The sequence below is a fragment of the Chiloscyllium punctatum genome, chromosome 4 (assembly GCF_047496795.1).
Source record: "Chiloscyllium punctatum isolate Juve2018m chromosome 4, sChiPun1.3, whole genome shotgun sequence".
In the NCBI taxonomy this organism is placed as follows: domain Eukaryota; kingdom Metazoa; phylum Chordata; class Chondrichthyes; order Orectolobiformes; family Hemiscylliidae; genus Chiloscyllium; species Chiloscyllium punctatum.
In genome coordinates this window covers 63712859-63841100 of record NC_092742.1, presented here as the reverse complement: position 1 = coordinate 63841100, position 128242 = coordinate 63712859, and the positions used below count along the sequence as shown (strand labels likewise).

Here is a 128242-nt window from a genome sequence, read left to right as displayed (position 1 = left end):
CACAAACCTACAAACACACTAAAACAGTGGCTAATCAACTTAGAAGACCCTATACAAACAACAAGCAAAACAAATTTCATTTGCAAAATACCTTGCAAGGACTGTAACAAACACTACATTGGACATATAGGCAGAAAATTATCCACCAGGATACATGAACATCAACTAGCCACAAAAAGACATGACCCACTATCACTAGTATCCTTACATATAGACTAAGAAGGTCTCTACTTTGACCGGGACAACACATCCATCCTAGGACAAGTCAAATAGAGACATGCATGAGACTTCCTTGAAACATGGCATTCCAATTGGAATTCTATCAAAAAACGCATTGATTTGGACCCCATCCAGCATCCTCTGAGCAAAAGAACAGGAAATGACATCACCCACCCAAAGAAACCTAAACACATAAATGGAAAGTGGCCCATACCACCAGTGCTTCACCGAAGGCTCACTGATGATGTTACCCAGTATGGTGATGAAACATCTGAAAACAAACCTTCCAGCTCAGCGAGCAAACCTACATCCAGAACCTCAACCTGAGCTACAAATCGTTTCAAAAATTGCTAATACAATGAGACTTTTTAAAGAAATATCCACTTGTGGTGAGGTCTTCCAGTGGATTTTCAACTCAAACTCTGAACAGGATCAAGCATAGGCCATTTGGTTCCTTGAACATGTTCCAGTATTTAATTTGTTCGTGGCTGATTGAATGTAACCCCAAATTTACATTCCCTCCTATCTCTGATAATCTATCCACTTCTGCCTTAAAGCTATTGAAAGCATGTTAAGAAGAAAAGTGCAAATTACTCAAGACCCTCTGTGAGAAAACAAAAATGGCATCATCTCTGATTTGAATGGGTGGCCCTGCGTTCTAGATTCTATGGGAAACATCCTCTCCACATCTATGTTGTCAAGACCCCTCAGGTCTTATATGTTTAATTCAAGTTGCCTCTTGTTGTGCTCCTAGTGAAGCTGTTTCAACCTTACTGCAACACAGGCATCTCCTTCACAATATATAAAATCACCCTGGCATATCATGAAAATAAAAAGCAGAATAAATCCATCCCATCAGTTTACTCTTGATCATCAGTGAAATGTTGAAAGGAGTCATCAACAGTGCTTTCAAACAGCACTTGCTTAGCAATTACATGTTTACTGATGTCCAGTCTGTCTCTCCCAGGGCAACTCATCTATTGACTTCATTACAGTTTTAGTTCAAACAAGGAAAAAAGAGCTAAATCCCAAAGGTCAGGCGAGAATGACTGCCTTTGACATCAAGGCTGAGTGTAGCATTGGGGGGTCTTAGTTAGAGTCATACTGAGCACAAAAGATGATGGTGTGGTTCCTCAGCATAATGATCCAAACATGCTTCATAATGATGTTTCTTTCATCACGAGGATGTTTGCTGATCATTGCACAATATTCAGCACCATTCATGACTTCTCAGTTACTGTAGCAGGTCATGTCCAAAGGCAGCAAAATCTGAACAATATTCACGTTTGGACCATCTTTAACAGGAGAGAATCTAACTGACTGTGTGGAGTTTGCACGTTCTCCCCGTGTCTGCGTGGGTTTCCTCCGGGTGCTCCGGTTTCCTCCCACAGTCCAAAGATGTGCTGACCAGGTGAATTGGCCATGCTAAATTGCCCCTAGTGTTAGGTAAGGGGTAGATGTAGATGTAGGGGTATGGGTGGGTTACGCTTCGGCGGGGCGGTGTGGACTTGTTGGGCCGAAGGGCCTGTTTCCACACTGTAAGTAATCTAATCTAATCTAATCTAATCTAATCTAATCTAATCATTGTCCCTTGACATTAAGCAAGATTGGGATCACTAAATCCTTCACTATCAACTTACTGTATATTACTATTGATCAGAAATTGAACTGACTAGCTATACAAATACCGTGGCTACAAGAGCACGTCATAGGCTAGCAATGCAGTCGTGAAGCACTTGGTTCCTATCTCCCCAAAGTGTCTACACCACTTTCTTGGATGGATGCAGTTCCAACAACACTCAATATGCTTGGCATCATCTAAGACAAAGCAGTATGTGTGATCAACACCACATCCAATAATATTCACTCCAGCCACTACTGGTGCACAATAGCAGCAATGTGCACTATTTACAAGATGCACTGATGACTTTCAACAAGGCTCCTTCTACAACACTTTTCATACCTAAGACCATCAAGAAGGAGAAGGGCAACAGATATATGGAAAGGCGACACACCCTCTCCAAGTCTCTCACCAACCTGACTTGGAAACAAATCACCATTCCTGGGTTGTCACTGGGTCAAAATCCTGGAACTCCATTGCAAATGGCATTGTGAGTGAGCCTAGATCTGCAGGGTTCAAGAAGGCAGCTCACCACCAATTTCTCAAGGGTCTAGTAATTTAATAAATGTTGGTCTAGCCAGCAAAGTGCACATCTCCTGAATGATTTTTTGTTTTAAATCCAGAGATACAAGGCCTAGCCTGTTCAACCTTTCCTCATAAGACAATTCACCAATTCTTGTAATTCTTTTCTGAACTGCCTTCAAAACACTTATATTCTTTCTTAAATAAGGTGAACCATACTGCACTTTTGAGTCTAGATGTAGTCTCAACATACCCTGTTTAACGGTGGCTCAGTGGTCAGCACTACAGCCTCACAGTGCCAGGGACCTGAGTTCAATTCCAGCCTCAAGTGACTGTCTGTGTGGAGTTTACACATTCTCCCCATGTCTGTGTGAGTTTCTTCCAGGTGCTCTGGTTTCCTCCCACAATCCAAAGCTGTGCAGGTCAAATGAATTGGTCATGCTAAATTGCCCATAGTTTTTAGGGATAATCTTTGGAGGGTTGGTGTGGACCTGTAGTGCCGAAGGGCCTGTTTCCACGCTGTTGGGATTCTGTGAAAGCATAACCTCCATTTTTCAGCTGCAGCTTCAATGCCATTTCTCTGGTGATTATAATTCTCCTGTGTTCCTCTCTCCCTTCCATTTCCTGATTTAGATATTTCCTAATCAACCTGGTTCAGAGATAGGAACACAACTACTATGCAATGAGACCTTATTCCTTAATTTATGGATGCTTCTGGGGGATGTTTGTATCCTCAGTGAAGCCTGATGTGGGACCATCCCTTGAAATTTTTCTTATTTGTTGAAGTGTGTCTATTCTGGACATTCTGAAATATCCCCTTGTACGTATCCGAATGCATGTCTTCTCTCCCTCAATCTGAATGTAAAATTCCATCCTTTTATGGTTGCTGTTCCTATTGGCATATTCACAATGAAAATGTTAATCAGTCCTATCTCATTCTACAATACCAAGTCTCATATGGTGTGCCTTCTGTTTAAAGCAAAATATAACAGCACTTCAGAATTAATTGTTTTTATTAGCATATTCTCTGGCTGGCTCCCGACATGCTGTTCTGAGAAACATTCAAAAAACATTCCAGGAATACCTCATCTAGGTTATTTTTACCCGTTTGATTTTTCTAGTATGCATATACATTAAAATCTCCCACGATTATCACTGTAGCTTTCTGACAATCTCCCACTATTTCTTCCATCATTCTTTCAACTGTGTGGTTACTATCAGAGAATCTGTATACCGCTTCTACAAGTCATAGGGTCATAGAGCATAGAGCATACAGCATGAAAACAGATCCTTCGATCCAATCAGTCCATGTTGAACATAATCCTAAACTAAGTGAATCCCACCTGCCTGATCCTAGCCCATATCGCCTCCCAAATTGTTCCTTTTCATGTACTTATCTAAGCAACTTTTAAATGTTGTAACTGTACCCCGTCTATTACTTCCTCAGGAATTTCAATCCACACGCGAACCACCCTCCATGTAAAAATTTGTCCCTCATGCCTTTTTAAATCTCTCCTCTTACCTCAAAACTATGCCACCTTCTCTTAAAACATTACTCTTTGTTCTTATCATTATTCATCTCTAACCAATCTGTTTCCATTCCATTTTTTTTCCTAAAAGTGGGTGATCCATCTCCATTCTATTAATATTATAATTAACTAACAGAACCATCAAACCACCTTTTCCTAGCTTCCTATCCTCCCTAAATATCCAAGGAGGAAATGAGCACTGCAGATGTGGGAGATTACAGGTGAAATGTGTGGCACTGAAAAAAAAGCACTGCGGGTCGGGCACCATCCAAGGAGCAGGAGAATCAATGTTTTGGGCATAAGCCCTTCATCAGGAATGAAGAGGGGGCTGAGAGATAAATAGGAAAGGTGTGCTGGGGGGAAGGTAGCTGGGAAGGCAATAGGTGGATGAAGGTGGGGGGGTGTTGGTGATAGATCAGAGCGGAGAGTGCAGCAGACAGGTGGGACAGCTCAAGAGGGAGGTGCCGAGTTGGAAGGTTGGATCCGGGATGTGGTGGGGGAGGGGAGATGAGAAAACTAGTGAAATTGATGTTGATGCCGTGTGGTTGGAGGGTCTCAAGGTGGAAGATGAGGTGTTCTTCCTCCAGGCATCGGGTGGCTAGGATTTTATGGTGGACGAGGTGCAGGACTTGCATGTCCTTGGTGGGGGGGAGGGGTGGAATTGAAGTGGTCTGCCACAAGGCAGTGGAGTTGTTTGGTTTGTGCCCTACAGACAAGTTGGCGTCCCGTCTCTCCAACGTAGGGGAGACCACATCGAGAGCAGCAGACAGAGCAGGCGTTTGGATATGCCTTCCTAAATATCTTGTTCCTTTCAATATTCAGGTATCAATCCATGCCATCCTGCCACCATGTCTCTGACTCAGTTGTTTCACTAAAAGAGAGTACGGGCAAAGTTGAGAGTGGATAGTTAAATAATTAATTGAGGGAAGTCACTCCACAAACATCTCCATCCTCAATGATGGTCAAAGTTAAAAATCACATGACACCAGGTTATAGTCCAACAGGTTTATTTGGAAGCACTAGCTTTCGAAGCGCTGTTTCTTCATCATGAAGAAACAGCACTTCGAAAGCTAGTGCTTCTAAATAAACTTGTTGGATTATAACCTGGTGTTGAGTGATTTTTAACTTTGAGATAGTGAGGGCAGCACAGTGGTTAGCACTGCTGCCTCACAGCACCAGGGTCCTAGGTTCAATTCCAGCCTTGGGTAACTGTCTGTGTGGAGCTTGCACATTCTCCCTGCGTCTGCACGGGTTTCTTCCAGGTGCTCCGGTTTCCTCCCACAATCCAAAGATGTACAGGTCAGGTGAATTGGCCATGCTAAATTGCCTGTAGTGTTAGGGGAAATGGGTCTGGGCGGGTTACTCTTCGGAGGGTTGGTGTGGACTAGTTGGGCCAAAGGGCCTGTTTCCACACTGTAGGGAATCTAATCAGAGTTGAGAGTGTGTTGCTGGAAAAGCATAGGAGGTCAGGCAGCATCCGAGGAGCAGGAAAGTCGATGGTTCGGGCCGGAGCCCTTTGTCCACCCCAGTTCAATACCAGTTCCTCTAACTCAATGATGATGGCTTCCATCACTTCAGTGCAAAATACAAGGCAGAAGCATCTTCAACCAGAAATACATAGTAGTTATTCCAGCTCATCCACTTTGTGAAGATCCCAGCATCACAGATTCCAGTCTCTCGCCAATTCAGTTTACTTCATACACCATTTGATATCAAGAAAAGACTCAAAGCACAGGATACAGCAAATCTATGGGCCCTGATAACATTTTGCATCCATAATACTGATGACTTGTGCTCTAGAACTGGCTGTATCCATTTTTAACTGGGGCCCTCCATTTTTGTTTAGCAGCAGGAAGAATGGGAACAATGACTGTGGGCTGCCGGGAAGGTAAATCACTGCTTTAAGAACTTACCTTGTGAATAGGCGGAGTGCACACTGAGCAGGAGCGGACATGGGACTGCTGATTAAGTGCAGTAATATATTTGCGTGGTTGCATTACTTGAAACACTACTTAAATAGTGTCTCCCACCCACCCTCCTCCTCTAACCAAAAAAAAGAGTTCTGTGCTTGGAATTGGTACGGTAACAAACTTTTTATTTTCGTTATTTATTTTTCATCAGTCTCTTTGGGAATTTAGAATAGTGAGAATGGAGTTTAGGGTAGTTGAATGTTCCTCCTGCAAAATGTGGGAGGTAAGGGTCACCACTAGTGTCCCTGCTGACTTCATCTGCGGGCAGTGGTTAGCACTGCTGTCTCATAGCACCAGGGTCCTGGCTTCGATTCCCACCTCGGGTGACTGTGTGTGGAGTTTGCTTGTTCTCCCCAAATCTGTGAGGGTTTCCTCCCACAATCCAAAGATGTTCAGGTTGAGTGAATTAGTCATGCTAAATTGCCCATAGTGTTAGGTGCATTAGTCAGGGGTAAATATAGGGTAGGGGAATAGGTCTGGGTGGGTTACTCTTCGGAGGGTCGGTGTGGACTTGTTGGGCCAATGGCCTTTTTCCATCCTGTAGGGAATCTAATCTAAGTGCATCTAATCTAACTGTAGCTCCTCGAAAACCACGTTAGGGAACTGGAGCTGGGTGAATTTCAGATTATTTGGAAGGTGGAGAGGGTTATTGATAGGAGTTACAGGGAGCTGGTCAGGTAGAAGAAAAAGGCAGATGGGTTACAGTCAGGGGACGGAAAGGGAACCGACAGAGGACGTGCATGGATCCCCCTGTGGCCATTCCCCTCAATAACAAAGTATACTGTTTTGGATACTGTTGGGGGATGATGACTTACCAGGAGTAAGCCATGGGGATCAGGTCTCTTGCCAGAGCCTGTTCCAGTTGCTCAGAAGGAAGATGGGGGGGGGGGGGGGGTGAGTAGTCATTGGGAACTCCATAATTAGGGGGACAGATAGGAGGTTCTGTGGGAACAAGAGACTCACGGTCGGTGTGCTGCCTCCTAGATGCCAGGGTTCGTGATGTCTCAGATTGAGTTTTTGGGATCCTTGAGGGGGGAGGGGGAGCAGTCCAAAGTCATTGTCCACATAGGCACCATTGACATAAGTAGGAAAAGGGATGAGTATTTAAGGCAGAAATTCAGGGAGTGAGGGTGGAAACTTAGAGCTAGAACAAACAGAGTTGTTATCTCTGGTTTGTTACTGTGCCACATTCTAGCAGTGTGAGGAATAGATAGAGAGAGGTGTTGAACACATAGCTATAGGGATGATGCAGGAGGGATGGTTTCAGAAATCTGGATAATTGGGGCTCATTTTAGGGTAGATGGGACCTCTACAAACAGAATAGTCTACACCTGAACCAGGGGGGATATTTGCTAATGCTGTATGGGAGGGTTTAAACTAATTCAGCAGGGGGGGTGGGAACCTAAATTGTAGTTCCAGTGTCCAGGAGGTTGAGAGTAGCGAATTAGAATTTATTGTCATATATATTTTAACAATAAAAATACAATGAAAATTGTTCTAAGTTGCCCTGTCATGAGGTTGGAAATGAGGTTTCAAGGTTGCAGGAATGCATTGGCAAGCAGGAAGGTGGTTTGAAGTGTATCTGCTTCAATGCCAGGAGCAACCAGAATAAGGTGGGTGAACTTGCAGCATGGGTTGGTACCTGCGATTTGGATGTTGTGGCCATTTTGGAGACATGGATAGAGCAGGGGCAGGAATGGTTGTTTCAGGTTCTGGGATTTAAATGTTTCAGTAGGAACATAGAAGATGGTAAAAGAGGGGGAGGTGTGGCATTGTTAATCAAGAACAGTATTATGGTAGCAGAAAGAACGTTTGAGGACTCATCTACTGAAGTAGTATGGACTGAGGTTAGAGACAGGCAAGGAGAAGTCACCCTGTTGAGAGTTTTCTAAAGGCCTCCAAATAGTTCTAGAGATGTAGAGGAAAGGGTAGCAAAGATGATCCTGGTTAAGAACGAAAGTAGCAGAATAGTTGTTATGGGGGACTATAACTTTCCAAATATTGACCAGAAATATTGTAGTTGAGAACTTTAGATGGGTCAGTTTTTGTCCAACGTGTGCAGGAGAATGTCTTGACACAGTATGTAGACAAGCCAACATTGAGACACATAATTAACAGTTCCAGTCTAACCTAAAGCCTACTTCTCACCGCAACCTCTCCCAAGCCTGATTTATAGGAAGAATCTTGTATACTATTTAAAAAGTGAACTAACTCCCAGTCTATAAAAACTATACTACGATGCTTTTGACTGAATTAATCTGTATCCAAGTTTCTATGAAACGGGATTCTGCTGGATCAGTAAATTCTGTTGAAATTAGATTAGCGGGTGTTCTGGTTTCCTCCCACAGTCCAAAAATGTGCAGGTTAGGTGAATTGGCATGGGGGAGGAAATCAGAGCACCCAGAGGAAACCCACACAGACAGTTGCCCAAGGCAGGAATCGAACCCGGGTCCCTGGGTGCTGTAAGGCAGCAGTGCTAACCACTGAGCCACCATGCTCACTGATTTCTGATTCATGTGAATTAATGCTCATACGCTTTAGTCATTTACAATCGTCACTTCTTTTACTTCTTTAATGTTTGTGTGTGCTTATTCCCTGGATGACTATTTGAATAAATCATCCTTTTGGTTTTTATCCTAAAGAGAGTTTATTGCTCATCATTTAAATTCAACTAATTTTGAAGTGGAACTGAAATAAAAAAAATTCAACTCTTATGATCAGAAGACAAAAAAAAACACCTCCCTGTTTTATCCATGACAATGTAAAACATTCATTAAAAATTAAACTGAGAATTCTACAATTGTAGTTACAATTTTATGGTGAAAAATGGTTCAGTATGAACACAGAATAAGAGCCACCTGGAAAATGAACCCACTATAAGATAGAATTTTGTGATAATTTGCTGTTAGATTTAGAATCAACTGAGTAGCTGTAGATAGAAAGTACTTATCAACATATTTGGATAAACTTAGTGATATCTAATAGAAATTGATGATCATCAATAAAGTACAAAAAAAGTAACAAGATATATGTGTTGACATGTGATCTACAAATGTGTGATTGATATAAAGTGTGCATAAAAATTATAACTACAGGATGCTAATCTATTACAAACAGACCTCGATGTGTTGGGAGATTGCCTCACCTTTTGGTAGAACTGCATGCAATATTCCAAATGTGGCCTGCCTAAGTTTTAAATAGCTATAACATAGCTTGCCAATGTTTATATTTATTTCCCTGGCCAATAAAGGCAAGTGTGCTGTGTATTTTCTTGACCATCTTATCCAGCTATGTTGCCTCTTTCAAGGATCTGTGCACTTGTATGTCCAGATCTCTCTATATGTCAATGGGTTCTGCCATTTATTGTATAATTTGCACTGGAATTTGATCTTCCAAAATACATCACCTCACATTTGTTTGGATTAAACTCCACCTGCCATTTCTGCCCAAAGCTGCAATCTATCCTTATTCCACTATATCCCTTGACAATCCTCCTCACTATCCGTAACTCTGCCAATTTTAGTGTCATCCACAAAAGTACTAACCAGACTTCCTACACTTTCCTCCAGATCACTCATATAGTATTCAGCCACTTTAGAACACATTGCACAATCATTTTGATTGATTGTAAGCTATCCAAAATTGCATGATTGTCAAGGAAAAAAACTTATTCAAGCTGACTCTCAAAGAGCAGCTCCCAGAAATTTGTAAGACCAGATTATTTGTGTGTACTAAAGAAGCAATTCTGCAGCTCCTGGCATATAAACAGTCACATTTATCATGGTTACAATGTACCCTTCACTGCACTGGTCAATTGCTAGGCATGATAATGCAGCTTCTTATGACTTCTCAGGGATGGCTTCCATTCTGGATGCTCCATGGTCTATGGACCAGTCACTGGCAGCAATGGCCCCACTACAGCTTCAATACCATCGCCACAGGGTTTGCTTCTCTGATCACTTGGGCCTACCTACCTATATTAAGACTTTCTTCTAAACTCTTCCAAGGGCATCTCAAATTTGAGACAACTCCTTACAGTTTGTCTTAACAGTGTACACCTCATTCATTGCCCACTGCTGACACTACCATATTACCACTCCTTTAATTGTGTTGGCAGCTGAGTGGCAGCTCACCATCATTAACAGAGTGGTGGTCCTGGCTGTAGCTTATTAATTAACTGCTGCTGGTACAATTTCATCCACAGTCCCACATTCACCTGTGCAATCTGGGACTCATATTTAATCCTTCTGTTAGTATCCTTGGCATACTGGTCATATTCTGGTATTGATTGTTGCAGTTAGAATTACGACTTTTAGCATTCCTTATTCATAGATGTAAAAATAGGCCAGGCTTTTGCCCAACTGGTCTTTCAGCTGTAACGCTAGAAAGTTCACATGAGTTCTAGATTAAGACACAGTTGGATTCAATGTGATAGCATCTATGATGAAATAGGAAATGGATGTTCTGTGAAATAAATATTAATTTGCCAGAATTAATGTTACCATATGTGGTAATGGTATCAGAATGAAGTCAGAGCTGAAAATGTGTTGCTGGAAAAGCACAGCAGGTCAGGCAGCATCCAAGGACGCTTCGGGCATCAGCCCTTCTTCAGGAAACTTCAGAATGAAGTCAGTCAACTTACCACACTGATGACCAGATTATCAACATTACTGAAAGCATTGACATCTTTGGGTGGACACAGCATCATTTATTTCACAGATAAGCCTCTTTTAAGATACATAGTGGAATTGAGGATGTATTCTTATACTAGAACTAACTATTTAAGCAATTCCACTGCTGATAGAACAGAAAGGCCTTCAAGTTGTAAATTTGGCCCAATGCCAAACTAGGTTTCTCCCCTTCCTGGTCCCCAAATTAAGTGTATGCTTCAAACCCAAAGGTTTCCAGGACACCAGATATGAGACAATCTGTGCCATTTGTTGCCCACAACTTGCTGGTTCTACTTGAATGAGCTCAGGTACTAAAAGTAGGTCCCACCCCCACACCCCCAACCAGATGATATGCTCTAACAGTTGGTCTCCCGAAAGTAAAAATTAAGATAGAAACCAAAACTGTTGAAACACAGTCCTTTTGATATAAAATGAAATAACTGCAAGAACAGGAATAATTAAGTATCTGGGTACAGGTCTTTCTGTTATAAAGCGGGTTTCGTAAGTGAGAATTAGCTACATCGCAATTACGAATTGTGGATGTTGTTTGGATAAAGGGAATTTTCTACTCAAAGGGTAAAGCGATTTTGTATTGGCAATCTTCTAAACATGGTTTAGAAGTGGTTTTCCATAGCATAATTTTCTATAGCGGGAGGATGCAGAGGAACACAACTGTCGTGTTATAGCAGAATGACCTGTATGGGGAAATAAACAAGGGAAGATAAGTAGAGAAGACTTCAATGCAGCAAAATATATGGTATATGCCTTATAAGCCCAATGTTCTGTGTTATGTTGTAGAATTCAATACTTCCAAGATTGCTAGACATGCAATTACCATATAAATGCTTCAGATTTTATTGCTAGATCATTCACATGACAATTTCTGTCAAAGATTTTAAGTTAGGCACTAGCAACATTGAGAAAATTAAGTAAGCGTAGCAGCTGATTTTGATGAAGCTTGAAAAATCATTTTGTTAGAGGCTAGAAATTTTTTTAGATTAGATTACTTACAGTGTGGAAACAGGCCCTTCGGCCCAACAAGTCTACACCGCCCCGCTGAAGCGTAACCCACCCATACCCCTACAAATCAAACCTATTTGAAGAAACTATATGACAGCTGGCAGTTCTGAAGAAGAGACATTGGACTCAAAACATTTACTCATTTTTTTCCACAGATGCTGCCTGACTTGCTGAATCTCTCCAGCAATTTCTGTTTGTTATATATTGGTACACGATGTGGCTATTAGGTTATATAAAGCTAAATTTTCCATGCTAATCTGAAAAATATTAACACGATTCTTCAATTAAAAAACATTCTTTTTAAAGAATGGAACTTTTTTTTTGAAATGGAACATTCCTGTTTTCTCACCAAGAGATAACAAGAAGTACTACTTTAATTTGAATATGAACTGACTGAGCAGACATAATGCAATTTTACATACCCAAGCCAATCATCTACATCACAGAAGCCCTTTGGTAATCGAAGATGCAAATAATACTGAAAGCTTAATTTAAAAATGCAACCAGATGACAAAATAATGTCTAGATTTTACCAGTGACATACTGGTACATAATGACAAAACAAGGAACGCTGTAAATTTGAAACAAACGAAAACAAATTGCTGGAGGGAAACTGCTGGCAGTTCTGAAGAACAGTCACCAGACTCAAAACGTTCACTTTGTTTTCTCTTCACAGATGCTGCCAGATTTGCTGAGTCTCTCCAGCATTCTCTGTTTTTGTTTGTTAAATATTGGTACATGATGTGGTGATTAGGTCGTATAAAGATCAATAAGTCTGAATTCTTTATCTGAACTGAGTTAGTGGAACTTGATCAGGATAACTTGCCAGGGAATCTAATAAGCCATTACATTGACTTAACTTAGTTGATCAGCATTTTAATTGAATTTTTAAAAGTCATTGATTAAATTGCTTGATTGACTGACAGAAATTGATGTGGGTGTGGGAATCAAGGGAAGGAGAAAACAACTTTTGTTGTTTTGCTATATATCATGATAACTACCCATTTATGCTATGTAGGATATATTTTAAAAACTATGCTACGTGGGGGTCATATTAGTTTTGGTGACAATATCACCAGGTTCAAAAACGCAGCTGATACCATCTAGACAGCAACAGGAAGAATAGTCATTTGGATGAGGTATTAGAAGACTATTGACACCTGGAAATTTGTACTAAACCACAAGTGCTATAAAAGAAAAAGTGGAAAATTTGGGAAATAAAACAAAATATTGACTAAATAAATATCAAACATAAAAACAGAATACAACAACTCCTTAAAACAAAGAACAGGCAGCATCAAAATTTTTATTCACTGCTTCTCTTCAGTTATATTTTCGAAGACACAACCATTTACGTGGAACTTCATAGGAACATCTCTCAACACCTTCTTCATCATATGGTATGTGCCAAGTATCTTGTGTAGTCTGTACTATGGTGTCATATTTTGATATGATCTGCAGGGAAATATATGCATTTTTAAAACTATCAATGTCAAAGGAAACTGATTATTACAACTAAAAATAGATAATGTTCCTCATACCAAAAATTGTTATTTGAAAGTCCATGTAAGCAATTAAGTTTAACCAATGTTTAGAAAATGTAAGCAATATGCAGAGAATAACATTCCATAAATTGTTTTTAGAATTCTATGTACTGTTGAGAGATCGTGTATCTGTTACTGTCAGAAGAATTTAAAAGTTTTCCACAGCTTAAATTTTTTTGGATAATTAAGGACACCAAAATGATACAGATTTCAGTCAAAGCCATACATTACCTATGAAAAGATAATCTTTTGATCTAGTGAAGAAAGGTGTGAAATGACTCATTTGGCAGGTGAGATATTCAAAAAGTCTATGGTTGAATAAATGGATATAATCAAAGAAAAAGCAGATGAACACTTTTCAGCCCAGGGCCCCTAGATTTAGCTTGATCTGGATTCCATCTGTCTTGAAACTTTCCACTGTGGAGCTCTGAGAAGTTTTGAACTTCTACTAGGAGTTTGCCTAGACCACCCAGTTGACTGTTGGTAGACTTATTTCTGGGGTTGGGAGACAGAAATCATGTTTTCCCCCCTTTAATTTTCCATCCAACATTTCAACTCATCTTCTCTTTCTACAGCTGCCAGATCTGAGAGCCTCTCCAAATTTTTCTTTTCTCATTTCAAATATTTTAACAGACATGGTAATTTCCTTTAGCGTTTTATGAATAATATGGTCATACTAGTAGATGGGAAAGAATTTGCTCTGACTGATAAAAATAACAATAGAAGCAACGTGGGTACATAGTGAAAACCTTTCACAAAAGTCCAGGAATCACAAAATAGGTCTATTGTTTGTTTCAGACATACATTTCTAGACTACTTTTCAGGAAATAGAAGTTCTTATCTATGTGAGTTAATCTAACTTGGTGTTAGATGTGAAAAAAAGCATATGGTCAGAGCTTAGATCAGGATAATTCTCACTTCACATCAACTTTGAGAACACAAGAGTTCCTTCTCAGGATAGGCATTACAACTCAAAACATGAAATTTACACCTCTGAACCAGAATAATTTATTAAGCTTTGCTCCTTAAAAGAAACACACAAAACAAGTTCTGTCAGGTGGATTAGAGGAATTTTTTTATTCTCTCAAATGCTGTTCAGTATGCGTCTCTCACCTCAAATTTCAATCTGTTCCCTGGATTGTACCTTGACAACACAAGCTGGTGTCCACGTTGCCACTTGAAAAACAGTCTTCGGGTATTCTGGTCAGACAAACAAGCTTTGTGATCCCGCATGAGGTCTCTACTAAGGAATTTACAATGATTGCCTGAATGCATAGTTGCGTATAACAAAAAGGGATCATCTTCAGAACTAGATAAAGTAAAAGGAGAAGAAATCTTGATTAGATTAATCAACTAATGTAAATATATAAGCAAATCTTTCTGCAGTAGCACTTCCTGAATAACTAAATAACAATGAGGACAGAAATTTAGTTAGTTCTTCAAATTCTTGTCAATTTTCAGTCCCGGTCGTGTGTTCTTGTACTAATTCTTTACTGTACCTGATTAGCCTAAAGGCCACTAAATCTACTAATCTGAACACAGTTTAATCTGTTTGGTGACATTTAACATCTTGGTATTCCAAATTTATTTACAAAATCATAGAGTCATACAGCATGGAAACAGATCCTTTGGTCCACCTCAACAATGCCAACCATAATTCCAAACTAAACTAGTCCCACTTGACCATGCCTGGACCATATCCTTCCATATATTTCATATTCATGTACTTACCTAAATTTCTTTTGAATGTAGCTGTACCCACATCCACCAGTTCCTCTGAAAGTTCTTTCCACTCATGAACTATTTTCAGTTTTGAAAAATATTTACCCTCATGTTTTTTGTAAAATTTTCCCCTTACCTTAAAAATATGCCCCTTTGTCTTGAAATGCCCTGTGCCAGTGAGAAGACACTTTCTACTGACCTTATCTATACCCCTCATGGTTTTATAAATCTCTATAAGGTCACCTCCTCAACCTCTTACGCTGTACTGAAGAAGGTCCCAGCATATCTAGCCTCTCCTTATAATTCAAACTCTCCTGGCAACATCCTGGTAAATCTCTTCTGAACCCCCTCCAGCTCATTAATATTCTTCCTATAACAGGGTGACCAGAATTTGATTAGCTGCAATTGATTTATAATTCTTTGAAGAGAGATATTTTTTCAGAATCAATGCAAACACCCAAGGTAAACAATGATAGCACAGGGATTTAATTAAGACAGCAGAAAATGTGTAAGAGAGTAAAGCAGCGAAAAAAATATAAAGAGAAATAACTTTCAGGAAAGATTTCAGAGTAAATCTACATTCATCCAGTAAAACAGTTCCCCGGCCCCATTTTATATGGACTAGCGTAAGTGTGTATAATGCTACATAAACAAAAGTTGAACCATTTGTATCAAATGATACCTTTTAGATATTTCCTAATCAGCCTGTTAAGAGAAAGAAATGAAGGCTAGAGAATTCAAGAAAATAAATCTTAATATTTTGAAACAGTTCACATTACAGAAAAGGAAGTACTGAAAGTCTTGGGAACCATAAAGGCAGATAAATCTCCAGGACCACCATGAACAAGTGTATCCCAGGGCATTGTGGGAAGTTGGAGAAGAAATTGCAGGGCCCCAACAGAAATATTTGGATTATCTTTAACAATGGGTGAAGTGCCTATAAACAAGAAGTGAGCTGCTAGAGGACTGGAGGGTGGCTAACGTTGATCCTTTATTTAAGAAAGGAGAAGCCTGGGAACTGCAGATATATGAACCTGACATCGATGACGGGTAAGCTGCAAGAGGTGATTCTGAAAGATAGGATTTAAATGCTTTTGGCAAGGCAAGGACTGATTACGAGTCGTCAGGATAGTTTTGTGTGAGGAAAATGGTGTCTCATAAACTTGGATGAGTTTTTTTGAGAAAGTAACCAAAAAGGGTGTTGAGGGCAGAGTGTTAGACATGTTTACATGGACTTTAGTAAAGCCTTTGACAAAGTAGACAAATTAGTAAATTTAGATCACATGGGATTCAGAGTGAGCTTACTAATTGGATACAAAATTGGCTTTATGGTAGGAGACAAAGAGTGATGGTGGAGGGTTGTATTTTGGACTGGAGTCTTCTGACCAGTGGTGTTCTACAGGAATTGGTGCTGGTTCTACTTTTGTTTTTTATTTATATAAACAGTTTGGATGACAATATAGGAGACATGGTTAGTAAGTTTGCAGATGACACCAAAATTCGTGGTCTTGTGGACAGTGAAGAAGGTTATTTAAGAGTACAAAGAGATCTTAATTAATTGGATAAATAGGCTGAGGAGTGGCATATGGTGTTTAATTTGGATAAATGCGAGGTATTGTACGTTGATAAAGCCCTGTGACATGTTGTTGATAGATTTAAGGCAAATGTCAGAGGCAGGTTCTTTACTCAGAGAGTGGTAAGGGCGTGGAATGCCCTGCCTGCCAATGTAGTTAACTCAGCCACTTTACGGGCATTTAAACAGTACTTGGATAAGCATATGGATGATGATGGGATGGTGTAGGGGGATGGGCTTAGATTAGTTCATTGGTTGGCGCAACATCGAGGGCCGAAGGGCCTGTTCTGCGCTGTATTGTTCTACTTTCTATGTTTAACAGAGTGACCTAATGATTCAGGTACATTAATTTTTGAGATTTGAATTACAGGTAGACAAGGAAATTAAGAAGGCATTTAGCAAACTTGCCTTCATTGCTCAGACTCTTGGAGTATAGGAGTTGAGAAGTCATGTTGTGGTTGTACAGGATGTTGGTAAGCCCTCTTCTGGAGTATACTGTGTGTAATTCTGACCGCCTTGACATAAGAAGGATATTATTAAACCAGAGAAGGTTCAGAAAAGATTTACCAGGATATTGCTGGGAATGGAAAGTTTGAGTTATAAAAATAGCGCTGGGACTTTTTTCACTGGAGAACAGGAGGTTAAGGGGTGAACTTATAGAGATTTATAAAATCATGAGGAGCATGGATTAGATGAATAGCAAGCGTCTTTTCCCTAGGGAGGGGCAGTTAAAAACTAGGGAACATATTTTTAAGGTAAGAGGAAAAGTTTTAAAAAGCACATGAGGTGCAATATTTTTTCACAGAGGTTCATATGTGGAATGAACTGCCAGAGGAAGTGATGGATGTAGGCACGATTACAACATTTAAAAGACATTTGGATAAGTACATGAAAATGAATGATTTGGAGAGATACGGGCTAAAAGCAGGCAATTGAGACTATTTTAATTTGGGAACATCGTCAGCATGGAGTAGTTGGGCTGAAGTGTCTGTTTCCATGATGTGACTACAATCTCTCGAGCAGGTGGGGCTTTACTGAGCCAGTCCTGCCCCCGAGTGTTTCCCTCATCAAACTCTAATCTTGCTCTATTTCATCAGCAAATATGGCTTTCAATACCCACCTTCTCAGCTGAACTGAAATAACAATGCTTGCAGGCTTCCTCTGAGCCTCTTCTGGCATAGCCCAGCCCAGAGAACATGACTTTTTTAGGACTACTTTTGAGCCCTCACTCCAAACACTCAAGGTGAAATTTCCAGAAATTGACAGACAGCAGAGGTCTAACAGCCATCAGTTGCTTTTGGCTCCTCACCGGGGCCCCTACACTGAATGTCTGTATTTCAACCACCTTTCTAGCAGTACAGCTTGTAGCAGCACTCCCAACATGGAATCTCTATCACTATCTCTCTCTCTCCACCGACCCTCTCTCTTGGATATCCATAATCACTGCCTGTAATCAGACTCCTATTTCTCTAAACCCCTTAGCTCAGAGTTAGGGAAACTACCCCTATGCCACAAGAGCCTGCCTAACAACCTTTATCATGCTCTGTGTTCAATAAGCTTAACAAAAGTATCTTATAAATTGGAGCAAACAACACATCACTTAAATCATACTGATCTGTCTTTAGAGAGAGATTAAAAATTGTACGTATGCTTATGAAATTCAGGTCCAGTCTAAATCATACGATAGTTTTATTGTCACATGTAAATGATCTCACTGCTATAATAAGCAAAGGAAGTCCCCTCTGGGTAGTTGGAGTAAAAATTAATCATAGGATTTAGGAAATGAATTACAACACTTAACCAGATATCTACAGCAGATCTAAATAAGTAACAACCTAGCCTTTTAATTCATACTAGAACTGCTGAGTAGGGACATACGAAAAGGATTTGCATTTTTATTTCTCTTTCTTGTATTATTTGTATTCAATCCTTCCCCTGGATAATAATAACCAATGGACCAAAATACAGTCATTAATAATACTGTGAATCGAAAAGTCATTCACCATTATAATTTAAACAAGTAATCCATTATATGCAAGAATTACAGGGTTTTTAAAATTAAATTGTCGACTTACTAGGACATTGTAGATGTTTACGAGTAAGACGGCAAGTAGGGGGCTTTTCAAAACGTGACAACATTCCCATCTTTGTATGTATAAATTCTAAAATTCATTGAAAGAAACTATTTTGCTCATCATCCTATGCTAGCTGTATGTAAGGGCTATCCAAATAGTGCCATCTGCTGCACTGCATTTGTACTCTATTAAATTTCTTTGGTACACAATTATTTTCTGAAACGTGCTAATTGTAACACTAAGCAAATTAAGAGTATTTTTCAATGTGCTGAAATTCTGTATTTGATCCACTTTTTATAGAACAAGTCAATAATCTATGGCATGAACATTGCTAATCTGAGACAAAAAAAGCTTGAGATTGCACCCATGAGAACTAAGACACATGCAACAGACTTGAAAAAGTGGCAACATTTTGCAAAATAGTGGAAGAGGATGTTGATTGGTTAGAGCATATTGGATTGCAAGTGCAATTAATTGTCAATCTTAATTCTCAGACCAGACAAGTAGATTCTGATTGGTCAGCGTATTGCCATGGGGATGCAAGAGAAATTGGCTGTCTCTATAACCTGCTTTTTTATAAAACATTCTTTTGCCATCTAAAACATGAAATACATATGTTAATAAGTAGCTTCTAACATGTGAAGATCCATTGCACTGAGAACACAAACAATGAGCTTATATTCATTTCTGGCGTAACTTTTGGTACAGTCTGGATTATTTAATAAATTATTTTCAATAATGGATCTACATCTAACTGTGGATACATCTTGCAAAAATAAGCTGGAAGAGCATGACTAGCAAATTTTCACTGGGATGTTTGAAATTATCTGCCAATCATTAGGATGTATGACCCATATATCTGACCTCACATTAGCAGTGAAACTTGTACAACTTATTACTTATTTACGTGGTAGGCAAAGTGTCTTTTTGGCTTGACGGTAGCATTCTTACAGCAGCAGTCCTAACGTGGAGTCTCTCTGTCTCTACCTATTTCAGTTGAGAAAAAACACTCGTGGATTTACTACATATAGTAGAATAGTGAGATAGCTAGCTATATTTGTTGTTCAGGTTTTTAAGACACCTTGCCCTTCCAGGTTACCTGAGGTGGACTTGGGTACTGCTCAGCTCCAAATATAGTGGACTTGGGCCTTTTCCTGAGTTATCATGATACAAAGCAAATGATCAAGGTATCCAGTATCACACAAGAGAGGCTTTCATATGCCCTATCTCAGTGTCAAGCTAACATGGCGAGCAGATGGCTAGGTTCCTATTCAAAAATCATAGAATCCCTACTATGCAGAAGGAGACCATTCAGCTCATTGAGTTCACACTGACCTCCAAGGAGTTTCTCACCCAGACCTAGGCCCCTGCTGTACCCCATAACTGCACATTTACCACGATTAGTGTACACATATCTGGACACTATTCAGCATGGCTAATCCACCTAACCTGCACATCTTTGGACTCTGGCAGGAAACTTGAGCGTGACATGGGAACTCCACAAAGCCTTCTGGCACTGTGAGGCAGTGTAGGAGACTGTCAATAAGATTGATCTTGTAGCATGTGGAACATAGGAATCCTAATTGTATGGACTGACCAATTATCACTGGCATTAAATAGATAGCAGTAGAGAACCCATTGGCTGACTTCACAACTGGTAGACATTGAGGAAAGGGAGAGCCCATTTAACATACCAACTTCAAATGGTATATTTGAGCACAGGATGGAGCTTATTAAGCTGTATAAATAAATTACTTAAGGCAGTTGTGGATTCAACTGTTTGTCTCCTTTTGGCAATGCTTACATTCTGTACCACCAAGCAATTAATCAACCTAGTAACGTTTATGGAACAGATAATTTCAAGATTTCTGAGGTGGCAATATTGAATCCTGGAGCAAGTGAGACATAGACAGAGAAAGAGAGGGGGGGGGGATACATAGAGAAAGGGAGAAACAGAATGAGAGACAGAGCGAGAGAGAGAATATGAGAGAATGAGCTAGAGGAGTCCAAAGATTACAGGCTGTGATTAAGGGGGTCAGAGAGAGGCACAGAGGGGGGAGAAGGAGAGAGGGAGAGAAAGAGAAAGGTAAATAGAGAGAGAGAAACTCCATATTAGGAGTGCTGCTATTATTGACAGTGACTGAGTTTTTTGAAGAAGCAACAAAGAGGATTGATGAAGGCAGAGTGGTAGATGTGATCTACATGGACTTCAGTAAGGCGTTCAACAAGGTGCCCCATGGGAGACTGATTAGCAAGGTTAGACCTCACGGAATACAGGGAGAACTAGCCACTTGGATACAGAACTGCCTCAAAGGTAGAAGACAGAGAGTGGTGGTAGAGGGTTGTTTTTCAGGCCTGTGACCAGTGGAGTGCCACAATGATTGGTACTGGGTCCTCTACTTTTTGTCATTTACATAAATGATTTGGATGCGAGCATAAGAGGTACAATTAGTAAGTTTGCAGATGACACCAAAATTGGAGGCGTAGTGGACAGCAAAGAGGGTTACCTCAGATTACAACAGGATCTTGACCAGATGGGCCAATGGGCTGAGAAGTGGCAGATGGAGTTTAATTCAGATAAATGCGAGGTGCTGCATTTTGGGAAAGCAAATCTTAGCAGCACTTATACACTTAATGGTAAGGTCCTAGGGAGTGTTGCTGAACAAAGAGACCTTGGAGTACAGGTTCATAGCTCCTTGAAAGTGGAGTCACAGGTAGATAGGATAGTGAAGAAGGCGTTTGGTTTGCTTTCTTTTATTGGTCAGAGTATTGAGTACAGGAATTGGGAGGTCATGTTGCGGCTGTACAGGACATTCGTTAGGCCACTGTTGGAATATTGCGTGCAATTCTGGTCTCCTTTTTATCGAAAAGATGTTGTGAAACTTGAAAGGATGCAGAAAAGATTTACAAGTATGTTGCCAGGGTTGGAGGATTTGAGCTATATGGAAAGGTTGAATAGGCATGGGGCTGTTTTCCCTGAAGCGTTGGAGGCTGAGGGGTGACCTTATAGAGGCTTACAAAATTATGAGGGGCATGGATAGGATAAATAGGCAAAGTCTTTTCCTTGGGGTGGAGGAGTCCAGAACTAGAGGGCATAGGTTTAGGGTGAGAGGGGAAAGATATAAAAGTGACCTAAAGGGCAACATTTTCACGCAGAGGGTGGTACGTGTATGGAATGAGCTGCCAGAGGAAGTAGTGGAGGCTAGTACACTTGCAACATTTAAGATGCATTTGGATGGGTATATGAATAGGAAGGGTTTGGAGGGATATGGGCCAGGTGCTGGCAGGTGGGACTAGATTGGGTTGGGATATTTGGTTGGCATGGATGGGTTGGACCGAAGGGTCTGTTTCCATGCTGTACATCTCTATGACTCTATACTGCCAGGAAGGTATTTAAAAAACAGACATTCAAGTCTAGGGGCCTCAGTGAGGACACAACAGCAAATGGTGGCTTTGCGCTGTTGGACATCAGCTGTCTATCAATTTCTGCATATTTCTGTTCAGCTGAGAGGGTGGGTATTGAAAGCAGTATTTGCTGATGAAACAGAACAAGATTAGAGTTTGGTGGGGAAAAACCCAAGTGCAGGTCTGACTCAATGAAGCAAGCCATTCGGGAAGAACATGAATCATATTTGTGAGTAAGTATAGAGATGCAGTTTCACAGTCCATGGGAAAACAGTCTCAAAAAATTAACCAGAACAGCAGCAGGTATTGAGGAAGTCCGTGACAGATCAAATAATTTGCTTACAAACCTCAATAAACTCTATCCTGTGCTCAAATGTATCATTGAAATAGAATCAAATGAACTCCCTTTCCTCAATCTATTAGTTGAGAAGTTCTTGACAGGGAGGATCAAAACCAGATTGGTAAAAGTGAAAAATGAAGAACTCTTGTGATGTCTAATGAGACTTGCTGACTTATCACACCATTAAGAACTAGGGGAATTGCTGATAAGTCCGTGGGATCTGTCTTGAGTATATCTGCAATTTGATGTATGCGGTGGGGTATTTGATCACTTCATTACCCACATAAATAACACGCTTAATTCTGGGTGCTAGAATAGATGCTGTATTTGTGTTTTCACATTGTCAATTAAAGTCTATTGTGATTTGTTCAAATCCATGGAATCTTGTGGCTTTATTCTGTTGGTATATCTCCTGGATCTCTCACTTTGTCAACTTTAAAATTAAAGTTACTGGTCCCTAGCCCAAAGCTAACAAATTTCTTTGAAATATTTTTATGCTATTGAAGAGACTATCAGAAATAAATAGTGGACAGAACACATAATTCCTTAATAAAATATGATAAATATCTCTTAAAACTTAGTTAGATGCAAGTGTAGTTAAAATAATATGTTTTATCATAAAAGCTTAGGGAAGAAGATTAGGGTGAAGGTATAAGATTATGGGTGAAGGTTTAGAGAAAATCAGTAGTTTAAAGTACCTAGAGTCAGTGGTGCCACAGGATGAAAGTGGAAATTAGGCAACAGATTAAATGTGGTTGCAGTGATTGGAAGTAATGCTATGGGGTATTATGAAATAAGAAAGCATATAAAAAAGTAATAGAAAGTAAAAGTAAGAGAAAGGAAGAATCTACAGTTTTGGAACTGTTGTATAGTGCAGAAATCTGGGTAACATTAAGGAGAGAGGAACAATGACTGGATACTAATGAGATATTGAATAGTGAGGTAGTGTGGAGTGATGAGAAAGAACAAAATCAGGATATTAATGAACATTGTGGCAGCAGTGAAGACAGTCGTCATGAATGGATTGAAATGGTATGGTCAAATATTATAGAGACAGGACATATGGTAAGGCAAGTGACAGGAAGAGGATGAGGATGATTTAAGACCCAATGAAGAATGTACTGGCAAAAAAAAAATCATCAGAACTGAAAAAAGAATGAATGGCTGACAGGAAGAGGTGGCAAAGCGTAATCATCTAACATTGTGGTGACTCCAAATAAAATGGAAAAAAGATAAAGTGAGAAGGAGGAGGTTGTGTCACAAAAGAGAAAAAACATACCTTTATTTGTTAAAGGAGGACACAGACCTTAAGTTACAGAGAAGAGAATATCATAAGACATAGGAGCACAAGCAGACTATTTGGCCAGTGGAGTCTGCTTCACTATTCAATGAGATCACAGCTAATCTGATAATCGTCAAATTTCCTGCCTTACTCCCATAATTCTCAATTCTCTCCCTGATTAAAAATCTGTCTCCCTTAGCCTTTAATATATTTAACAACCCAGTTTTGACACCACTGGCCAGCAAAGAATTCCACAGATTCCCTCAGAGGAAAGAATACTCCTGATCTCAGTCTTAAATGGGTGATCCTTTACTCTGAGATTATGCCCTTTGTTTCTACACTCTCCCAAAAGGAGAAACAAACTATTTGCATCTACCTTGTCAATCTAATATATTTCAATAATCTCATTCTAAACTCCATTAAGAACAAGCCCAACCAACTCAATCTGTCCTCATAAGAAAATCTCTCCATAAACAAATCAACCCCGTGAACCTTTCCTGGACTAGGAGAAAGTGAGGACTGCAGATGCTGGAGATCAGAGCTGAAAAATGTGTTGCTAGAAAAGCACAGCAGGTCAGGCAGCATCCAAGGAGCAGGAGAATCGACGTTTCGGGCAGAAGCCCTGAAGATTCCTGAAGAAGGGCTTATGCCCGAAACATTGATTCTCCTGCTCCTTGGATGCTGCCTGACCTGTTGCGCTTTTCCAGCAACACATTTTTCAATCTTTCCTGGACTGCCTCCAATGCGGTATATATGTTTTAGCTCAGGAGGCCAAAACTGCTCACTGTATTCCAGATATCGTCCGATTCGTGCCTTTTATCGGCACAACCTCCATATTTTAATGCTTCATTCCCTTTGAAATAAAGGGTGATACCTGATTTGCATTCTGTTACCTGCAGAACTTGTATGCTAGCTTTTTGTTCTTCATGCACAAGTAGCCACAAATCCCTGTGAGCTGCAGCATTCTGTATTCTTTCCCTATTTAAATAATATTCAGCAGCTCTTATGTTCTTCCTGCTAAAATGCATATTTTCCCACATTATATTGCAACTGCCAGGTTTTTATCCACTCACTTAAACTGTCCTATATCCCTCTATAGACTCTTGTGTCATTCTCACCAATTGCATTCTTACCTAATGTTTTTGCCATGTTGTCCATTTGATAGTATACTTAACTTCCTTGGTTAACTGTGGTCAGTTTGTCCTCTTTTGAGAGTGCTTTATTTCTCATGAGGGTACACCTTTAGGGTGAATCATGAACTATTTTCTTAAAGGTATGCCATTGACCCTAAATAGTTTTGTCCTTTTAGAGTCTACTCCAGTCAACTTAGCATTCACTCCTACATAATTACTTTTATTTCAGTTTAGCACAATTGTTTCTGATCCAAATTTCTCACGATCTCACTGAATGCAAATTCTATCATGTTATGGTCACTGTTCCCAAGGGAATCTCCAAATACCCAACTAATGCCATTTACAAGTTCGTTGATGACACCACCATAGTCTGTTGAATCTCAGATGGCAATAAAACAGACAACAGATGGGAAGTGGAAGACCTGGAAATATGGTGCACTGAGAACAACCTAGTTCTCATTGCTGGCAAAACCAAGGAACTCATTATTGATTTTCAGCGGGATGTTACTCATGCCCCCCTACACATTAACAGCACACAGGTGGAACGAGTGGAGAGTGTCAAGCTCCCTGGAGTGGTCATCCACAACAAGCTTTCTTGGATTCTTCATGTGGATGGACTGGTTACAAAGGCCCAACAACATCTCTTCTTCCTCAGGCAGCTGAGGAAATTTGGCATGACAGCAAATACTCTTGCCAACTTTTATAGGAGCACCATTGAGAGCATTCTGTCTGGATCTATCACCACCTGGCATAGCAACTGTACCATTCAAGATTAGAAACGGTAACAGAGAGTGGTAAACTTGGCCTGGACAATCACAAAGGCCAACCTCCTATCTATAGAATCCATCCACCAGGCCTGCTATCAAGGAAAGGCCGCCAGCATTCTCAAAGATCCATCCCACTCTGGCAATGCTTTTCTACAACCTCTACCATCGGAGAGAAGGTACAGAAGCCTGAACACATGCACCAGCAAGTTTCATAACAGTTTCTATCCTACTGTTGTCAGAATACTGAATGGACTCACAAACTCTTAAAATTCGCATGTACCTATGTTTTTGCTTTTGCTGCTGTCTATCTATTACTTACTATCTATGCTACTTAACTGTGTGATCTGCCTGTATTGCTCACAAGACAAAGCTTTTCACTGTGCCTTGGTACACGTGATATTAAATTCAATTCAATTCTCTTACTCTGAGACCATTTATTAAAACTGCCTCGTTAGGATCTTGTATTGTGTAAATAGCCTGATCCCTGGTTGAATCCACAACAATTTGTTCCAGGAAACTGCCCCAAATACCTTCCTGTTGATACCTTTGCCTAATCTAAATAAAGATTAAAATCACCCATGATTAGTGTACGGACTTATTTTACATGTCCTCATTATCTCATGCTTCATTCTCTGTCCTACAGTACAGTTTCTGTTAGAAGGCCTATAGATCACTCCCACCAATGTCTTCTTCCCCATTCTTACTATATCCATGTGGATATTACATCATCCGATCCAAGATAATTTCTTGCTATTGTACTTATTCCATCTCGTATAATAAATCCTCTATCTGCAAAATCACGAATTTGCCTATCTCCTCCAAGAATAAGTACCAAGGTATTAACAAAATCAACACCCGTGGGCAAAACTCACATATCTATGAATCTTTTAACAACTTTAACCTACTTTTAGTGAGCTTCACAATTGTGAATTTTATCATTTGAGTGAGTACTCAGGAACAGAAACCTTGCTGATACGGACGGATGACTGTATTAACACAGCCACCCAACACACTTTCCTTTCTCCTTGTCATTTTGAAAAGTCACATACTCCTGAATATTTAATTTATAGTTTTGACCTCCTTGTAGACATATCTCCCGAATGGCTATAAGATGTTACTCACCAACCAATACTGTGTCATTAATACATTTATTTTGTTTCAACTTATACATGTATTTAACTTAAGAGCTATTAATTTTGCATACACTCCATCCTTGATCGTATTTGTTGCTAAAAATATAACTACAGAAAAATTGGAAATATTGCTTGATGGAAAATTGGTTTATGTCATCTGTTATGAAATGACCACCTCCAATCAGAATGCAAGAAAATCAGATTATGATTTCTTTTTTAATCATAGCAGTTGGTAAGTGCCCACTCAATATTTGTTTTGATAATGGGATGCCAAATTTAGAGGGTGGGAAGGCAAAATTATTTAGTAACGCTGTTTACAATTATTTCCTTATTAAACATACTAAGGAAAGCACTCAAGAAAACTATTCAGTATATTTAAAACAAAATCACATTTTAACATCACTGAAAAAGCCAGCACATACTCTTCATCTTAATTACTCTTAGATAATGATGGTGAGTCAGCGTTCTGAATATCAGCCAGTGGCTTGCTACATTACTTCAAAGGGCAGTTAAGAGTCAACTGATCGCTGTAGATTTCGAATCATCCCAGACCAGATAAGGATCGTGGGTTTTCTTTCCTCAGGTCAACTAAATGGAATTTTTTGATAATGAAAGTTTGTTATCACCATTATTGATACTAACCTTTCAATACAGACTTTATTTAATTTCATTGAATTCAAATTACTTAGCTGCCTCAATGGTACAGTAACTCATGTCTCCTTTTGGGATATTAGTTATAAAAAATTATGCTGACTTTACAGGTGGGAGATAAAATTGACTGAAATCTTGTTGTTAAAGGATTGTAAACATTGCGTGGGAGTGGGCGAACTGTGCCTAGTCACAGGTAGAATTTGATAAGGCTGTGTTATGACTGATGCTGCACATTAGATTAGATTAGATTACTTACAGTGTGGAAACAGGCGCTTCGGCCCAACAAGTTCACACCAACCCTCCGAAGAGCAACCCACCCAGACCCATTCTCCTACATTTACCCCTTCACCTAACACTACAGGCAATTTTGCATGGCCAATTCAACTGACCTGCACATCTTTGGACTGTGGGAGGAAACCGGAGCACTCAGAGGAAACCCACGCCGACACGGGGAGAATGTGCAAACTCCGCACACAGTTGCCCGAGGTGGGAACTGAACCCGGGTTTCTGGCGCTGTGAGGCAGCAGTGCTAACCACTGTGCCACCATGCTGCCATAGGAGGGCATAATTAACTTTCAGATTAAGAAAAAATTGCAATGTAATTTATATCACATCAACACAGTATTGTACATTTGCTATTAGATATATTATTAAGGGTAATTAAGTTCAATTGAGGCATTCATGTGGGCATTTGATAATTATTTAAGTAGAAATAATGTACATGTGTATGAGAAAAAGGCAGGAGAATGACACTAAGTCACAATGTACAACTGGAGTAATTTTACTATGGTCTGTTCCTCTCCCATGTGATGATCCCGTAAATCTGTAGCTATATCATATCCAGATGAGGTAGGCTTGAAGGATCCAAACGATTATTCTCTACCCTTCTTTCCTATCAAAAGTATTCATTTTTTCAAAAAATGGCAATGAAAATATTGACGTGAGCTTTCTTGTTTGCTTATTACATGAAAAATCCTCCTTTAACTTACATATTTTCTGTGAAGAAGCAGTCAGCATACTTCTGTATGTCAGCCATATGACCTTTGTTCCAGCTACGTGTTCCTCTCAGCATATGCTTACGTCCAAGTACGAGAAGTCTCATGTTTCGATTTGCAAGGTAAGAAACGACATCAAGAAGCTGAATTGAAAAACAAGTTACACACTATCAAGGTAGTTTGTTATATAAGACACAAAGCATTGTGAATCCCCATCACAGATGTAGAATTACTTATATTCTTTTGAATTGATCTGTGCACTATTGCAATGTTACTTAGGAAGTTATGAAACTTGCAAAGGCAGCATCTGGAAAGCACTGAATGTCGAACGTTTACACACCCACTGGGAACAAACAGCTCATGCTTTTTTTTTCATTTAACACTGCTAAAAGCTTTATCACATACATGTTCATTGGTTTTGGGATAGTGCACCCAAGCGAAAATATGATTGCATTCCAATATGAAATACATTTTTCTTTTACTTTTCTTTCAACTGTTGTAATCAGCTCTCTTAGCTGCAGTGCAACTACACCTTGTAACAGAGCCTAAATCAAAGTCAAAGACTTAGTGTTTATAACATTTATTTTGCCTCAGGATGTTGCCCGAAGATGATGATAGATGTTTGTCTAAGTCTCATGTCATTATTGTTCTGACTTTCTTGACAAGGCAATTGCAGTCAAATTACTTTAATGCAACGTATATGTAAATGTTCATGTACTGCTGTCTTGTGTGGGTGATAGAAGAGGTACGACGTTGAGTACAATGTTGGGGAAGGGTCCACAATCATGCAATGTATTTTATATGGAATGATGCCGAGTTGGTGTGTGATGTTGCATTCGCTGTTACATAAGTCCTTAGAATACTCATTCTTTTCCTATATTGACATGACCATAAGACCATAAGACCATAAGACATAGGAGTGGAAGTAAGGCCATTCGGCCCATCGAGTCCACTCCGCCATTCAATCATGGCTGATGTGCATTTCAGCTCCACTTACCAGCATTCTCCCCATAGCCCTTAATTCCTCTAGACAACAAGAACCTATCAATCTCGGCCTTGAAGACATTTAGTGTCCCGGCTTCCACTGCACTCCGTGGCAATGAATTCCACAGGCCCACCACTCTCTGGCTGAAGAAATGTATCCGCATTTCTGTTTTGAAATGACCCCCTCTAATTCTAAGGCTGTGTCCACGGGTCCTAGTCTCCTCGCCTAACAGAAACAATTTCCTAGCATCCACCTTTTCAAAGCCATGTATTATTTTGTACGTCTCTATTAGATCTCCCCTTAATCTTCTAAACTCCAACGAATACAATCCCAGTATTCTCAGCCGTTCCTCATATGCTAGACCTGTCATTCCAGGGATCATCCGTGTGAATCTCCGCTGGACACGTTCCAGTGCCTGTATGTCCTTCCTGAGGTGTGGGGACCAAAACTGGACACAGTACTCCAAATGGGGCCTAACCAGAGCTTTATAAAGTCTTAGTAGTACATCTCTGCTTTTATATTCCAACCCTCTTGAGATAAGAGACAACATTGCATTCGCTTTCTTAATCACAGACTCAACCTGCATGTTTACCTTTAGAGAATCCTGGACTAGCACTCCCAGATCCCTTTGTGCTTTGGCTTTATTAATTTTCTCACCATTTAGAAAGTAGTCCATGCTTTTATTCTTTTTGCCAAAGTGCAAGACCTCGCACTTGCTCACGTTAAATTCCATCAGCCATTTCCTGGACCACTCTCCCAACCTGTCTAGATCCTTCTGTAGCCTCCCCACTTCCTCAGTACTACCTGCCTGTCCACCTAACTTCGTATCGTCGGCAAACTTCGCTAGAACGCCCCCGGTTCCCTCATCCAAATCATTAATATATAATGCGAACAGCTGTGGCCCCAGCACCGAACCCTGCGGGACACCGCTCGTCACCGGCTGCCATTCTGAAAAAGAACCTTTTATCCCAACTCTCTGCCTTCTGTTAGACAGCCAATCCTCAATCCATCCCAGCAGCTCACCTCGAACACCATGGGCCCTCACCTTGCTCAGCAGCCTCCCATGTGGCACCTTATCAAAGGCCTTTTGAATGTCTAGATAGACCACATCCACTGGGTTTCCCTGGTCTAACCTACTTGTTACCTCTTCAAAAAATTCCAACAGGTTTGTCAGGCATGACCTCCCTTTACTAAATCCATGTTGACTTGTTCTAATCAGACTCTGCTCTTCCATGAATTTAGAAACCTCATCCTTAATGATGGATTCTAGAATTTTACCAACAACCGAGGTTAAGCTGATTGGCCTATAATTTTGCATCTTTTGCCTTGATCCTTTCTTGAACAAGGGGGTTACTACAGCCATCTTCCAATCATCCGGGACCTTTCCTGACTCCAGTGACTCTTGAAAGATCTCAACCAATGCCTCTGCTATTTCCTCAGCAACCTCTCTCAGAACTCTAGGGTGTATCCCATCGGGGCCAGGAGATTTATCAATTTTAAGACTTTTTAACTTTTCTAGCACTATCTCTTTCGTAATGGCAACCATACTCAACTCAGCCCCGTGACACCCTTTAATTTTTGGGATATTACTCATGTCTTCCACTGTGAAAACTGACGCAAAGTACTTGTTAAGTTCTCCTGCTATTTCCTTATCTCCCATCACTAGGCTCCCTGCATCAGTTTGAAGTGGCCCAATGTCTACTTTTGCCTGTCGTTTGTTTCTTATGTACTGAAAGAAACTTTCAGTACTCTCGCTACTCTCGCTAAGTGTCTGATCAGTAGTGAGTGAAGTTAAAATTGGAAGAAGGTTTTTGGAATCTTTATTTTTAGTAGTAACCACCAATGGCACTTGTTTGATAATAATATTAGTTCAAGTCATTCACAGGATGAGGGTATCACTGTCTAGGCCAGTATTTATTGTACATGCCTAATTCACCTGGAGTTGCATGTAGACCAGGTGAGAATAGCAGTTTCCTTAGACATTAGTGAACTCAGATGGGTTGTTATGACAATTGGAAATGTTATAATTAGACTCTTTATTCCAGATTTTACACTGGGCTCAAATTCCAACATTTGCTTTGGCAGTATTAGGACCTGGGTTGAAAATTACCTGGGTCGCTGGATTTACAGTCCAGCGATAATACTGCTAGGCCATCGCCTCCCCATATCTAAGACTTACAGTAGTTTGTCATGTTCTCCTTCACTATGGAGGAGTTAAGCAGCTCATAATGTTTAAATTGCACAAAAAATGCCTGTGATATTATTCAGCAACCAAGAAATGTTTCTACACTGTGGAAAACAAAAACACATCTCCTCTACATTTGGGTTTAAGTCCCCATTATTTGAAAAGGCCAGCAGATCATGGGAAGACTACCTCCTACAAGTTCCCTTCTAAAACCACACATCATTCTGTCTTGAAATTAGGTCACAATTTCTATATTGTTGCTGGGCCAATGTTATGTAACTTACTTTTGAATACTCTGTAGTGATTCAAAAAGACAGCTCACCACCACCTTCTCAATGGCAATTTTCAGATGGGCATTGAATCCTGACCTAGTCCCATCAATTAATATAAAGTAGAACAATTGACATCCTATCTAGAACTGAATTTTGGACTTTCCTAGTCTGCCAAGTTCTGCTAACAGTCCACTTTAACTCATTTGAAGATTATTTTTCCAAGAATGTCTATTCATTTTGTATAAATAAACCATAAATGTACAAGATGACTGTGTTAACTCATTCTCACCACAAATACAAACTGCCAATTTTCACCAAATTATCAATATGTAATAATTGACTTTGCATCAATATTACAAGAAAGAATTGTGCTGCACCATTTATGCATCATAAAGATATGAATACACATATAAAATGTGGATGGACTCCCATAAATTTGTGATATCAAGTTCTGAGCTATGTGGTCCTGCAAGAATTGGCAATAACAGGACAGCAACAGGCTCAGTTGCATTACTAGGAAGTGGCTACTGACATTTTGAAAGGATACTGTCATTGAACACTTGTGTGTTTCCAATTGTAGGCCTCATTTAATATGTGAATTGGAATGTGTCACAGCAGCAAGAGGAACCTCAACTCTATATAAATCACAAAACTCTCCACCCATATCCATTCTTGCTAACAGCTGATATCAGTCTACCTCATGGGTAAGCTGCATCAGGTCACCCACACAGCATCCCATAACTTTCCAGCCCAACATAAAAAAACCTCAAAATCATAGCTTAAGCTACATTTGTGTTTTCCTGGTTAGTTGCTTCAAGTCAAAATTGACTCCCTTCAACATTAATTACACATTAAAATACTTAAGAGAAAGTACGATCTTCAAATAGCAGAGATGGGAAGTAAACTCTTTATTGTTGTGTGAAGTGCAACTCGTCATCGGAGAAGTAAATCTCAAAAAGAAAAATGTTTGAAAAATTTTCTATCTGTTTGGAAACTTGAATAGTGGTTACACTGAGTACACTAATCATTACTGTGAAACGTCTAGACAATATAAAAACTGATATTGGCTGAGATACCCAATATTCATTATTAAATGAAAAACAACTCAGGTATTTATACATAATTGGCTTCTCTCATATTTCAGAAATGTCACGAGATATTTGCACATTAAAGCTATGGTACACCATGCATACACTGATTGTCTTGTTATTTATCTAGAGGATTTCAACAGTACAAGTTTAAGACTGAGATAGATAGTTCTAACTGCGCTGATATAATATAAAAACTAACCTCTTATTGAATCTCTAACATGTCTCAAGGCACGATTTACAAAGAATATCATTGAAATTTATTTTGGTTTCACCGAATTTGTCCTCCCCACCTAGATAAACCTCCAACACGGTTTCCCTGTCTCGCATCTCTTCTGTCATTCTTTATTGAACAAACCTTTTTCATTATCTTTAGAAAGGGAGAAAAGAACAGACTGTGTAAAGACTGAGAGCAATGAACCATTCTTGACTGTTTACAGAAATTAAGAAGGTATTAAATTGAAAGAAGAGGTATACAATGCTGCAAAGATTCAGGTTTTGGGTAATAATATTAATAAGGAAAGAGGGTGAGCTCATGAGGAGGAAACAAATTCAGGATAAAAAAGTCATTTTCAGATTTGGTAGACTCTAGTTTACAGGGTGCCAAAAAGATCATACCCCAACCAATTAACCCATCAAACCAAAAACCCTTGACGAATCCAACTATCCTTCCTCCCTTCAGAAATAACCCCATCTGACCATACCCCACTGCAAATAACTATTCCACTGACCTTACCTGACTACTGTCCTTTCTTGACCTGCCAACTGCCTGCATGATTATCTCTTCCAAGCAGCAACCCCATATGACTATACCCGTGAATTGACCTAAACAGCACCCCAAAAGACAACTGCCATTCCTGCCCAACTGACCTGAACCAACCACCCCATCATCTAACTACCCACTCACTCAAGTATCCAATCATCCACCAAAAGACTTGAGACCTTTAAAAATCTCTGAAAACAGCAACTAATGTTAGAAATGTAGGTCTGTTATTGCTTCATCTGCCCTCTGTGTGTGTGTGTGTGTGTGTGTCAGTCTTCTGTGGAGACATATGTATTGACAATATTTGCTGCTTTCAGCCAGGACTGGGTGTCCTGAATGATGGTATGTAGAAAGGTCACACAATCATTTGCAGGCATTGATATGGACAAGAAGATCTTTCTCCAGAGATACAGCATTCCCTCCTTCCCTCTCTACTTTTGCCAGTTGTGGGACCCACAGCTACATTTTTGTTGCTGGCTGTTTTACAAAAGTCAACACTCAATGAGTTGCCAGTGCAAATAAGAGAACGAGAAACTCAGCAGTACCATTGCTGAAACTGCACCTGTACGATGAGGATGCAGTGTGTTCAGGGAAAGGTTACACTAGCGAGTTCGATCAAAAAACGTGTGGAGTGGAGATTGAGGGCTTACTGAGGGTAGCCATAGGTTGGGGTGAAAGGGGATTGGGGTGGCACCTCAGTGTGCCTTGGAGTGACCTATGTTGGAAGCCTGTTCCCGAGAGCCCGAAGGGAGACCTCCAGTCTTTAAGCTGGTAGTGGCCATAGGCTCTTCCAACATTGGCAAAATGCCTGTGAAGAATTAGGTCCTTAATGGTCCACCAAACAGGTTCATTTGGCTTCTGAGCAGTTAGCTATTCTGTCAGCTTTTCTACAGCTGGCAAAATGATTATGCAGCAGCAAGACATCAGGTATACCATACAAATTCTTTCCATGCCATTTTGTCAGTCTTTCAATCTTCAACTGTATTGAAAGTTCTGGTAAAATTGTTTCGCCACATCCCATTTTCTTCCCAACACTGGTGATGCCTAAACCCACAATCTGGAATTATCGTTCAAATCATTTCTGTCTTATACTTCCACTTCTCCTTTAAAGTCTTTTGTGAAATGAACCTTCTCAACCAAACTTTTAGTCACCTTTATTAATATTTACTTCATTTTGTTGGAATCCATTTCATTTTGATTAGTTTTGTAGCACCTTGGTATACTTTTCCTGTTAACACTGCTATAGTTACTCTTATCTATGTAGACTTGGAATAGGTGATTTATCTGGCTGTTTTTCATGCTGTTTGAGAAAAGCCAAGTGGCTAGAATACTTGAGAAATTCTCTCCTTCTTTTAAAAGATGCTACGGGATCTCTGATGTTGACCTGAAGTTATGAATACTGTGTTCTCATTTCAACCCAAACTATGTCAAATGAGCCTTAAATCTACAAATTGGATTCGGCTGATGTTCACCAACATAAAATACTTTCTTTCTGCTATTATAATCTTGAAAGAAAATTATTGATGTATCAAGATTTGATGAAGGCCAAAAGAAAGTAATTCCAATAATTTCCAGACAGCAGTTTTAATGTAATCAACAAATTCATTTATTTCCATGCAGATATACCAGCACAATTTTGTTAATAAAATTTTGTAGGTTTTGAAAACGTTTAGCTGTATTGTTCAATTACGTACTTGCTGCAGCACACGGTCTGAGATGCATATTTCAGAAAGCTGCTACAGCCAGGAACCATCTCTGCTTCAGAGAAGTGCATAGTACAAAGCTGCAAATGAGTTTGAATGAATGAGTGTAGTGAAAACAAGACAAATTCAGCTTGAATACTGACTTGGAAAATCCATGTGCAGATTATCTATGGCTACATGATGACCATGTGAATAAGAAACTCCCATTTGAAGCTGTGCAATTATCTCTGGTGAAACTCAAAAGACAAAATTTGTAGTGTGAGCTTTGCACCCAAGTCACCAATGTGGTATTACCATATAATATTAAAGTGTACTGAATTTGTCTAAACCTACTTCACAAAATTGCATAATTCCTTTGTTAACAGACTAACTTGTAGACAGTAGAAAAACTCTAGTTTTTTTTTAACATATGAAATAATTCAAATTATTCTGGAAAAACTAAATGATTTGTAGCATGTAAAGTATTTAAAAACATAGCGCAATTTTGTGGGAGATTAGAAATGTTGTTTTTGCAGATGAGTGAGGGGGTGTAGTGTGGGGGGAGGGGAAGGGGAATATTATACAAATATCACGGAATTCTGGTAGCATGTAGCATATAGCATACTTAAGGCTAAGACTTTAATGAATATAGAGGGCCTTTTAAAGAAAATAGTTTTAAGCTAGGAAATAACTTTAAAGTGTTGTAGTTGACCACAAAAAGAAGCAGCAGGGGTATTTCACAATAAAGCTTATAGTATGATAAGAAAAACTGGATAAAAGAACAAGCTGTAACAAACAAGGAACAAAGAATGCAGACAAGGACAGCAGGATGGCCAGATAAGAAAATAACTAACAAGTGAGGTAATCGGCTTATGATAGGATGGGAAAAAGGGAGGCGTGATTCCGGAACTTGTAAACTAAATAAGAAAGTTAATATGCTCTGTTTTCGCGCGCATTTCTGCTTGATTGCAGAGGTGTCCAGTTCTTGCAAGACTGTTATAAATTGTTTTTGTTTCCAAGGCTTTGTCTCAGGCTGATCGATTTGTGAGTGAGTTCTGTTTCTCACAATTTTGGGGCCTCGTTCCGGGATCCAAAACTCCGACCGCTCGACACCCTTGGGATGACGGGGGAGATGCACCTTGCCGATTTCAGTGATCTCCGACTCCCTTGGTTGTCGTTCGTGGTTTGGGCGAGTATGATCTGGACTGGGAGACCCTGGAAACAAGGTGGGCAGATGCGGCAGGTTCGGTCGGGCAACTCTTGAGTACAAGACCCAGGTAGGGAAAGGTTTAAAGGATATATCCGGGCGACCAGGGCAGCAGTATTTGTTGCAGGAATTGCCGTGGGACAGGGCGCACCGAAATGACCAGGTAACCTTGTGCACAGACCAGGGTAAGAAAAGAGACCTTTAAGTATTGCCTTGGTGGTCGGGCGTACGAAAGTACGGGGAATTGGTGATATATAAAATTAAGCATATGGCAATGGAAAACAGCCCATGTCAGAAGGGCTAATAGCTGAAGGGCTACTGAGGGTGCACATCGTAACTAACTTATGGGCAGACGTCCAGAAAAATATTCAAAAGCTAGAGGAGTCATTGCGGGAAGCTCAAAGTGTCTGTGAGAGAGTGTGTGTGTGTGTGTGTGTGTGTGAGAGAGAGATGTACAGCAAGTAGAAAATTTAACCCTTTGTGATTCGGTTTGAATGCACATTTGTTTGTTGGTGATTGAATGGTTGTGCTTTGGTCCCTGGAGCTTGAGATCCAGGACTACTTTGAATCTGATTTCTACTATGGAAATTTTAACATGATTTCTTTTAAGGCTGAAGATTTTACAGATTATGAAATAAAATGTTAACTCCTGTTATTTTTACAGGTCATGCCTGCCTTACTATCAGTTTCTTTACATAAAAGTGATTTATGGAGAATAGTTGAAGTCTCAAAAAGCATATAATTGGTCAGATTAATCGGATGAGTAAGGTGTCTAGTCATGACCCTGAAGGGGGTGTGGAAGAAGGTGACACCGGACCTCGTTAAAATTAATTAAATTAGCAACAATGGGAGACTCGGGGAGTTGCCTGGGTAACGATCGATCTGTAAATAACATTAAAGGGGAATATATTCCGCCCAACGATCCTTTGGGGCAAATGTTAGGTAATTGGGAACACAACTCCCAGACGCGGGAGAAAGATAAGGCTACAATGATAAACTATTGTTGTTTCGTTTGGACTAGAGAAAGTATTAAGGCGCCTGGTTTTTTTTTTTGGCCCAACTATGGGTCCGATGAGGATTGGCTGTGCCAAGATCTAAATATATACGTCAATCAAAAGAAACATACAGTCAAGTTGAGTTCGAATATGCGGTTTGTTGGATAGGGAGCATGGGAGTAAAATAATGTCCCATGAGTACTGAGGAATCAGGAAAAAAGAATGAAAAAGGGAAGCCACAATAGGATCCCTTAACGTGTTCGCCGCCCCCATATACTACTCCCCGGAACAAGCCTACAGCTCCCGAAGTACAGACACAGAAAGGGGAAAGGACTCTGAACTAAAAGATGCAGAACGTGGGGGCAGAATCACTCGAGCCACCACACGTAAAGGAGGGGCAGAGATAATGGAAAATTATGTCCCTTACGAGAGGTTCCAATTGGGGAAGGTACAATCGGATATGTAAACGCTCCCTTAACTAGCGGTGAAGTTAGGGTCTTTAAAAAGGAAATGAAAAGTTTAATAGAGGATCTGGTTGGACTAGCCGAACAACTAGAGTAATTTCTAGGGCCTAATTTATATACCTGGGGAGAACTGATGGCAATTTTAGGAATGTTATTTTCAGGGAAAGAACGAGGTATGATTAGGAGAGCGGCTTTACAGGAATGGGAAAAGCAGCACCCAGTTGGGGAAGAAGGGGCCCCAGCCGAACAGAAATTCCCAAATGTTGACCCTCATTGCGAAAATAATGACAGAGAAGATAGGGAGTCAATGCGGGATCTACGAGAAATGGTAATATTAGGAATTAAAGAGGTGGCAACCTAGATCACAAAACTTTGTTAAGGCCTTTGAAGTACGACAAGAGAAGCATGAAACCCCTTCTTAAAAGGCTCAAGGAAGCCACAAAGTAGTATTCGGGAATGGATCCCGATAATCCGATAGCACAAGAACTCTTAAAGGTCCAGTTTGTAACTAAATTATGGCCAGACATACAATAGAAATTATAGAAATCAGATGGATGGAGTGAAAGACAGATGGAAGAACTGTTATGTGAGGCACAGAAAGTGCATGTGAAAAAAGACGACGACAAGCAGAAACAGAAATCCAAAATGATGGTGGAGACAATAGAAGAAATAACAAAAAGGAGAATGGGATCAGGGGATAACTGGAAGGGTAGGGGAGGACACGAGAGACAAGGGTCAGATACCCGAGAAAGGAGGCAACAGGCAGGGTGTTACCATTGCGGGAAAGTGGGGCATTTTAAACGGGAATGCCTGGAATTAGCACGAGAAAGGGAAGCTGTTTCCCTAATGACCTTAGATGAAGATTAGGGGAGTCAGGGGTTCCTTCCTCCTGAGACCCACCGGGAACCCTTGATAAATTTAAAGGTGGGACCTGAAGGGGAGGAGGCAGTATTTTTGGTGGACATGGGAGCGGCACGGTCATCCCTAAGTTTTAGACCTACTGGTGTTAAACTGACTACTTCCTGACATTGGAAGTAATCTATTAGGTAGGGATTTGATTATATTGCCGGGCTTAAAAATTGGGGTGGAGGATAGTGCAGTAGCTGTAACGATGGCTAAGACAACCCAAGGAAGATTGATCCTCCTGGATGGAAGGGAGTTATTAAGTAAACCAGTTATGAGAAACATCCTAACCACCTTGCACCAAGGCAGTCACTGGGACTCCCAAGCCATGTGTGACATAGTGTTAAGGAAGTACGGATGTAAAGGGTTATATACATTAGCCAAGCAGGTATGCGCAGGATACCCGACTTGCCAAAAGATTAATAAGAAAGGGGGGGGGGGGCAAGAGGTGGAAGAAACCCTGGGGTAAGACCTTTTCAAAGAATACAGGTAGATTACACAGAAGTACCCCTAGTAGGGAAACAAAAGTACTTATTAGTCCTAATGGATCACCTAACTGGGTGGGTGGAGGAATTTCCAATGTCCTCAGCTACTTCGAAGTTAGTGAAAACTCTTTTAGAGCATATAATTCCTCGATATGGAGTGGTGGAAAGTATAGATTCAGACCAAGGTAGCCATTTTACCTCTAAGATCCTACTAGAAGTAATGGCGGGATTAGAGATCTCTTGGGAATTCCACACTCCTTGGCACCCGACTTCCTCTGGCCGGGTGGAACGAATGAATCAAACCTTAAAGAAGCCATTGTCTAAGCTAGTCCTACAGACTCCATTACCATGGACAAAATGTTTACCTATCACGTTGCTACACATTAGGACTGCGCCTGGACGTGATTTAGGCCTCTCTCCTTATGAGATGATGTTTGGATTACCTTTCTTGGGTGGAAGAGGGGAATAGCCAACTGTAGAGTTCAATGATAAGTTTTTAAAGAACTATATTGTGGCGCTCAGCTCTTCTTTGTCTGTCCTTAGGAAGAAGGGTCTGTTGACCCAGACACCTCCACTTGAGTTTGCAGTACATCGGATACGACCGGGTGATTGGGTGCTGATAAAACTTGGAAAGATACCAAACTGCACCCAAGCTGGGAGGGACTGTTCCTAACCCTCCTGACTGCTGAAACAGCTGTCCGAACTGCTGAAAAAGGGTGGAGTCATCACACTCGTGTTAAGGCCCGGTGGACGTTCCTTCCCCTCCGGCAGAGTGGCAAGCACATCCTACAGACAACCCTCTGAAAATCAAGCTGAACAAAAAGAATGGACTGAGATAAGAGACTATTAAGTATTGGTTAAAAAAAACTGTATCCCAAAACAATTGTAAGTGTTGCATGGACTCACTCCTCCCTGGCATACAAAGGGTTAGGGAGTAGACAGATAGGGTTGCGAGCTGAAATGAGTGGTCAGCTTTGTATTGTCATGATAATATTGGTGCTAGCTGCCAAGGGGGGGTGGGAAAAATCATTTTACCGCTTTATGTCAGAATTATGCTAAACTAAAGGGGCATACCGACTGTTGGGTATGTGCTGAGATCCCACACCATGGGGAATCCAGAATTCCTCTCATGGTAATACCACTTACCGAATAAGAAGTGTATGACATACAACAATTTGACTCGGGCTCAAATGATACAACTTGGAGATTTGAAAGGGGTAATTATAACTTTGTGGGATGGTTCCCTCAACCGGCCCAGAAAACTCTGGGTGCTATCGATGGCCTGAGAGTTTCCACACCGAAAGGAGCAGTAAATACCACTTGTTTCTGTAATCAGCATGATACCGCACCCTTACGATTAGGAAGATCATCTTGTGTCTACACCAGCCAAGCCACTGCCACTACCATTCCCCAATTATTGAATGGGACATATTGGGTGGGTGGCTTAAAGGCCTACCCATTTATCCCCGGCGAGAAGTATGTTTGGAGTGGCGGATGTAACAGGAATAGGTGCTAGGACCATCCAGTTCAAACACTGCCTCAAAGCCAGAAAGGCTGGAGTGGCTGCTGCTACCTCACCTATATAATTCCCCACTTGAGGCTGTTAAAGAGAGCCCCAAAAATACCTCGGAATAAACAGGGAAGAAGGCGAGTAACCCGGAAAGTAACAAAAGGAGATCGCCTCCTCTGGACTTTGATACCTATGTATGGGACCGCTTGAGCAGGAGCAGAAATACAAAAGTTGGTGGCTTCCCTAGAAGAGTTGGCCAACAATACTGCTGATGCATTGGCCGAAACCCAATCCCAAGTAGCAACCATAACGACCGAAATGATTGCCACTAGGCTAACGACCCCTCAGAACAGGATAGCTCTGGATTATATTCTAGCAGAGAAGGGTGATACCTATGCACTAATCGGAGAGGAATGTTGTACGTACATACCCGAGGTCTCCTCTAACATTACTGATATCTCCAAATATGTGCGAGACAAAATTGCCAAGATAAGGGAGGCTGGTAATTGGTACCGGAACGAAAAAGGATGGGAATGGGAGAATTGGGGATTGACTGGTTGAGGAAGGTGGTTAGTCAATCTAGCTATCTATGGATTATTGATATTAGTAGGTTGGGTGGTAGGGTTCAATGTCCTAAAATGGGTAATGAGCCGACTGATGACATCCCTTGGGGAGGGAACCCAAATAAATCATCAGATGCTTTTACAATCAGCAGGTGATATGCAACAAAGAGAAAGTCAAAGAATGTTTTTACAGTTCGAGGGACGAACAACACAAATGTAAAATGTAAGATTGTGAACCTCATCGCCAAAAGGCGTAAGAGGGCAGAACATAAGAAAATGAATTAAAGGAGACTTAGGTGCAAAAACAACAGTTAGAGAAAAAGAAAACGGGGGAATTGTGAAAGATTAGAAATGTTTTTGCAGATGGGTGAGGGGGTGTAGTGTGGGGGGAGGGGAAGGGGAACATTATACAAATGGTCGCGGAATTCTGATATCATGTAGCATAGTTAAGGCTAAGACTTTAATGAATATAGAGGGCCTTTTAAAGAAAATAGTTTTAAGCTAGGAAATAACTTTAAAGTGTTGTAGTTGACCACAAAAAGAAGCAGCAGGGGTATTTCACAATAAAGCTTATAGTATGATAACAGAAACTGGATAAAAGAACAAGCTGTAACAAACAAGGAACAAAGAATGCAGACAAGGACAGCAGGATAGCCAGATAAGAAAATAACTAACAAGTGAGGTAATCGGCTTATGATAGGATGGGAAAAAGGGAGGCGTGATTCCGCAACTTGTAAACTAAATAAGAAAGTTAATATGCTCTGTTTTCGCGCGCATTTCTGCTTGATTGCAGAGGTGTCCAGTTCTTGCAAGACTGTAATAAATTGTTCTTGTTTCCAAGGCTTTCAGGCTGATCGATTTGTGAGTGAGTTCTGTTTCTCACAATTTCAAGAAATTGAAGAGGCCCAGAAATTCCTTTACAATGAAAGGTGAAAATGCTATACAACTTACTTTTTATTCAGTATACATTTTTACCTTCCTAATTAAGAAAGCATCCCACCATTCTTTTGGTTTTCAAATTTTCATAATCTAAATGCTGGTAATTTTGAATTAGTGTCAGAAATGGTTTCCCCCTTGTCAGAACTGGGTATTTATCTTTTGAATGTGAATGCAATTAAGATCATTTAAAATATGATTCACTCTATATTCAGTAACATCATACAGCCTTCAGAAAATGAATCCTTGTATGTTTCGATTGGTGGTAATTTCTCCTCCACTATTCTCACAAACTTAATGAGATGCAGTAATAGGGTAAGCATTTAAGTAATTTTATAGAATCTAGAGAAAGAGTAGCTCTGGTGTTTTAGTTCTGGAGACCCAAAACCAGATGTAGGAGAACCTCCTCTTAGACCAACACCCATATGATGCAGTGTCACAAAACATTAATTAAGGAGAGGAAATAAAGGTCTCCTCATTTGCCTAATGCTTTCCACCCCTTGCCTCACATTCCCACTTTGATTGAAATTCACAGGTTTTGACTTTTTCTCACTTTTCATATCCAATTCATTCTAAATAAGTACATAAAAAGTCAATAGTAAGAAATATTTTTCATTGAAAATGATAAATAGAAGATATTGGACATTTTGTTCCATGGCTGTACAGTGCATTCAGAACTCACGCTGGTTCACAAAAATCATATTGTTTTATTTCAAATGAATCTTCCAAACCAAGCACCTTTCATGCCAGTGATCATGTGAAATCAGTCAGTCATTCTCGAGCAAACAGAAAATGCTCCAGAGATCATTCTTTTAAAAGGGATCATAGAGACAAATCCACACGACAGTACACAAGGTTATTGGACAATTCTGCCACCTTGTGCTTTAAGAATAACATAGCATTCTTGGTCTGGTTTCTATGCTTGCTTCCATATCTCATCTCTACTCACACTATCCCAATTGTCCTAATCTCAGAAGTGTCTGATAACCTTTCTTGTTAAACATCCCAAGTGTCCATCATGTTCTGTCAGCTGCCTCAGATCATCATACCTCTTGTTGTGAAGTTGGGTAGCATATATGTAGATTGAGAGGCAGGAAGTTAGAATTTGGTGTTTGTAAAGTGCTGGGGGGGGGGGGGGGCATTTCGTGGTGCCTTGAAAAGATCTTAAGCTTTGTGAAGATTTAAAATGAATGAGCTACAGCTTGAAACTTTGCAAGTACACAGAGAGCACCTGAATTGAAACATGTGTATCGAAAGGCTGTATAATTAGCAGATCAAGGAGCAGTTTTTACAAAGACAACAGACTTTTGAATTTAGCTAATCAACTTGAATCAGATACTTAGAGGCCTAAAACCTATTAAATTTAAGTCTGATGGTTTTGACAGCATGGGACCAATCCTATTGTAACAAATATTGATATGTCATCAAGGGTATAAAAAAAGGGGGCAGTTGGACAAAGACCCCAGTGTTAGCTGCCAGGGCTAACAGCCCTCAGCTCTCAAGAGAAAATTGCTGGCTCTCACAGCCTCATCTATGTCTTTAAGAAAGCACCAGCTAAATAACAATGATTCCAGTTAATATTCCTAACAGAAGAATCTTCAAATTATTATATGTTTGATATTTTCCCAGTCGAAGAAGGCACAGAACATTCCGGAAGATGCATAACCTGGCTGTAATTTTGAGAAAGTAAATTCTAATTTTTTTATATGAATGGGACTCTTATTTATTGGAATAGCATACCATCAGAATCTTGCTTTATTTGAGAATAGTAGTTTGAAGGGATTTATTTAGTTTGTTAATAGTTAATTTGTTCACCGTTAGAGTTAGATAAATTAATTGTTACTTGCTGACTTTAATGGGAGTGTCAAGGATATATTTTATTTGACCACTAGAAGTTGCTGAAAAGCAGGTTACACTACTTTTCACACTCCTTTTACAGATTATCGGGCAAGATGTTCCTCTTTGGTTGTTTCGGTTTTAGTTCTCAGTCGGGAGTCAACATCTGTTTTATAACACTGTAACAACTGAAATTAGATGTCACAAATAAAAAATGAGAGAAGACATGTACATAACAAAGCAAGATTGGAAATAGTTATATTTCTCTTATTGTACCTATATAGTTGAGAAAAAATAAAGAGTGAAGGTAACTCATTTCATAGTTGACTGATAATTTGCCTGCATAATTTGAAGAAAAGTGCAGACATCTTTTTAACGAAGGACCGTAGATTAGGACAAAGTGTTCCTGCTTGGATTTCACTATTTTTGTTTGAGGACAAGTCCTTCACAATAGAAGTTTTTAAACTATAATCCTGCTACAGAGGGAATGCAGAAAAGGTTTACTAAATTGATTTCCTGGGATGACAGGATTGACATTTGAGAAGAGATTGAGATGGTTAGGATTGTATTCACTAGACTTAAGAAGAATGAGGAGTAATTTCAGAAACCTACAAAATTCCAACAAGACTAGACAGGTTAGGTCCAGGAAGGATGTTCCTAATAGTGGGGGAGTCCTGAACCAAGAGTCATAGTTAAAAGGACTGAAATGAGAAGAAATTTCTTCGCCCAGCAAGTAGTGAGCTTATGGCATTTACTACCACAGAAAGTAATGGAGGCAGTAGATGTAACTTGTGTGGCTAAAGGGATCAAAGATCATGCCAGGGCTGGAATTGGGATATTGAGCTTGATTATCAGCCATGATCATATTGAATGGTGGAGAAAGCTCAAGGGCCTACTCTTGCTCCTACCTCCTACATTTCTACATTTACATGACTAAATATCTCATGCAATAGAGACTCTGTTTAGCTATCATTGTCTTTCAAAAAAGTTGCTCAGAGTGCCTGGCAATGTTCAACATCACAAAACAACATATGGAAAAGCTTGAAAACCACCACTGTGTCTGCAAATATAGTGATATAACCTATTTGTCAGTAACATGCAGTGTGGGCTCGGAGTTGGATGGTTGGGGAGGAGCAACAAGGTAATGTTTATTTCACTACTCTCTGCCTCCTTCCCTTCCTATCGTTCTATATCTAGTGTTCAGATTTGTCTCTATGATCATTTCCTTTGTAGAAAAGGTTTAGTTTCAGTAGAATGTATGTGAAACAAAAATCAACTCCAATGTAACTTTACTTTTCGACCATGCTGTTCTAACAAACAAGAGGTTTTCAAAAACAATAAAAGGACCATTCTTCTGCCTTTTCCTCACACCCATTCACATTTTTTTCTGTTTAATTAATCATCATCCAATGCCCTCTTGAAATGTTTCAATTGAATTTGCTTGTGTGCACTTATTCTCAATCCTTTAATGAGTGCAAATACTTTCTATATATTCTGTGAAGACAATAGCTCATGATTTAGAAAACTTCTATCATAGATCCTCTTATTTTTTGACAAGGAGAATAGTCCCAAACTCTCCATTCTATCTCAATGCTAGACTTTCTCAAATGTAGAACAATTTTTGACAATTTCTTATGCACTCTCTCCAATGCATTCACATCCCTCCTCGTGTGGCACCCAGAACTGTAAGCAATACACCAGCTGAAATCTAACTAGTGTCATATACAAGTTCAGCATCTTTTTATTTCAAAAATATACTTTATTCATAAAAAACTTTGTATTTGTACATTGTTACAAATGCAGTTCAGTTCTGTACAGTAGCATATTGAATAAACAAACAAACATTTGAGTTTGACTCTAACCTAACAAATCAAAGATATCTCTTACACATATATCACGCATTTGAGGCACTGAGAGGGTCTGATAACTAAATTAGCTTCAGCAGCAAGACCTCAGACACTTTGCCTTGGTAGCAGCTGTCCCAAGCATCAGCCACACCTAAGTGTTCCTTTCATCTGCCCTGCATCCTTCAATTGTACACAAACATCCAGGTCTCTCTACTCCTGCACCTTCATTACAATTGTACTCCATATTTAAATTTTCTGTCCTTCCTACCAAAATATATCACCTTGCACTTCTCAGCACTGAACGTCATCTGCCACCTAAACACCCACTCTTTGCAGTTTACATTGATGTCAAGTTTTGTATAATCTACAAACTCTGATATTATCCCTATACGCCAAGATCTATCTATAACCCTTAACTCCTTTTGATCAAAAGTCTACCTAACTCAGCCATGAACACATTCAAATGACCTAGCCTCCATCGCGCTCTAGAAAGAGAATTCCGCAGAAGAAAGAACCTGAGAAGAACAAACTCTTCCTCAATTAATTTGAGACCCTATCTCAAGAGAAACATCCTTCCAATATCCATCTTGTCAAGCCCTATCAGGATCCTATAAACTTCAATCAGGTCAACTCCCATTCTTACAGCCCCTGATGACAGCAAGTTCAACACTTCCTCACAAGTCAACCATCATCTCATCAATTTTATTTTAACATATTCAAAGAGCCAAAAATTACATTACCCACCTTAAGAAACCAAGACCTGTAAATAGAGAGACGGGATAAACTACCAATGCTTCACCAGAGACTTGCACTGATGATATGTTACCTAGTATGGTAACGAAACATCTGAAAACAAACCTTCAAGATCAGTGAGCTAACTTACATACTTACGTTCATGTTCTGTGCGACACTGTAGAACAGGTGGGTTTGTGGGTGTAGAAGTCAGCAGCAACGTTGGGGAGGGGGGGTGGGGGGTGGGGGGAGTTGGGTGAGGGATATCGCTCTCTCAGGCTTCTCTGTTCCTGATACTTGGGTCCTCAATCAGGCATTGAGTATTTTGAAGGAGGGGGAATTTCCTTTCCTCATCCACTTCCTTTCCATGAGAAAACAACCAGCCTGCATGGGTTTATTTGTCATTCACATGACACATTGACAGGCACATTCACAGTTGGGTTCACACAAGCGGTAGTGGGATTAAACCTCCTTCAAGTGAAGCTCCCACAAACAGTGTACCAAGTTACATACAGCAGAGGTCACATGACTAACAATACACCAAGTACAACTGGTTTTCTCCAAATGTCCCTCCTTTTATAAGATAAAGTATTATCATTTTTAATTACAGACTATTCAAGTTCTCCAATTTGTATTATTCAGCATGTATATATCATTCAAAAATGCTTGTCCTTCAGATTCAATATCTTTCCTGGGTTGATGCCTTTGACAGCATGTCACCTTGTTCCTTCTCGTCTCGAATATGGAAGATTCTACATTTTGGATTGATCTTTTTCCAGGTCCCAAACAACATGCACAATGACGAGTCAGAAGGGAGAATGTGGCAAGGTTGTTAATTTTGAGAAGAAAAGTTTGATTTTCCATCCTAGGTTTGAATGGTGAGAATCTAAGGATTGAGTGGCAACAGGCTGATTTCCATGCATTTACATTAGTACTTATGTAATTTCCTATACTTTCACATGGCAGAAACTAGATGGCTTGAAACTGCCTCAAAAGTCAGAGTAGCTGTAGTTCACTGCTTCCTCCTCCAGCAGCACTTCAAAAGCTTGTGATTTCAAATAAGGCTGATGGACTATAACTTGGTGCTGTATGACTTCTGGCTTTGTCCACCCCACTCCAACACTGGCACCTCCACACCATACGTGGATGTTCACAACATCTCTATTTTGCCTTGTTGTACACATTGCTGCGTCATTCTGAATTTACAGACTCACTGTACTTCTGTCTTGCCTTGACTCTTTAACAGTCATAAAGCCAGACACGTTTGCCACAATGATCAGATAAAAGGGCGGATATATTACTTTATGGCACTGCTCTATGTTAATGTCACACCTGCAGAATGTGCAAGCTGATTCCCATATAGATTCCACATTGTTAGAGCTAAAATCCTTCCTCACTATGGTGTTAATTTCCTTTTTAACCAGCAATGCAAAGGTGGTGGCCTTTGCCTTTTTGACTGATATTCAGTTCCCTTCCCTGGTCACCTTGCAACCATGTCTCCATAATCCTAACTATGTAATATCTGTTCTTATTTATTTGTGCAGTTAATTCATCTACTTTATTTTGAATGCTCCGCACATTAAGGCACAAAGCCTTAAGGCTTGTCTTTTTGACATTATTTGTCCAGTTCCCATTATTTTTCAGTATGCCTGTTTGATCTTGGTCTTTGATTTCGCTGCCTATCACTTTTCTTATTCTCCTTTTGTCTTTTGTCCTTGTCCTGGATCCCCCATTCCTCTGACTCCTTGCATAGGTTACTATCCCCTGCCATTTATTTTAAAGTCTCCCCAACCTCTCTAGTGAATATTCCCCTTAAAATGTCAGTCCTGGTCTTGCCCAGGTGTAACATGTTTAGTTTAAACTGGTCACACCTCCCCCAGTACCAGCCATAATGCTGCAAGAATTTGAAACACTCCCATTTGCGCCATCTCTTAGCCAAATATTCATCTGATATGTCCAGCTGTACAAGCAATCCTGAGAACTGATGGTAGCTGGGAAAAAGTTGCTTTATTATGAAGATAAAGAGTATGTGTGCGTGTGTTTTTTGAAGTAGGGGAGGGTGGGGAGAAAATGACAAATGGAGACAGACCCCAAAAGAGACACAACAATGTCTTGGAGTCTCGTGTGTGACCAGAGATTCACCTGTCTATTCTTTTGATTGTTCATTTCAATATTAGGACAGTATGGAAACCTGACTGGGAAAATGTCAAACATATAATAATATTTTGAAGCTAACAGAAGTTTTTTTAAAAAATGCTCCTTAAAAATTAGTTAGAACAGTAGCAAAACGTCAAATGGACTGTGCAACAATACTTGGCTTCAATGCATTATTTTAAATTTGATGTGGAGGTGCCGGTGTTGGACTGGGGTGGACAAAGCCAAAATTCACACACTGGGTTACAGTCCAACAGGTTTACTTGGAGGTACAAGCCTTCAGAACGCTAATCCTTTGTCAGGTAGCTAGTGGGGCAGGATCGTAGGACACAGAATCAAATTGGTGTTGTGATTTTTAGCTATATTTTAAACTGTATGCAAACATTAATTTACCCCCACATGAATAGGGCATGCACTGAGTGCTTGTATATTGTTAGATTTCTGTCTCACTGGGATTTTCTAAACCATGATTCCTAATTACTGATAAAAGGTGAGTCATGCTGGTGCTTTACGTCTATTATAAATGTTTACTATGTACATGAAATGGGTGGACTGTTACCAAGGAAACACATCTAAAATGACTCATCATTCAACATTTTGAAAGCAAGACAAATTCAATTGTATTTGCAATGCATTTCAATGACGTTAACACAAGTCCTGAGACAAGCTACCAACTAAATTATTCATGTATAAATTAATCACACTGAAACCAATTTATGCAATATGATTGTAACTATTTATAATTCACACACATTCGTGACTAGCATGATATTTCATAAGTTGCTGAATGATACCATTTTGTATATTCAATGCTATGAAGGATAGCAAAATAATAGAAACTATTCTAAATATTATGTCAGGTAAAGAATCTAGCAAAGTCACTGGGTGCATTGGAATCAGTCCTACAATCTCTGCTCAACATATTTGGTAACTATGCTGATAAGGCAAATATTAGAGCTTAATTTGATAGGTTGGCTAAACATTTAACAAGATTGATAAATGACCAAGTCGAAGATAGCCAATTAATCCATTCAAAATTATAACAATAGCAATCTTAGATTGATGGCAATCTGCACAATGGACAGCATAAAAACTAGCATAATGAGGAAAATTAAATAAGAAAATAAAGTTGACTCAAGTCTGCTAGAGTTAACTATACCTATTACCTCTAATCCACAAAAGAGGATCCAAGCTATAGACTGATTTGTAAACCACAAGTATTATTTTAAATTAAAGCAAAAAATAAAGGAGAATATAGTGAGAGAATTCGCATTTCAATTAGAGAAGTGTTAGTTTAAACCACTTATCAGGACAATCCTCTTAACTTATTTTCCCTTCTTTGTTCTTTCACAGGATTTGGGCAATCAGCATTCATTGTCCATTCTTATTGCCCTTGAACTGAATGCTTGCTGGGGAACCTCAGGGGGCAGTTAAGAGTAAATCGAATTACTGTGGGTCTGGAGCCACACTTAGGCCAAACCATTTGAGGATTTCCTTTTCCCTTACAGATCAGTGGGGCTTTTACAATAATTGTTCACAATTACAATGGCCATCATTACCAGGCCAGTTGTATATTCCTGATTGTTGATTTAAATTCTATGCTAATTCAGTTGACATGGTGGAAACTGAACCAGCAACCTCATACCTGGATCTCTAGATTGCTGGTTCACTGACTTTACCACCATGCACCATCCTCCCTAAAAGGAGATGAATAGAAAGAATACCTACTACGCAGGTCATGGAGGCAAAAACGACAGATACTTCAGATATGAATAGATTTTATATTTTGGGGAGTTAGAATGTAATACGTGGATCAGATAGCCTATAGTATCCTTATTTACGGTGAGTTTATTTTGCATTGCTGAGTATTACTCAAGATCGAAATACTGCCTAACTCTTTTAAAGAAAAAACCTTGCATTAATATACCACTTTTCATAACTCCAGACTGCCTCAAATTGCTTTCCAACCAATTAAGTACTTATCAAGTATCACTATCATAATGTAGGATCTACAGCACTTGCAGATCACAAATTAAAATAAACAGTAACATGATCATTCTTGTAAACACCATAGAGTTAGCTAGTGTTTAAAAACAGATCAAAGCAAGAATTTCACAAGATTTCACACTATAAAACTTAACCACAAAGAAAAAAATAAAATCCACAGCGGCCAAACATTATTGTATAGGCAACTGACACACAATACAGCCTATGGGACATGGTTTGTGGACCATGTCCTGATGAAAAAGTCCCAAACACACAGTTTAGGGGAGGAGGGCTTGATGAAATGGTCTAAAGAAGTGCTTTTCAGAAAATGCCTGCAGCAAGTGATTTTGTTGTCAACTTAAACTCTACAACAAACCTTTGACATTGGAATCTGAACTGTGTGATATTTATGATAGAACAAAAATGATCCAAGAACAGTAGAACTTGGATGATAGAATATATACAACTTCATATGCAAGTCCAATATTGCCTTGTGTAAAAAGTCTCCCTTCCCGATAACACTGCGGATATCCCTACTCCTGAGACTGCAGTAAATGAAAGGTAACTCACCGCCATCTTCTCAAGGACAATTAGACATAGGCAATAAATACAGCCTCAGTCAATGTCCACATTTTGTGAATGAATTAAAGAAAAGTAGGTTATATGGATTTGCCTTTGCACAGATTTATTTGAAATGACGTGGGCTTGTCTTCTGGCAAATTTCACCAGGTATTCTGTTTTTCTGTGATGTTCATTGAGGAATAAGTATTGAGCAAGGCGCTTCAGTTAATGCTTCAGGTCAAAATAATGTTATGGGAGTTTCAGTGTCTACAGAAGAATGGAAATAGGACCAAAATTTAGCATCACATTTGAAAAATAGTACACCATTGGAACTTAAGCATTTCTGAAGTCTTGAAGTGAAAGTTAAACCCACAACTTCTGGTGTGAGAGAGGTACCACAGTTGTCACTACATTTTCCTTCCTGTAACTTACACTGCACATTTTTTAAAAAAAAAGTATTTAACAGTACAGCTTTATTGCACGTGGTTGAGCAAAGACGTTGATATTTTGACCTTAACTATGCTGTTAAAGGTGGGCTACGTTTGGTGACTAGATAGGAGCAATACAAATCCAATTCCATCAGGTACCTCTAAGTTACAGTATTGCCAAGCAAAAAATACCTAACAAGTTCTTTAAGGTTTGATCAAAATGATTGCAAGACGACCTGTACACTTCAATACGTAGCTAATTTATTGGGTTAAAATACCTAATACAGTACATTTATGAATTGATATTAGTTAGTTTACACTACTCATACAACTAAGTTAAATAACTAGGTTAAACAACGGAGATAAACATATGAGTCTCACACTGCCTTTCTATCTGTCAGGGACTGTGGGAACAGTGGAACTTGGAGTTCTATATCAGATTCCACAGCATCAGTCATACTAATGCCAGCGTAGTGATATGAAGTCCAGTGAGCAGGGCAAAGTTCACGATATTAACACTATCATGAATCTTGGGTCATGTGCTGAATCCCATTTCATCATAATTTCGGTACTTTTCCAATCCCCAACAATAGGTGGAAAACAAAATCCAGGTAGCCCTATATAGACCATATAAGCAGACAGTTCCCACCGACGCTCAAGGTTAGGCAGATACACTCCGCAGCCAAAGTAGGTTGTTTTTGCATAAGACCTGTTTTTCATGTACTATTCCACTTCACTTCAATTGCTCGTTGTCTTGTCTAATTTACCCTTAACGATCAGGTTTGAAGACATAGTTTTTAAGCCCAATACTAGTTATTTACATTTGCAGTTAATAGCCTAATTCTTTAAGAACTTAAAACAAGGAGCAGCAGTTAATTTGGCCTTTCAAGCCTGCACCATCATTCAGCAAGATCATAACTGCTCCAACCAAAGCATCAACTCCACTTTCTTGCCTGCCACCATAATCTGCAACTCCCTTGCCTAACTGATGAAGGACTGACAAGTGAAAATCTAAAATTAAAAAATGGGAGATTATTCATTGAAAAAAAATCTAAACAGTCACCATGTGTAAATAGACAGAATACGATGGAACAGAAATGATGGCATGAAAATATTCTTGTAGAATTATGAAAATTATCCCAAATTTGATATTCTGAGCAACAGCCTCTGGATAGTGATTCAAATTGCGACCAGTTTTAATTTTGGTAACTCAGGACACTGATACTTAACTGAACAGTAGCAAAAAAATTAAATGTGCAACTTTCTGGCTTTGGATGGATTTAATTCCTCCATTGGTTTGTACCAACTCTCACAATTCTGCATTTCTCACAGTCTGACCTTTTGTACAATTAGAATTCCTACCCTTCTATTTGCTGTGTACTACTTTTGTCTATAGCTAATGTATAGTTTTTAAATAAACAGAATAGGTATTAAAATGGATAACATCTTAATATGGCCAACAAATTTATATACCTTATGAAACCACCTCAAAATTCTAAAAGATAGTAACTTGTGTGTCAGAATATTTCCCACGTAAACACCATACCTGGTGCCATTCCATTTCAGTAGGTTAGTATTTTCCTATTTTGCATAATTGTGACATTGATAATTCCACAAATATTAATAGGTAAAAGCATAAACAAATTTTTTGAGCTCCCCAATACTCACAATTTTGGACTGATTACCCTTGGGTGCGATGTTAGCGACATTTAATCCATCAATTACAATATCATAAGGCGGACGGTTTTTCACAAAAGTTTGGAAATGTTGCAGTTCCTTAAAAAGGCAATTAAAACCAATTGTCAAAATGTATTAAATATATTTCATGAATATATTATGAAAATCTGTGGATTCCAATTTATACAGAATCTGTAAATGCATTTTCGATTTTTCTAACATGAATCTTGGCAAATCCCACAAGTGAGAAATTGATTTTATACCAAATGATCAAACAAGTTAACATCTGAAATATTATTTATTTATGGTTTTATTAATTGCTCAGTCAAATCATTCTGCTACTTTTAATGACCCAGGTCCCTCTGCCCCTGCACCCTCTTTTGAGTAGCACCTTTTATTTTTATTATTTTTCTTATAGCAAAACGTATCACCTCACAATTCTCTACATTTCACTTCATTTGATACCCATAAGCCCTATCCACAAACTGGAATGTCCATGTCGTTTGAAGTTCTCCACTAATATCTTCACAGTTCACAATGCCTCCAAGTATTGTACTATTCACAAAAATCAAAAAACTTTACCCAGGTCTAGGTTGTTAATATAGATTAGGAAAACTAAATTCTTAACACTGATCCCTGGGAAATCCACTACAAACATTCCTCCAAACCCAAAAATATCCATTAAATGATCTGTTACCTGTCACTCAGTCAATTCTTCATCCATGTCTACTGTCTCTTTAAATTCACAAACTAAAACTTTATTCCTATGTCTGCTTTGCTGCATTGCATCATTGCATCAAGTACCTTTTGGGAGTCTATTAACATCAAATCAACAGTACTGCCCCCACCATCCTCTCTGATACCTCTTCAAAAACAAACTTCAGCAAGCTAATCAAACAGAATTTCCAGCCAGAAAATTCATGCTTGCTTTCCTCAATGAATCTGTACTTGCTCAAGTAACCATTAACTCTGTTCAAAGTTACTGTTTCTACAGGCTTCCCCACATTAAATAAACTGGCTGGAGTTGCTGGGCTCATCTTCATAGATTTTTGTGAACAAGGGTTGCAAGTTTACAGTTATCTAGCAATCACCTGCAGGAATACAAGGTAACATTACAAAAGTAAATTTAGTGTCAGAACTGTTGTCTCAGTAATTATGATCTTTAAAAATTCACTTACACTTTAATGGACAAGCCAGAATATTTCTTCGCATGCTTAGTGGGTAAAGGTTTGTGTCTGCTGCTGCTTAATTTATGGCCAAGTCTATATCATCTTGTGACAGGTTTGCTCCCAGTTAATTTCCCAAACTGAGCACACCAAACATGCATTTTGTCTTTCGTTCATAGATAACATTACTCCTTTCTCTTGGAATTATTTTATCCAAATCTGTTCCTGTTATTCCAGCCAGTTTTTCAGCTTATACCCATTTGCTTTGGGATTCAACCTTTACCTTCTGCTCATTTTTATTTTGTATATTAACCTCATCTATTTCTAATTTCTTTACTTGGTCTGATGATAATTTTATGCCTAGTGGGGAAAATATAACATTGCTATTCTATCAAAGAAATTTGCAGAGTAAACTTTGCCATGCTACTTAAATGCTTAAGCTTCTTCCACTATTTTTAATGCTTTCCTTGACAGTAATATAAACATACCCAAAGGAAAAAGTAAGTAAGCTTGTCTTTCTGAAATGTTTTACAATAGTATCATAAATGACTGTTTTGTGCCCAAGGAAAAATGGAGAAAAGCAGGCAGTGAAATTCTAAGAATTGTTAACAAAGAGCAATAGCTCACCATCTCCAGACACATTAAATGTTTACTACCAGATGTAAAAGCTTGTAGCAAAAGCTTACTGAGAAGTTCATTGAAATAACATAGAATCTCAGGGATGAAATCCACCCCTCTGTGCGTATGTAGCAGCCAGTTCTTTTTAATCTTCAGGCTGTGAAACATGGAATTCTTTTTATCTACCTTAATTCTATTTCTGATATTTAAATATGCTCTGAAAGAGCTACTTATTGAACAGACCATTGCTTTTTACATGTCATTCTTATGTTATTGGCATTTAAAGTAAGTATTTTTAATACTGTGGTTAAAGTTTGTTTTTCACCTGCTTTCTGATGTTAAGAAAAAGTAGAATAGGATTCTATGTCATTAAGCTGCTCCTTACTCTGGTAATATTTTATTATTGGCAAACATTCAACAAATTGAAATTTCATGTTTCATTCCATCCCTGATAATGATGAGCAGTTTTTGGAAAAGTTCATAATTAAAGGATTAATATGCTAAGAGCGAATCTGATTGCATGAAGGACTCTATTACTGTCCAACTTGATGTTTTCATTTGAGTTTAGTTACTTGGCAATTATCTCAGGGAATTCAGCACAATCCTTGAATGCAAGCTAAAAGAAACCACACCTTCTATGCCTTAATCAATCCCTAGTTTCACAATATCCACAAACATGTCTAAAGGAACTCAAAACACAAACGCAACTAAGTAATTAAGCACAACACAAATAAATGAAGAGGATCACAAAATCAATGCCTCTAGAATTATATTTTTGTTGTTAAAAATACCTCCACAAAAATTCTTTTGTGACAGTTAACAGAATTTAAAAGAACATGTTTAATAATGCTGCATTGTTTTACTGACAATGATATAAAATTATTTTCTAACAACAGATCAAGAAAAAGAATACAATACGTAAAAAATGTCTTAATAAGCAAAAATGTTCAGCGAGAGTGAAATGGTACCTCCTCTTCTGTTAAAAAATAAAATTGCAAATACTGGCTGACAATGAAGAGAGAGTGTATTTTTGGAAAACAGCCAAAGCAATTTCCGTAAACAAAGAAACTTATCTACAAATACCCATTTTCTGGGTTTATCGAAACTAAAGTCCCAACAGAACAGATAGAAACATGCACGTTTCCAGCTGCAAGTATAATGCCAACTTGGTGAGAATAAAGAGGCTGTACAACGCATATAAAAATATGAGGTATAACTCCTATACTGCTGGCAGCCCATTCTTCCACAATCCACCGTTGCTCTAAAGAGTTGTCAGATTGAACTCAAAAATATTAACTCTACTTCTCACTTCCTGCAGATGCTTTTAGGCCTGCTGAGTTTTTCCAGCATTTTCTGTTTTTATTTCCATTGCACCACTTATTGTACTCAGGGAAACTAATCTTATAGATGACCTTTAAATACAGAGACCTAAGTAAGAGCACTCATGCTTCTCTCAAATATAAATCACTAAAGCTACCAAATCCCAGAATTCTCCCCAAGCCCTATTTCCTTCTCAACTCGTGATGGCCCCCTTATGCCTCTGCTAACTTCGGACTGTAGCTCCCGTGCCTCAACTATGCATCTCCTGAAACTGGATGGTCTCCTCCAGCTGTCTACCTTAACACAATTGAACTCCCCTGATATTTCATGTCCATCTGACTCACCTCAACCCTTGCCACCTCTCTTACCCAAAATGGGTTCAGATTACTCCTCTTCAGACGTTCTCTAATCCGCACCCCAGCCTGCTTCACTCAAACTTTGATTCTCTCAATCCCACAACCCCTGCTCAATCCACTGTTTTACCTCTCTAAATGCTCCAAACATCCTCACATTCTGGGATCCTCTCCTGGTTTCTGACAACACTTCCCAAATGCCACTGCGTCTGTGATAATGAGATAAACCTGGGAGTCATCTTCATTTAATGAGTTCTTCACATTTTGTTAGCGATACTCAAATGAAACTAGATACTCATTATCTGGAGAATCTCTGATTTCACCATTCAGTTACTAAAGGGCACAAATTGTGTACCCTCTATTCCCAAAAATAGGCATGGCTCAATCTCTAAACTATTACATAAAATAATTTATATTCTCTGCACAGACCAACTTTCATTCTTGTGCCACCACAAAGTCATTTCCAAATGTCAGCAGTATCTACATCAAATCACCTTATGGATTCCAGTGATACTATTGCCATTGAATGCAATAAGGTGATAATTAAATTATGTTATGGGGAAGATTGTCAACAGGCACAATTATTAAATATTATGCCACATATATTGGACTGAAATGTTGAGCAGATCTTGCTTTATGCAGGCAGAGACTACTTTAGAGGAATTGCAAATGGAATTGAACACTGTGCAATGATCCGCAAGCAGGTCCACTGACCACTGTCCTTGCCTCTAACAAATAACTATATTCCTGTACTCTAGTCTGCTGCAAGCTTTCTCCCCTGATGTTAGTGGCTCATGTTTTATGAGAATTTGTTGGTTCCCACCTTGACAAAATGCAGCTTTCAAGTCAAGGAAAGTCATTCTTTCCTCCCCACTTCTGTTCATACTTGGGCCAGCATTGTAAGAAAATCTGAAGGTAAGAGATCCTGTCAGAACCTAAATAAAGCATCTGTAAATAAGAAAGAACCATTTGATGATACTATTGCCTTTGAAATAGTGGTATTAAGCTGCTTTCTTCATCCACTGCAGTCCATGTCTTGCTGGCGATGATAGAAAAGGAGCTCTCAGATTCTAACTCGAAACTGTGAGGCAATGGCAATTTAGTGCCAAATTAAGATGCTGTGCGTTTTGGAGAGAAACTTGCAAGAGGTGGTGTTTTAATGAACCTACCATCCTTGTTCTAAGTGGCAGAAGTTGCAATTGGAAAATGCTGCCAAAGGAAGTTAAATGCAGTACGCCTTACAGATGATATACACAGGTGCCATGGCTCACTGAGGTGGGAAAAGGTGCATATTTAAGAGGCTAGTTGGATTATTAATCAAATGGATTGCTTTGACTTGGATAGTCCAGATAGTTTTAGAATGCTGTTAGAGCATTACTTATCCAGGCAAGTGGAGGGTATTCCATCACACTCATGACTGGTGCCTTGTAGACAGGCCTTGGGAATCAAAAGTCAAGTTGCTCATGACAGAATTCCAAGCCTCTGTCCTACTCTTGTAGCCACAATAATTACATGGCTTATGCAGTTCAGTTTCTAGTCACTGAGAACCTCTAGGGATATGAATGGGACTTCACTAATGATTACCAAGCAGGGATGGTTAAATTTCTCTTTTGTTGCAGAGGCTATTTTCTGGCATCTGTGTGCTATGCATATTATCTCCTACTTATCAACCTTGAATGTTGCCCAGGTGTTGCTACATACATATGCCTTCAACCCCATGGCATCAATGTGGACTTCACCAGTTTCCTCATTTCCCCTTCCCCTACCTCACCCCAGTTCCAAACTTCCAGCTCAGCACCGTCCCCATGACCTGTCCTACCAGCCTATCTTCCATTCCACCTATCCACTCCACCCTCCTCTTTAACCTATCACCTTCATCCCACCCCCATCCACGCATTGTACTCTTTGCTACCTTCCCCCACCCTCCTCCCTGACCTATCACCTTCATCCCCACGCCCACTCACCTATTGTACTCTATGCTATTTTCTCCCAACCTCCACCCTCCTCTCATTTATCTCTCCACCCTTCAGGCACTCTGCCTGTATTCGGGCTTTTGCCCGAAACGTAGATTTTCCTGCTCCTTGGATGCTGCCTGAACTGCTGTGCTTTTCTAGCACCACTCTACTCCAGCTGCTGCATACATGCAGAAACTGCTTCAGTACCTTAAGAGTTATAAGAAGCACTGAATATTACAACTATCTGCAAAAATTCCCACTTCTGACCTTGTGATGGAGTGAAGGTCATTGATGAAGTAGATGGTTGTGTCTACCCTGAAGAACCATGCAGCAACATCCTGTGGGTCAGATGTTTACTGTCTAACAACCATAGTTGTCTTCCTTTGTGCTAGGTATGACACCAACCAATGGAAAACTTCCCCCAGAATTTCATTCATCTCAATTTAGCCAGGGCTCCACAGTGCCACATTCAGTCAAAAGTTGCCTTGATGCCAAAATAAGTCACTTTCACCTCACCTCCGCAATTCAGCACTTGACTATGTTTGGACCAAAACTGTAATGAGATTCAGAGCCAGTTACACCACATTCGATAGATGAAGAAAAAGGTACGAATAGTTAATGGAAAGAACATATGCAGGCAAATTTCCACATTGTTATGGATGTAAGTGTTATAGATATGTTGGAACAGCTTTGCGAGCAATGTAGCTAGATCTTGTGTACAGGACTTAAGACTTTACTATATTCAAGAAGTTCAATCACTTTTTTGATATAACTTGGAGACAACAAATTGACAACTAGAAATTTGCATTGGTTGAAATCTCATGAGGAAACCAAGAAGGTTCACTTAGCACTACTGATCAAAGGTTGTTGTGAATGTTTCAGTGTTTTGTAGTAAAAGCTTTGCTTCCATTTTTGTTGATAAGGATATTCAATGAAGTCTCTTCCTCCCAAATGACATCCTCCTCTATAGATTCTGAATATATGAGTGGCCATTTAAGCTGCCACAAGTGTGCGATTTTCAGATGCAGCATACCATCACCTCTTTCCCAAATGTACACTTTCCTAATCAAACTAGAGACTGTATTAGAAATCTGATGATATTTCTCAAAACAGGGCCAGGGCTGGGCAGAATAATCTGTCAAGCTATACTGTATTTGTACTGAAATGAAATATTCAGGCCAAAACTTAGATTAGTTAAGCTTACCCTGGAAATTGAGAATTAACATTAAGGCCTTCCTGATCTGTCTGACAGACACATAATATACACAAGCTGTCAGGGATACATTTAATTTATGTATTTTACCAGATACTAAGTTTCTGGATGGTTCGGTGAGTAAAACACACGAGGAGGAACTAAGCATAGAAAGACTGCTGGACTGACACTTACTTGAAGCAAATTTAGTTCAGGTTGACATTACAATTTATCTCAATGTCTCTTAACTTTATTACTGAAGGAGAACGATGTTTTTTAATGAAGCAGCCTGAGAGGGGTCAGTTGCTGCATGTCAGAAACATGGAGATTAAAATAGGCTTTTCTTTTGTTTATTCCAAATAATACAAATGCCATATTTTGAACTGAAATTGTGTTAGTACAGACAGTTAAAATGTGATCTGTGCTGATCGATAAAATCCAGATTCATTTCTACTATACATACTTTGGCACAGAGTGATGGGAGCAAGCAGAGGCAAAAAGGTAATCATAAATACAGCTGCCAACATTTCTTTTGCATATATCGTTGCAGCTGTATCCAGAATGCTATTATTCAAAACTTTGGGAACACAATCACACAGCACTGGAGGTCATTGTGTCTATGCCTTGCTTTAATTTGCTTTAATTTCCCACAATTCCGCAGAGTCATTTTTTTAAAAAAGTGTTTACCCAATTGTCTTTTCGAAGTTTTCATTGAAGAAGATTCAACCTACCCTTTCAGGCAATGCATTTCATATCATCTCATAACGCTATGCAAATGGCTGTGAGTCCAAAATCAAACGAATAAATCTTATATAGAAAGTTGAAGATTAAAATGCTAATTTTTAAAAAAATTGGTTTTTCTGTGTTGGAGTCAAGACTGATAAACAAATCAGAAAATATATGGGAAGTTTGTGACAAAAGCACCATCTGCTGGCTACAAGTTGATAGTCAAATAAAATTGAAATAAAAAGTGTTGACTCAGCTGCCATACAGAAATTGAGTTGATGTTTCACAGAGTCATGGAACACCTTACTGAAGTCCATATAGATCACAGCTACTGCTCTGCCCTCATCAATCCTCTTTGTTACTTCTTCAAAAAACTCAATCAAGTTTGTGAGACATGGTTTCCCAAGCATAAAGCCATGTTGACTATCCCTAATCAGTCCTTGCCTTTCCAAGTACATGTACATCCTGTCCCTCAGGATTCTCTCCAACAACTTGCCCACCACCGACGTCAGGCTCACTGGTCTATAGTTCCCTGGCTTGTCCTTACCACCCTTCTTAAACAGTGGCACCACGTTAGCCAACCTCCAGTCTTCCAGCACCTCACCTGTGACTATCGATGATACAAATATCTCAGCAAGAGGCCCAGCAATCACTTCGGTCCAACCCATCCATGCCGACCAGCTATCCCAACCCAATCTAGTCCCACTTGCCAGCACTCTGCCTCTATCCTTCTAAACCCTTCCTATTCATATACCCATCCAAATGCCTTTTAAATGTTGCAATTGTACCAGCCTCCACCACTTCTTCTGGCAGCTCATTCCATATGCGTACCACCCTCTGTGTGAAAAGGTTACCCCTTAGGTCTCTTTTATATCTTTTCCCTCTCACCCTAAACTCAAAACCTCTAGTCCTGGACTCCCCAGCCCCAGGGAAAAGACTTTGTCTATTTATCCTATCCATGCCCCTCATAATTTTGTAAACCTCTAAGTTCAACCCTCAGCCTCCGATGCTCCAGGGAAAACAGCCTCTCTCTATAGCTCAATAGCTGAATGAGAACTGAAAGTCAGAGCTGGTGAGAGATGGTCATCAACGACTTTTTAATATTGTTGTTATCTACTGCTAACTTTTCTGGACCCTGAATCTACTTAAGAAGTGATGAATTGCATTTTCAATTTTTGCTGAAAGACAAATTCCTAATTATATTCTGATCTTGTGTTTCACTCATAATTGATTTGAGTCTTGACTAGTTTATCAAGATTTCTCAAAAAGTTCATTGGTCGGACCTGGCGTGTTTTATTGTGCTGAGGTCTTCTTTGTCAATAGCAATTTTAATTTTAATTGCTTATTAAGCTGGCTCAAATCTACGGAGAACTTCATTTGAAGATAAGGTTACAGATTGATATTTACAATGAGGCTTATACATTTTCATTAACTTTTATTAAATATCAACTCTGTCAGTATTTGCAGAAACACCATATTTAAACAACTGTCTCCTGGAATGTTAATGAAAGTTTTGTTTTCTTCCCCCTCCAGTACTTTACTAGTTTATGAAAGGGGAGAAAACATTAAGTCATTAACTTTACAGAAGATAGGGGAGCAAATTTACAAATATAGCATAAAAAGCTTTTGAACAGTTCAAAATTCAAAATAAATATAGTTTCTCCTGGAAAAAAAAGAAGTTTGTTCAGAGCAGTTACTTTATGAAGCTTTCAGGCCAGGAATGTTTGGTTAGCATTTTGTATATTATTACAAGACTAAAGTCTAAGCTCTCACTTGAGAGTGTGGTCCAGAGAAAAGGTCTCAGATCATGAGAATAATATGGAGAAACAGTTAACTCAAATCTACAGATTTTTATAGGCAAGTCATTTCTCTGGACTTTTGAGTAACTGTGAAATAACGGTTTGGGAGGTGTGGATGAGATTTTTTTTCTGATATAACAGTTTGATAGACTTCAAAATATACCTGTAAATAAATTACACAATGAACTGTAGAAGCTGGAGATCTGAAATATAAACAGAATTTGCTTCTGAAACTCAGCAAGTCTGGTGACAGTTGTGAAGAGAAAGCAGAGTTAACATTGAGGAAGAATCCCTGAACTCGAAAACTTAACTCTGTTCTCCAAACAGCTGCTGCCAATGTTGAGTTTCATTCACAATTTGTGTGTAATATGTAACAATTTGGTTCATTTTCATATTTATTTCTTGTGTAATAAACTTCTATTTTGTTTCTATAATAGAATCTGAAGCCTTGTGTTCATGTTTCAGTGGAAGACCACCACAGAATATAAGAAAACAAAATACAGCCTATCATCCAGATTTCATTCAGGGTTTAATTCAGGACTCATCTAATAGCTGAGATGATAACAGCACGATTCTTTAATTTCCTGATTAACGCCATGCAGTAACAAATAAACCATTCCTACAAGTGTTTGCTGTCCATCACTGTCTTAATTTCACTTAAAAAGATTCCACATTTACTTCATTCCTTGATGATCCTTCCTTATTTGCATACTGATCCCATCCCTCATGATCAACATAATATCACCTCCTCTTCCTTTTTGCTAGTCCTTCTGAAATGTTACAAAGGCCTTGAATATTTAGTTCCTTGTCTTACTCACCCTGCAGCCTTGTTTCTGTAATGGAAATTAAATCATACTCATTAAAAATTGTATTTTTAAAGTTGCAGTCGTACCAGTTGGATTCCCTTAACTTTGTTTTATGGACATTATTCAAAATTCCAACTTACATACATACTTTTTACATGTTTTAGATTCACTTGATTGTTACTTTTTGTTGTTATTTTTCCTTTGTTCCAATTTGGAGTTACCCTTTGGTTCTCAACTTCCCAAATCTTTTGAACCCCAGCAAATCTTCCTGTGTAAATATTAATAAGGGTCCTGTCAAAGTGTAACCCTTCCAGCTTGCACACATCCTATCTACCTCTAAACCAGACCCAAATGCCTCAGATATCTGATGGCCTCCTTCCAATACCAATTCTACAGCCACATGTTCAAATCAACCTTCTATTTTTGTACTCACCACTGAGTATAATTCTGAGATTTCTTTTCTGGACATTCTATACTTTATTCAAGATCTCATCCCCTTTTCCAGCTATATTTTTGGTACTGGGGTGAACCACAACCTTTGGTGGTTCACACTCCCCCAGAAGGATGTCCTATAGCTGCTCTGTAATTTGTGACCCTGACACCAGAAAGGAAACATTCCATCTGGAGTCATATTTACTAGTTGTTTGATCCCCTGCCTATGCAATTCCTCTCACTGTTTCTCTTTCACTCAGCCTCCTCCCCTCCTTTACAGTTGCATTACCCTTGGTGCCTGAGATTTCCCTGCACTCATCTGAGAAACCATCATTGGTATCCAAAATAGGAAGCTGATTAGCAAGCAAGATAGACTCAGCAAATTCCTGCTCTGCCTGCAGAGCTCTCGAAAACTGCTAGGTGGCCTGCCATTTCCTCTCCATATCTGTACACCCCTAACCTGCAGTGTGATCACCTCCCTTAATGAACTATTCACAAAGCTGTCTGACTCACCTAATGATTCAACTCAAGTTCTTAGAGTGCAAAACCCAGAGTTCAAGTTTGTGCAGCTCATGACACTTACCACAGATGCATTCATGCCAAGCAAATCCACAATCTACCACATTCTGCAGGGCATATGTTCCATAAGGTCAAACTGACCTACCATACAAAAACTTTAAATAAACCTATTCAAATTAGGATAAAGCACTCACTCATTTCTTGACAACCAGCCTCTGCTCTGATATCAGAGTAAGGCTCAGTTACTATAGTCTGAAAAGGATATAAAAGCAAAAAAAAATACACATCCATTTTATCTCCAAACTCCTTACTCACTTCACTTATCCTTTGGGTACACAAAGTAGCTGTAGTAATTGGAATCAGATTGACTTCATTGATTGGTCCAGGTTAACAACCCCAAACAGGAAAATCTTGGCTGACCAAAATAACCAGGAGATTAACATCTCCTCTGTTCATGTGGCAGACTCTGAGCTGGTTGGTCACAGCTGCTGTACTGTGCTTAGGTAATTAAAAGGGTAACAAAATCCCAGCCACTTAAATAAGAAAACAAAACTTAGTTTCTCTTATTTCAAAGAGTTGTTGAGGGATGCGCTAAAGCTTGGGACAGCTGCCGCCAAGGCGTGGTGGGGAAAGACCACCGTATAATGTCAGCCTGCCTAAAGAAGAACAGGGGGCCCACGCAGTCATTTGGGCTCTGCTGACGCCTCAGCTAAAAATGTAATCGTACAGACCTGTAAATAGGAATGATTACTCTGTTTTGATATGCGAAGAAATGGAATGTTTACATATGTATGGCATGTCCAACAGTACAGACCATCAAATTATTTTATGAATAAAGTATATTTTTGAAATATATAAAAAAAAGTCTTAGTTATCTGCAAAATTAGAGTCATAGAGATGTACAGCATAGAAACAGACCCTTCGGTCCAACCCGTCCATGCCAACCAGATATCCCAACCCAATCTAGTCCCACCTGCCAGCACCCGGCCCATATCCCTTTAAACCCTTCCTATTCATATACCCATCCAAATGCCTTTCAAATGTTGCAATTATACCAGCCTCCACTACTTCCTCTGGCAGCTCATTCCACACATGTACCACCCTCTGCATGAAAAAGTTGCCCCTTAGGTCTCTTTTATATCTTTTCCCTCTCACCTTAAACCTATGCCCTCTAGTTCTGGACTCCCCCATCCCAGGGAAAAGACTTTGTCTATTTATCCTATCGATGCCCCTCATAATTTTGTAAACCTCTGTAAGTTCACCCCTCAGCCTCCAACATTCCAGGGAAAACAGCCTCTCCCTATAACTCAAATCCTCCAACCCTGGCAACATCCTTGTAATTATTTTCTGAACCCTTTCAAGTTTCACAACATCTTTCTGATAGGAAGGAGACCAGAATTGCATGCAATATTCCAATAGTGGCCTAACCAATGTCCTGTACAGCCGCAACATGACCTCTCAATTCCTGTACTCAATACCCTGACCAATAAAGGAAAGCATACCAAATGCCTTCTTCACAATCCTATCTATCTGTGACTCCACTTTCAAGGAGCTATGAACCTGCACTCCAAAGTCTCTTTGTTCAATAACACTCCCTAGGACCTTACCATTAAGTGTATAAGTCCTGCTAAGATTTGCTTCCCAAAATGCAGCACCTCGCATTTATCTGAATTAAACTCCATCTGCCACTTCTCAGCCCATTGGCCCATCCTTTTGCTGATAAATTATTGCAGGTAAAAAAGAGGAAAAGATAGCATTTGCTCAACAGAGGCAAACAGACCTTGCTAGGAGTTAGTTTGGCAGCTTCCAAGATTGGTGCCATAATAATGCTCTTAAAAAATAGATTTGACCGCCAATTTAAAAAGTTTACAAACTAGGGGTAGCAGTGCATAGGTTGCAGCTGTATCGGATATGTGGTCAAATGACAATGTCACTTGCAGGGGAGCTTTGTTAATACTAAGTCAGAGGTGGGAATGATTCTTGTTATAACTGAACATATTGTAACTGACTGAATTCGCATTTTTATTCCTTTACCAAGACTGCCTATTTTCATCACCTGTTTCCAACTATATTCCAGTCCATAGGCTTGCCTACATTATCTCTAGATTTGATGACCAACATTTAGAACATAGAACAGGACAGCACAGTACAGGCCCTTCGACCCTCTTTGTCGTACCAGGCTTCTATCCTACTCTAAGATCAGACTAACCTACATACCTTTCATTTTACTAACTTCCATGTACCTATCCAAGAACGGCTTACATGTCCCTAATGTATCTGATTCTACTACCACTTTCACGCACCCACCACTCTGAGTAAAGAACCTACCTCTGATATCTCCCCAAAACCTTAAAATTCTGCCCCCTCATGATAGACATTTCCGTCAGGGGTAGAAGTTTCTGGCTATCCACTTGTTTCTCTCTGGCCAGCTTCCCATTCCGCTGTTATAAATCTGCTACCCATATCTTAACTTAGACCAAGTCTTATCCAAGCCGTCACCCATACATACTGATTTACTTGACTACCAATATTGATTTTATAATCCTCATCCTTGTTTTCAATTCATCCATTGTCCTGATTCTCCCTATTTCTGTAACCTCCTCCAGCTGTCCAAACTATCTGCACTCTTCCTACTGTGGACTCCTGTGAATCCACAATTTTAGTACTCCACTCCAGCCATAACCTCTGGAGTTATTTTACTAGACCTCTATGAAAACTCCTTGAAGACATTACTTAAGTCCTACCTCTACAACACACTTAAATAGTAATTTCATTCAAACTATACTGGCTTTGTAGTACATTTGGGAAGTAAACTTTATTCAAAGCAGGCAAAAAATAGTGTAAATTATTATCTTGGAACTCTTAATATTTGTGATGCAAGTTATGGGATGGTGAAAACTCTGCTGAACATGCTACTTACTCCAACCAAACTTTTAGGGAGCAGTAATAACGCACCCAGAAATGTACGTGTCAAATCTCTCTGCGCATCTTTTGGGATTGAGAGCAAAGCAAATATCCGAAGTTATTTGCAGCTCTGCCGAAGCTCAAAATCAATCTTACAATAATTAAAACTTAAGCTGGGCCAAATAATTCTTTAACTGAACAGACAGCTGCTGTAAATGTTTATAACTTGCAAACACAACCTTGAAACCAGGTGGCTCAGTGGTTAGCATGCCGCCTCACAGCACCAGGGACCCAGGTTCGATTCCAGCCTTGGGCGACTGTGTGTGGAGTTTGCACATTCTCCCTGTGTCTGCATGGGGTTCCTCCCAAAAGATGTGCAGGTTAAGTGAATTGGCCATGCTAAATTGCCCAGTGTTCAGGGATGTGTAGTTTAGGTGCATTGGTCAGGGGTAAATGTAGAGTAATAGGGTAGGGGAATGGCCTGGGGTGGATTACTCTTTGAAGGGTTGGTGTGGAGTTGTTGGGCCAAATGGCCTGTACCACACTGTGGCATTCTATGATTGTATGAAGCAAATGACACTGCTTACCTGAGGAGTTGTCTTTTTAAATGTATCTGTCCCTTGAATAATGTCATTCATCACACACTCTCTTAATAAGTGATATTCTTCCACACTCAGCTGAATTGATTCCAGTAATGTGTTGCATACAGGGCATTTTCCACTGGAACAAGAATTCAAATCAAATCAGTTTCATATGCAGACACTAAGAAACGAGTTACAAAACTATAATAAAATATTAGGAAAAGTCACAATTTGTAGTAAGAGATGCATCATTGTTTAGTTCCTAGCATTTTCACTACCAGTTGTAGAATTTACAGAAAACTGTAATGCAACAATTGGTCTGTGTAGCAATTCTATATATGGTCAGGATTTCATAACTTGCCAAATTGTCTTCTGCAACAAGCTTAATTGCAGGATATGAAAACAACTTTGTGTAGACTTCTACAAAGAGGCAAAATTACAATTCAATACATACATAAATCCTTAGTGCAAAATGCAGAATATTTGGTGCAGGGGGTGCATAGAAATGGGGGATTTCTGCCTACCTTATTTGACATTGACACATCTTTTCTATCAAAAAGACAAACAAAGTGCCTGTTTCAAGTTCTCTGCAACACACTTTACTATTTGATCATGAGAAATCACAAGGCATTATCATGACAGTACATTGCTGTTTCTTCTTCATAAATTTCAGATTACGAACTGAACACAGTGGGAAATGTTGATTCAAATGCCGTTGTCAGATGGCTGTAATTGGCAGATGGTTTCAGAAGTAACTGAAATGATACAGTTACTATATAGTGAATTTCAATTCTGTTAAATTGGAGACTCGATCCTTACATTTTTTCATTTAATTTTATCTTTCAGACGAGACGTTAAAGAAAAGTTCGCCTGCTTATTCAGATGGAGTTACAAATCTCATAGATTCAAAGTAAAGCAGAGATGGTTTTCAGGCCACCACTATAATAATATCTTATTCACAAATAGAAAGACCATATACACACACTGCAACTGTTTTAACTGAATAAAACAAGTAAAAACAGGTAAAACACTCGATTAGTATCTCCCCCATTTTCTGCAGCTCCACACAAAATCTGATCTTTGAGGGGCCCTATTCTCTCCCTAGTTATTCTTTTGACCTTAATGTATTTGTAAAAACCCTTTGGATTCTCCTTAACTCTATTTGCCAAAGCTATTTCATGAACCTTTTTTTGCCCTCCTGATTTCCCTCTTAAGTATATTCCTACTTCCTTTATAATCTTCTAAGGATTAATTTAATCTACCCTGTCTATACCTGACATATGCTTCCTTCTTTTTCTTAACCAAACCCTCAATTTCTTTAGTCATCCAGCATTCCCTATATCTACCAGCCTTCCCTTTCACCCGAACAAGAATTTACTTTCTCTGGACTCTCATTATCTCATTTCTGAAGGCTTCCCATTTTCCAGCTGTCCCTTTACCTGCGAACATTTGCCCCCAGTCAACTTTTGAAAGTTCTTGCCTAATACCATCAAAATTAGCCTTCCACCAATTTAGAACTTCAACTTTTAGCTCTGGTCTATCCTTTTCAATCGCTATTTTAAAATTAATAGAATTATGGTTGCTGGCCCCAAAGTGCCCTCCCACTGACACCTCAGTCACCTGCACTGCCTTATTTCCCAAAAGTAGATCAAGTTTTGCACCTTCTCTAGTGGTTCATCCACATACTGAATCAGAAAATTTTCTTGTACACACTTAACAAATTCTTCTCCATCTAAACCCTTAACACTATAGCAGTCCCAGTCTATGTTTGGAAAATTACAATCCCCAATCATAACCACCCTATTATTCTTACAGATAACTGAGATCTCCTTACAAATTTGTTTCTCAATTTCCCTCTGACAATGAGGAGTCTATAATACAGTCCCAATAAGGTGATCATCCCTTTCTAATTTCTCATTTCCACCCAAATAACTTCCCTGGATGTATTTCTGGGAATATCCTCCCTCAGTACAGCTGTTATGCCAACCCTTATCAAAAACGCCACTCCCCCTCCTCTCTTGCCTCCCTTTCTATCCTTCCTGAAACATTTGTATCCTGAAACATTTGTATCCTGGAACATTAAGCTGCCAGTCCTGCCCATCCCTGAGCCATGTTTCTGTAATTGCTATGATATCCCAGTCCCATGTCCCTAACCATGCCCTGAGTTCATCTGCCTTCCCTGTTCGGCCCCTTGCATTGAAATAAATGCATATTAGTTTATGAGTCCTACCTTGTTCTCTGCTTTGTCCCTGCCTGCCCTGACTGTTTGATTCGCTTTTGTTCTCAACTGTACCAGTCTCAGATTGATCTCTTTCCTCACCATCTCCCTGGGTCCCAATCCTCCACCTTACTAGTTAAATTCTCCCGAGCAGCTCAAGCAAATCTCTCTGCCATTATATTAGCCCCCTTCCAATTTAGCTGCAATCCGTCTTTCTTGTACAGGTCACTTCTACCCCAAAAGAGATTCCAATGATTCAAAAATGTGAATCCTTCTTCCCTACACCAGCTCCTCAGCCATGCATTCATCTGTTCTATCCTTCTACTTCTGCCCTCACTAGCTCGTAGCATCAAGAGTAATCCAGATACTAATACTCTTGAGGACTTCCTTTTTAAATTCCTGCCTAACTCTCTAATCTCTTTTCAGAATCTCAACCTTTTCCCTTCCTATGTCATTGGTTCCAATGTGTACAATGACCTCCTGCTGGCCCCTCTCCCCCTTGAGAACATTCTGCACCCTCTCAGACATCCTTGATCTTGGCCCAGGGAAGCAACACACCACTTTGATTTTTTGCTGCTGACCACAGAAACATCTGTCTGTACCTCGGACTAGAGAGTCCCCTAACACAATCGATCTCTTGGAACCCGACATACCCCTCATTGCATCAGAGCTAGTCTCAATACCAGAAACTTGGCTGTTCGTGCTACATTCCCCTGAGAATCCATCATTAGTCCTTTTTCTATGGCAACACCTCTCCCAATCAATTCACATGCTCTTCTCATATGGTAAATGTGGTTCCCCCTCACACTGGGTATTTCCACAAAATATCCCGATGAGCACAAGCTGAAAAGCTTTGGCCAAAGGTGTCATTTTGTTTCCAGCAATATTCAAGTTCTACACTAACAAATACCTATTTGCATACCTTGACATGAAAATACAAAGATCAGATCTGGGATATGAACAGTACTATTCACTTTACAGGCAAGTTAGTAATAGGTAATTAGACTGAATTTCTTCAAGAGTGTATTAAAAATTAAGGATGTGATAGTTTTCAGTTCTAAATGTTGAATAATATAGAAATGAGACAGAGGCCCACAAATGAGTGAGAGGAGTTTAAATCTGACTGGAAATGGAGTTGTTAACTTACGCAGTGCCCTATATTGAGTTTCATCTGAGATATGGAAATTTTTCTTTTTTTGATTTTTTTTGTAAATATATTCATTAGCAATTTTTTTTAACTTTACAAACATATAAAATATTGGAAAAAAATTAACATATATCAGTATAATAAAAAGAAAAATACCCCACAAATTACAATACAACTACTGTCTACTAACTACTAACCTACCCTACAATACAGACAAACCCTAACACTGTGCAAAGCAACACCAATAAATAAGTAAATAACTAATAGATCAAAAAAAGAAAAGTGAAAAAAAAACAAAAACAAACATAGAATACAGAACAGCTATGCTCAGTGAAAAGCTCCCAAACAAAGGAACAGGAGCATTGTATATACCCGTAGTAACTCAGGAGACCTCTTCCAGGGCCCAGAGCTTGACAAACCTAACACTTCTGGTTAAACAAACGCCCAAGTTAAGATAACGGACAAATCTATATCCAAATAACTCAAGTAGGGCTGCCATGTCTTTTAAAAATGGTCTGTTGTGTGGTGCACCATGTTTGTAAAAAAACGTCCAAGGGAATGTGCTCCATAATTAATTTCTGCCATCCAAGCAAGCCCAGTGGGTTCGCAGACACCTAGTTCATCAGAATATTCTTCCATGCACAGAATGCAAGAGTATTAAATAGTTTCTTCCCATGACTATCTAAAGATGGTAAATTTGGTAGACCTATGAGGAGAAATATTGGGTCTACTTTGACTTCAATCCTCAAAACCCTCCCTATCTCTCCTGCCACGTGCTCCAATAAACATGGAGCCTGTGGCATGTCCAGAAGCAATGGATAAGAGTACCTACACTATTTTACATTTGGGGCACACTGAAGATGCCCCTTTTTTAAACTTCGCCAGACGGTCTAGTGCCAGATTAACTATGTGCAGAACCTTTAACTGCATAATGCATGTCCTATTACAGATTGAGATCTTTTGAGCATTCTCCCATGTTTCAGAGGAGATCTCCACTCCTAGCTCTTGTTCCCAGACCTCTCATAACTGGTTAATATCCTGCCAGGCCCTGCCACCCAGCAGGCGATAGAGGGCACTAACCAAAAGGGTGCTTGTGAAACGTAGCAGCAACCTCTCTGTATCAGGCTTAGTGAGAAGCGTAAATTTTCTTCTGGATGAAATCCCTAACCTGAAAAAACGGAAAAAATCTCTGTTGGGTAAACGTATTTGCAGCTCACTTGCTCGAAAGACATCATAACCTCCCCCTCAAACAAGTCTCCCAAACTAGAAATTCCTCTCGCTGCCCACAGTTTGAACCTATCATCCCTGGTCTGAACCCTGACATACCAACTAAAGGCATAAGTGGCGAAGTCTTGGTTAAGCAACCCTCACTCTGACGCATCACCCTCCATGCCTTCACTGTACTAATGACAATGGGGTTCTGGCAGTGGTCCATATCTTATCTTGTCCTCATTTTATCCATGAACAACAGGTTAATAAGAGGGCACTTTGCCTGGGAGGCCTCGATATCCAGCCATATTGAACCTGGAACGTTACCTACCCAATTGCAGACAAAGGACAGCAGGGAACTCAACTGATGCCTCCTGATGTCTGGGAAATCCACTCCTCCCCCTCCTTGAGGCAACTGCAATTTAGTAAGTTTGATGAGAGGCCGCCCACAATGCCAGACAAAGGAACCAAATCATCCCATAAGCTTCCGCAGCATTGATCTGGGAAACATTGTAGGGAGCATATGTATGGGATAAAGCAAGCGAGGAAGAACATTCATCTTAGTGAGAGATATTTGGCCCAACCATGAAATTGGAACAGCCTCCCATCTCTGGGGATCTTGCCTAATATTGTCGAGCAAGTGAGCAAAGTTAGTCCAAAATATCAGATTAAACTTGGGGGTAATAAAAATGCCTAGGTATTGGAACCCTGCCCATGACCACTTAAAAGGGAACTTAGGGCCACATTCCACTTCTGGCACATCCTTAAGGTTCCCCAAAGGCATAGCCTCTGATTTTGCGAAGTTAATCTTATATCCTGAAATAGCCCCAAATGAATTGCCACATTATATCAAATGGGGTACGGAGGTCATCGGGTTCGATAAAAACAGAAGAACATACAGTGTAATTTTGTGTGCCCTCGCTCCCACTTCCAGAGCGATTATGTGGACGTTCTGACGAATGTCCTCTGTTAGTGGCTCTATCACCAACGTAAACAATGGTGAGAAGGGGCAGCCTTGCCGACTACACCTACCAATCCTAAAATTCCCAGACTTCACCCTATTGGTGATGACTGTGGTCAGAGTGTGGCGATATAAAATCTCCACCCACCTAGCAAAGACACCACCCAACCCAAACTGTTCTAAGACATAAAAAAGATATGGCCATTCCACCCGGTCAAATGCTTTCTCTGCATCTAAGGAAATCACCAACCCCTGAATTAATCATTGGTGACAAACTTGGACCATATTCAGCAACCTTTTAATATAATGAGAGGACCTACGGCCCGTTATAAAGCCTGTCTGGCGCTCTTTAATAATATGGGGCAACACCTTTTCCAATCTCAGCGTCAGGTTCTTGAAATCGGAATTTAATAGAGAGATTGGTCTCAGGAAACTTCCCCTTTTTAAGGATTAAGGAAATATTAGCTTCTCTCAAAGATGGTGGTAGACATTCATGCATATAGGAGTGATTGAGCATCTCCAACATCGGCCCTGACAGAATCCCTATAAACTCCTTATAAAACTCACCCAGGAGATCATCAGGGCCAGGCGCTTTCACACTCTGAAGTTGCTTAGCTGCCTCCTGTATTTCCTGAACTGTCAACGGGGCATTAAGGAGAGACACCTGTTCCAAGGTTAGCCCTGGGAGATCCAGGTTCTCCATTTTAGCCCTCCTGTCCTCGCAAACTTCAGACTGATACAATTCAGAGTAAAAGCTCTGAAAAACCTCATTAATCTTCTTAGCATCATATGTAAGGACCCCGATGCGGTCTCTGATTATAGTAATGGACTGGGGAGCATACTTTTCCCTAGTCAGGTATGCTAAATACTTCCCTGGCCTGTCCACATATTCGAACAGCCTTTGTCTTGCAAAAGCAAGTTCTTTCTTTGCGGTTTGTGTCAGTATTGAATTCAAGGCAGCCCGGAGGGCCGTGATCCGCTGTAGCTTAGTCACCGGAGGCCGCGCAAAATGTGCCGCCTTGGCAGCTTTCAACCACATATCAAGTAGACACTGCTGCTCCTCCTTCTGTTGTTTCCAGCTTGCCGAATAGGAAATAGCTAATCCCGTAGCAAAGGCCTTAGCGGTCTCCCATAGCATAGATGGACTACTAGCTGTGCCTGAGTTGATAGTCAGGAATTTCTGAAACTCCTTCAAAACGTATTCCAAAAATTTGGAAACATTAAGAAGAAAAGGGTCCAAATGCTAGTGTTGCAAACCTAGCCCCTCATTCTTGGCCTTAACCTCCAAATATACCGCCGCGTGATCAAAGATAGCTATATTCCCAATTTTACAATCCATAATTGAATCCAGAAGGGCCAAGGGAGCCAGAAAAAGATTAAAAGCTTGTGTGACACTTATGTGGGTTTGAAAAAAAGGTGAAGTCCCTGCCGGTAGGGTGAAGACATCTCCAAATATCCACGAATCCTAACTCCTCGCATAAGTCAGCCACCTGCTTGGCCTGCGAAGGAATAGTTGGGGGCCCACAAGGCAACCTGTCCACTGTTGGATCCAAAAGACAATTAAAATCCGCTCCCCACCCTTAAAAAACGTGCTGTGTTCGAAAAGCGCACAGCTTAGAGAAGGCACTAATCAAAAATTTGAGGGGATGTGCCGGAGGACAGTAGATATATTCCTCCCCATGTATCAGGGCTTTAAGTATCACACACCGTCCCTGCTCATTTTGCACCTGCTCTAATAATGTGAATGGAAGATTTTTCTGGATAAGTACTGCCACTTCCCTACTTTTAGTAGTAAAGGATGAAAAGAATACCCAGTCATAACCCCTCTGTTGTAATTTCAGGTGTTCCCCATCATCAAGATGGATTTCCTGCAACAAAGCGATATCAACCCTTTCCCTCTTAAGGCTAGAAAGCACTTTTTTCATTTTAACAGGTAAATGACTTCCCTTGATGTTCCAGGTGCATAATTTACAAGACACTTAGCTATATCCCCTTTCAGAGACCCTTGAACCCCTAGGAGGGAGAACCCTGCTTACAAAGCGCCAAGCAAAAGTAAATAAAGACTCAGAGTAGAAGAATTATATATCCAAAAACGACTCTATCATAATTATAAACAATTATTACTATCAAAAAAACTACAAAGAAAACCAACTATAAAACCTTGAATGGAAGGCTCTTCCCTCTGCCCATAGGGGGCACTCACCCTACCCATCCCCTCCTTCACAGCTCCTTCAAACCTGGACTGCACCCCAGCCTTCAGCCAGAAAAAAATACAAGGAGATGATCCTTATATCAACAGAAAAAAGACAAAGTCAGGATGAGCACTCCCTGGCTTAATATCACCCCTACTTATGACTAAAACAGAAAAGGAACAAACAAAAAAGGAGAGACAACAAAGAACATCCACAAAAATTCCCATCAGAAAATCCAGTTATTAAAAAAAAAGGAACAACTTATTCAAGTTTTGTTCCCCTTTCCAAAAAAGAAATTGTTAGGGAGAAAGAAAGGAATAAAAAAAAGGAAGGGAAAACATGGGGAAAGAAATAAACGAGAACAAACATTAACCGTATTCTTCAGGCCAGTCCGTCTATTTTAAAGTGGCTACAACATTTTTAGCTTTATCCGCTGAGTCAAATGTATAAATGGAGTCCTGAAATGGAGCACTGCAGGGTACCTCATGGAGCACTGCATGCCCAGGTTCCTCAGCGGCTTTTTAACTTCATCGAAGGATTTCCTTTTTCGAATTAAAGCTGCCGAAAAATCCTGGAAAAACATGATTTTTGACCCTTTGCACAGCAGTGCCTGCGGATCATTTCCAAGTAATCTAGAAGCTTTTATCACCTTTTGCTTGTCCTTATATGAATGGAAGTGTGGGGCTCTGCACCGGCCCTGACCTGTGCACTGTAACCCAATAAGCCCTTTCAACCTGCAGCCAGCTGGACTCGATGTGAAGACTCAAAAACTTCAGCAGCCAGCTTTCAAAGAAGCTGACTGGCTGCTCACCTTCCTCACCTTCAGGGAGCCCGACAATCCGGAGATTTATCCTCCGACCGCGATTTTCGAGTTCATCGATATTGTCTTGCATGGCCCACACCTTTGGCATCCCTCCCACTCCCAAATATTGACAAATGTGTGCTCTATAAGGTTTTAAACTAATAATTCCACGACATAAGTTGGCCAGGGATGGCAAAAAACACCAGTATGCCTTTGCTGTTAGGCAGAGCTGTCTACAGCAATTTTACAGAATCACTGCCATCTTGCCGAGTCTTTTGATTTGCTTTGATGATGGCACCACAATCGCCTCATTGGATTACTGCATCATAAAAAACATCCATTTGAAACACTCCTACATTCTGGATTAGTGGTGCTGGAAAAGCACAGCAGTTCAGGCAGCATCAGAGGAGCAGTAAAATCGATGTTTCGGGCAAAAGCCCTTTATCAGGAATACAGGCAGAGTGCCTGAAGGGTGAAGAGATAAATGAGAGGAGGGTGGGGTTGGGAAGAAAGTAGCACAGAATAGATAAGTGGGGGAGGTGATGAAGGTGATTGGTCAGAGAGGAGGGTGGAGTGGATAGGTGGAAAAGAAGATAGGCAGGTAGGACAAGTCATGGGGACAGTGCTGAGCTGGAAGTTTGGGACTGGGGTGAGGTGGGGGAAGGGGAAATGAGGAAACTGGTGAAGTCCACATTGATGCCCTGGGATTGAATTGTACCGAGGTGGAAGATGAGGCGTTCTTCCTCCAGGCGTCGGGTGGCGAGGGACCGGCGGTGAAGGAGGCCCAGGACCTCCATGTCCTCGGCAGAGTGGGAGGGGGAGTTGAAATGTTGGGCCACTGGGCGGTGTGGTTGATTGGTGCTGGTGTCCCGGAGATGTTCCCTAAAGCGCTCTGCTAGGAGGCACCCAGTCTCCCCAAAGTAGAGGAGACCGCATCAGGAGCAACAAATACAATAATTGACATTGGTGGATGTGCAGGTAAAACTCTGATGGATGTGGAAGGCTTCTTTAGGGCCTTGGATGGAGATGAGGGAGGAAGTGTGGCCGCAGGTTTTGCAATTCCTGCGGTGACAGGGGAAGGTGCCAGGACGGAAGGATGGATTGTAAGGGGGGGGGGGGGGCGTGGACCTGACTAGGTAGTCACAGAGGAAATGGTGCTTATGGAAGGCGGAAAGGAGTGGGGAGGGAAATATATCCCTGGTGGTGGGGTCTTTTTGGAGGTGGCGGAAATGTCGTCGGATAATTTGGTTTATGCGAAGGTTGGTAGGGTGGAAGGTGAGCACCAGGGGCGTTCTGTCCTTGTTACGGTTGGAGGGGTGGGGTCTGAGGTGCGGGATGTGGACGAGATGCGTTGGAGGGCATCTTTAATCACGTGGGAAGGGAAATTGCGGTCTCTAAAAAAGGAGGCCCTCCTCCCTGACCTACCACCTTCATCCACTTCCCCACTCACCTATTGTACTCTATGCTACTTTCTCCCCACCCCCACCCTCCTCTCATTTATCTCTCTACCCTTCAGGCTCTCTGCCTGTATTCCTGAAGGGCTTTTGCCCAAAATGTCGATTTTACTGCTCCTCGGATTCTGCCTGAACTGCTGTGCTTTTCCAGCACCATAATCCAGAATCTGGTTTCCAGCATCTGCAGTCATTGTTTTTACCTAACATGCCTACAAAGTTGATTCACTTAAATGGAGATGGATTGGCCATGTAATTAATAAGGAGAAAGTGAGGATTGCAAATGCTGGAGATCAGAGTCAAAAAGTCTGGCAAGGTCAGGCAACATCCAAGGAGCAGGAGAGTCGACATTTCAAAGCTTTTTGTTTCGTATGATGTTTTGCCATACTTTTTGACAATGTAATTAATAAAGTCACTAAAGAGAGAACAACTCTCTCTAACTATGGGCTCTCTCAAAACAAGAAGTTTGCTTCAATTTTGGTGAGTCTTTGCCATCATACCACAGAAATCATACCACAGAAGCCTACAGTCTGGAAGAGACCCTTTGGCAGTTTGCACTGCCAAAAATATACTTCAACCACACCAGTCCCAACTTCCTGCACTAGGCCCACAGCTTTGAATGTTATTACATTTCAAGTGCTCATCCAACTACTTTTGAAACAGTTGAGGTTTCACACCTCATTTACCTTTCAGGCAGTATATTCCAAATTCCCACCGTTCTCTGGGTGAACAACATTTTCCTCGTCTTTCAATTTAAAATTACGTGCTCTTGTTAATGTCCTTTCGTCTACAGAGAACAGTTGTGGGGGAGGTAAGACAAGTACAAACTGGACAGGTTACACCTGGGTGGGATCAGGACTTATGCCCTGGGTGAGTATTTGCTAAAGTGGTTGGGGAGGGTTCAAGCTAAACTGGCAGGGAAATGGGAACAAATGCAAGGAGTCAAAAAAAAGGGAAATAAAGAACAAGAACAAAAAGACAGAAGAAATGTGATCAGCAAAGAAATCAAAAGCCAGGATCAAACAAGACAATGAAAATGAAGGGAATGGGTCAAATAATGTTAAAAAGACAAGTTTTAAGGTTTTGCACCTGGACACATGGAGCATTCAACATGAAATGGATGAACTAATTACACAAATAAATAAAAACAGGTATGACAGTCAGGATTATGGAAATACTGTGTAGGAAATGGGAGTAGGAAGTATTCAGGCTCCAGGCCTACGATATTCTCCACTTTTTTCCCCCACTTTGTAATTTTCTTTCCCTCCCCCACCCCCTCGAAGTTTAATACGCCTTCTTTTGGTGGCTTCTATTAGGGAAGGAGGTTCTAGGAGGCTGCTGCAGTGGAGAATGTGGTTTGGATCCAGCTGTTCCTTGTGACTGGGCCTGGGGTTCCAATGGCTTAGATTTTCGTCGGGCTTCTGCATCATCCTTGCGGTGGCATGATTGGTCTGGGACTCACTGCACCATTGGCCTGGGCATCCTTTCAGCAGCTTTGGTGGTTGTTTTTGTCATCGTCAGCATGGGTCTCCATATGGTGGCTTCAGTCAGATTGTGACTCTATGCGGCATTTGCTTCAGCATTGTGGGCAGTCCAGCCAGGATTTCAACAGGAGGCGTGGGTCCTCAAACCCACAGCCGTGAAATGGTTTAAACGGACTCTGTCTTAAATTCTCTCTTCTTAAAATTTTATTAATTATATTATAATGAAGGATTGTTTTTCTGAGCTTTTTTATTTCTTTAGTTTTTAAATTTATTACTATGATATTGTGCCTTTGAAGATCTGTAATGCTGGACTTTTTATTTCTTTATTTTTCCTAATATTTTTCCTAACAATTTGTACTCAAGAATCTGTAAATAGTGACTTGTAAACTTTTCAACTTTACTCATTTAAGTACGTGACAATAAAGCCAATTCAATTCAACACGGTCATAAAGTGACCAGGAATGGGAACTGAACAACAGCGATATTTACTATTTATGAAACACAGACAAAAAGGGAAAAAGGCAGTGGAATTGCATTACTGTTTAAAGAGGATATGAACATAATGTTGAAGAAAGATATTAGCTCAGACAATATAGAATTTGTGTGGACAGAACTGAGAAATTTTAAGGGGCAAAATAAGTAATTAATGGAGTAGGATATAGACCAAACTGTACTGGTGATATTGGGAATGCCACTAAACAGCAAATCACTGATGCATACAGTAAAGGAAAATCTCCAATTATGGGTGACTTGTTTAATCTATTTTCAAATTAAAATCAAATTCTGTAGAGGAGGAATTCTTGAAATGTATGAGAGATTTTTTTTGGACCATACATTGAGGAATCAGCTAGAGAACAAGCCATCTTGGATGGAGTATTATGCAAGGAGAAAGGAATAATTGGTAATGTAGGTGTCAAGGGACTCCTTGGGTTGAGTGACCATATTACAATAGAATTCTTCATCAAAACTGACAGTAAGATAGTTGATTCTGAGACTAGGGTCCTGAATCTTAAAATGGTATAAGACATGATGGACTGGGAAATGATACAGAAATGAATGACAGTGGAAAGGCAATATCAAATACTCAGAGTGAATGAGTGAAGGAGGACCTTTTTTTTATTCCTTTTTAGTGCAAGGCTGCAAAGAGGACAGTGGTCAAACCATGGATTTTGAGGGAAGCTGACGATGAGAGATTATTAGCAGCAAAAAAAAGTGGCATACAAATTAGCAAGAAAAAAATTATATCTGAGGATTGAGATTAAGTTAGAATTAAGCAAAAGAGGACCACAGGATTGATTAAAAAGGGAAAAAAAAAAAGAGTACGAGAGCGAGCTTGCAGGAAAGAAAAAAACCCGATTTTCAACATTTCTATAGGTATGTAAAGAGAAAAAGATTGATGAAAACTAATGACATCCCTTACAAATGGAAATGGGGAATTTATAATGGGGAACAAAGAAATGGCTGAAAAATTCAATTCATTCTTTGCTTTTACAAAGCAAAATTATGAATAACATATTAGAAATTATGGGGATCACAGGGTTTACTGAGAGGCAGGAACTGAAGCAAATCCATGTTAGTCGAGAAATGGTTTTGAAGAAATTGATGGGATTGAAGGCTGATAATCTACATTCCAGAGTGCTCAAGGAAGTGGCCCTAGATGGATGGGGTGTGTTGGAGGTGGGAGAAGGGGTCCTTGGTGGGTGGGCAGGAGTCTTGATTGAAAAAGTGAGCCCAGAGCAATGGAAGAAATGTTCAAGGTCACAATGCGTGTTGCTTTGGGACCCTGGAACCACAAGGGATCAACGTCGATTTCACCTCATTCCTCATTTCCCCTTGCCCCCACATTATCCCAATCCCAAGCTTCCAACGTGGCACCACCCTCTCGACCTATCCGTCACCTTTCCCATCTATCCACTCCACCCTCCTCTCCGACCTATCACCTTCATCTACCTAGCATTCTCAGCTACCTTTCCCCCCTCCAACCCTACCCTCCTCCCATTTATCTCTCAGCCCCCCTGGCTCACAAGCCTCATTCCTGATGAGAGGCTTAAGCCTGAAACATCGAAACTCCTGCTCCTTGGATGCTGCCTGACCTACTGTGCCAGCACCACACTCTCTATTTTGATCTCCAACATTTGCAGTACTCACTTTCTCCGGTTTCCTATACAGCTGTTAATGTGAATTGCTTGTTTGTAACTTGTACCCATTTAACAAAATATTAAAAAAGAAAAAACCCAAGAGATCCGCCTGAAGGGTTTTTTTTGGGGGGGGGGGGGGGGGGGGGGTGTGGTGGTTAGGAGGCAGGGTTACCAGGGGTGTCTGTGAATATATGCACTGTTTTATTGTTCAGTTTCTCGGATTGTCTGTGTGATTGCACTTATGGTTTCCTTTTTTACACAAGGTGGGACTCAAGGTTCGTCCTCTTGTCCCTGTGAACTGGTCGTACAGTGGGGTTTGGGGTCCGGCTTTCCCATCCCTTTCCCCTGTAAATTGTTTCTTCTAAACTGCTGTTCATTGTTTGGTTGTAATTTGTACTGGTTCATAAAATAAAAAAAAACACCAAGAGATCAGCCTGAAGGTGGGAAGGACAGGGGGTTGCTGAGTTGCCTATGATATATGTATGGTTTTATTGTTCGGTTTATCGGACTGTCTGTGTGTGATTGTGATCATTGTTTCCTTCCTGATAACGTAAGGTGGGACTCACCTTACCCTCCTTTCACTGTGAACTGGTTGTATGGTGGGGTTTGGGGGTCTGGCTTTGCCACCTGTTTCCCCTGTATATTGCTGTTTTTTGTATATGGCTGTTCATGTTAACTGTTTATTTGTCATTTGTTATGGTTAACAATATATAACCAAAGTGATCACCCGGTTTGGAGTGGAGAGGACAGGTCAGAGGATCTTCTCCATGGGTCTGGTCCTTGGCCTGGGCAGGCTGGCCATAAACAGGTCCAGGCAGTGGGCAGTGGAGAGGGTTGTTATGGCTGATTGCCTACCCCTATTCCACAGTTATGTTTGGGCCCAGTTATCTCTGGAGAAGGAGCACACGGCATCTACCAACAACCTTGAGATTTTCAGGTAAAGGTAGGCACTGCACGGTGAAGTGTTTTATTTCCCCCTCCAACTCTATTTTGCTGTAATCCCTGCACCCCCACCCCTCCACATTTTTGATCACCCAGCATTGGCCTTGTTGAGAAAGGCACAGCTTGTCACTGGCCACTTGGGTTTTTCCTTTCTTCCTACTGGTGGAATATGAAAAGTTTTATGCACTCGTTCATTCACTGTGTCTTACACCTACACACACACACACACACACACATGGGTGCTGGGGAAAAATAAGCACTACTGCTGTTAGTGGTAGTGTGGAGAAAAAAAAAATAGAATTTAAGAATAAACAGGAGATTAGAATCTCCTCAAAATAAGACCACAAGAAATCACCCAGTGCAGAAGGGAGAGGGCAGGTCAGAGGATCTCCTGGTGGGTCTGCTCCTGGGCCTGGCCATAAACAGGTCCAGGCAGCGGGCCGTGGAGGGAGTCGTTATGGCCGATTGCCTGCCCCTATTCTGTGGTTAGGTTGGAGCCAAAGTGTCCCTGGAGAAGGAGCACGTGATGTCTATCGATACCCTAGAGGTCTTCATGGAGAGGTGGGCACCGCGAGATGTGAAGTGTTTTATTTCCCCCTCTGATTCTATTTTGATTTAATCCCTACCCTTCCCTTTACTTTTCTGATGATATGGACATTGCTGCTAAAGAGCACTACTTGTCACTGGCCACTTGGGTGCTTTCTCTTCCTGGTGTCAGAACACGTGTAACATTTTCTGCACTGTTGTTTCTTCACTGCGTGCAAAAACACAAAGAAAAAGGAAAAAATATATAACGAAGAGGTCACCTGCTACAGAGGGGAGAGGGCAGGTCACAGGATGTACTCGTGGGTCTGCTCCGAGGCCTGGCCATTAACATGTCCAGGGCAGCAGGGCATGGAGACATGGGTGGGGGGGGGTGCAAATGGTGGGTTATGGCCGACCACCTTGCTGTCTACCACAGACATGTTTAGGTCTGGGTGTCCCTGGAGATGGAGCACACTGTCTACCAATACACTTGGCGAGGTGGGTAACACAGGGAATGAAGTTTATTTCCCCCTCCAATTCTATTTTGATTTAGTCTGTAGCCTCCCTCCTTCACATGTAAGCATAGTTCGTTGTGGACTTTGTTTGTCACTAGTTCATTAACCACATGGGTTTCTTTTCTAGTGGTCGAGTTTTAATAAAGTTATTTTCACTTGGTGTTTTTCACGGTATGTTGCACCTGCACACGAGAGATATAACCAAGAGATTTAGGTCTCCTCAATTGAGGCGACTGACTCAGAGCTGGCTGGCTACAGCCAGTGTATCGTGCACAAGTAAATAAAGGGTGATTTGGTGATGGGATATCAGCCTCTGTGCAATTATTTCAATGCCCCTCATGACTTTAAACATCTCTATAAGGTCACCCCTCAACCTCAACCAGTGAACATGACAGTGGCTAGCCAGTTACATCCAAAGTGTAAGTGAATAAGTAAGTAAGAGTGAGAATTACTTCCTGCTCATTATCTGCTATTTCAGGCATTTGGTGGCTTTCCCAAGCTGTGATCTTCATGAAAACATTAGTTCACATACTAGCATTATCGAGCCACAAACACACAAAGACCAGTATTGCAGTTTGTTTTTAACCTTCTGTTTTGTATTTTAAAAAAAATCACTGGAATAATAAAACAAAAAGGCGACTGCAGGAGATGACTTGCTTGCTGAGAGAGAATGTTGTCTATTGTTGTTATTTCCTTTTTAATCTTTCTAGCTGTACACCCTGTACAGGTAAAGTTCCCTAGGTCCACATAAGACTACCAACCTTGTTATTCTGACAATATCCAGGTTCACCTCAGCTGAGATCCTAACTCATTAGATTAGGAATAAAAAAAAAAGTGGAGACTACATAAATATTGGGAATTTTCTTTTAAAATTGTATTTTTTCTAAAACAAAATTTCACAAGAATAAGCAGCACATACTTGAGACGTTTAATTTAAAACAGTTGAGAAGGTAAAAGAATAATTTTGAATATTTTCAAATACAAAAAGATACCTGTGCAATATAGTTGTTTCATGCCCTTCCCATTGTTTGCCTGGGATGCTGAAATCAAGATGTAACAAGTATTAACAGCAATATTAAAAAAAAAGTTAAATTTTAAATGATTTTTATTGCGAAATAACCATCTCAAGAAAGATTTTGCTCGCGCTATCCTAATATTTGCTTAAATGCCAGTTATCATTGCAATACAAACGAAGTTGATATACTGATTATCGATGCAGTTGAAATTGGTATCTCTCTGCAATATTCTCTGCTGCACATATCTTACACTTTATAGCCAACCGAAGAGTCACATTTCAAGCAATGTAATTGTGTCAAGCCATTTTATGGTAATCGATATGAAAGAATTCAGATACAATACTATTGAGATTGGGGACTTGCAGTAACTAATAGAAAGTGATTTTTAAATGGAGCCCATTTCATCAGACACCAATTGAGCAATGTTAATGGAGCTTCAACATTTTATTTTGATGTTTTAGGATTGATTAGTATAAATAATTAGTTCAGTGCCAAACATCCCACCAAAAAAAAAAGGTTTTTCACAATAAATCAAACAAACCAATTAATGGAATGAATCAATGAGAATAACAATTTTTCAGTACCAATATATAATTGCAATGCTAGATGGTGTTACAAACTGATTTAGGCTCAAGCTCCACCTCAGATTCAATGATCACATTTGTGTGCCACTATCACACAGATGGAATAAATATGCATAATCACAATGTTAGGGTCTTGTGGGTAGTTTAGTATACAGGCCTCTGGAGACAAACAGGTTGATAGAGTTTCTTTTCATAAGCACAATGCTATCTTGACCACAGTTCTTGATCTAAATTTTGAAATGGGTTGGTAAGCTAAAAGATACAACAGACACCTCTTCTTACAAAAAGGCAACAGTAACAATTAATTGAAGATATTCCATATGATCCAATTGTCAAAAATAACATTTAAGACATGAAATCTAGGAAACTAATATAAAATGCAACACATGGCACACGATGGATCCTATAAATAAGCAAACATTGGTCCTAATTACCTGTTGAAATCTCACAACCATAAGTGTTGGTGAGAAAAATGTAACCTAGATAGGTAATTCATAGCATTGTGTTAAAACACAAGTCAAAATTTATCAAATGGCACACATAGTAAATAAATATTTACCTTTCAAACCATGAATGGATACTTTGCATTAAACCTTTGCCGGGGTATATCTGATTATCTCTCAGGTAGAAGAGGATATACATAACCTTATTTTCATATTGATCATCACAGAATGACTTGCCATAATCAAAAAATGCTTCCAATGTGTTCTCAGTTGGTTTTAAGTTTTTGTTTTCCATTTCTTTAAACAACATCCATGCAGTTTCTACTTCTTTATGCTTGAGTGCAGAAATAACAATATCCCCATAATTTCTTGGTGATGGGGTAACCATTTTTTTAATTGAATCTAAAAACATCACAGCCTCCCTCCAACGATCTGTCTTGCTAAAACCACTGATGAAGAGGCTGTAAGCTCCAATGTCTAATATTTTGAATCTAGTTTTCATCATGCCATATAAATCAAGTATCTCAGTCAGATGCTGCTGTTGGACACACAGTGCCAAATACTTCAGAAGGAGTTCATACTCAACAGTCCCATTTTCCATTGTAACAAAAACTAAAAGCGATTTAGCCACATCAATATCAGCACGAGCGGACAGCAGTTTTTCCATCATGCTTACTTCAAAACGAGTTTTATTGGGCGATTCCGTTTTCAATTTTTTCCAATCATCTACATTTAAAGGCTTCAGTGGAACTAACGACTTTCCAACTTTTGTCACTGTTGAGGTCTCAGCCAATTCGACGCCCATTTGGCTTTTTACGGACTCTGCTCTTTTTCTGGCTGCCCCTGCTGTAAATACAGAAAAAGGAGAGCCGGTGTCAGCACGGCGAATTCTTTCTAGTTGAGCTTTTGATGTTTTCCTCTGGTTCGCATCACTCTGTTTGAGCTCAGACGACATTAAATTCTTTGAAGTGTGTAGCTGCGGGACACCACAAGATGGGAAGTGCCTCCACACAGCTTGGTGTGCCCGGGGAGAGCGGAGGACCCGCTGCAAATGGGGTGCCAAGCTGCCGAGAGGCTGAACCAACATGATGAGCAGGAAAGGCAAAGGACTACTCACTGCAATCTCAGACTAAGGGGCACTTCCGTTCTGCGGCATGGCTTCATTATAAAGGGAAATGGTGCTCTCCCAACCAGTTGCCCTTCGGGCCTAATTAGTGTCCAAATGTATCGTCTTGAAGGCCACACAAAAACCTGAAAACGTTGCTCAATCCACAAACCGTCAGGCCACGCGCCCACTCCACAATCGTCCCCCTTCACCAGGCCCCGCCCTCCTCGTGACAGCACCAGGACGTGGATTGGTCGGGGCGATAGGGTCAGGGGTCAGAGAATCGGGAAGAATGGTGTGACGGGCTGGAGCCAGGATGGCGGTTGCTGGGGTCGATTCCGAGGCACCGTCTCGCGACTGGAAACGGACGCTAAAGGATAGCTTGGCTGTTGTAGCCTCCCAGAAACGTGAGTCCGTGCCCAAGTCCACAGATCCGAAATGTTAGCTCTGTGTCTGTCTCCAGGAATACTGTTGAATATTTCCAGTAAGTTCTGTCAAGTAGATTCGGAGTTCCTTTCGGGGAGCTGCATGTTCAGATAAAGTGTTAAATTTACAACATGGAAAGAAACCCTTCAGCCTATCGTGTCCGCATAGGTGATCAAACATATATCTACTGTAATCCCATTTCCCTCTAGGCTTGAATAAAATGATATTTCAAATAGTATTTCAAACACACTTTAAATCGCTTGATGGTTCCTGCCTCTGTCACCCTTTTAAGGGGTGACTTTCAGGTACGTACTATCCTCTGGATGAAAAAAAAGTACCTGCTGCTCCTTGTTGTGGCCCAAGTTCTAACGTCTTCTACGCTATGTATTCTTTGTACAATCCAATCAGGTATTTGCCGCCCACCCTTTCAGCTTTTTCTGCTCCAAGGAAAACAACCCCAGCATATCTAGTTTCTCGTCATAGCTGAAACACTCCAACCCAGGCAACATCTTGGTGAATCTCCTTTGCACACTCCCTATTGCAGTCACATTCTTCCTATAGTGAAATGAACAGAGCACTGCACAGTACGCTAGATGTGACTTAACTAATGATACGTACAGGTCATCATAATTTCTTTGCTCTTGCATTCAGTGCCTTGACTGGTAAAGGCAAATATCTCATGTACCTTCTTAACTGCCCCATCTACCTGTTCTACTGCCTTGAAAGATCGTTGGACATGCACACCAAGATCCCTCTGATTCTCTGTACTTCATGTTGTCCTAATATTATACTTGCTGGAAAAAGCGCAGCAGGTCAGGCAGCATCCAAGGAGCAGGAGAATTGACGTTTCAGGAATGAGGAGTGTGTTCAGCAGGCTAAGATAAAAGGTAGGGAGGAGGGACTTGGGGGAGGGGTGTTGGAAATGCGATAGGTGGGATGAAGTTAAGGTGAGGGTGATAGGCCAGAATTGGGGTGGGGGCGGAGAGGTCAGGAAGAAGATTGCAGTTTAGGAAGGTGGTGCTGAGTTCGAGGGTTGGGACTGAGACAATGTGGGGGGAGGGAAAATGAGGAAACTGGAGAAATCTCAGTTCATCCCTTGTGGTTGGAGGGTTCCTAGGCGGAAGATGAGGCGCTCTTCCTCCAGCAGTCATGTTGCTACGGTCTGGCGATGGAGGAGTCCAAGGACCTGCGTGTCCTTGGTGGAGTGGGAGGGGGAGTTGAAGTGTTGAGCCACGAGGTGGTTGGTCCGGGTGTCCCAGAGGTGTTCTCTGAAATGTTCCGCAAGTAGGCGGTCTGTCTCCCCAATACAGAGGAGGCCACATCAGGTGCAGCGGATGCAGTAAATGTGTGTAGAGGTGCAGGTGAATTTGTGGCATATATGGAAGGATCCCTTGGGGCCTTGGAGGGAAGTAAGGGGGGAGGTGTGGGTGCATGTTTTGCATTTCTTGCGGTTGCAGGGGAAGGTGCCGGGAGTGAAGGTTGGGTTGGTGGGGGGGTGTGGACCTGACGAGGGAGTCACGGAGGGAGTGATCTTTTCGGAATGCTGATAGGGAAGGGGAGGGAAGTATATCCCTGGTGGTGGGGTCTGTTTGGAGGTGACTGAAATGACGATGGATGATACGATGTATATGGAGGTTGGTGGGGTGATAGGTGAGGACCTGTGTGGTTCTGTCCTGGTGGCGATTGGAGGGGCAGTGCTCAAGGGCGGAGGAGCGGGAAGGGGAGGAGATGCGGTGGAGAGCATCGTCGATCACGTCTGGGGGGAAATTGCAGTCTTTGAAGAAGGAGGCTATCTGGGTTGTACGGTATTGGAACTGGTCCTCCTGGGAGCAGGTGCGGCTGAGACGAAGGAATTGGGAATATGGGATGGCATTTTTACAGGGGGCAGGGTGGGAGGAGGTGTAGTCTAGGTAGCTGTGGGAGTCGGTCGGTTTATAGTAAATGTCCGTGTTGATTCGGTCGCCTGAGATAGAAATGGAAAGGTCTTGGAAGGGGAGGGAGGAGTCTGAGACGGTCCAGGTAAATTTGAGGTCGGGGTGGAAGGTGTTGGTAAAGTGGATGAACTGTTCAACCTCCTCGTGGGAGCACGAGGCAGCGCCGACATAGTCATCGATGTAGCGGAGGAAAAGGTGGGGGGGTGGTGCCAATGTAGCTGCGGAAGATGGACTGTTCCACATATCCTACGAAGAGGCAGGCATAGCTGGGGCCCATGCGGGTGCCCATGGCTACTCCGCCATGGGCCCCAGCTATGCCTGCCTCTTCGTAGGATATGCAAAACATGCGCCCTTAGTTCCCTCCAAGGCGCCAAGGGATCCTTCCATATCTGCCACAAATTCACCTGCACCTCTACACACATTTACTGCATCCGCTGCACCTGATGTGGCCTCCTCTGTATTGGGGAGACAGACCGCCTACTTGTGGAACATTTCAGAGAACACCTCTGGGACACCCGGACCAACCACCTCGTGGCTCAACACTTCAACTCCCCCTCCCACTTCACCAAGGACATGCAGGTCCTTGGACTCCTCCATCGCCAGACCATAGCAACATGACTGCTGGAGGAAGAGCGCCTCATCTTCCGCCTAGGAACCCTCCAACCACAAGGGATGAACTCAGATTTCTCCAGTTTCCTCATTTCCCCTCCCCCCACGTTGTCTCAGTCCCAACCCTCGAACTCAGCACCACCTTCCTAACCTGCAATCTTCTTCCTGACCTCTCCGCCCCCACCCCCCACCCCCACTCCAGCCTATCACCCTCACCTTAACCTCCTTCCACCTATCGCATTTCCAATGCCCCTCCACCCCCCCCCCCCCCCCCGCCCAGTCCCTCCTCCCTACCTTTTATCTTAGCCTGCTAGACACACTTTCCTCATTCCTGAAGAAGGGCTGATGCCCGAAACGTCGATTCTCCTGCTCCTTGGATGCTGCCTGGCCTGCTGCGCTTTTTCCAGCAACACATTTTCAGCTCTGATCTCCAGCATCTGCAGTCCTCACTTTCTCCTACTATTATACTTCCTTGTCTTGTTGGTCCTCCCAAAATGTGTCATTTCATACTTTCCAGGATTAGACTCCACTTGCTCAGCCCATCTGACCAACCTGTTTACATCAACCTGTAATCTAAGACTTTCATCCTTGCTATTTACACTTTTTTTTTATTATCTACAAACTTACTGATCATTCTTCTACATTCATGATCCAGACATGAATGTAGAAGAATGATCAGTAAGTTTTATGTGGACTACATCAACTGCATTACTCTTAGATACACACATAGTCATCTCCTTGAAAAATTCAAGGAAATTTGTTAGACATGATCTCTCTCTGACAAAGCCATGCTGACTATCCTCAATTAATCCACGTCCCTCTAATGTTTCGAAGGGGAAAAGGTCGAACCCCTCTGATAATTAAACCGAAACACCAACCCCAATCTGTTATGGTGGGAGTAGAGTTTCCCTTCTAATAATTAAACCTGAAACACCCAGAGAAGATTGCCTTATCTCATAATCTAAAAGAAGTGTGACAAGAGGTATAACCTCCCCCTCATTCCTCCCCCAATCTGTTATAAAGAAGAGGTTAAATGAAATGAAATCATTTCACTCACTCTACAATCAGCAAATAAGAACTTATTTATCTAACTACAACAATGAACAAATGAATGGAACCACTAACAAACTGAGCAATTCCTCTCTATCCCTGAATTGAACTGAATTCTACTAGTAAGCTGTTTCAATAACACAGGTCCCACTTATATAAATCCAAGTAATAAGAAGACAATAAATTAAAACTTAGTCTCTCAAAGTTCACTCACAGTGTGTCTTCCAAAATGCTTCTCGCCCTCTTTGCTGATCTTTTTTCTGAAACTCCTCTCCCTGTCGAGTTATTGTGACAGGACTGTACTCTGCCAATTCTGTTGTCTGGAATAGTAGCTAAACATGCCATGGTATCTGTTATGGAAAGATAGTGCTTTTTATGAGAGCTGGAAGTTATTATCTCTTCAGTTGGCTCCCACTGATTTTCAAAAATACCCTCTTCTTTATAATGATTTGGAAATACCAGTGTTGGACTGGGGTGTAGAAAGTTAAAAATCACACAACACCAGGTTATAGTCCAGCAGGTTGAATTGGAAGTGCCAGCAACCACCTGATTAAGGAGCAGTGCTCAGATAGCTAGTGCTTCCAATTCAACCTGTTGGACTATAACCTGGTGTGTGATTTTTAGCTTTGGACTCCTTTTATAGTCTTGATAACCTTATTACTTTCTTTACAATCACATTGGTTCAAGATCGTCAACACCATCAGATTTAAATTTGATATATTTTTAACATCTAAGAACTTGGTTTAAATTGGCTAAATTTGAAAAGACTTGTTGGCTTGCTAAAAATACTTCTTGGCTGTTTGATACAAAATGTTTGAATTCAGGCGCTCTCTGTACCGGAACTTTAAACTTGTGTTTAAACGTTCATTTTTTTTCTCAAATCACTAAGCATGGGAATTGGTGTGTGCATCATCTTTTAAAGGGACCAAGCACTTTATTTCCCCCCCCCCATTTTACAAGTCTACATACCAACTTCGCAACACTAAGCAGAATTTAATTCTATTTCTCCAATTCCAATTGTTTCTCTATCTCTGTTCTTAAACATGCTGGTTTCTGTTTCTCCCACTTCTGTTTTATTTTTCTCTCTATCTCCTTCATTCCAAGAGCTCTCTTTTTGGTAGCTTTATCTTTTCTCCTTATGGAATTTACCCAGTCTTTGCACACAATCGGAGTTGGAAATCCTAGTTCAAATTCATATTGACTTTGAAACAGAATCATCTCTGTAAAGTCTCATAATACTTCAAGCAGCATCAGTTGATGAACAGGCCTATTATCTGCTTACTGTTATGAACATAACTAATGCTATCATGGTGATCCCAGAATGAAATATGCCTTGATAGATAATATTTTGATGCTGTCTTCTAAATGGTGGTCTTCCGTAGAAACATAGTACAAAAAGACTGCAGATTTGGTTTTAACAATACAACAGAAGTTGCACACAAAATAAATCAAATAAATAAAAACAATCTATCTACATATAAAACCATTTGAAAGCCTTCAAAACACATGGTTAAATAAAAGTCCTACTTAATCCCCAGCATTGTAGATTTACTGTTAATCAAAATCCAGAGAAGCTCTTTTACCTATATTCTCAGTTCCAATCTTTGGACCATGAAACTTTTGGCTTTGTCAATTCACACTCTTAAAATATTTGACTTTCTCAGTTTTTGAATCTGCAGTGTTGTAACTGGAACAGTTCTGGTTTAGACATTTTACTGAAGTAACTTAATCTCCTTTAGGGAGTAACTATACTTGCATCTGACCCCAGTCAGGTCTCCTTTGAGCCATCTGAAAGCTTTTGAATGTAATTTTTAGCTGCTGGCTAATCCAGTTGCTGCTAAATTAATGACTTAATATTTTCTCTCTCTCGTCGTCAACGCCCACAGTATTTACACACTTCCATTGATACTAAAGGAGACACATTAGTTTAAAATCAAGGCTCCAGAATTTAAACAGAGGTGATTCAAGGCACAAGGCAAGCAGTTGTCCAGAATTCAGGATGCTGCAGATAATTGTGCAATTGTTCTGAATCATCAACAGGGCACTACAATGCATTGGGAGTTGGAATTCTGTTTGCTTGAAGATAACCATTCAAGCTAATGCTAGTTTCTTCTGGTTAAAAAGCACAAATCCTGCTGTTTTAGCTGGTCTAATCTTGCCGATCAGGCTGACAGGACATTGTGTATAATCTTAAATCCTGGAAGGAAAGACATTATGCTTATGGCTACTACTTAGGCTATTCAATTAATCCCATCCTTGTGTTCTTTCTCCTATCCTTGAAATGATCTCCATTGAATTGAATTGAATTGAATTGAATTTATTGTCACATGTACCGAGGCACAGTGAAAAGTTTTGCCTTGCGAGCAATACAGGTGGATCACAGAGTTAAGTAGCATGGATAAGATAAAACAAAAACACATGTACATGCGAATGTCAAGAGTTCGTGAGTCCATTCAGTATTCTAACAACAATAGGGTAGAAACTGTTTCGAAACGGGCTGGTGCGTGTGTTCAGGCTTCTATATCTTCTCCCCGATGGGAGAGATCATAGAAAAATGTTGCCAGGGTGGGATGGATCTTTGAGAATGCTGGCGACCTTTCCTTAACACGGGCCTAGATGGATTCTATAGATGGGAGGTTGGCCTTTGTGATTGTCCGAGCCGAGTTCATCACTTTCTGTAACCATTTCCGATCTTGAATGGTACAGTTGCCATGCCAGGTAGTGATACATCCAGACAGAAAGCTCTTGATGCACCTATCAAAGTTGGCAAGGGTATTCGCCGTCATGCCAAACGTCCTCAGCTGCCTGAGGAAGAAGCAACATTGTTTGACCTCTTATAGTATTTATCCAATCCTCCTTCGAAAGATGTTGTTGAACCTACTTCCAAGATCCTTTCAGGCAGTGCATTCCATATCATTATAGCTCACAGCAAAAAAAAACTCCACTTACCTCACCTCTGATTTGTTTGGTAATTACATGAAATGTTTGTTCTCTACTTATGAAACCTTCTGTCGCTGTAAAAAAAAGTTTTTCTTTATTTACATTATCTAAACTCTGTGATTTTTGACCACCTCTACTAGATCTCCCCTCAGAATACATGGAGGATAAACACTGCAGATAGCTCCTGACTGAAGGAACAACTGCACAACTGTGTGAAGACTTTTTTTTTAATTCACTTGTGGGATGTGAGCATCGTTGGCTGGCCAGCATTTATTGCATGTTCCTAGTTGCCCTTGAGAAGGTGGTGGTTAGCTGCCTTCTTGAACTGCTGCAGTCCACCTGCTGTGGGTTGACCCACAATGCCATTAGGGAGGACATTCCAAGACTTTAATCCAGCAACAGTGAAGGAATGATGATATATTTTTAAGTGAGAATAGTGAGTGGTTTAAAGGGGAATGCCATGGATCTGCTGCTCTTGTCCTTCTAGATGTGGTGCAGCACAGTGGCTCAGTGGTTAGCACTACTGCCTCTCAGTGCCAGGGACCCAGGTTCAATTCCAGCTTCGGGCAACTGTTAATGTGGAGTTTGCACATTCTACCTGTGTCTGCGTGGGTTTCTCTGGGTGCTCAGGTTTCCTCCTACAATCCAACTATTTGCAGGTTAGGTGAATTGGATGTGCTAAATTGCCCATAGTGTTCAAGGATGTGTAGGTTAGGTGCATTTTTGGGGTAAATATTGGTTAGGGAATGGGTCTGTGTAGTTGCAATGCAATGATATAAAATGAAGTTGCAATGCAATGATTTATAAAATGAAGCAGTGGTTCTCTTACTGGTCCCTGAGGGACAGTACTCCTCTGGTTTGCTTGCTGTTTCTTAGCAATTTCGTCTGTCTTTTTTTTGAGGATGTGCTCAAGAAAATAGATGAGGGCAGAGTGGTAAATGTTACCCGTGTGGACATTAGTGAAGCCTTTGACAAGGTTCTGCATGGTAGGCTAACTAGTAAAGTTAGATCACATGAGGTTCTTGTCAATTGGATGCAAAATTGGCTTGAAGGTAGGAGACAGATGTGGTGGTGGGGTGTTTTTTTTTTGGGCGGGGGCATGTAACCAGTGGTGTTCTGTAGGGATTAGAACTGGGTCCACTATTGTTCATCATTTTGTATTAATGATTTGGATGAGAATTTAGGAAGCATGGTTAGCAAGTTTATGAATGACACCAAAATTGGTGGGATGCTTGACAATGAAGAAGGTTATGTAAGATGACAAAGGGATCCTGATCAGTTGGGCCAATGGGCTGAGAAATGGCAGATGGAGTTTAATTTGGAGAAGTGTGAGGTGTTGCATTTTGATAAGATGAACAAGGGCAGGACTTACACAGTTAATGGTAGGATGCTGGGGAGTGTTGCCGAACAGAGAGACCTAAGAGTTTAGATTACTTTTAAAGAACAAAGTATGTCATAGGTAATTTGGGTGGTGAAGAAGGCTTTTGGTGTGCTTGCCTTCATTGCTCAGACCTTTTAAGTATAGGAGTTGGATTGTATTGATGAGGTTGTACAGGATGTTGGTGAGACCTTACCTGGAGTACTGTGTCCTGTCCTGGTTGCCTTGCTATAGGAAACATTAAATGGGAGAGGGTGCAGAAAACATTTACAAGGATGTTGCTGGGACTGGACGGTTTGAGTTGAACAGAGACTAGATCGGCTGGGGCATTCCTCACTGGAGTGAGGTGAACACCAAAGGTCTTTTCCACATGATAGGGGGGTTCAAAACTAGAGGGCATAATTTTAAAGTGAGAGGAGAAAGATTTAAAAGAGACCTGATGGCCAACATTTTCATACAGAGGTGGTTCATATGTGGAATGAAGTGCCAGAGGAAGTGGTAGATGCAGTTATATTCACAACACTTAAAAGGTATTTAGACAGGTATGTGAATAGGAAAGGTTTGCAGGCATGCAGGCCAAATGCAGGAAAATGGGACTAGTTTGGCAAACTTGGTCAGCATGGACGAATTGGACCAAAGGGTCTGTTTCTGTGCTGTATGACTCTACATCTAGATATGACATTAAAAACATAGCAACATAGAAATGTAGAAGATAGAGGCGGGGGAGGCCATTCGGCCCTTCAAGTCTGCTCTGCCATTTATCACTATCATAGCTGATCGTTCAACTCAATAACCTAATCCTGCTTTCTCTCCATAACCCTTGATCCCTTTCACCCCAAGTGCTATATCTAGCTGCTTCTTGGAGGCATTGAAAATGATTATGTTGATAAAGCAAAACGTTTTGAAGTTCATGACATGATCCTTCCTGGAAAAAATATTAATGGTTCTATCTAATTTCAAATAAAACAGCTAAAACGTCTGACCAAGAACCAAAGGATAATGAGATGGATCTCTTCACCAAGTATTATGTTGAATGGAGAGGGGGCAGGAAAAAGAACAACCTATCTTACAAAAGCATCCCGAGATTTTATTATAGGGTAGGTCTCTTTTTTCAATTGACAAATAAATAATACTTTCTACTATGTAAAAGCTGGAAAATTAATCTCATTTGTTAAGTCTCTGGTGTTAAGTTTAATGTTTTCCTTTTAAATCCATTTTATGGTTCTTGTAATAACTGAAGGCCTTTTTATTCTGGTGAAGTTTTTAATTCTCTAGAAAACTTTAATTTCCCATTTATTTTCTCAAAGCGAGACTCTTAAGGGTAAAATTTCAAGAGTGCCAATCAGTCTCCACCTGTGGTCTTTCAAGTGGTCATTACTGATGTGTGACCTGAACGGTTTGTGTTGACTACTGTGGACGATATCCCAATCGGTCCTTGTGTTGGCTAATGCTATGCTTGGTTTCCAGCAGGTGTCACTGCACAGCAGTCAAGATCAGGCAACATGGTAAACTTGTTTACCTCATTTCCTCCTCTGGAGAGACAATTGGTTCAAGTCAGAGTCATAGAGATGTACAGCACGGAAACAGACCCTTCGGTCCAACCAGTCCATGCCAACCAGATATCCCAACCCAATCTAGTCCCACCTATCAGTACCCGGCCCATATCCCTCCAAACCCTTCCTATTCATATACCCATCCAAATGCCTCTTAAATGTTGCAATTGTACCAGCCTCCACCATTTCCTCTGGCAGCTCATTCCATACATGTACCACCTTCTGCATGAAAAGGTTGTCCCTTAGGTCTCTTTTATATCTTTCCCCTCTCACCGTAATTCTGGACTCCCTGATCCCAGGGAAAAGACTTTGCCTATTTTTCCTATGCATGCCCCTCATAATTTTGTAAACCTCTATAAGGTCACCCCTCAGCCTCCGACGCTCAAGGGAAAACAGCCCCAGCCTGTTCGACCTCTCCCTATTGCTCAAATCTTCCAACCCTGGCAACATCCTTGTAAATCTTTTCTGAACCCTTTCAAGTTTCACAAGATCTTCCCGATATGAAGGAGACCAGAATTGTACACAATATTCCAGCAGTGGCCTAACCAATGTCCTGTACAGCCGCAACATGACCTCCCAACTCCTATACTCAATACTCTGACCAATAAAGGAAAGCATACCAAACTCCTCCTTCACTATCATATCTACCTGCGACTCCACTTTCAAGGAACTATGAACCTGTACTCCAAGGTCTCTTTATTCAGCAACACTCCCTAGGACCTTACCATTAAGTATATAAGTCCTGCTAAGATTTGCTTTCCCAAAGTGCAGCACCTCGCATTTATCTGAATTAAACTCCATCTGCACTTCCCAGTCCATTGGCCCATCTGGTCCAGATCCTGTTGTAATCTGAGGTAACCCTCTTCGCTGTCCACTACACCTCCAATTTTGGTGTCATCTGCAAACTTACTTACTGTACCTCTTATTCTCACATCCAGATCATTTATGTAAGTGGCAAATGTAGAGGACCCAGCACCGATCCTTATGGCACTCCACTGGTCACAGGCCTACAGTCTGAAAGACAACCCTCCACCACCACCCTCTGTCTTCTACCTTTGAGGCAGTTTTGTATCCAAATGGCTAGTTCTCCCTGTTTTCCATGAGATCTAACTTTGCTAATCCGTCTCCCATGGGGAACCTTGTCGAACGCCTTACTGAAGTCCATATAGATCACATCTACTGCTCAGCCCTCATCAATCCTCTTTGTTACTTCTTCAAAAAACTCAATCAAGTTTCTGAGACATGATTTCCCAAGCACAAAGCCATGTTGACTCTCCTTAATCAGTCCTTGCCTTTCCAAATACATGTACATCCTGTCCCTCAGGATTCCCTCCAACAACTTGCCCACTTATAGTTCCCTGGCTTGTCTTTACCGCCTTTCTTAAACAGTGGCACCACGTTTGCCATCCTCCAGTCTTCAGGCACCTCACCTGTGACTATTGATATAAATATCTCAGCAAGAGGCCCAGCAATCACTTCTCTGGCTTCCCACAGAGTTCTGGGGTACACCTGATCAGGTCCAAGGGATGTATCCACCTTTACCCTTTTCAAGACATTCAGCACTTCCTCCTCTGTAATCTGGATATTTTGCAAGATGTCACCATCTGTTTCCCTACAGTCTATATCTTCCATATCCTTTTCCGCAGTAAATGCTGATGCAAAATATTCATTTAGTATCTCCCCCATTTTCTGTGGCTCCACACAAAGGCCACCTTGCTGATCTTTGAGGGGCCCTATTCTCTCCCTAGTTAACCTTTTGTCCTTCATATATTTGTAAAAACCCTTTGGATTCTCCTTAATTCTGTTTGCCAAAGCTATCTCATGTCCCCTTTTTGCCCTCCTGATTTCCTTCTTAAGTACACTCCTACTTCCTTTGTACTGTTCTCAGGATTCACTCGATCTATCCTGTCTATGCCTGACATATGCTTCCTTCTTTTTCTTAACCAAACCCTCAATTTCTTTAGTCATCCAGCATTCCCTATAGTTAGCAGCCTTCCTTTCACCCTGACAGGAATATACTTTCTCTGGCTTCTTATTATCTCATTTCTGAAAGCTTCCCATTTTCCAGCTGTCCCTTTACCTGCGAACATCTGCCTCCAATCAGCTATTGAAAGTTCTTGCCTAATACCATCAAAATTGGCCTTTCTCCAATTTAGAACTTCAACGTTTAGATCTGGTCTTTCCTTTTTCTATGATTTTAAAATGAATAGAATTATGGTCGCTGGCCCCAAAGTGCTCCCCCACTGACATCTTAGCCACCTGCCCTGCCTTATTTGCCAAGAGTAGGTAAAGTTTTGCACTTCCTCTAGTAGGTACCTTTACATACTGAATCAGAAAATTGTCTCGTACGCTCTTAAGAAATTCCTCTATAATACAATCCCAGTAAGGTTATCATCCCTTTCTTATTTCTCATTTCCACCCAAATAACTTCCCTGGATGAATTTCCGGGAATATCCTCACTCAACACAGCTGTAATACTATCCCTTATCAAAAATGCCACTCCCCTCCTCTCTTGCCTCCCTTTCTATCCTTCCTGTAGCATTTGTATCATGGAACATTAAGCTGCCAGTCCTGCCCATCCCTAAGCCATGTTTCTGTAATTGCTATGATATTCCAGTCCCATGTTCCTAACCATGCTCTGAGTTCATCTGTCTTCCCTGTTAGGCTCCTTGCATTGAAATAAATGCAGTTTAATTTATTCGTCCTACCTTGTCCTTGCCTGCCCTGACTGTTTGACTCATTTCTGTTCTCAACTGTACCAGTGTCAGATTGATCTCTTTCCTCACTATCTCCCTGGGTCCCACCCCACCCCACCTTACTAGTTTAAGTCCTCCCAAGCAGTTCTAGCAAATCTCCCTGCCAGTATATTAGTCCCCTTCCAATTTAGGTGCAATCCGTCCTTCTTGTACAGGTTACTTCTACCCCAAAAGAGATTCCAATGATTCAAAAATGTGAATCCTTCTCCCATACACCAGCTCCTTAGCCATGCATTCATCTGCTCAATCCTTATTCTTGCCCTCACTAGCTCGTAGCACTGGGAGTAATCCAGATATTACTACCCTTGAGGACCTCCTTTTTAAATTTCTACCTAACTCTCTGTAATCTCCCTTAAGAATTCCTTTCTTATATCGTAGGCTCTAATGTGGACAATGACCTCTTGCTGGCCCCTCTCCTCCGTGAGGACATCCTGCATCCTCTCTGAGATATCCTTCATCCTGGCACCAGGGAAACAACACACCATTCTGCTTTTTCTTTGCTGGCCACAGAAACATCTGTCTGTTCCTCTGACTACAGAATCCCCTAACACAATTGATCTCTTGGAAGCCGACGTACCCCTCGTTGCATTAGAGCCAATCTCAATACCAGAAACTTAGCTGTTACTGCTACGCTCCCCTGAGAGTACATCACCCCCTACGTTTTCCAAACAACATACCTGTTTGAAATGGGTATATCCACAAAAGACCCCTGCCCTAGGTGCCTACCTCTCTTACCCTTCCTGGAGTTAACCCATCTATGTGACTGTATCTGAGACTTTCCCCCCTTCCTATACCTGCCCTCCATCACATACTGTTGCTGTTGCAAGTTCCTCATCGCTTCTAACTGTCTCTCCAACTGATCCATTCGATCTGATAAGATTCACATCCAACAGTATTTATGGCAGATATAATCCACAGTAATCCTTAAACACTCTTTAAACTCCCACATCTGACAAGAAGTACATATCACTGCAAAGGCCATTTTTGCTCCTTCGCAATCTACAGACCCAGAAAATAACACCGTCTTATTCCTCTACATAACACTGCACCAAGTTAAATTAATAGTTATGCTTATATTTAAAGTTTAATCAAGAGACTTATCTCCACAAAACATATAATCAAGAAATAACCCACTGTACTCACTACTGCAGCCTTACTATTGGACAGACTTAAAACAACGATTAACTTATCTGATTCTGTGTTGTGAACTTTGCCAAACGGGTTCCTCCAACATTAGTTGTGAAATTCACTCTTTGTTAATTTTCCCAGACGCACTCTGATGTCCAGCGATACATGAATTCAAAAACAGCAAAGGCAGTAACTGTGCAGGTTCTCTCTCTCTCTCTCTCTCTCTCTCTCTCTTCTTTTCTTTTCTTTTTTCTTTTCTTTCTTTCTTTCACTCACTCACTGTCCTCACCATGTGCTTCCTTCGTCTGTTCTTCTCCCTTTTAAAAGTGCTGTTGTTTTGACTTTTTTTTCCCCCAAGTGTGGTAAAATAACTCCAAACCCGACAAACATAAATCTACAATTATATGTGAACTTTACGACTGCCCCTAGGTTGCATAATTGATAGGCAGTGGGTTTGTATTTTACTATATAACTTCTAACATTCTGTATTTCATTGGAATTGCGTCAGACTTCTCCGAGCGAAGATGTAATTTCCCTGTGACTATGAATAAAAGCTAGTTAATTGCTCAAGGTCTTCTCGCCTGACTACTTTGCTTTAAACAATTTGGCATAAGATTTACTTTTCCCCAACACACTATATTTTGTTTTCAAATTGTTCAGCATCGCTGTGAATGTAGATTCTATCCAGTTTCTCAGCAAAGGTTAATTAACAATTAATTTGGCATCCAAGATCAACAATACAATGTAAACTAAAAATCAGCACTACAATTCCTTTGTGGTTTTAAGTACATAATGAACTCAGCAGTAGTTTTTTTTATTCCATAGCCTGCTTAATATTCAATAATCTTTTGAATTGCCAACTCTTGTTAAATAGAATCCTAGCATCTTTCTGCACTGTAGGGATTTTATTTGGCCCGTTAAGTTTGTACAGACCCTAACCTATCCCCGTAACCCTACATTAATCATTGCCAGTCCATCTCATCTGCACATCATTGGACAGTGGGAGGAAACTAAAACACATGGTTGAAACCACACACCCCCCCCACTGGCAGAAATGGGGAAAATATGCAAATTCCAGAAAGGCAGTCACCCAAAGCTGAAATGCTGAAATCAAACTCTGGTCCCTGGTGTTGTAAGGGATCCACCGTGCCACCCACAGGGTTTCATTTGAAAGGCACATATCCATCGAACAGCAATGGTGGCTTGTCATCTATTATCACAATATTCAAAGTTTGGGAGAAGATTTGTAGCTCGGGTGCTCGTTGTTGTGGTTCTGTTCGCCGAGCTGAGGATGTCACCTAGACAGGGGACGAAACGTTTGCAAGACAAATTCCCAGCTCGGCGAACAGAACCACAACATTATAACAATATGTGGATATCCCTGCAATGGTTCCCAAAATAAACTAGCATCCTTGCAGTTGAGTGAGGGATAAAGGGAATTAATCATCCTGGCAATTTATTTGATCAGTGAATAATTTTGAATTAAGAAAGAAAATGGACAAAAACAAAATGAAAAGTCCTCTCAAAAGGCAAAATCAAATAATTATGTTCTGCAGTTACTCAAAATACATACTCAAATGTATTGAGTTAAATCAAAATCTAGATCAGAATGAAGTTAAATTTTATTAATGAACAGCAACAATATGCAGGGTAAATTCCTGCAAAAATAGCAATGTTCTTTTAGAATGCATCAGAATTGGTAACTTTAGTTGTGTTTCACTCTGCCTTTGGTATTTTATGTGCTGATATTTTGTAGGATAAAAAAATTACAATTAAACAACATATTGCTGTCTGTAGGTATTTTAATAAACTTTTCTTTCAATTCTGTATCAGCTTCCAGCAGAAGATGAAATTCTGTTGCAGAAATTAAGGGAAGAATCCAGGGCAGTATTTCTTCAAAGGAAGAGTAGAGAATTGTTGGATAATGAAGAGCTACAGGTCTGAAAAACCCAAGTTTTTATCTGGCTGGACTATCATAGAAAACTATTGAAAATTTTAACTCTGGTGTAGCAGTAACATTCTATGCTGCTGCATGTTACCTCAATAACTAGCGAGTGGAATTGTGTCTGTAATGCGATCATTATCTGATCTCTGCATTTGTTTTCCCTATTCAATAATATTAAATGTATTTTACCAACAAGAAAGAAAGGAAATGGGTGGAAATATTGTCTTAAACAAGTGACAGATGGTGTAGTTACTTGCTTTATTTGTTTATTGGCTAACCAGTGTTTCTACATGATAGGACTTCTGATTTTAACATTCGACTTGACTCTTTTCATTTTACTAGGACATAGCAATCATCAGGTTGATTATATAACCAGAGCTACATAACTGAGTTTTCCCCAGTATCCATTTATATGTAAGCTTTGCTTTCCACTCTGTACCTAAGCTCACTTTCTATGTTTCATTTTCTCTCCTTTTTTAAATTTATTTTCTTACCTCTCCAACACCCTTCCCTCCTGTAATTTGTCATTCCTTTCGTTTTTCCCTTTTTATAGATCTACTTTTTTCCACCCAAATTTCTGTAGTAACCCTTCAGTACTTTTAACCTTGTCTCTATCCCAGAATTGACACTCCCTCTTCGACAAGCGAACATCTTCTCTCTGTTTCTCTATCAATCCTCAGAAGTGGCCCATTTATGTACTCCATCAGTCCATCCCATTCTCTTGATGATCTTTCTGCCCAGCCCATTGTTGCAGCCTGTCCATCTTCTCCCTCATCCAAGCTATGACTCTCACTTTTGATCCTGTGAACGTATCTGTTATGACTGCCTCTTTCTGTATCTCTCTGTAAAATGTGTTTTCACTGGTGGTCAAGGCCCTCAGAATCATGAACTTATTGTGGACAATGGCAACAACGTCATACCGTTGACTAAAATATAGCTGAGGGATGATCACACCTTTCTTAATACCTGTAAAATTGTCATACTGGAGTCAAAACATTAGCGCTGGGTCTCTCTCCAAAAATACTGCCAGACTTGCTGTGTTTTTTCAGATCTTTCTTTAGATCATTGTTTTCTACTACCTACCTAAATACCATACCAATTTTGTCACCAAGCTATCTTCATTACGTTTCTCCAGCAGCTTTTGTGCTGAGCAACCGCTCATCCTTGGCGATTTCAACCTCCATCCTGCTCCCTCTCTTTTGAGCTCACTCCCTTCATATCCTCCCTTAACTCTACTCACATTCATCCTCAGTCTGTATTTATGGCAATCCTCTTTACTTTGCTATATCATGATCCTGCTGCTCCCATAATACCTACCTTTCATAAGACAATTCTGATCAATTCCTTGAATTGCTATCTATTCACCTCCTACTTTTTCCCCCAAATCCTACTTGCTTTGGTCTCTGTGCCTTGGAAGAAATATCTGTAAGCTGTACTTTCAAATTCTCAATCATATGACCTTTTGTTCACCATAGCATTTCTGTAGGCACTGATCTGCTCACTTGCTCCCATCTGTCTTCAATGCTTCACTAACACCATCACTAATTTTTTATCTTGGCCATTTTCACCCTTAAGTACAATACACACAAAAACTTGAAAGAATATGGCAATTGATAACTGCTTTAGCTGTTCATGGCCATACTTGACAAGACCATATAAAGAACAATCATGTATTGCTGTGTAAACTGCAGGATTACAAAGGTAATCCCTTGGCTTCTTTCCTCATTCCTGATGAAGAGTTTATGCTCGAGATGTCAACTCTCCTGCTCCTCAGATGCTGCCTCATTGGCTGTGCTTTTCCAGCACCTCGTTTTTTGGCTCCTTCTTTCCTCAACTGCAAACTGTATTCTTAAACCCCTTTCCTTTGTCTCCTTCAGTCTTGCCTCCAGTATGTACAATAAATTCATGAATGTTTTTTGCTAGCATTGAGAGTATTTTATCACTTCCCACTGCTACTTTCTTCCTTCCCAAAGTCCAAAAGGACAAATTTCTTGGAAGGTTTTCACCTATATCCTAACATGTACCTTTCTGTAATTTCTTGGCAATTTCCCATCACGGTCTTTCAAGGTTCATTTGTCCCTGTTCTTCTGTATTGACCTTACTCTACTAGAACTACTGCCCAACTTCCCTTCCCAACCCCTTCTTAATTGTTGTTTACTCTTCTTATTCCTCAAGTGCAATTCCTCTCTCTTTTAACTTTGCCATCATCACTTTTTGGCTCAAAAAAATTAAACTCAGTCCCTTCATCCATCTTAATTAGTGCCCCATTTCTAAGTAACCTTTTCTCTCCACACCCCTTAAATTGTTGCTATCTTCCAACTCCACACCTATCATTCACAGATCTGTTGAATCCCTCCTCCAATTGAATTTCTGCCATGCCATAAGATTTGAGCAGTTCCTATGAAAATCAACAGATGTTCTATATGACTGGCGAAAGTAATCCAACCCCTTTGTCCTTCTTGTTTTGTCTGCAGCCTTTGACACTATTGATCATACCATCTTTTCTAATAGGGTGTAGGTTTGCTCGCTGAGCTGTAGGTTTGATATCCAGATGTTTCATTACCTGGCTAGGTAACATCATCAGTGGCGACCTCCAAGTGAAGCAAAGCTGTTGTCTCCTGCTTTCTATTTATATGTTTGTCCTGGATGGGGTTCCTGGGGTTTGTGGTGATGTCAATACCTGTTTGTTTTCTGAGGGGTTGATAGATGGTGTCTAGATCTATGTGTTTGTTTATGGCATTGTGGTTGGAGTGCCAGGCCTCTAGGAATTCTCTGGCATGTCTTTGCTTAGCCTGTCCCACGATAGATGTGTTGTCCAAGTCAAAATAGTGGGTTTTTTTCATCCATGTGTAGGGCTACGAGGGAGAGAGGGTCGTGTTTTTTTGTGGCTAGCTGGTGTTCGTGCATCCTGGTGGCTAACTTTCTTCCTGTTTGTCCTACGTAGTGTTTCACAAACCTTGCATCTTTTCTAATGTATTTTCATTATCATCCAGCTGGACAGGACTGCACTTGCCAGGTTCCTTTCTTATCTACCTAATTGTCACTGACTGTCTCTCTCCCTAACAACTTTGAGACTAAACCAGACAATTGGCAGTCTTAGTGTCAGATTATTTTTGCCCAAGATCAGCTTCTAATCATGCATCTGTTCTATCGCAAAGACTGGCCAGTTTTCCCTTAGACCTTACCTCTGCCTTACTTCCTCATGTGCAGAAATGTTATCTATTCTTTCAGAATGTCAAAACTTAACTCCTCTAATGCAATTCCAGCCAGCTCCCATGTTCTAACCTCTGCAAAACACAAACTAAAACCTTGTCCTTGTCATAACTCCCATCAAACATTACTTCTGTATTTATTTTAATGAACATGAACACACTCTGGGGCAGGTGGGACCTGAACCTACGTCTTCTGATCATAAGCAGGGACACTACCACTGTGCCTAAAACCCTAACATCATGACTTTTTTTTTAAATAACCAGTTTGGATGCGTTATGTCACCATTCTGTGGCTATCGCATCCTGAAGTGAGACTTGAACATTTACCCTTCTGGTCCGGAGGTAGGGACATGACTATTGCTTGATAAGACTTTCAGATATCGCCCCCATGTTGGACCACTCCCAAATTGGACCCCATTTAAGTAATGTTAAAATTCTCATCCTTGTTTTCTATGGCTAACCTTTTTTCTATAATTTCCTTAAGTCCCCACAACCTTCCAAGATATCTGGTTTTCTTTAATTCTGTTTTAGCTCTTTTGTCGCTCTATCTCATTTTTGCTCATTAAGGTGCACTTTAAAATCTATCTCTGACCAAATGTTTGACAAGTTTTTAGTCACCTGTCCTCTTATCTCCCTGGTGCTATTGTTTTATAATTCCCTTGTAAAGCACCTTGGGATATTTTATGTTAATGATGATTTTGTAAATAAATGTTGTTATTAATGAATCATCAATGGAATTTTATAAAATTAAAATAAAAATTTAAATTGGATCATTTATTAAATGAAAACTAATATTAAGTTGAGACTGTTTTTAAGGAATGGGTAAATTCCTTGCATTTAAGAAAAAAAAGATTAAAATGATCTCAGACTTCTTTCTTACAACTTAGATTTCAGCAGTTATATCCGTAGGTGAATGGGAATGTATGGAGTCTTGGAAGAAGGGAGAATTATTTACAAAATAGACTGGTGTATTCTTTAATAGCAACTGTAAATCTGCTTTATCTGCATCCTGTTGTTCAATTGGGTAGGAAGAGAAAATTTTGGAAAGAAAATACAGCAAACCTTTTATTAACCAGCACCTAAAGAACCAGAGGTGTGCCAGTTGATCAAATATTTCAGATAATCAAGAGGTCCACACAAACAGTGTCAAAACACGCACGAAGTAATAAAAAAGTAAGGTCGGGTGTGTACACATCACTGCTTTACTTTATTTACAACATAAATCACTTAAGTGATAATGCAACTTTGCCTTCAATAAAACTGAGTGGAGAAAGCCTTCTTAATCACACCCTCATCTGAGCACTTGGCCATCCAGGTAGATTGCAGTGTTTAAGGCGAAATTGACTTGAAACTGAATCAACTGTTTAGATTTTGTGTGACAACTTGAATGAACAAAAAGTACATTGAGGTAAATAATTTTTTAAAACTTTAATAACTTGACAGAATAATACAGTATCCTTTATGGAATTTGAGGTATATAGTTTATGCCAGTTTATAGAGAGTGTCAATTCATACGGTGCAGATTAAAACAAAGTTTGCTGTTTCTCTTATATGAAAGATTTTATTGGGTGTCCAAAGTAGTGAATTGTCCTTTTGAAAAGGAAGCCACTTTGACAGTATTAATGAGGTGAAATCTGAGTCTTCATGACACCTTGTGTTATTAAAACAAATGTCAAAACAGTTTTATTTCTTTATCATATATTTGAAATAAAAATTAATAAAACATTTTGCCTCTGAATGCAACAGCAGAAACTCAGTGAAATCAAAAGTTATTGCGGATACAGGCAACCAAGTAGAGGTAGGGAACAGACCAAACAAGAATCAAGCATACCACTGAACCTCCAACTGATTAGCACTTTCTTTCACCCCTAGCTGTCATAAGCTGGCTTATAAGTTACAATTTTAATTTGGTTTTCATTTTTGCTTTTGTGTGATTGTTATATCAGGACTCGAATCATTGGTTACTCTCCTGTGCCTTAATTTTCTGTGTTTCAAGCTGACAGGAGCCAAAGCAATTTCCGATACATTGAACCAATTGGTTTGTGAACGTGTTCAAGTCACAGCAGATATGAGAGAACCAATCATTTAAATTGCTGACATAAACTCTGCCAATTATTTTATCATTGTGATATGTTTTAGGGACAATAATGCACACCAACATTATTTTGGCAGTGAAATCTGCCTAATGCAACAAGGGGCTTGTTTGTTCTTCTTCTACTTCTACTTCTACTATGGATTTCTAAAGGACACTTTGAGTCTCAGTTATTTAGTCAAATGTCAATCTGTATGCATAATATTCCTTTCTTATTTTGTTTTACAGAATTTGTGGTTTTTGCTAGACAAACATCAAACCCCTCCTCTGATAGGAGAGGAAGCAATGATAAATTATGAAAACTTTCTGGAGGTCAAAGAGAAAGCTGGACAGAAATGCAAGTAAGTGCCATTTATTAGCATAATTTCTGATGAAGTTGAAGAAAATCTCTTCATATTAATAAGATCATTTTCTTACTGATTGTTAAATTCAATGCATGTAATGAATTATGCAATAAAAACTATTCTGGTGTGTTTATTTGATGAACAACGTAGATCATTGAACTGTTCTCAAAATTGGCCCATCTTAACCTAAATTAAGAACATAAGTGAATTAACGAGGTACAGTTTGCTAAACAGTAATTATATCTATATAGCAGAATTCCCTCAACAGTATCATCTTGCTTAATGTTTTCAGTAGCCCAAGATTTCAGCGTGATTATTTTGAAGATGTGTGCAGTTTTATTGTGTGTAATTGATATTTTGTTCCCTTCCCCAACCATGCTTGCGCTGAATAAGGGCAGAATCAATCAACTTATTCAAGAAAGAAATAAATATGTTTCTGATGAAAAGCAGGATAAAGAGCTATAGGGAGCAGGCAGGAAAGTGGAGCTATGATCAGGATAAGATCAGCCATGATTATGTTAAATACCAGAGTGGGCTTGAAGGGCTGGATTGCTTACACCTGCTTCTAATTCCTATGTTGTTCTTGATTTGGATTGCTCATGTAAATCCCCAAAATGTCTCTTGGCACTGTGTTGTCAGACTAAAAATAACAATCTCTGTGCCAAGTTACAGCAGTAATTCAGGAAAGAAAAAACATTGTCAATTGCTTGGCATTGTTTAATCATGTATTTTATTAAAAACTATTTTTTAAATGTTGATTCTGTGGTGTTCCCTTTCAATACAATTTTAGTGAACATTTTTATATGATCTTTTTGCTATCACTACTTGCATTTTAATGTTATCCAACAGGCAGTTTTTTGCAGCTAAGATCTTCGCAAAACTCTTGCACAATGATGCATATGGAAGGATCTCCATAATGCAGTTCTTCAACTATGTCATGAGAAAAGGTAGCAGAATCTTATGTAAACTAATAGATAAATTTGTATTGTTTTTACATAATCTTAGTTATAAAACAACCATACTAAATCTATTTAAATTTTAGTTTGGCTGCATCAAACAAGGATAGGTCTGAGTTTATATGATGTAGCTGGTCAAGGATATCTTCGTGAATCTGTAAGTATCCTACCTTCGTTCAAATCTGACAATTTCTATCACACTTCCATCTTGTTGCGTTCTGTGATATCTTAACTTCACATTAAATTATATTAACAGGATTTGGAAAATTACATTTTGGAGTTGATTCCAACTTTACCACAGCTTGATGGCTTAGAAAAGTCCTTCTATTCATTCTATGTGTGCACTGCTGTTAGAAAGTTCTTTTTCTTCCTCGACCCACTCCGAACAGGCAAGTGGATATCTCCTCACCAAGTCATAAACCCTGTAACATTTATCATGTCTTAGCAATATAAACATTTTGTTCTTTATGGCTATGCTTCTAGTCTTATGTATTTTAGATAGCAGTCTTCTGTTTGGTTGTTGTGATTAGTTGAGAGTGTGTCTTATTTTCTTATTCCTGATGGGGAGATAAGGCTCCAAGCTGTTACAGCAATGCCCTGTTAAGTACTATCTGCTGAAACCTACTTGTTAAGAGCATATGGGATTCACATCAATCTCAATTGATAATTCAAGTGAAAAGCTTTCGATTGAAAGTTCGGAGCTATTGAATTGCTGAAATTAACATTCTCCTAAATTCAGTCTGTAGGTCTTATACATAAATTAATAATTTAATGTTTTGATAGTTGTGTTGGTTACCTGAATGTCATTTGTTTCAATAATTCATTTGTTTATTCACAAGATAACTAATTACAAATTTTTAATATTGGGAAATGGAGTTTCATGTAATTTTTTAAAAACAAGTTAGCAACTTATTTCAGTTTTCAAGCTACTGGTAAAATGATTTCCAATGATTATGGAGAAAAGTGAAGTACTTATTTTTAAGAAAGGTTTTATTAAAAAAAGTTATAAATAAACCTTATCTCAGTGCAACTCCCAGGTCATTTCCTCTGCCCTGAAGTCTCTATGTTACTTCCTCCCCACCCCCACCCTCCTCTCACTTATCTCTCCATCCTTCAGGCTCTCTGCCTGTATTCCTGATGAAGGGCTTTTGCCCGAAACGTCGATTTTACTGCTCCTCGGATGCTGCCTGAACTGCTGTGCTCTTCCAGTACCACTAATCCAGAACCTGGTTTCCAGCATCTGTAGTCATTGTTTTTACCTAAATAAATCTTAATTAAGTCTCAACATCCTACTCGATATTTCCAAAGATTTAATCTTAAATAAACGGGTTTTGTATCATTTATCAGAATATAAAGCTTTTCTTCATAAAATTTTGCCATTTTGTTTTTCAGGAGTAAGACTATATTATGTTATGGGACACACTTTTGATATATATTGCTGGCAGTGAGCAATTTTTAAGATGTGGTTCAGTGATCATCAAGCAAAGTTTCCAATAATGTAATTCAGCTTCTAATGAGCTAAAGGAACCTAATACATTTCTACCTTTTTTCTTTAATCTTTTTTTAAAATTACCAGTTTATGTTGAATTATCAGCACAAGTTCCACACTGCTGGAAATTGGGTTGAGACTACCTGAACTTAATTCAGATGTGGCAGTCTGAACCATCAGATTGATTTAATCGGATTTGAAGTTGCCAGAAAATATGATTTGCACTTCACCTTTTACAATAGAGGACTGTATCTCCCTGTATTTATGCTGGCACGATGATTCAAACTAACCTGACTTTCATATCTTTGATACTACTCTAGGTAAGATAAAAATCCAAGATATTTTGGCCTGCAGCTTCTTGGATGATTTGTTGGAGGTAATTGGCCATCAGAGAAAGTTTTTGAATGTTTAACTATGATCCACTGATAGCAATGGAACATAACTGATTTTGCCTGTGTGTTTATATTTGTAGCTCAGAGATGAGGAGCTGTCTAAGGAAAGTCAAGAATCAAATTGGTTTTCTGCACCTTCTGCATTGAGAGTATATGGTATGTGTTGAATACATACTATTATGATCCTTCATAACTTGTGCGGCATATCCGTTATGGTGCATGGTTTACAGTGTGATCATTTTTATTTCTTAGGTCAGTACTTAAATCTAGATAAAGATCACAATGGAATGCTCAGCAAAGAAGAGTTATCGCGTTATGGTACTGGAACTCTTACGAGTGTGTTTTTGGATAGGGTTTTTCAGGAGTGCCTAACGTATGATGGAGAAATGGTAATTGCCTACAAATAATTCACCTGCAACAATCAATCTCTTGTGAAGTTAAGAAACTGTATTGGAATTTAATTTTACCTTCTTTAAACTAAATGTTCTGTTCAATCAATTTAGAGATACTAATTTTGAAAGAATAGTTTTGTGGCAATCAAAGTCTAAATGTTTTCTCATGGCTATATTAGTGATTTTGGGCACATCAGATTAAGGATTAGACCTGCTGTGCAGTTTTAACTGCTTAGCTAAGATTTAATTTAGTAAGTTCTCATATATAAAGCTCTTTGTTCATATCTTAGGAAATATTAATTAAACTCTACTCACGCTTTAAGCCAAGTAATTTTGTTTGACTGAACTGTTAGAAGATAAATAATTATAAACAAGTGATAGGCTTGCCCTGTGTAGCAAAGAATGTGCAGCTGGTTAAATTCCCTCCTATTTAGTATTTTAATATTATCATACAAGTTTTATTGTGCCAATACGAATTCATGTTTGCCTGTTTTATGCTAGAATAAGAAAAAAGGTTTGTTTGAAGTATAACTGGGGTAGTACACTGGAACTTGGAGTTGTCAGAAGTTAAAGGTTTTTAAATAAGGACACAAAATTTCACACACACACACACACACACACACACACACACACACACACACACACACACACACACACACACACACACACACACACACACACACACACACACACCACTGACCCCTGCAGAATCCCACTAATCACTGGATGCCATCCTGCAAAAGACTCCTGTATCCCTATTCACTGCCCTCTGACAGTCAGCCAATCCTGTATCCATGCGGGTACCTTGACCGTAATATCATGGATTCTTCTCTTATTTAACCACCTCCTGTGTGGCACCTTGACAAAGGCCTTCTGAAACTCCAAATAAATCATATCCATTGAACATCCTTTGTCGAACTTGTCTTCGAAGAATTTTAACAAATTTGTCAGACGTGACCTTCCCTTGACGAAACTATGCTGACTCAGTCTATTTTACTGTGAACTTCCAAATACTCTACAATCTCCTCCTTAATAATAGATGCAAATCTGACTGAGGTCAGACCTCCCAGCCACCCTCCCTTCTTAAACAGAAGTGTTACATTAGCCATTTTCCAGTCCTCCAGGATCCTGACTCTGCTGATTTCTGTAAGATCACCACCAGTGCCTCTACAATCTCCTTAGCTGTCTCCTTCAGAACTCTGTGGTGTAGTTCATCCAGTTCAGCTGATTTATCCACCTTTCAGACTTTTCAGTTTCTCTAGCACTTTCTCCTTAGTATGGTCACTACCCTCACCTCTGTCCCCTGACTCTTGAAGTTCTGGTATGTTCCTGGTGTTTTCCACTGTGAAAACTAATGTGAATGACTTATTCAGTTCCTCTATCATTTCTTTGTTCCCCATTGTTACTTCTCCAGCCCTCATTTTGTAGTGGTGCAATTTGCTTCTTGCCTCGTTCTTGCTGTTTACATATCTAAAAACACTCTTGCAATCATCTTTTATATCACTCTCACATTTCATCTTCTGTCCTTTTATTGCTTTTTTCAGTTATTCTCGATTGCTTTTTTAAAAGCTCCCTATTCCTCTGGCTTCGCAGTAATCTTCACTGTAGTGTTTGCTTTTTATTTTGCTTTTATGCTGTCCCTGACTGCCCTTGTCAGCCATGGTTGCCTTGTCCTCCCCTTGGCTCACATCAACTCCAGCCTCTGAGATTGCCTGTTCCCTTGCAAATTGCCTACTGGCACAACAGGTCCTCAGCAGACACCATCTCCTTGATCATCCCTGGAACATTTGGACAACAAGGATACCAATATAAGGCTCCTACTGATTGACTACAACTCTGCCTTCAACACCATAATTCCAAACAAACTCATCTCCAAACTTGGGGACCTAAGTCTCTGTTCCTCACTCTGTAAATGGATTCTCGACTTTCTGATCAACAGACCACAGTAATAAGGATTGGTGACAACATCTTCTCCATGATCATCCTCGGCACTGATGTTCTGCAAGGCTACATACACAGCCTTACTGAACTCTTTATACACATGATTGTGTGGCCAAATTCTGCACCAACTCCATTTGTAGTTCAGATGTCAATGATGAAACTATGTACAGGAAAGATATCGGGTGACTGCTTAACAGCATGGTGTAAAGATGACTGTCAACATCAGCAAAATGAAAGAACTGGTCAATGACTTCAGGAACCAGAGTGGAGGGCATGCCCCTATTTGCATTAGCGGTGCTGAGGTGGAGATTGTCACTCCTGAGAACTTAATGTTCATGACTATCACCAAAAATCTGTCCTGGTCCACCCACATTGACAATATGGTCAAGCAAACATAGCAATGCCTCTACTTCCTCAGGGGGCACACCATGGCATGACAACTGCTCTTCCCAAGACCAAGGGAAACCACAGAGTTGTGATCACAGCCCAATCTATCATGCAAACCAATCTCCCATCCACTGACTTTACCTATACTTCATGCTGCATCAGGAAAGCAACCAAAGTAATCAAAGACCCCTCCCACCCTGGTTATATACTTTTCCACCCTCTTCTGTTGGGCTGAAGACAAAAAAAAGGTTTGTATACACGTACGAACTGATTCAAGAACAGCTTCTTCACTACTGTTATCAGACTTTTGAGGACCTCTTTAATGTTAATAGTGACCTCTTCTGCACCTTCTTGGTATTGTACATTGTATCCTGCACTCTGTTCTGTTATTCTGATGCGCTTATACAGTATGATTTACCTAAATAGCATGTAAGGCCACACTTTTCACTGTATTTCAGTACACCTAACAGTAATAAATCAAATCAATAATATGTTTCTTCTTCCTTGGGATGAATTTCTGGTGTGCCTCCAGAACTACCTGCAGAAACCCTTACCATGTCTTCTCGAGTTAGGCTTCCTTTCAAATCAACTTTAGCCAGCTCCTCCTTCATGTCTTTGTAGTGATTTTTATTCAATTGTAATTTCATTACAGCTTCCCTCTCTCAGACTGCAAAGTGAATTATATCATATTATGGTCATTGCGCCCTACAGGTTCCTTCACTTTCAGCTCCCTAATCAAATCTGCCTCCTCACAAATCCAGAAATACCTTTTTCCCTTATGGGTTCGACTACAAGCTGCTCCAAAAAGACATCTTGTAGACATTCCACAAATTCCTTTTCTTGACTCTGTTTGCCTGGTTTTCCTAGTCCACATGCATATTGAAGTCCTCCATAATTACTGTAATAGTGCCTTTTTTACATGCCTTTTCAAATCATTTAATTTTCTTCCCCACATCCTGAATACTGCTAGAAGGCCTGTACATAACCATCAAGCTCTTCATTTGTGAAATTCCCTCTCAGATTCTGCACCCTCTGACTCTATATCACTACTTGATATCGATTTAATTTCATTTCTTATTAAAAAGGCAACTCCATCCCTCTGCCGATCTGCTTGTCCTTTCAATAGAACATGTATCCTTGGATATTTAGTTCCTAGCCCTAATCTCCTTGCAACCACATCTCTGTGATACCCACAACAACATATCTGCCAATTTCAATCTGTTTTGCAAGCAGATTTACCTTGCGTTGTGTACTGTGTGCATTCAGTACAAAACCCTCAGTCCTATGTTGACTGCACCCTCTCATAGATGTTTCCTTATCTGATGTGCCTGAAGTTAGATTCCTGACCCTTTTGATACTCTGTCCTATACTGGTTTTGGAAATTTTAATAACCTCTCGTTGAGGCCAACCCCACCCCAGCAAATCCTCCCTGGGTTAAAGTCCTTCTGACTTTGATTTGTGCTGTCAGTTTGTCTACCTTACTCCAAATGCTTTGTGTATTAAGATAAGAGACTTTACATTTCTTCTATCACTGTGAGTGCTGTGTTATTTGCTTTTCAAAACATGCAGCAATCCTTTCAAATCATGGTTTAAAAAGGTTCCCTTTCATGTTGCACAGTAGTAATTATAAACAGAGAATAAAATGTGTGTGGCAAGAAGTGACTGATTATTGCTCTCCACATAAACACCAATATTGCTAGTAGTATTTTATTTTGTGAATCTGAATTTAAGAAACTGGTCATTCATTATGTTAGCAATCTAGAATGTCAAGAACATTTTGAAATAAAAACACATCCATTCTTTTGAAATTGACTTTTCTGACATCTTGTCTTAAGGATTACAAGACATATTTGGATTTTGTTCTTGCTTTGGAAAACCGAAAGGAACCTGCTGCTCTCCAGTATATCTTTAAATTACTGGATATGGAAAATAAGGGTTACCTTAATGTTTTTTCCCTAAATTTCTTCTTCAGGGTGAGTATTAGTTCTAGTTTTGAAGTCTTATTGAATTCAATGTGCATATTTCAAAATTGTTATAGATTTTCTGCTTGACTATTGGTGAATTCTTTATCAAGGTGAAAGATGTTCGTGCTAGAATTGGAGCTTTTATTTCAGGCATGTCCGTATCGAGCATTGCCCTATCAAGTGCTGATGCATAACAAAACTCTTCCAAAAAAATGTCTCTGCAATATCTTGAAAAGCTCAAACTGTGTGCCATACCGGCATAATGCTATTTCTATTTACTGTTTCAGCCATTCTGTGGGCTTTATGAACATTACTTACTCGTATCCTGTTAGAAACAATTATTTAAATTGTCGGCATATGCTTACTGGGAATTAGATTAAAATTACTTCAATTCATTTTACCACTTCACATGACCACTCTGTGTTGTCTTTAAATTGTCATTACGTGTTTGACATTCATATGTGATGAGCTGAAATTTCCTTGAATAAAATGTAGGTAAGATCAAAACCCTTGCACTTTGTTTTTGCTGCAAAATCTGTTCCATAACTACTGGCACCAGCTGTCTGCCTGACAACTGTCGGAGGCAGAGCCAAACTACTTACAAACTTGGATCAGATTTTTGTGATTCTGAACTACTACTGCACCATTTACTGGCCCTGCTGAGCACTGACTCTATAATACCACCTGATTCCAACCATACTTTGGCTCAAATGCTGCTGAAACCATATCAGTGCCTTTGCCTGTCTAAAGTTAACTAGTCCAATGCTCTCCTAATTAGCTTCACTTCTTCCTCAGCATTCTACCCTCTCTAAAACTTGGGCCATTCAAAACCTGTGTTAAAACACAGCAAATTTTGTTTGCCCATCACTGCTGTACTTGCTGGTCTACTTAAACTGCTGGTTAAGTCACATATTAATTTTGAAATTGTTTTCAAAGCCCTCTTTTTTTTTTAATCTGGTCCAGCCCTACAACTCTCTAAGAAAGCTGCACTTCTCCAATTCTGGCCTATTAGTTACCTCCTGATTTTAATTGATACCTATGGCTTCAAATAACAAGCACCCCAGTTCTGGACTTCCACTCTAAAACTTCTATCCCTCTTCCTCCATAAGATGCTTCTGAAAATCTCCTGTACTAGCCCTAATATCACCTCATATAGCTTGCTATCCATTTTCTGTTTGAAAGCACTTGTGCATTTTAGTACGATAAAGGCATTACACTGATGGTGTTGCAGTAATAGTAGCAGTAGCATAGAGGATCCTTGCAACCAGCAGACAATGTACTTTTATTCCATCAATCTGGTGTACATTTCAACACTCAAGTCCTTTTGAGGTTTAAAAAAAATGATGCAGTCATCCAGTTTCTCGATTTGTGTCCTGCTAATTAATGTAACAGATTTTGTGTGGTCCAATGATATCTCGTTAATATGCTGTATATACTTGTGTAAAAGTCAAATTTTTTTAGACTACTTTTAAGCTTAAATTTATGGGGTTGACTGTTACATGGATACTACTTTTGAGGGGCTGAAAATACCACATACTTGCAATTTGCAAAGCCCAATTGATCTCTAAATGAATAAAGAAAAAAAATAATGAATTACAGTAATTCCACAAGTGATACAAGGGAACTGAATTCAGCTGAACTGCACACAAAGGAAGGTTGTCACCTGACTCTGGCCTGTTGTTTCTTAAACTTTTGTGCCAATTTCTTCCATGTCCCTCCATTTTCTCTTGTTTACTGTTTTAGTTTTTCAATTAACATTTTAAGCTGTTATTTCTGATTTTTAAAAAAAATTAGATGTTTAACTCTCATACAGTCTCATTGATCATTGTAGTCATGAAAAATTGTTGGTAGCTGCACGGTAATTATAGTGAAGTAAATGCATATAGACTTGTCTATGTAAGAAATGATGGCGTGATAAACTTTGTATTATATTAATTATAGTGCTTGTTCAGTAATGACTTAAGAAATCTGTAGCCTACTGTTGGTATGAATTGTACATCAAAACAATTGCATAAAAAATCAATTTCCTCATAATGTTTATGTCCAGAATAATACCTTGGCTCTCATGTTGATCTGTTATCTATGAAGAACTAAGGTCAACTTTTACACAAGATATCTGGAAAATTCCAAAATTTATAGGGAGTTGATTTTTTTTCATGAGATCAACTCTTAAGTATATACGGTAGCTTTCACTAATATTTGCGTATTTAAAATAATCAAACATGTAATCATGCTTCTGCAATTACTCGTTTACAATTTTTGACTTGGTTTTTTTTTCATTAATATCAGCTGTGCATGTGAATTTTCTAAAAAGTATTTTAATTTTGATAATATTGAACTAACTAAGACCAAGAAAGTCCCAATTTAATTCAGTCTTTTCCAAACTTATGTTGATAAGTATGATACCACTGAGAAGGCTAAAGTTAACTTATGATTCTGCATTTGTGAAGGAGGGCTGGAATGGCAACCCATCAACTATAAAAGTTTGCTCGGAACTTTTACCCATACTATCATTCAACTATCCACTAAAGTGTATTCTAGTATGCTGTAATAGGACTTTCCTGAAAGGTGGAATGTTCTGTTAAGACAAGATGTTTTGCTCACTTGCTAACCTAATCTTAACATACAGGCAAGCACTAATTCTTTATAATTCAATTAAATCTTACTGTAGTTCTGTAATTTTTAATTTATACAGGCTATACAAGAGCAAATGAAACTTCATGGGCAGGAGCCAGTTTCCTTTCAGGATGTTAAGGTATCTTGCACCATCAGAAGACATTTTGATGTTTAGGAATACTTTACAAATACAGCTATTTTGGAGGGAAAATGTTGAGTTTCCATTGTACAGCAACCTATAGTCTATAATAAAAACAAAGTGCTGTAAAATCTCAGCAGGTCTGACAGCATCTATAGGCATGAGGTGAAGTTAACGGAGTCCAATATTACTGTTCTACCTCTCTTGATTTCCAAAGAAGTGTGATGGGTTTTATGCTATATAGACTGTGTCTACAAAAGTTATAGCAGAGGATGTCCTGTGTTTTGTGTGTGTGTGTAACAAAATTTCAGTTGTGCTATAATATTGAAATGTGGCTGGAATAAATTATTCTTGCTGCTGCTGTACATCCAGTACTTTATGGCATTTCCAAGTAAATAGTACAGCTAACTTTTTTAATCTTACACTACAGCATAAAATCCCATTATTTTCATTATTCTGATTCTCTGGGTTTGAATTTCTGATCCAACAGAACTGTGCAAACCCCTTTCCAAATTAAATAATGATTGCAGCTATGATGCTGTGGAGTTAAACCTACAACAGAGATAGGACTAAATAGAAAAAGAAATAATAATCGAACAAAGGCCATGAGTAATAAATTGAGATTACCTATTTCAGTTTTAAGACACATTGTGGAGAAGGTACATCTCTATATTCTGGCGTGGATTAAAAAAAATTCAAAAATGCTGAAAACTCCAAACATTGGTCAAGGAACAAGTTCTCAGGTCATCTTAATTTGTCCTTTTGATTCAGCATTATAGAAGAAGGCAGGAGTAGATTGTTTATAATGCTTCAGTTAAAGCAGTACTCTTTTAGCTGCAAAAGTATCTCTTCAATATAGCTTATGTCTCTTAATGCATTAAGAAATATTGGATTCCAAAACATAATATTTAGTTGCAATGTCACTTTCCCAATCCTCCATTGTAAAATAGCACAAAAAGAAGAAATTAATTTTTTCTATAGGTTGTGGGACCTATGTCATGACCGCTTTTGTAGGGGAGATTCTAAATCTCCATTCACAATGAGCCATAAGCATGAGCTGTTTTCCTAGAGTGGCCACTTTTGAGCCTATTGCCCAATTCAGGAAGGTAGAGAGCCTCCTGAAGCACACTAATCAGTCAATGGCTCCAGGCCCCTCTGCAGCAGGAAGTAGTCTTTTGCTTGTCTCCACACAGAAGTGTGACATTTTTGTGCTAATACCCAAGCTGCAACAAAAGTTCACTAGCTTAGTTTCTGAGATGAATGGATTGTCCAGAGGAGAGATTAAATTGACTATGCTTACTCGCTTTGAGTTAAGCTTGTAAAGTGACTGGGATAGATAGGAAAAGTTACCCTTGTTTGGTAATCTAGAACTTGGGCTCTCATACCTAAAATAATAACGTTGATCATTCAGGCCTGAGATAAATACATTTCTTCATTGATAGGATTGAATCTTTGAAATGTTCTACCCTGAGAGCATTTTTTAAAACTCATCCACAGGTCAGCTAGACTAGGTGTGTATGACAGTTTCCTTTCGTAAAGGACATCACTAAACCAAATAGGTTTACCCCACAGTTGACAATAATTTAATTTAATGGTCATTATTAGATTCCTAATTCTAGATTTTTGTTGAATTCCAACTTTGTACCCAGACCACTACCTGGATCTGTGGATTAATTGTCTCGCAATAATACCACTAGGCCATAATCTTCTCCCTTTAAAAAAGGTACTAATAGCAATGGGGCGAGATACATAATTAGCTAAGTTCCTCTTGAAGAGTAGCAAACTTGGAAGGTCAAAGGGCTTTATTTCTTATGCCTGGACTGTCAAGATTTTTTTCAGAAAACAAATAAAACTAAAGTATCTGTCATAGAAGCAAAAGGTTATACTGAAAACTTTGTTCTTACAGGATGAAATCTTTGACATGGTTAAACCCAAAGATCCATATAAAATCACCCTTCAAGATTTAATAAGCAGTGGACAAGGAGACACCGTCAGCAGTATTCTAATTGATCTGAATGGTTTTTGGACTTATGAAAACAGAGAAGTTCTTGTTGCAAATGACAATGATGGTAGTGCTGATCTGGATGATTCATGATTCTATTAATACAACTGACTCCTGTACTGAGTTTGTAAATTGTACATGATAAATAGTCAAATTTTTATTAAAGTTGTGTAGTATACAAAAGTGATCTTTCCTTATTTATAAAGAACTAAAATAAATAATGCAATTATATAGGTTAAACAATACAATATTGTTTCTAGTATTAACAGTTTAATTACAGCAGATGCATGATATGAAAACCAAAATTAGAAGAAAGTTCACAAGGCACAACTGCATTTTCAGTGAATTAAGGCATAGCTGTTTTTCAGGATAACAGGCAGTGCTGAACCCTTGCATCATCTTCTGTAGGATAATTTCCTCTAGGTTGGAATAGGATCACTTTTTTGTTTAGTTTCTGTTATAATGGTGGGATCACTTTCCATTTCAAAGCTGACATTCACAAATGATGCATTAACTACTGGCAGACCATCATGTGCACTAACCATCTCTTGCTGCTGTTCCATTTGCTCTTGGTAATTCTTTTCAGCTTCTTCTGACATTTTATTTTCTTCCTCTTCCTCCTCCTCCTGTAACATTTACATGCATTAGCAAGCCTAGCTGAACAAGATCCTTTTATAAACTTATCCTATAAATAACTTTCTAACTTTATACTTTTATGCCAATTCCATGCTATCCTCTCCTGTTACAGACATGATTACCTGTGGGTTAATTTCATGTTGCTGAACTTTAATAGCAGGTCTAGCATGCTGTTCTACTACAGGGAATACTCTATTCTTTTGACATCTATAAATGCATTTAAAGAACTGGATGCTGACTAATTTAATTGCCTATTACACAGACACTTATGAACTTTGTTAACTCCACACAAAAAAAAACTTCTCATAGCTGATCTCATGATCTACCTAGGTAACTTGTTTACCACATCAGCTTGCAAAGCCCACAGTCAGTTGTATCTGATTTTATGATATCTACACAAATCACTTCCAATTTCCTGACTTGGCAACTGCAGTAACTGGGCAGAAATACATGTCATACATGCTTGCTTATGTATTGATCTTCCTCTGACTGCATGAAACATCAATCTCAACTACATGGAAGAGATATTTTAATTTGCAAATAGTTTGTGGAAAATATGCTGCTTCCATGATCAAGGATCACTTGGAAAAGCAGTGATTTCACAAAATTGGATAAGATGGATGTTTCACTACATCAGTGTATTATTCCTGCTTTCCTGTCTGTAGGTATTAATAGTCGAATGATAGTTCAATTTTTTTCAAATATCTGACTCTTGCGTATTTAAAAGGATTTGAATCACAACATACTCACACTAGAAAGCAAATTCAATTATCCTTGTAAAATTTAAGTCAATATATTAATAGCCTAGTTGACAAAGCACACTAAATATTAGAAATTAAAGAGTCTAATCTAAGAATTTCCTGAGTTTATAAAGAATTAAGTTTATCTATTGTTCATTTATAAAACAAGTGAAATGGCTTGCTGAATTTAACTTATTGAACAAACATATGCAATCCACTTACCTCCTTTTTTATCCTGTAGTACTCGTCAATAGCATATTGGTACTTTGGAGCATTTATACCAAAAAGTGAAGCTAACTTTTCTCCCAAGAAGTCACAAACTTTATATATATATATAAAAAAAAAGAAGCTTGTTAGTGACAGCTTAAATTTATGGTGAACAAGATGGTGCCAAAAGCCCATTTTCTTCTAGAATAATCTTGCTTCCACTATTTTGCTATGATTGAAGTCTAGATTTCATGGTTCTCCACCATTTAATCTTGAATCTTCAGCCATTATTTCAAAGATTGTCATTTATCTCATCTCTGAAGAACTTAATGCCATGACCTCCAAAATCCCTTAATATTCAATGAGGAATGTCAAAGTTGATACTGTTGCAGCCTGATCCTGTCCAACTAACTTTATTTTCCCTACCTGCATACAATGAATCTTGCAAAGTCTCCTACTGCTTCAGTCAGTTTGTTTTTAAAATGTTCAAGGGAATGAGAATTAATGACTGGGCCAGCATTTCCCAAATACCTTTTAGAAGATGTGGTGAGCTGCTTTGTTAAACTGCAATTCTTGGCATGTAGGAACATCTTTTAAGAAGCTGGTTTATGTATTTATTTCTTTCTCTATGGATGTTTACACTTTTCTATCCATAATACTTGCCTAGGTTTTTTTCCATTTTAATCAACTTTTCCACCAAACAATAAAACATGCCTGGATGCTAACATTCTGCAGAATCATTGTTCTATTTGTATTCCTTCCCTCCCTGACCTCCAGGCTCTGCATTTGCCTTTGGTGCTTCTAGAGAACATAGAACATAGAAGAATACAGCGCAGTACAGGCCCTTCAGCCCTCGATGTTGCGCCGATCAAAGCCCACCTAACCTACACTAACCCACTATCCTCCATATACCTATCCAATGCCCGCTTAAATACCCATAAAGAGGGAGAGTCCACTACTGCTACTGGCAGGGCATTCCATGAACTTACGACTCGCTGAGTGAAGAACCTACCCCTAACATCAGTCCTATATCTACCCCCCCTTAATTTAAAGCTATGCCCCCTTGTAGGGGGCATAATAATAATTATGGAATAATTATGGAAGGTGGAATAATAATTACCGTTCCCTTTCCCATTGGTATTCAATGACTTCTGCTATAAGGCTGGACTGCTTTACTCTCCCTGACAAAACAGCTTACCAACAGTTTAGACTTGCATTTGTAAAAACTCTGGAAAGAAGATAAAAGCAAGTACTAGAAAAAAGGACATTTGCTTAAAAATTAACCTATCAATTTTGCAGCATTAGTGCTCGCAAGGTATTGTCATTAATGCCATTTTTCTTTTTGGTCACTTAAGTCATTTCATAATTTTTCTAAAACAATACCTTATAAAGATACTGATTTACCTTGCCCCTCCCTTAAGTCTAATAAACAAAGCTAGAAGAGCAATATATAGAGATACAGATGAGGTATGCTTAATCTCTGATACTGCTCAAGTTGTGGTGAGCCACCAGAACACTGACCAATTTTACAGTAGGTTCACGTGCACTGAATATAGCAAAAAGGTATTGAAATACAAAACAAACCTACATACCAATGACTTGCACATGAAGTGATCCTATTAACATCTCCCTTGTTCAACTGAGGAATTGAATCAGCTTGGCACCTCAATTTAACATTGAACATCAGAAGTTGAGTGTAGAAATGCAAACTTAAACCCAGAGTCAATTAGTAAGTCTACGGGAAAGTTTGTTTGCAGTTGAACTGCAAATATTTTTTAAAATGACATTTAAGTTACATTACTTCTTCCTGTGCCATAGTTTTTGATTAGCTAATAATTCTCAAGGGTTTTTTTGTAAACTTTAAATTGAGGAAGTTGTAAATGTGGATTTCAAATAGTGAAACTTGTATGTATTGTTCACACAAAAATCAACATTGTAGTCCATTATAACATAGATGTAGATCATACCTGACAGTGTACCTGTAGCAAATCTTAGCATGTAAAACCACAGAAATGGACCCCAAGGAAGTGTGCTCTGTGAATAAAATGTTTCACATTATGCATTAGCCGCTGAAGTTGTTTGTGAATTAGATTAGGAACTCAATGAACTTCAACCTTACAGTATCAATCATAGGCAATAAGTCTTTCTTTTCATCTTCCTGGTCCTCCTCATCCGTGCTGTACTCCTCCATAGTTTCGCCACTAGCAAAGTGAATGATCCTTCGAGGAAGCTTTTGCTTTTTCATATTCACGTCCCCAAGTTCTACATTTTCAAATGATTTTCCATTTGCCTGCAACTTTCAAGGGAAGAAAACAGTTAAACAATCCAAGTCAATGCTTGTTGGGTACATACAAATCATGCAGTATAGTACTTGGAAAGACTGGGTCACGTGATTAACTTTTTTTTTTGCCTATCTTTGCAAGTCAGGCTCGAATTTAAACAGGGGCTCGGGGGGCCGGGCCCGGCCCAGGCCCAGCCCAGCCGCCCATCCACTATTGCTGGGGCTCGAACCTCAGCCGCTCGGTCCTAACCTCACCTTCTCCGCGTCCGTGTTACCGCCGGCTAGCAGCATATTGCCGGGAGTAAGGTAGAGGCCGAGACCCGGTAACTTCTCCGCCATTCCCTATGAACGCACAACAGCCCAGTGCCCGACAGGAAGCACCGCCCGTATGAGGCCGAGCCCCCCTCTTACCCCGCCCGCCTGTACTCTCTACAAGGTTATACAGGAACTGTCGAAACAACGTCTGTCAGCGTAATCTTGATTAGCCAGAGAGGAAAAAAAACACAATGTTTACTACTGACTGTACCAGTTCGCTCATTAGCAAATTAATAATTTATTATTTACTCACGAACCTTAAGACTTGCTTGAGTACACTGCTCAAATAACAAACCCAAATGAAAAGGAACCGTAGGTCCAACACTTAGTAGAAAACTGTCCCCAAAAATCCAAATAAATCAGTTCCAGACTTTAAATTGAAAAGACTGTAGCTGGCCCTGAAATCTCTGCTTATTGGATAAAATCCTTGTAGGCCACCGCATCTGTTCGATAAAGTGGACATTAAGAGTTCTGTTCTAGAGCTAATGATACCCCAAAGGGTTATGGGTTTGGAGGGAATTACAGAGGGAGACTTCTATTATTGATCATAATCGATCATTTGTGGTTGTGATAGAGTGATAGGAAGCATAGTTTCCTGCTGTATTCTACCAGTTTAAAGTTAGACCAGGCCCTTGTGTATTGTAAGAATAATATTTCTAATATAATAGTTGTAATAAATGTCTGTTAGATTCTTCAAAAACATTAGCCCCGCCCAGGTGCTTGTGTTACGGAAATAACCTAAGCATTACTGTATTTATAAAATACCTTGTTGGATGTGAACTCACAACAGCAGCGGAGGTTTGTACATACAGGACTCCAGTATCTTGGTGGTAGCTATTTGGGAAACTAATGAAGACCAACCAGACTACAATGGAGAATTTGGACAAAGGGGGGACAGTTCCTCATACTTCAGCAGTATTAGTTTGTATGAGTACAGTCAATAATACAGAACTGTAGTTAAGGTATCGACGTCCAAGAAAGACAGATTACTTGTATTGGTTGGGATGTAAATTCTTTCAAGTTTAATTAAATCTTTCAAGTTTAATCAAGCCTCAATTAAACACTTTTAAAAAGCTCTAGTTCATGTTTGAGTGGAGGCAGTGTTAAACACTCCAGAAAGCTGCAAACCTAGGACACACTTTTGTATCATCTTTCAGGGAAAAAAATATATTGATCAACCGTTGCAGCTGCAGAGTTTGGCACTTATAGAAGGGTCACTTTTAATTTCTGCTGACACAAAGGCAAGGAGCATTTGTTTTTAACTTTTATTGACTTAAAGATATAGTCTATCCTTTTAAAAGCTGAATCATGGACTACAAAAATCTAAGTATGGATGGGCATCCAGTGACACCCTTACTGAATTGTAACTGTGCAAACAACAAATGTAGTTCCACTTTACAGATCAAGTGACAGATGATCCTGAGGAAAAAAAAACTTTTAAAATATTGATTGCCTTTAGCTTAAGGCATCTAGTCGTTTCAAATACTATGAGAAAGACCCAGGACAGATTTGGAAAGTTCTTGAAGACTAGTCAAGGTAAGAATTAACTTGAAAATTAGAAAATCTAACTCATATCAGACAGATAGAAACCCTAAGAGTTTACTGATCAATTTATTGCAAGGTGTTGTAGCAAAGTGCATGAGTATAATCGTTTCAAAGGAAAGACTCATCACATTAGTCACCATCTCTAACCCAATTAAAGTCTTTAGGAAAGACCTTTTGGACAAGAAAAAGGGCCATACCATTGACATGATACATAAAGATGGACACCAGTATGAAGATATAGTGCAGGCCACAGCAATAACATGCTTTAGATGCAGCCAGCACTGTTGCTATTGTCAGCAAAGTACACCAAACAAAATCTGCAACAGATATGGTTTGGTGCACTGTTGTTGGAGGCAAACTCACACCAGATGATAAACCATGATTGTGTCTCAATCAGAAAAGACAACTGTTTTAACAAAATATAGTTTATTGGAAGATAGGAGTAGGTTCATGTTGCATTACCTAACCTGGCATAATTATAAGGACTATCAGGAGCAAGAGATGGCATAGCTGTCCTCTTTGCAACCTCATAGAGTGGCAGAGAGAGAGATGCATGGTGTCATACAGTAAAGAAGCCCTTCAGCTGATAGGTTGGCACAGATTCAATCTCCACTAATGCCATTTTCCAGCACTTGACTTTAAATGTTGTAACATGTCACGTGCTCATCCACATACTTTAAAAGTTATGAGGTTTCCCTCCACTGCCCTCGTTGGCAATACATTTCTGATTCTCACCACCCTCTGGGTGGAAAACAAAACTTCCCTGAAATCCCTGTTAAACCTTCATCTTAAAATTATGTCCCCTCATTATTGACCTTTAACTCAGGGGAACAGCTGCTTCCTTTCCACCTTATCCATGCTCCTCATAATCTGACATATCTCAATCATGCTCCCCCTCAACCTTCTCTGTTCTAAAGAAAACAACCCAAGTTTATCTAGTCTCTCTTTGTAGCTAAAATGCTTCAAACGGACAAGATTCTGGTAAATCCCCTCTGCACCCTCTCCAATGTAATCATGCCTTCCTAGAACTGCACAGAGTTCTCCAGCTGTGGTCAACCAAAGGTTTGTGCAGCTGTAACATAACTCCCCCACTCTTATAATCTGTGTCAGGATTGATAAAGACAAATGTACCATCTCCCTTCTTAACCACTCTGTTAACCTGTCCAGCCACCTTTATGGATCTGTGGACAAGCACTCGAAGATCCCTCTTCTTTCTATCCAAAGACTGTGCAGCTTTAGTGTTAACTCTTTTAGAGCCATTACCTCAGACAACACTTCCTCCAAGCTGTTCTACTCCCATGGTTAAATGTTGTACATTAAAGTCTATAAATACTTCTACACTTACTATTAACCCATGTTCTTCCCCACATATTTCTAACTCTACAAATTAAAGTGGTCCAGAGGATTCACAATTCTCTTTGTTGTCTCATAATTTCCACGAGGAAGCTTTGATTTCATGTGTGTCCATTATGGAAAACTGATGCTCTGTTGAAATATTTTCTTCCTGATAGTATCCTGGATTTTTAGACCAGGTAATATCTTCATAAGCATCACCTGAACAAGGAACAATTGGTTCCATGGAGTGTTCAAGCAAATCTTTATCTGCTAAATCTGTAATCTCTCAATCTCCAAGCTCTATACTACTACCTGTTGAGTAGGTTGGATATATTCATTTGCCCCATAGATGTCTTACTGGTGAACTAAACAATTTTCCAACCTTAGTTGTGTCACTAGGGGATTGCTGATTACTTAGCATTATCTTTGTGACTGATACTGATAATTCTTTGGAAGATGGACAATTGAAATATTGCTCTCGAACTGGTGTTAGTTCATCCTTCCAGATTATTATGACACAGAGACCGACTGCTGATCCACATCAACCTTTCTATCTCTGTATTCACAACACAGTAAAATTAATGATTTGGAGATGCCGGTGTTGGATTGGGGTGTACAAAGTTAAAAATCACAACACCAGGTTGTAGTCCAACAGGTTTAATTGGAAGCATTAGCTTTCAGAGCGCTGCTCCTTCAACCACCTGATGAAAAAGCAGCGCTCCGAAAGCTAGTGCTTCCAATTAAACCTGTTGGACTATAACCTGGTGTTGTGTGATTTTTAACTCTGTAAAATTAAAACTTTCAAAGACCCTCAAAATTGACCCTAATTGTTCCTAACTAGACTTTTGAATAACTAATCCCAGACTTTGTGAATAATCAATTCTCAAATGAGTTTGTATCTTACTTATTAACAATGCAATAACTTCAGTAGAACTAAATTAAGCAACAGAGTAATATAACTGGTCTATACTTTAAACCCCAAAACCTTTGTTTTCACAGAATTAG

At 39.7% G+C, this 128242-nt stretch overlaps 3 protein-coding genes across 10 annotated transcripts; 1 reads left to right on the top strand and 2 right to left on the bottom strand.

The window, feature by feature from the left end:
* Positions 1-10548: 10548 nt before the first annotated feature.
* Positions 10549-86765, bottom strand: prorp (protein only RNase P catalytic subunit). Of its 5 annotated transcripts, XM_072568874.1 has the most exons (8): positions 86546-86764; positions 85545-86274; positions 84378-84425; positions 67808-67940; positions 53422-53529; positions 28166-28314; positions 14209-14404; positions 10549-13006 (listed from the first exon to the last, which is right to left on the bottom strand). In XM_072568874.1, the coding sequence occupies exons 2-8, from the start codon at positions 86231-86233 to the stop codon at positions 12875-12877; spliced, it is 1455 nt and encodes a 484-aa protein (XP_072424975.1). In that variant the 5' UTR covers positions 86234-86274; positions 86546-86764; the 3' UTR covers positions 10549-12874. The 5 variants fall into 5 exon arrangements, with proteins under 5 accessions (XP_072424975.1, XP_072424972.1, XP_072424976.1 ...); XM_072568871.1 differs by having other exon boundaries at positions 85545-86764; XM_072568875.1 differs by lacking the exon at positions 86546-86764 and having other exon boundaries at positions 86105-86264.
* Positions 86762-120381, top strand: ppp2r3c (protein phosphatase 2, regulatory subunit B'', gamma). 4 transcript variants are annotated; one of them, XM_072568876.1, is made up of 13 exons: positions 86762-86940; positions 95840-95967; positions 102141-102245; positions 107785-107897; positions 108750-108847; positions 108943-109013; positions 109113-109245; positions 110666-110721; positions 110818-110893; positions 110990-111126; positions 115293-115430; positions 118117-118176; positions 120083-120368. In XM_072568876.1, the coding sequence occupies exons 1-13, from the start codon at positions 86850-86852 to the stop codon at positions 120269-120271; spliced, it is 1395 nt and encodes a 464-aa protein (XP_072424977.1). In that variant the 5' UTR covers positions 86762-86849; the 3' UTR covers positions 120272-120368. The 4 variants fall into 4 exon arrangements, with proteins under 4 accessions (XP_072424977.1, XP_072424980.1, XP_072424978.1 ...); XM_072568877.1 differs by having other exon boundaries at positions 86862-87017; positions 120083-120381; XM_072568879.1 differs by lacking the exon at positions 102141-102245 and having other exon boundaries at positions 120083-120381.
* Positions 120382-120428: 47 nt separating this feature from the next.
* On the bottom strand, positions 120429-124466 carry fam177a1 (family with sequence similarity 177 member A1). The gene is made up of 5 exons (XM_072568881.1): positions 124298-124466; positions 123881-124057; positions 123729-123795; positions 121777-121874; positions 120429-120804 (listed from the first exon to the last, which is right to left on the bottom strand). Exons 1-5 carry the CDS (start codon positions 124379-124381, stop codon positions 120598-120600), a joined length of 633 nt encoding a protein of 210 aa, XP_072424982.1. The 5' UTR covers positions 124382-124466; the 3' UTR covers positions 120429-120597.
* Positions 124467-128242: the final 3776 nt, after the last annotated feature.

What these genes read in the sequence shown, in the direction of transcription:
- prorp (XM_072568871.1), bottom strand. Translation starts at nt 86,515, where the DNA reads ATGTTGGTTCAGCCTCTCGGCAGCTTGGCACCCCATTTGCAGCGGGTC. An exon ending in TTAAAAAGACAACTCCTCAG is followed by an intron (nt 53,530 to 67,807) that starts GTAAGCAGTGTC and finishes TGCCTTTTTAAG; the next exon opens with GAACTGCAACATTTCCAAAC. An exon ending in TGCTTCTTCACAGAAAATAT is followed by an intron (nt 14,405 to 28,165) that starts GTAAGTTAAAGG and finishes TACTTTATCTAG; the next exon opens with TTCTGAAGATGATCCCTTTT.
- ppp2r3c (XM_072568876.1), top strand. Translation starts at nt 86,850, where the DNA reads ATGGCGGTTGCTGGGGTCGATTCCGAGGCACCGTCTCGCGACTGGAAA. An exon ending in CAACTATGTCATGAGAAAAG is followed by an intron (nt 108,848 to 108,942) that starts GTAGCAGAATCT and finishes TTTAAATTTTAG; the next exon opens with TTTGGCTGCATCAAACAAGG. An exon ending in CCTCGACCCACTCCGAACAG is followed by an intron (nt 109,246 to 110,665) that starts GCAAGTGGATAT and finishes ATACTACTCTAG; the next exon opens with GTAAGATAAAAATCCAAGAT.
- fam177a1 (XM_072568881.1), bottom strand. Translation starts at nt 124,381, where the DNA reads ATGGCGGAGAAGTTACCGGGTCTCGGCCTCTACCTTACTCCCGGCAAT. An exon ending in GTAACACGGACGCGGAGAAG is followed by an intron (nt 124,058 to 124,297) that starts GTGAGGTTAGGA and finishes TTCCCTTGAAAG; the next exon opens with TTGCAGGCAAATGGAAAATC. An exon ending in TGCTACAGGTACACTGTCAG is followed by an intron (nt 121,875 to 123,728) that starts GTATGATCTACA and finishes ATATATATAAAG; the next exon opens with TTTGTGACTTCTTGGGAGAA.